Genomic DNA, 144,179 nt, shown 5'->3' with positions numbered 1-144,179 from the left:
CAAGTGTCCCCAGATGGGAAGGAGCCTGCCATGTTCTAGGAGGTGATAGGATAGAGTGGCTTCGGTGGAGCAAATCAGAAGAAGAATGACTAGAGATGGAACCTGATCACCCGGAGGGTCTCCAGTGCCTTGTATAACAAGGCAGGGTGTTGAGCAGAACAGGAACTTAAGTTCTGAACTTCCTGACCCCTTAGCCTCTCTCCACTTGACTGGGATAACTGCCAACTTGTGTAGAGCTTTGCACTCTCTAGAACACTTCCATGTTCCAAGTGTTTGAGAGCTCCTAAACTCGACGGCTGATCTGCAGGACTCCAGTCTCTTTCCTCCACTGTCTAAAATCACTACTTTGCTGCTGTACCCCAAGTCCTGGCAAGAGGAATGGGCTAAGATGCCTTCCAACTCTGAGTGAGTCAAATGCTTGACTTATTAAGGTCAATGGTGACGGGGACTTCACAGACCCACACAGCTGCTTCTGCATGATGTTTTCTGTTCCCTGTCCCCAACACACCTTGTGACCAGAATTTCTGTAACCAAAGCACTCTGCATCAATGTTACCATTAATGATGCAGTTAAAGGTCATCTTTATCTCCCCCTTTCCTGTATTTATCCATAAGGTAATAATGAAGCAAAGACATGGAGAATGCTAGTTATTGGAGGCAGGCACACATCTGTGAAAGGGACTTATTAACATAAGCTGTACCCCGGAGGGAAGAATGTAAGCTGTCTACAAAGCACACACCAAAGGGATTCCCTCAACCTCTGATCTTCTTAGGTACAGAAGGAAATACCATCAAATAGTTTAAGCACTAATGAATGCTTCCAAGCACTTGTCGCCAGATTGTGGTCTTCGCAGACCTGTGTGTTGTGATCTCTGTGCCTGAGCTCTGGTACTTTTCCCACCCCTCAGGTCTTGCCTTTAGCCTTCCAAGCTCACTTTTAACTCTGCTGCATTTCTAATTGTGCTTTCAAGTGTGCTGCCTCTGCTGTAGCCTACGTTATGACATATGATACTTTCTGATGCCAACCTAGTAATCTAAGGCTTGAGTTCTGACTTTATTAAATGGTTTGCTTTCATTCTGTTCAGGAAATACCTGTGTGCAAATGCTGTGGTAATGTTATCGAACCAAACTTGGGTCTGCTCACCCATGCACAGTATAGTCAATCTACCGACACCGGGTTGTGGGGAAGGAGAAGGCAGTATTTATTATGAAGATGCCAAAACAAGGAGGAGGGGTGGCTTGTGCGCTAAAACTCTAAAGTCCTCGAATGGTTTCAGCAAAGTGTTTTTAAAGGCCAGAAAGTAGTGGAGGGCACTCACAGGGTATGTGATCAGCTGGTGCACAATTCTCTGATTCGTTGATGGTGAGGTAACAGAGTGGTGTCACAGTGGTTAACATCACCAATCCTTAAGTGCCAGTAGGTCTGGCATGCTCATGATCATCAGGTAGTTAATTTCTTCCATCTGGTGGTGGCTTTCCCACCTGTAAAACAACTCAGAAAGTGTCCATCAGATATGATTATCCAAGTACTTCAGAGAGAAGCTACAGCAGAAGATATGGGGTTGTGGGGGGTGGGCATCTGTCGGGGGAAGGCCCCACAGGGTCCTGCTCGGTTGCAGTAGGCATGTGCTTGGGCCTGGCCTGGGAGCTGACTCTCACTTACCCTGCTGTAGCAGCTCAGCAGGTAGGACCCAGAGCCATTTCCTGAAGTTCTCTGTCACAAAAATTCTTCCCTCACTTTCCTCACTCTGGATTTGGGGTCTCTAGTTTGATTCCCACTGTTGCTACCCCAAGACAAGTGGTCATCGTGTTAGAGCAGGCAGATAGATAGATGTGAGCAGAGAAAGGGGGACACCGGCCAAATGAAAGGAATTGGGCAAAAAAGGAGGGGCACAGGCCAAATGCAGGAAACCACACATCATGTAATTACAGAGGTCCCTGGGCAGAGAAAGAAAAGCAGGAACTCTGGGCAGATAAGTGATCACACATTTTGGGGTAACAAGAAGCCTGGAGGCCGACAAATGTGGGAAAAAGGAGCTATCTCCAGCATACAAATATAACCAATTGCTCATTATGCCCTCATTTCAATAAAATTAGCCTTGCAGATCAGAAGTACCATCATGCACTGACACCATGACACTTATGATCCAGACTAAATAAGGACAAAAATCCCTTCTCCCTTCAGGAAGGTGGAGTTGGTATTTCCTCTTTATTCTTTTCTTTTTCTTCTTGTGGTTTGATAATTTTCTTTTGTACTATCTTGGTTTCTTTTTGGGTTTTGCGACTCTGTTGTATGCTTTGATTTGTGGTTACTCTGTTTTTCAAGTATATTACCCACCACTATATCCGTTTGCTTTAAACTGATAGTCATATAAGCTCAAATACATCCTAAAAAGAACAAAAAGAAAAAGAAAAGAAAATCTATTATATTTTCTTGCTCCCCTCTCCCACCTTTAATGATTTTGAACTCCTCTTTACATCTTCATGTTTATTCTCTTGCAACTCATTGTGGTTATTGCCTTTCCAATTATGGTTTTCTCCTTTTTATAGAGTCCTGGCTTCTTTTCTATTTAGAGTAGACCTTTCAGTATTTCTTTTAGCATAGGTTTAATATTGCTGGATTCTTTAGTTTTTGCTTGTCTGTGAAATTCTTTCTCTCTCCTATTCTCAAGGATAATCTTGCCAGATGGAGTATCCTAGGTTGCAACTTTCTCTCATTCAGGACTTGGAATATATCTTGCCACTCCCTTCTGGCCAGCAGTGTTTGTGCTGAGAAATCAGCTGAAAGTCTATGGGGGTCCCCTTGAAATTAACTCTTTGTTTTTCTCTTGCTGACTTTAGAATAATTTCTTTATCTTTAACCTTGGCAATATTAATTATAACATGTCTTGGGGTAGGTCCATTTGGGTTCTTCTTGTTTGGGACCCTCTGTGCTTCCTGTACTTGGATATCTGATTTCTTCTTTAGCTTTGGGAAGTTTTTAGTCATGATTTCTTCAAATATCTTTTCAATTCCCTTTTCTTTTCTTCTCCTTCTGGGACCCCTATCATGTATAGGTTGGCACATTTTATATTATCCCATAGGACCCTTACATTGCTTTCATTGGTTTTCGTTTGCTTTTCTGTCTGCTGTTCTGATTAGGTGATTTCTGTTATCCTGTCTTCTAAATCATTTATTCTTTCCTTGGCCTTATCTAGTCTGCCTTTGACTGCCTTTCACTGATTGATTTCCCTCATGGTTGAACCCAGCATCCAGAGTGATTAATACTTTGTACCCATCACCTCCACCCTATATCTCATGGTTGGTCTCTTTGGTGTAGCCAGTTGCCACCTGAGGATGTCAGGTATGGTCAGCCCACATGCTATCTGAAGACATTCTATCAGGTATGGCATAGATTACCTCCCAGAAGTCCAGGGCAAAGGCCAGTACTCTCTTTTTTTTTAAAATTGAAGTATAGTCAGTTTACTAATGGTGTGTCAATTTCTGGTGTAATCATGTCTCAGTCATACATATACTTAGATATTAAGTCTAAATTCTTTACTACACATTACTAAACATCTCTGAGACTCATTTTCTCATCTGTAAAATAAGAAAGATCATGTCAGCCTTATGATTTTTAGGCCTTAACTCATAAAAGATGCAACAATTTTCTAGATTAAAAAAAAAAACTCCCACTTCCGAGAATTCTTTGAGATATCTGCTCAGTTGGAGCAGTTTCTGTGTCTGGTTCAAATACTGTAAATAGCTCCTGCCTCCAAACCCCACATTCCAGAGAGTTTTTTGATAATTCTCATTGCACAATGTCCTCAAGAGCAGATGCTCTCCATCGTCAGGGGAAACAGTACACCCAGTGGATCGAGCATTGGTAGAAGAGCTTATTCCAGCCCTCATTAGCTGATCCAGGGCCAGCCACTTCACTTCTTAAAGCCCTAACTTCCTCATCTAAGAATGGAGATATCATACCTGCCTGGACTACCTCACAGGATTGTTGTAAAATAAAATATCTATATAGATGAAAATGCCTGTTAAGCAAACTTTACCAAAGGAAATGGTGAAGTCAAGCCCTCGGGTGTTGGAACTTCTAGCCCCCAGGAGACCGGACTCCTGTAAAGTGTTGCAGAAAGTGGCTGATGTGCCAACAGGAAGTATCCTTTAGGTCACGTCCAAATGGAACAGCCTGAGGTTTCTCCTCCACCTCCCCACAGTACTTTTAAGTGGTCTCCATTTCTTGATTAAGTAGCATTTAAGGTCTTGATGTCTTGATTAAGTAGCATTTAAGATATTTTTCTCCTAAACCGTCTCCTTAGTGCTTATTAAATCATAAATATTTAATTGGACGGCAAGGGCTTCAAAGAAATTTTTTAGAATATACAATACTTTGACAGATGAGGGTGATACTACATCCCATGTAACTTTTTGTCCTTTCAGGAACTCTGAGATGCCTTTGTTTATGAAACCTGATGCTGGGCTTGGTCACCCTTCCTCACTCCCTGGAGTTCTGGGAGAAATGGCCACTCCAGCCAGCGGGCAGTGCCCTGAGCTGTCTCCCTTCCTGAACCGGTGAGCTGGCTGGGTAGCTCAGAAGGAAGGATTCTCCTTGAGTCTTAATAGGCAGCTCCTGCTTCTATTCCCCCCAGCCCAGTCCAGCACTGCACACCTCCAGAGAGCCAAATGGACATAAGGGGCGAGGGAGAGTGCACTCAAAGGCACTGCTATCAAACCAAACACTGCACAAGTCAACGAAGCTGCAAAAACTGCACAAGCCCATCGCTCTACCGCAAGACCTATAATGTCTTCTCTCCTCCTTCCAAAGTTCCCTTCCCCCACCCCTCCTCACTTCCTTTGAAATTAGGAGAAATGAAGAGAGAAGGAACAAAGAAGATGACTATTTATCATGTGCTGCCTTTTCCAGGAGCAGGATCGGCATCCTTTCACGCTCACTGGTACTTCTCCTGCAAGGCTCCAGTGAGTGGGCTTAGACTAGCCCAGACGTGGTACCCAGGAGGTCTGTCCATTCACAGAGGGAGAGGGGAGGGAGGCGGAAAGGAGGGAAGGAGCCACTGACATGCCTGACCCTGAAGCTCCAACATGCATGACCCTTCATGAAGAGCTGCTTAATGACACCTAATTTGGCTGTGGCTGCTGTAGACCAAGCCAGAAATGCAATTTCTTCCCATTTTGATGAGCGATTTATAAGCTCTGAATGATTTGATGCCAAAGAGACCAATTTTCCTCACCTATGCTCTGCTGCAGCTGAAGGCAAACGAGATTTGTTAGGCTAAAAAGCAACCTACAATGTTCCTGAAAGGGAAGACTGTTGCCCGCCAGGTCCATTCCACCACACTCCGTCAGGAAGACCAAACAGGAGGAGACTGCATGTCTTCATCCGCCCTGGCCCAGAGCCAGCCTGTCAGAATCTTCATCTGCTCATGGAAGAGGGAGAAGAAACAGGAATTTGGAACTCATTTTGGGTCTGTAACATTATTTCTAAACAAACTATCGCAGTGCTGAGTGTTGCAGTGTCAGGGTCTGGCAGAGACCAGAGAGCCAACTCCCACTGGCCCAGGGAAACTGACAAGGCCGGGCCACACTCGGGCCAGTGACAGCAGAGCCCTCACTCCATCCTGGGACCAGGACGAGGGGAGGGGCCCTGGACACGGCGGACGGGTAGCAAGGGCCACCTGACAGAGGAACACAGCCAGCCCACAGTGTCAGGGGCAGGGAGGCGGCCCAGGGAATAAACACATTCCTCCTGCTGACCCATCTCCTGCCGACCTACCAGGGGCATCACCTCATACAAGCCTAAAGACCAAGAGCTGGTGGGCGCAGCCCAGAGCAGAGCTTGAAAGATGGAGAGTGGGTCTGGAAGGATAAACAAAACTAGTCAGCACAAGGATTCTTGCTAAGTTCTATATCGCGTGGGACTGCACCATGTGCTGTGGGTGGAACTGTGTCCCCAGACAAGACCCATTCAAGTTTAAGCCCTGGTACCTGTGAATGTGACCTTATTCAGAAATAGGATCTTTGTGGCTCTTATCAAGTTATGATGAAGTCATACTGGGTAGGGTGGGCCCTAATCCAGGGATGGTGGTCTTTCTTTTTTAAGTTTATTTTTTATTGAAGTGTAGTTGATTTACAGTGTTAGTTTTATATATTCAGATTATTTTCTATTATAGCTCATTACAAGAAATTGAATATAGTTCTCTGTGCTATACAGGAGGTCCTTGTTGTTTATCTATTTTATATACAGTAGTGTGTATCTGTTAATCCCAAACTTATGATTTATCCCTCCCTACCCCTTTCCACTTTGGTAACCATAGTTTGTTTTCTGTGTCCATGAGTCTATTTCTGGTTTCTAAATAAAATTTGTATCTTTTTTTAGATTATACATATAAGTGACATCATATGATATTAGTCTTTCTCTTACTTACTTCACTTAATATGATAATCTCTAGGTCCATCCATGCTGCTGCAAATGGCATTATTTCATTCTTTTCATGGCTGAGTAGTATTCCATTGTATACATATATCACAGTTTCTTTATCCAGTCATCCATTGATGGACATTTGGGTTGTTTCCATGTCTTGGCTATTGTAAACAGTGCTGCTGTGAACATTGGGGTGCATGTGTCTTTTTGAATTGGAGTTTTCTCTGGATGTATGCCCAGGAGTGGGATTGCTGGATCATATGGTAATTCTGTTTAGTTTTTTAAAGAATGTCCATACTGTCCTCCATAGTGGCTGCACTAATTTATATTCCCACCAGCAGTGTAGGAGGACTCCCTTCTCTCCATACCCTCTCCAGCATTTATTATTTATAGACTTTTCAACTATGGCCATTTCTGACTGGTGCGAAGTGATACCTCATGGTAGTTTTGATTTGCATTTCTCTGGTAATTAGTACTACTGAGCATCTTTTCATGTGCCTCTCGGCCATCTGGATGTCTTCTTTGGAGAACTGTCTATTTAGGCCTTCTGCCTATTTTATGATTGGAGTGCTTGGGGGTTTTTTTTATATTAAGCTGTTTATATATTTTGGAAATTAGTCCCTTACTGGTCGTGTCATTTGCAAATATTTTCTCCCGTTCTGTAGGTTGCAATGACAGGTGTTCTTGTAAGAAGAGGAAAAGTTGGACCCAGACCAGGGATTATGCTGTGTGACTACAGAAGCAGAGACCAGAGTGATGCACCCACAAACCAAGACGTGCAAAGGACTTCCAGCCACCACCAGAAGGTGGAGAGGTTTTGAAGAGACCAAGGCCCTGCTTCTCCCTTGATTTTGGACTTCTAATCCCCAGAACTGTGACACAATAAGTTTGTATTTTTTAAGCCATCCAAATTTGTGGTACTTTATCACAGCAGCCCTGGAAAACTAATAGACCATGTATATAGTAGGTGATGGATCCTGTGTCAGCATCGACGGACATGCAGGTGTTACTGTGCTTCAGACAAAAGGTGACACGTGAAAGACGCTTCCAGCTGCAGGGCTTCTGCAAACGAGGGACAAGTTGTGTTTTTAAAGGGAAGGACCTTGTACTCACTAGTGTTCGTGAGTTTTGTGGTGCTGCCCGTTCTGGATGACCTGTTCCTGGGCAAGGCGAGATGCTCCTAGAACCAGCCTATATATATGACATTTGCAGGATTATCTTAGAAGAGTTTCTAAAGACTCTAAAGCAGTGGTCCTTGGCCAGGGGCTACTATCCCCCACCTCCACCACCCCCTGCACACACATGGAGCTATTTAGCAATGTCTGGGACATTTTGGTGGTCACGATCGGGGGTGTTGCTCATATCCAGTGCGTGGGGTAGGTAAGCACCGCACGGCTGCCAGGCCAGCCTGCACTACAGGGAATTATCCACTGCAAAGTGTCTACAGTATTGAGGTTGAGACACCCTGAGCAAAAGGAATATTCCTGGAATATGAGGTGGGAAAATAATTTGTAAGTGCATTAACAATTTATTTATTTTTAGTTTTTTTTTTAGTGAGATCAGGTTTTATTAACACACTTGGTCTGAGTAAATCCTAATGAAGGATTTATTGACACGAGCACATCCTAATGAAGATTATTAGCAGAAGCCAGACACTAGATGTCACTTCTCACCAGGACCTGCAAACGCAGCTCCACAGTCCACATCTCTCACGTCCTTTAACTGCGTTTCTAACTGTGCTTTGGTTTCCTCCTCTGTGAAATGGGGGTCAGAAATAGTACCTGGGTTGGTTGCAGAGAGTAAAGGAGAAAAGGCAGGAAATGTGCGTGACTAGTTCCCTGCCACACAGTAACTTCTCCAATAATGCCAACAACTACTACTATTATTATTATTATTGTTATTATTATTATTATTATTATCATCATCATCATCACTATTACCAACATGAGAATTATTACAAGTGCTACCACCTGGGTCTCGGGGACCATGCCTCCCACCACTGCTTTGCTCTAGAATAACCCTCTCACCCCAGTTCGGAGTTCTCTCTGACATCACCTGACTCCATGAGATCTCTGTAAAAATGAGTTGCTGATCTTAGACAAAAATTCTAAAACTTACCCAATATCCTCCTTCACAAAAATATATCAACCTACAACTGAATTGCTAATGGAAGCCTTATTTTGCCTTGAGCTAACAAATGTCATCACCAAGACAGCCTCAGGGTTCCTTTGCCATTTCTTTATTTCATAAATTAAACAAAAACATCCCCAACCTGTATTTGGGTTTTTTTTTTTCTTAATTAGACCAGGATCTTGGATTTTACACTCTTCAGGTAAGAAATAGTTTTATTGTTTTATGTAAATTAAGCCGATTACATAGTTTGGTAACCATATTTAAGTTTATTTTAACTTATCACAGGTCTTTTGAAAAGGTGGAAGATTGCTTTCCCTAAATCATGAAATTGTGCAGGAAAATGATGTCAATCAGTCTCTCTAAGCAGAGGTTTTGTACACTTTATCTCAAGTTACCCTCATGAAAACCAGGCAAAGGAGGTGTTTTTATTTGTGCTTTGGATTATGAAACTAAGTCCCTGAGAGATTAAACAACTTGTCAAATATTACACAGTTTCTAAGTGGCTGAGCCTGGACTGGAACCCAGAGCTGTCCAAAGCCCATGTCCATTCCTAGACTCACTGTGCTCCCAAGCAGCATTCCTGCTCTGGGCCCTCACCAGGGTGGTGAAGACACCTGCAGGTCACGTTAGGGCACCCGAGGAGGTGACCACAGTGAATGTCCCCACTGGGCTGCAGTGGCCCTGGGGGAGAATCTACCTAATGCATCTGCAGCAGAAATCTGATGAAGAGCAGCCACTTTTCTCACCAAAGTCTCTCTCCAACAGCTTTAAAAACCCAATCCAAAAATGGACAGAAGACCTAAACAAGCAGTTCTCCAATGAAGACATACAAATGGCCAATAGACACATAAAAAAATGCTCAATATCACTAATTATCAGAGAAACACAAATCAAAACTACAATGAGGTATCACCTCACACCAGCCAGAATGGCCGTCATTAAAAAGTCCACGAATGGTGGGAATGCAGTTTGGTGCAGACGTTATAAAAAACAGTATGGAGATTCCTAAAAACACTAAAAATACACTTACCATATGATCCAGCAATCCCACTCCTGGGCATATATCCAGAAGGAACTCATATTCAAAAGATACATGCACCTCAATGTTCACAGTAGCACTATATATAATAGCCAAGATATGGAAACAATCTAAATGTCCATCGACAGATGACCAGATAAAGACGCTACTCAATCATAAAAAAGAATAAAATAATGCCATTTGTAGCAACGTGTATTGACCTGGAGATTGTCATTGTAAGTGAAATAAGCCAGAAAGAGAAAGAAAAATACCATATGATATCACTCATATGTGGAATCTAAAAATAAAGAAAAGAAAAGAAAAAAGAAGACACTAATGAACTTACCTACAAACCAGGAACAGAAACTCGCAGTCATAGTAAACAAACTTGTGGTTATCAGAGGAAAAAGGCTGGGAAGGGGTAAACTGGGAGTTCAAGATATGCAAATACTAACTACTATACATACAACAGATAAAAAACAAATTTCTTCTGTAAAGCACAGGGAACTATATTCAATATCTTGTAGTAACCTATAGTGAAGAAGAATATGAAAACAAACATATGTGTGTGTGTGTGTGTATGATTGAAACACGGTGCTGTACACTAGAAATTGACACATTGTAATTGACTGTACTTCAATTTAAAAAAAAAAAAAACACTTAGGAAACATCCCAGTCCTCGTCCCGGTACCAAATCCACCACTCTGCTGCCCCTTGTTTCAAATGCAGCTGGCTCCTTCCACCCACCCTGCCCCACAGGCCCTGTTTGTCCTCGAGCTCAGAGGGCACACGTGCCTGCTGGGTCAGGATGCCAAAAAAACCCAACAGGACGGGGCAAGAGGATGGGGATGTTCATCGTTTTCCCCTCATGCAAACCGAGCCCACTCTATCCTGTCTTAATTTTTTCTAGACCTCAGGTAACAGCGGGCCTTGATTTCCTGGCCGACTGTGACACTCTCTCCCACACGTCCTGAAATCCACTGTTAAAAGGATTCAGAATAAACCAGAGGCAGACTTAACAGGCAGGATTTGCTGAGCACTTGCGAGGACCCAGGCCCTGTGCCAAGCGCTTTCCACTGACCATCAAAAATATGCACAGATATTGAAGAAAAAGAAAAAAAAAATGAGTGAAAGGAACCTCTGCTGACATTGGGCTTCCAGCAAACATGAGGCACCAAATGCCACGGAATAGCAGTGGGACTGCTATTCACATCGTGCAAGATTAGTCACTGGCTGACCCGCATCCCCTGGCCTCGTTCTTGTCTTCTAATCAATGGACTTTAAAGGAAAGGGGGTAAAAAAACCTTGCAAAACCATAACAAAGTTTGACATTCAAAAATTAGCCCAAGTTCACATCAATGGCAATATTTTAAAACTAAAAGTTTGCATGATCTGAACTCGACTAAGTGTGTTTCTACCTGAAGAGGACTCATGGCTGCACATAGCCGCAAAGCAGCCAGAGCCAGACGGTCTGTTTTCTCACTTGGCTGCTGTCACATACTTGCTTTTGTCTTTTAGCAAAACAATCTACTGCAGGGAGAGATTAATAGCCCTTTTAAAATTCAGAAATATTTTTTTTTCCAAGCAGTTACACACGATGTCCACCCATAGCATCGTAACTGCTTTGCTCTTACTTGGCACACATACGTACATGGAAATATACATCACCAAGGTCTCACACATATCAGTGTAGCACAGTAGCTATTATTTAAATAATCTCATAATCTCATTCTGATAAGCACCAGGAAAACTATTTCAAAATGTCCTCTAAGCCATGGTGAGAAAATTAAAGATAGCTTATTTCAGCCCTCTCTAAGAAGTGGGCCTTCTTAACACAAGGTTCTTAAAAATGAAAAAGAAACAAGACTATTTAATACAGGTGTAACAGAGCAGGGCCCTGTGAGACTCTGCAGGGTCAGACCCTTCCCTATGTCCTCTGCTGTAGCGCCTCTCGGAAGGACCCAGATAATAGTGTCTTGTGTGTATTTCCTGAGTGTTTCACATGCTAAAAACCATCACCAAAGGGAAGAAATGAACTACTTCGTGACAGAGAGTACATGGTCCCCAGACCTTCTGGAGTCTTGGGGTTGACAGTGTTAACCGCTCTGTTCCCTCGACATGAACCAATCAGAGAATTATGCAGGAGCTTATCATGTACCCTGCGACTCCCCTATCCTGTCACCTGCCTTTAAATAAGCTTTGCTGAAACCCTTCAGGGAGTTAGGCATGAACCACCCCCTCCTCCTTGCTCTGCCCTGCAGTAAACCTTTCTCTGCTCCAAATTTCGATGTTGCAGTTTGGCCTCACGGTGCAGCGGGGAAAAAAACTTGCTTTCAGTAACACAGAGAGTAGACAAAGGTCAAAGTGGCACCATCTGCCTACTTGTCCTCTTCTGTCACATCTCTGGTTCAAGACAGGATCCTCTCAGGGTTCTGGTACCCTGAAACCCCAGTGGATGCAACTGATACTGAACTGACGTGGTAACAGCTCATGGGCAAAGTCAACATACAGATGGAGATGGAGGTGGAGAAAGAGATTCTTCCTGTGTCAGAAGCAGCAGTTCGTCCCACAGCAGCATCGCCCCTTTGGGCTGTGACCCCAGCTGCAGCACCCAGCTGTCATCTCCCTGCCCTCACCGCCTGGCCCTTGCCCTCAGTTACAGTGTCAGTTTTCATTGACCCCCCTTCCCCTAGGGTTGCTACATCAGACTCTGGCTCCTTTACATTCCTGAGATCCCCTCTGCGAGGGCCAAGGGGTGGAGAGCATGTGTGTAAGGACTTGATTGCTTGTCTTGCTCAGGGAGTCGACATTACTGACACTTCGAAGCCATAACGTCCTTCTGGCCACATTTTACCAGCCCTTCCAAAGCTATTTCTGAACCATGGCACGTTTTATCCAGAACATACTCAACACCACAATCTCAAGATTTTAGTGTGTCTTCCCTTTTGGTCTTCCCTTACATTCCATAGTGAATTTCCTATTTTTAGGCTTATGGGATTATCAGAAAAGAACTTTAATAAATATTTTAATAACAACTTTTAGTTAAATATAAGGAGACAGCTTCCAGAAGGTGCCAAGGCCACCCCACCTGTCATTCGGCGAGGCCTCCTGAGCAGAGCCCAGGGCTCTGTCCAGCCCACCATGCTGCCTGATTTTCCAAACTCATTCTTCCTGAGGCTAGGTTATTTTGGTTACAGTTTCCCCTATTTGTCAATAATGCAAGAAGCAACTTCATTCTTTACTAAATTTCTGCTTCATTCAGGGACCTGATTTCAGATAAGCCAGGAGACTCCAGAATTAGGATCTGGGCTCCTGGGGTCAGGGCTGGGGTTGGGGGAGTTAGAAGTTGAGTACAAGGTCAGGGGGGTCCTCTAGCAGGTGAGCTGCCAGAGAAAGGCTGAGGCCAAGGAAGGCCCTTCCCAAGGGAGGGGGGAGGCGGAGGCAGAGCACCTGCTGCTGGACCTCAGCCGCTTTCCCCGCTAAACGCAGTCGTGACCCAGAGAGGTCCAGGGTGTAGAGGAAAAGGGTGCAAGCGTGCAAAGACAGAGGAAGCAGGAGACGCAGAAAGACACAGGCAGAAACAGAAAAGTAGAAACGCAGGAGCAACAGGCACACGCTGTTGTGTTGCAAAAACTCCAAAAAATGATCCCTAAGTGTGGGGAAAAGAGTGGCTTTCTGCTTTTCTATTTTTCGTTCAGGTACAATCCCAAAGCATCTGTCACTACTGGGCACACTATCCAATCCCCGAAGTAGGCCAGTTACAGATGGGCGGCTCAGAGCTGCCCCAGTTACGGTGCTAGAGTTCGGGTTATCTTGTGTTCTGATTCCGGGGAGCTACATTCTCACATCTGTGCAGGTGAATAAAAGAAGAGATAACATGACCACATTTGTGCAGGCAGGAGCCCGCAGGACCATCCACTGGGCAAAGGACTCAACCCAAAATCCAGCACTTCATCCTTTTCTCACATCTGCCTGTCAACGCTGCGTGTTTGCTGGCGCTGCCCACAGACTGACAAAGAGCACGTGCGGCTGGACCGTGCGGTGTCCGCTCACAGCTGGCGCTTTCTTTAATTACACACAGACTTGGCTTTGAAATACCTCCATGTGTTTAGTGCACAGGGAAAGATATTTTAGGTTTAAAGTGAAGAAGGCTGCACCACAGCAGCTTTCGTCTCCCCTGACCAGACCCCGGATCCCACAGCCCCGCTTCACGTGTCCAGAGGAGCCGGGCAGCAGATGCAAGGAGCCCTGGTCAGGCTCAACGTGTTCATCTCAACATCTGGCTCTTCAAGTGTAAGGTTTAAAATAAACACAGAGGAAAACCTGCTGGGAAGTTTCTGGAGCAAACGTAGGTGTGGGCAAATGACTGTGGCCAGCTGCTCTTAGATGGTTTCACTGCAAGGGCAGAGATGGAAGTGGGCCTGTTGGTGTCAGGGCTGATGTTTCAGGAATTTCTAGAGTAAATATTAGTGTAAATGTGGGTAAAAAGAAGCAGAAGTGTTAGCCAGAACGCTCACTGAAAAACTGTAAGTCATCTAATCAGGACAATAAGAAGAATGCATTATTATGACACTAAAACTCCTGAAACTTGACTAACTTAACCACTGATTCAAAAAAGTCGTATCATTTTCTGGTTTACATATTTTGTACATGTGTTATGCTTTGTTTTATGGTAAAATCAATCAGTGATTTCTTAGAATTTCATTAAATATTCATTAGTCAGTTTTTTTCAAGTCCACAAATAGGATTTCTGCCAGATCAATTTTAACACACAGAACTAGTTACAGTTTAACTCTGAAAAATCATAGAATAGAAATACGAGGAAAAGGACTGTATTTCTTCCAGTTTTACAGCAGTTGCAGTTGGTAAATGCTTAAGTGTTTATAAAGTAAAACGAGCAGGGTTGTTTATGTCTGTTTCATCAGCATTGTCTTTCCTGTAAGTTTTCTAAATGTGTCAAATTGCTTGCTGTTGATCAGGCTCTGATTTATCTGTAGGTCAGTGTTGGGACACCTTTGTTCACCAGCAGGCTGCTCACCCGACACCGCGCACCTCTCCTCTCTCACAGCATCATCCTTCCAACAGGTACTCGTGGAGAGACATCCACACCCAGTTACCCTGAGCCCACCATCTTCCACCACTGTCCCCTCCACTTGGCTGTTTAGACATTTCATAAACACCAAGTTTTCACAATGTAGGTTGGACGCTAACCTCACAAATCCTGAAGTATAGATTCATTATGGTTTCATTTCTCTTTTTCATATTATCATTCTCTTACCCCAAAAGGTAAAGACCTCAGTTCTTGTCATACCTGAAAGAAAAGTTTACCGTCAGGAGATGGTGCATTGTGTAGCAAAAGATTTTGAAAGATTTATTTAAAAAAGGAAAATACACCTCCATGAATGGGAGGTGGGCTGATCCAAGGGAGGAAAAGCAGCAGTTTTTGTCTCTTACACTCTCGCTTAGAGGGGGTCTCTTGATTGATTGACAGCTCTTGCCCCTGGAGTGCTCAGTCATGTTTGTCCCCTTTGTGCACGTCCTTACCCGTGATGCACACAGAAGAACCCATGGTTGGGGGTGGGGGCGCCTAAACTGAAATGTTAACTATAATACAATGAACATTGGGTTGTGTCCAGTTAAGTCCTTTATGGTACCAAGCAGTCGTGGCTGTTGGGTTCTAACTGGTTTCTGGCTGGCGCTCATTTAGAGGAAGCAAAGCCCCTTTATGCTGGAGGCGGGCATAACGCCATCTTCTGGACCCTCCTCCCTCTCCCCCACCTGTCTGCCTGGTGCCCCGACTTATCTAACTGCTTAAGAATTCTGGCCTTAATATTAAGTGGCTACTGATGAAACACAACATAGAGTAGAAAAATATGAATAATTATTTTACATAATTTTACGTTTTTCAAGTACTACTACAGTTGACACTAAAATTGTTACTGAACGAGGCCCACAGCTCTTTCTCTCCACTGTTCACTGAACTATCATCGGACTCAGGTCAACTTTAGGTGCCTACGCTCATCCTGATCTAACAGAAGGGTATTTAAACAGCTCCAAGGGTCTTACCTAGATCCCTGGGTTACACCATCACACCTCTGTTTTCACTTCATTTCCAAGCACTGGTTCCCACCTGTGGGTCTTTTGCCAAGATTTCTTCCATGGCCCCAGTTTCTCAGTAGCAAATATCATAACTTACCTTGCAATAATGACAGTAGTAATAAAAGTAAAGTAATACACCTTTGAGTAAGAATAACATATTGTTGAGTGATGATATTGATGATAATAAAATAATAATAATAATAATAATAATAATGACATTTTTAAGCACTTGCTCCATGCCAGGCAGTTTTGCAAATGCCTGACACACACTAATTCATTTACTATGTGCATCACAGGCCTCTCCTTGCTGGCCTTCCTCGTAAGATTGTAGTCTGACCAGGAACCTTTGTCCAGGAGCAGAAGCCTCACTCTGCATGGACAGCTGCCTTGACACAAGAGTCTGAGTCCCTTCGTCCCTTTAGTGAAGTGCTGTCTCCATCAATTTCTACCTGACCTTAGGGCCCGACTACCTCATCTACTACCGTCCCTCCACCCCTGCTGTAGTTGGCCCTGACTGCAACCTCAGGACAAACACAACTTCTGCAACCATAATCCACAGTGGGTCGGCCGCCCCAGAAACCCCTGCTCCCATGGAGGAAGGGGCCACGGGAGGCAGCCATGGTGCCAGGCTCTGCTTTCCTCATGTGAACCAAAAACACTACAAACCATATCGGTAAACAAAGAATGCTGAAGCCATCAAGTCATCAGTGCTGCTGCCACCCCCCAGTGAAGACAAGCCTGCAGCCCAGCCTCTGCAGCCAGAGGGGACTCAGAATGTGAAAGGACAGACCCTAGATAGCTAGGTGCTTGTCAAAGGAATGATTTCAATGAGCCCAAATGTTTGCTCCCTCTCATACATAGAAAAGCACTAAATTCTGTAACTTGAGATGTCCGGTTTTCTTTAGCTCACAAGTAAACCTTTAGTGTTCCAACTACCTGGTCTTTGTTGTAAAGCTCCTGTATATCTTGGCTCCTCCCCTGCCTCTTTGGAGCAGCCCCTCAGAGCCATCTGAGAGGCTGTCATCCTGGGCTCGGAAGGGGTTCCAGTCCTCAGAAATGTCCGCCAAATAAAGCATAACTCTCAACTTTTAGGCTGTGTGTTTATTTCCATCGACACTTACCTGCCCTGCTTTGCTATCAGTTACTGACACGCCCTGGTAAACCCCGAAATGTGTGTCTCTCCAGCATTTATGTCAGTCCAAATGTAACATCTGTGCCAAACAACACCATGTTCACAGGGAAATGAATGGAACTGATTCACAGAAATTCCATGTAGCACAAAGTTATAAAATAGGCTCATTGTCTTTATCTGCAAATTTTTTAAGTTATCTTTAAAGGGTTTTTATCAGAATAAGTAATAAATACTCCCCAGAAATTCAAAGTATAGCAATTGGCATGTGCGAGTAGTCAAAAGAATATAAAATAAAGATGTGTTTAATCAAGGAGGTTACAACTCTTTCCAGGTCATGCTAAAGAAATGGGATAGAGTGGAAACAGGATGGACCCAGGGTCAGGCTGTTGCAGGAGAACAGGTTCTTGCCTCGCACAGGAAAGAATTCAAGAGCAAGGCGTGGTAAAGTGAAAGCAGGTTTATTTAGAAAGTTACACTGTCCACAGAGAGTGGGGTCTGTCTCACTCAGAAGGGAAAACAGCTTAGGAGATACACACTCCGTAGGCAGAATGTGGCCATCCCAGACAGGTGAGAGACAGAGAGAAGCTGAGGGGTGTGGGGTGTTGAGTTTAAAGTAAAAGCAGATACACACTCTATAGACAGAGTGTGGGCCGTCTCAGAAGGCAAGAGAGAGACCATGAGGTGTGGAGTTGTTAGGTTTTATGGGGTCAGTAAATTTATATGCTAATGAGCAGAGGATTATTCCAACTACTTTGGGGAAGGGGTCAGGACGTCCAGGAAACACCTCCCGCCCACTTTTTGCCATTTTATGGTCAGCCTAGGAACTGTGACGGCACCTGTGGGTGTGCCATGAGGCTCAAGGTCTACTGGAAGTTGAATCTTCTGCCATCTTGGTTCTAACCAGTGTGTCCTGTCCTCAGTGGCTGTGTCATTCCTTCAATGGTTGTGCCCTGACCCCTTTCCTCCTACTTCAAAGCCATCAGGATTTTGTGTTGGTCTGCCATTTACCAGCTGTGTGAGGTGAGGAATTTTTCTGTGCATGTTTCTTCATCTGTTAAACAGAGATGCTGCAACACTTCCTGTCTTACAGTCCTGCAGGAGGGGTTCAAAATATGGCCTTTCAAGGGCCCGGCGCAGCGTGTGGCACAGACACATGCTCAGTAGCGGGGAGGATGACAGTCGTGTAATGATGGCGACTGCAGTGGTGGGGGCCAGGGCCACAGACCATGGAGATGAGACCACAGCATGAGCACTTGGTAACTGCTGAAGGAGACGTCAAAAGGAAAGAATGAAGAAAAGAGGAGGAAGAGAAAAGAGGAAAAAAGCCAAGATAGATTAAAAACTAGAAGGCAGAAGAAAGTAAAGCAATCTACAGAACCAGCCTCGCCGCCCCTGGCATCATAAACATTTCCAATAAGCTTGATCAAGGTGATTCTTCTTTTCTGAACCATTACAGGCTATTTCAATACCTGCTTAGGTTGCACTGAGGACCCTTGATGCACCCAAGTTTTGCTCTGTTTTTAAAAACTCTGATTCTCAGGGAATTTGCAGTGATTTAAATTATCACATGAAACTAAAGGTATGTCCTACACTATTCTAGAAACTCAAGTTATGACTGAGTTGATCTACAGGTTGTCTATTAGAAAGAAATAAAGGATGAAGAATCAGAACATGTGTAAGTACGTAGAATGATGTTTGCCAAAGAACAGCCAAAACAGGAAGTAGCACAGACATAAAGTGTGTCTTCTGTCCGCACTTTCCTGAGGCAGACACTCCAAATGCCATTCAGTCCCAACCACAGAAGACAACCATCAGGAGGATTCTGAAAAGCGAAGTTGAGTCATATGTTGGGACAGATGATGGGTTTTTAGTCTCCCATGACACCAAATTGCGGAAAGATTTCAGAGGTTGCATAAATAAAATATGAATATCAGAGTCCATAGTTCTCTTTCTGCAAGTAAAGTTTGTCTTTGTTTATGTGAAGAATTGAAAATCCAAATGTGGATTGAGATTAGCTATTCCTTTCATAGTAAGATCTGATTTTCCTTGTCAGTGAGGAGAGTGAAGTTCAAATATGTTCATGGTTTCATTAAAATCAACTGTCCAGTCCCCTCCCTTTCTGATTTTTGTTACCTAACACAATTTTTCTTGTTGTCCATATCCGATCTGCTTAACTTACCCCTCAGTTCTCACATCCTCCGTGTTCTTGTCTGCCCCAACCTGTAGTTTCAAACCAAATCGAAAACCTTAATTCAGAGTTTTCATTTATGGTAAGTTTATGTGAGGCAACAATGTGACATAACCTCTAAAAAAAGGTCAGTATCATCTTGGAGATGAGAGAAGTACAGTGTTCAGAATGCATCACTGTGCTGTACACCAGAAATTGACACAGCATTGGAAACCAACTGTATGTCAATAAAATTTTTAAAAAAGAATGCACGAGGTGCTGGCCCCATTTCACTTTTTTTTTAATTTGCATTCTTTTTTATTGAAGTATAGTCAGTTTCCAACATTGTGTCAATTTCTGGTGTGCCGCATAATGTTTCAGTCATGTATATACATACATATATTCCTTTTCATATTCTTTTCATGATAGGTTACTACAAGATATTGAATATAGTTCCCTGTGCTATTCAGAAGAAACTTGCTGTTTATCTATTTTACATATAGTAGTTAGTATCTGCAAATCTCAAACTTCTAATTTATCCCTTCTATTTCACTTTTGAAAAAAAAAGCCACACCTAACATATTAAAGTATTTATGTCTTTTAAAGGTTTTAGAGATTCAATACGCAATATCCACGAATTCAGAACCAGCTGGAAAATAAGACATAGGAAAACAGCAGACAGGTTACGCTGTCAGTTTTATTATTGATAAACGAATTGGAGAAAGTGACATTAGATCTGTGGACAAAAGAGCCTGCTGTGCCTACAAGCATGCCCTGCACCCCAGTGCACACACTCAAAGCCTCCCTCAGCTCTCAGGGGAGAGTCTGGAGCTGCCTCTGCCTGGGGCAGGGAAGGAAGGGAAAGGAAAGGCTTACAGTCCTTTTAGAGATTTGTTCTACCCAATTGGTGGAACACCTGTCATCACCTAACAAACAATTAAGTGGCTGGCTTCTCTGCAGGAAGGAGTGAGTGAGTAGTGGACTAGGAGCCAAGAGTCTGATTCCAGTAGGGGCCCTTCAACATAGAAACATTGACCAAATGAAAGGAGGTTCCTTCTCAATATCAGTCAGTTCTTGACTCCTCATCAGATAAAATCAGAGCATGTAGAGACCATGACCAGGAGAGCTCAGACCTTTGAAACCTTTTATCATACTTGCAAATGGTTGCAGGGCAAGGCTACATGAAATTAACACCTTCCTTCCAACAGCCGAATGGGTGGCGAATCGGTCTGCATGGCCACGTGGCAGAGACAGACATTCTACTTGCCCCCCCGCCCATTGTTCCCAGCATCCCGTTCGGTTAGGCGAGGCCACGTGACTAGTCCTGCCCAGTGAATTGTGAGCAGGGCAGACGTGTCCCCTGCGGCCTGTGTCCAGTCCGTCCTTGGTTCCTGGGTCTCTCTTTCCCTGTGCTGCAGTGACCCGGGAGGTCCCACGTTCCAGATGATGCAGCTTTGCTGAGTGGGGCATCGGTCAACCTAGTCCTGAGTGAATGAGAGAGAAGTTCAAGAAGGCAAGGCCGTGGCCGGGGGAATGATGAGAGAAGGAAGCGCTTTCCAGAGTGTAGAACCGGTTCTGAAGCCAGGAACCGTCTCCATCCCCAGGAGACGAGGCCTGTGAAATAGCCGCTCAGGAAGACGTAAGAATTTCTGCAGACCAGCTGTGGCCGAGCAAGGCCCCGTGAGGCCTCCCAGGGTCAGACCCCTTCCCCATGGCCTCTGCTGTAGCTCCTCCCGGAATCATCCACATAACAGTATCTTATGTATATTTCCTGAATGTTTCAGATGCTGAAAACCACCACCAAAAGGAAGAAATGAACAACTTGGTGATGGAGAGCACGTGGCCCCCAGGTCTTCTGGCATCTCAGGATTGATACTGTTGATCGCTCTGTTCCCTCGACATCAACCAGTCAGAAGATTGTGCACAAGCTGATCACATACCCTGCAGAACTGCCCCCGTCCCCTCCTGCCTTTAAATATGCTTGGCTGAAACCCTTCGGGGAGTTCGGGGTTTTCTTGGGAATGAGACACCCCGTCCTCCTTGCTCGGCCCTGCACTAAACCTTTCTCTGCTCCAAACTCTGATATGTCAGTTTGTCTGGTCTCATGGTGCGGCGGGCACATGAACTTGCCTTCAGTAACACAGTGAATGCTGCACCCCTCTCATGCTGCAGAGCGCACGATTCCAAAAGGGATGTTTGCTGACACTATCTTGACTCTGCTCTGTCATCATGCAGTGGGTGTGGGGGGTTCATACAACCTGTCTTTTTAGTTCATAAGTCTCTGAAGCAAGAGTGACCATATACAGGCCTGATACAGAGGCTATCGTGGGATTCCACAAAAATCTCAAGCCTTGATTTGATCTGACTCTAAGCACCCTCTCCTCTGGAGGGGTTAATTAAAATCTGTATTTGGAAAAAGGAGAGCAAAGGTATGTTGGTGACCTGAAGGGGAGACTACAAATGCCGTGGTTCAGCAAGGCTACATGCCTTGGTCTGGCCAGTGAGCTGTGGATGGCAGTGACCCCAGGTGTCTGCTCCTGTGACCCAGACGAGAGGCTGAGGAAGCTATGCTAAGAACGCAGAGCCACAGGCCTGACACATCCTCCACTCTGCGTCACCGCATGCAGGACAGCCCTCCTAGAGAGTTACACAGGCCTACACACATTCCATGAAATTACTGTTAAGTTAAACCACTGAGAGTCAGGGCTGCTTCTTCCTGAAGCATAGACGAGCTGTACTGTCATATAAACCACAAGGAGGAGAATTCAGAAGTTCCTCAGAGCTCAGTCTGGGTCTTGTTCTCCTTCTAACTCTGTGGGCTCCTCCTAGGGGATCTTATATTCTCCCATGACTTTAAACACCACTGACATGCAGGAGAGCCGACTCCCAAACTTGCCCCAGGCAGCTCTTGGATTACACTTGCTGTCCTGGCAAAATTAGTTGTGCCCCTTTCATTCTCAAAACTGCCCCGGGTTTGGATAATTAAATAACAGAGCACTTTATTTGTATGTCAGTTACACCCAAATCTCTATTTCCAATCCGAGCCTCTTTTAGAGAACTTCGCACACAGACCATGCAACCATAAACTCAGCAACTCCATCTGTGCATCTCACAAGCATATGCATCTCAAGCTTAACATCTCCAATATTGACATTTTTTCTTCTCACCTTTTCCAATCTGCTGCTTCTTCAAAACACCACATGCCATGGACCCATTTGCTCAAGTTAGAAACATGATGTCATCTGTGACACCTGCCTCCCCCTCATCACCCACATCCAGTTTCTCACCAAGAGCTGTCTGTCAATTCTACCTCTGAAATAAAGCACGACCTCACCCGCCTCTTCTCATCTCTACTGCCATCCCAGCGATAGCTTCCTAACTCTTCCCTACTCTTGCTTCTACTCTTGACACAGCAGCAAGAATGACCTTTAAAAGTTAAATTCAATCATGTCCCTTCCTAGCTTAAGACCATTCAGTGATTCTAAAAATAATAAAATCTTACATCTTCAATTCTGGTCCATAAGGTCCTGCATGATTTTGTCCCTGTCGACTTTCCTGGTCTTACCTTCCACCTCCCACATCTCTGATCCACCCATTCTGGCCCTTCTGTAGTCCTCCAGTGAGCTACGTTCTTTCCCGTGCCAATGCCGATGGACGTACCGTTCCTTCCACCTGGCGGACTGTTAAATGCTTGCCAAAGACCACATCCTCCTCACCTACCTAGGGGTGCTGCTAGACTACGTTTCCCAGACTCCTCTGCAGTTATTATGGCCCGACAACACAATGCTAGGTGATATGATGTGAGCAGAAGTAACGTGGCCCATACAGACATCCCCACACGCTCCTCCACACTCTTTCCTCTTTCCCAACAGCTGAGATGGAGATGCCCAGCAGGCAACTTGGTGGCAAAATGTACAAGTTGGCAGATCTTCTGTCAGAATGAACCCAAGAATGACTGCGTAGAGAAAAACCATCTCATCTTCCTGTCTTCTGCCCGGTACAGGAACCTGAATAAGAAATACACTTCTATTGTGTTTACGCCATTATATAGTCAGGGGTCTGTTACTACAACAGTTAGCACTATTTTAACAAAAATCTGTACCTAGAGAGTTGAGCATTCATACCACCACTACCGTACATGCGTGCACACACACACACACACACTCCCCCTGCGCTCAGGCACTCTGCGTTGCTGACACCTACTCAGAGTTTACATCTGGGCTCACATGCATGAGAGGCCACCCCTGAGCGCCCTCATCCAGGCTAACGGAAGTTGCTCTGACACTCTTTCCCTACATACCAGTCCTTCCTGTCATTTACTCATCACAATGCGTAAGTACATATTCATTTGTGCATAAGTTTATTTAAAGTCTGTGTCCACAACTGATCCCTAAGATCCATGGAATCAGACCCTTGTCCACCAAAACAGTGCTCAGAGCTTGCACTGTGCTTGGCATGCAGCAGTCACGTAATGCATTTCAAAGTACAGAGGATGGACCAGTGAGATGCCACTGTCAAGGGCATGCTTTTTTTTTAAATCACAAGACCACAACTCCAGACCAAAAAAATCACAGAGAATTAAAATACAGACCATGGGGACTTTTTTTTAACCTTTATTCATTCAGAATGCAATTCTGGGACAATCTACAACCAAGAGAAACCCTACACTCTGAAGTAGTGTTAACAGACTGAATAATACCATAGCAGTGCCCTCATATGAACAAGCAAGAAGTCAATTTCTATTCCCTTCATAAAACCTCTTGCTAAACATTTACATTTTCTTCCCGTCAAGAATGCAGTAACAAGATCATGCTTATGTAGCTGGTCAGCACAAGAGACAAATGGCGATTTACACTGGACTAATTAAGTCTTGCAATATATTGTGTTCACAACTCAAGCTGTAGCTGTTGACCTTTCCAATGGCATTCATTATGTGACACTGTCACCGATTACATTAAAAGGCCTCACTAATTTTTAAAAGCTAGAATTACTCAAAAAGTTCTCTACTGTAAATAACATGTGGAATATTGCATCTAAGCCTAAAATGGCAAAATCACTGAAATCTCTTCTATGGTCCTCTGTGTCATGTATGTAGGAAAATGGATGTTATAGACCAAGTTCTTATATTTTTACCTAAGAGTCTATTTATGTAATGTCTATTAATATTTAAATGCGTAAAAAATAAATGTTAAATATGAACTGCACAAAATCTAAAAGAAAATGACTACATTATATCATACTACATTATATAGAGATTAAAAGCAGCTAATTAGAAGCTTTTTTAAAAATTTAGAGTTTCTGACATCATTTTCCACCATTCCATCAATTCTTCCTTCTCCTCTTCTTTCCTTTCAGAAAATGACTCCAGTTCAAAATCAACCTAAAGGAGAAAATAAGAATATACTGTTATCAAACTGATTATGCACTTTTAAAAACAAATTAGAAAAGAGCAGGTTTATAGTTTATTAGAATAAAGTGCAACCCTGCCTCCTGAATGTAAGTATATCCTAAAAAATCTCTCATGATAAGCAGAAAGATACTTTCAGGGACAAGAATATCAAAAGCCATTATGTTTGAAATATGCTTTGATCTAGTAGCTTTGTAGGATTGTTGGAAAGCAGATTATTTAAAAGCACTCTTCCCCCGCCCTCCATAAAAGATGTGACTTATAATTAGTCTTCTGCTTTTGACTATTCAATGAGCTTCTCCTGTCAACCTTGAATTTTCTCCTAAAAGCTGGGGGAATATGGAAGAATGCAGTTGAGTGTCCTGGTGTCCCAAATCACAGGGTTCCACTTTCTAGAATCCTGAGTCTGTTGAACTGATGGGAACACACACATACTCAAACCACCATGAAGGCCAGTGGTTCAGGAACTCAGCTCGCATGTGAACTGGGCGTCCTCATCAGGTATGGAGAGTTCATGCACTTCTGCGTAAAGGACTGTTCAGGCTCTGCAGCTCCCAACGCCAGTCCTCCCTGGGCCCACGAAATACCCATGCCCCCCTTCCAGATGGAACTCAGAGTTCTCTGATTCGGCCACTTACACCTCTGGTTATTAGGAAAGTTATTACTCACCACCTCCTTGAACTAACACTTGCTAGAAAGGCTAAGGGTCAAAATAGCAGAACGTTTTTCAACCTGGTTCTGGAGCTACATTTTTCCAGGTTTCATTTGCCCAAATTTACCTCCCGATTCTAATACACATACAACCTAATGTACGCATACACACAATCGAAACCAAAGCACCGGTTAAAAACTCAAGATATTTAGTTTGCAAAAACAAGCATTTATACTCCCAAGTTTGGGTGCAAACACAATAAATTCATTTCAAGTAAGCCATTTAATTGGAAACCCTGTAGGCCATTCCATAGTCCCAGTGATGTGATACAAGGACAGTAGTAACACCCTGCTCCAAGAGACCTGTGGTCTCCTCCCCATCACCTTCCTAGTAAGATACATGGTATCTACTTAAAGAAGGTGTCATTTTTGGTAGTGCTTAGCATAGAGGGCCTTGCTTATAGCAGGTGCTTAATAAATGTTTAGTTAAGGCCTAAAATTACCCTGCAGGACTAATTTATTTTTCCAAGTACTTACTGTGTAAGGTATCATTCCAGGTGCTAGAAGTAAGAAGATAAATCAAACAGAATATCACTTAGATTGAAATCAAGGGTCAGCAAATAAGAGTTGAATGTTTTAAAGTTTTATTTGATTTTTTTGGAGGATCGCTTCAAAAACTGGGAAATGGTAACAGGGCTTCACATTGAGTGGTATTAAATCAACCACTGAGCCCTTGGGCAAGTCACTTAAATTTGCTAGGCCTCAGTTTTCTCATCTGTTAAATGGGGATAGTGACAGTTTCTAAGGTTATCATGAACATTAAATATAAGAGCCTTAAATATGCCTGACCCGCAGCAAGTGCTTCATAAGTCTTAGCTATTGTCATGATCACTTACCCTGACAGCGGGGCTATAAGGAACCGCCACTTTCTTTGTTACTGCCAGATAGCCCGGTGCGGAGGCTGTAAGTTTATAGTTTCCAGGTACCAGCAGTCGCCAGTAATCACCATCCTTGGCTGTGGGGAATACAAAATACCAAGTCACAGGCACATATGTGAAATGCATAATTATGCCATCTTAGTTCAGTTTTGATTCTCTGTCTTTAAAGTAGATGGTCACAGAATTTGATGAAATTCCATTGAAAAGAGCATCACATCTCTAGAGGGCATCACTTCTTATGGCAATTTTACAGATATTAATGTTAGATTATCTAATAAATCTTCTAAGATAATGAATCTTTGTAATCATGTCAGCAGTAGCACAGGTAAGCAGCTACATGAAGTCCCCAGGCAGTGGGATCCGACTGTCTGGCACCATGTTTCAGTTCTTGCCGAGTATCTGGCTGTGAAGCCCCGGTTCTCTGAGAGTCTAGGTCAATGTCTCACAAAGCGCAGCCTAAAGGCACTTGTCAAGCTGTTAGGTGGTTAGATAAGTGGGGGCACCGGGCAGACAGGTGGAGGAGAGGGAGAAGGATCCAGAAGATGGTGTTATGCCCCTTCCAGCACAAAGGGGCTTTGCTTCCTCTAAATAAGCGCCAGCAAGAAACTGGTCAGGACCCAACAGCTGCAACTGCACATAGCGACAAGGACCTAACCAGACATGACCTAGTGCTCACTGTAATATAATTAACATTGCCATTTAGCCCCGCCCCTCAGGGGTTGTTCTGTGTGCGTCATGGGTAAGGACATGTGCAAAGAGGCCAAACACGAATGACTAAGCACTCCAGGCGCAAGCCGTCAATCAATCAAAAGACCACCTCTAAGCGATGGTGTAAGAAAACGGGCAAAGATCGACGCTTTCGCCCTTTGGATCAGCCCACCTCCCATTCTTGGAGGGGTACTTTTCTTTTCCTAAATAAATCCTTTAAAATCTTCCACTACACAACGCTCTCCATCTCCCATCTGTAATCTTGTCTTTTGGGTAAGACAAGGACTTTTTTTTTTTCCTTTTTGGGGGATAACAAACCCTCAGGCACCTGTCAGAAACTGAGCTTGCTAAAGACTCAGAACAGCCGGCCTGGCGTGCCTCATAGGAACCCATCTTCAACCACCCCCAGAGGGTTCCGAGCTGTGCGCCCACTCCCCCTCCTCCCCGTGAGCCCCCACCTCTCTCCTGTCGCAGCTTAGGCTCCCAAACCCCCCCAGTCAGCCACGCTCACATGTAGCCTTCAGCTGGTCTGCTGTTCCCCATCTGCTTTACAGGCCTGGCAAACCCCCAGCTCTGGGTAACACCCACGTCTCTACCCTATGCCTGCCCCTGTGGCTGCGGGAAGCTGGAGAAAACACACACCCTGCTGAGCTGTCTCCCATCCACAAACAGCAGCCTTCCACAGGCCTGGGTCCTGCCCTGTCTTCCTCCCGGCTCCCTTCACTCCCCCATTTCCTAGATGAGTGCGTACCAATCACCTGGGAAATGGTAAAATGCAAACTCTCCTTCACCAGCTCTGGGGTGAGGCCCAAGAGTCTGCACTTCTAACCAGCTCCAGGTGACACTGAATCCAGCTGCTGCTGGGCACCATACTCTGAAGAGCTAGGCCTAGTGGACTTTCTTTTCACACGTTCTCCTTTCTCCTAACACCTCTAACGCATCCTCTGCATCCTCACTCTCAGCTGATGCTTCACACTGTGTTTCACTGTGAATATGGAAACAATCGGGAAAAATGAGCCCCCATCACCATCCCTTCCAATCTCCCTCTGGACTCTGCACCTCCTTCGGCCAGTGCCTCATTTATCTTCTTTGTTTTACAGCGAAATTTCTGGAAAGACTTGCCAGTACTCTCCATTTCTAACGTCTCTCCTAGTCTCTCTTAGATCCTTCCCAGTGGGGCCCCCACTGGTCCACTGAAACAGACTTGTCAGGACTCTCCACACGGCCTCCTCCACGAGGTTCCTGTAGCTGACACTGGTTAGCCCTCCCTCGTTCCTGAAACCATTCCAGGCTCCCAGGACAATGCACTGGGTTTCATCTCCACCTGAGACTCCATTTCTCATCCCTCCTTATTACCCAGCCCTCGAAAAGCTGCAGGGTCCCTGAGCCCAGTCCTCAGATTTCATTCTTTTCTACCTATATTTATTCCCAGCATCAGATTTTCCTAAAGTTTCCACATTATGAAATGCAGAGAAAATAATGTTTGCATGTCACACTAGAGTTAACAGACAGAAGTGGCTTCTTGTGGCCACAGGGGACATGCTGGGGTCCTTCAGGACCCCCTCCCTGAGGGCGAGGGAGCAGTCACTCGGCACAGGTTCGGGCATATTGGTTGGGAAGGTGTGCTGGCACTTTGTGGGGTTGATAAGAATTGTTGAATGAATAAACAAATGGAGTTTTAGAGAATGAATGTTACAGATTAAAAAATACAAATTATAAATGTGGAGGTTAAGAAAGAAGTAATGGTATAGGATGTTTGGAAGATAAGTTAAAGGTTAATTAATGCTAAGGTCAAGAAACCTGTAAAAAGTTCATAGCTAAAAAGATCCTGTTCTTGCTGAAAAGATCCCAACAAATGAGAGTGATGCTCAAATGAGCGGGACGGCTGCTTACTCCCAGGAGTAGGTAGGTTTGCCAGGGAAATGCATCATTTTCCCCAAACTAGGCAAGTGGAAATGGGGCTTTAAACCCAGAAATGACAAACATCAACCTCGACCCTGTAACATCCTGTTCAGCCTTAAATACATCTGGGTTTAGGATACGGATTAAAGGAAGAAATCCTAGCCACACAATACACTTGACAGTTATCTCCTTTCCCACTCTTCGGCTCCCGCCTGAGGGCCACCAGTTAACAACTCATCAGCACTTCTCCTAGGAGAGATCAGAAAGACACGCTATTCTGGCTCCCGCTGGTCCACCTTCCTTTGCCTCAAGCACTGCAGACTCTCTGATGAGCTCTGGGGAGACACAGCTGAGGAAAGGGCGCCACCTGCTGCACCCCGGCTTCCAACCACAGCAGCCCTCCTCACTGCCTGACCTGCTCCCCAAAGGAAATTTAACTAGAGCAAAGCTGGCGGAGAGACGAGGTAGAGAGATATGAGGCATTTAATTGCACTGCTTAGAACAGTGTAAGAAGCAGATCTATGTCAACAAGTCATCAGGCTCTCGTGTGCAATGCCAGAGCCTCGGATCACACGGAGAACACCCACCGGATGTGACGTCATGGTCTATTCCTTCCACGGAGATGGTTGCGTTGGCAATTGGGTTACCTTGAAGGTCTCGGACAAATCCTTTAACTCCTCGGTGTATCTGTGAAGGTCAAGAAGAACCAAGACATTCATATTAGAAACAACCTAAAAACATGCTTCCTATCAAGCATCTCCTGATTTTCTAGCAAAATACTGCAGATCTCCCTTGTTTAAGAATCAAAATATGCTCCAAAAGTCACTGAATTTTTTTGTGCACTCTTTACTCTGCTTTTTCTCAAGCAGGCAAATGAGAAGTAACCCCCTGAAAACCGGTGTCTTGTTCTGAGTCAAAGACCCTGCAGTATCTTCCAAACCATCAAAACAAAACAAAAAAATGAAACAAAAAAAGTAAGTCTGTTAACTCTGTAAAATAGTTCTGGTCTTCACACATTTCATTGCTTTCTATTATAAATGTGGTCACTTGTGTTTACTTTACATGCCCACTGTCAGTTAACAAGATCTTACATTACAGCCCTTCAATACTTGTTCTTTATAGAGAAAAGGATATATTCTGGGAGTACTTCTTTTTTAATTGAAGTATAGTCAGTTGCAACGTGTCCATTTCTGGTGTACAGCATAGTGTTTCTGTACTGTGAGCACTTTTGCATTAAACCCACTAACGATACTATTTTGGTTGAAAATCCATGGCATGAAAGGTCAGTGAACTTATTAACTGAAAAGTGGGCTTAGAAAGAAAATGAAGGACTTGCTATTGAGAACAAGCCCCTGAATTCAGTTGCCATTTTCAACTAACAATTGCAGAGCAAACTACAGAAACAGGTTTATTTTTAAACATTCAACTGTCAGTATGTATTTGAAGTGACAGAAAGTCACTTAAATTCTTTGAGAAAGTACTGCTTCTGAAATATCAAATGATATTCTATCAAGCTTGGTTACTTAACAAAACATGTCCCACCCCGAAAATGCCCCAGTTACTTTTCACTCAGTCTGGCCCCAGAAAATGAATTTTCTTTTGCTACTAATGATATTTGAATATTTCCTTACAGAAAATAGAATGAGTCTCGTGTGTCCCTTAGTCATGGGGGAATAAATCTGGCCGTGGTATAATGTTCATCAAAGAGATGCCCTTGGTTATCAGCAAATTTTTGTTTTTGCATTTGTTATTTTTTTTTTTAAAGCAAAACTTCTAAAAGTCTATAAAAGTAACACACAATTCTTTTCTCTAAAGGCAATTTACCAATGGTAAAAAGTTATCCATGTTGTCAGTAATAATAAACAATAATTTTAATAGTAACCAGTAGGGTGAGAAGAGAGTAAAGACATCTAGAAAAAAAATTTTTAGGAGCTAGTGACTTTCCTCCAAGACTTACCTATGGATAAGCCAACTAAAATTGAAAAAGACTGAAATTTAGCCAGTGGAAACATAAAAATTCAGCTTTCTGAATGAAATTAACACGGAGAAAGTCAGTGGGATCAGAAACATTGTGGAGATGCATCCATTCATCTTGAGGCACAATAATTTGATATTATCAATACTATAAACCTTAGAGAAATGAAGGTTTGAAATATTCCTCATCGTTGGAAAATAATCACTCCAAAAACATAATTCACCTACATTAGGCACAAATTTGCCCAGTTACTATTTGTGACTTTACTTTCTCTGTCTCTGAAACCCAAGACTTTCTATTACAGTATGCGATTAACAGAGTTAAATAAGTCGGTGCCTATCTCTGAAATGCCAACTGTGGAGCACAACTTTTCTGTCTGAAAAATTCCGCTGCAGTAATAAGTCTCAACCGAAGTGTTACGGGCTGTCACGACTCCACACGAATGCAGACTGGGAAAGACTGTCGTTTCATGGCTCTTGCAAAGGAAATTCCAGAAGTCTGAATTTCACTCATTCCTGCAGAAACTACCATGCTACACTTGTCCTTCCTATCACTCTCTCCCAGGATTCCAGGACATTTCAATCAACCAAAGCTAAAAAAATAAATAAATAAATGAAACCCAGAAGATTCTTCATTGTTGCTAGAATTGTTTGTATCGATAGCCTTTAAATCCTCGAATACTTAAGTGTCACCCAGAGGGTTTGCTGAAATGGCTCTGGGACAGGAAACTCATTTTCAACAAGAACCCAGACAATTCTGATGCAGGTGCCCAGGAACCATTCTTTGACAAATTCTTTGGAAACTTTGAGAACTAGACGGTTCCAAAACTACTGAATGGGAGCGCTTCTTAGCAAACTGTTCACCCTAATTAACTCTGATTCCAGTCCCTACAAACATCCCTGTAAAACCCTGCAAGAGATTTCCTCTCAGCCAGTCACTGAATTAGAGCTCCTAATCACCTATTTTCCACAAGTGGTAAAACTGGTCCATGCTAAGATTTCAGGCCCAGGTGTTCAATTACTAATCACTACCATACTGCTTCACTGTCAAGAAAACAATGTCAGCACAGGACATCTGGCAGTCTCCACTGATCTGTCACCAGCCTTGGGTTCCCTGAACTGGAGCGATCTGTGAGGTGGGCTGTGTGAGTGCATGGTAAACACCACTCTGACTGCTTCTACACAGCCTGCACCACAACACCGAAGTCATACTGACAAGCAGTTAGATAAGTGGGGACACCGGGCAGGCAGGTGGAAGAGAGGGGGGATGGTCAGGGAGATGGCGCTGTGCCCGCCTCCAGCATAAAGGGGCTTTACTTCCTCTAAATGAGTGCTAGCCAGAAACCGGTTAGACCCCAACAGCCACGCCTGCTCAGTACCATAAAGGACTTAACTGGACACAACCCAATGTTCATTGTATTATAGTTAACATTTCAGTTTAGGCACCCCTCCATGGGTTTTTCTGTGTGCATCATGGGTAAGGACATGCACAAAGGGGACGAGCATGACTGAGCACTCCAGGGGCAAGAGCTGTCAATCAATCAAGAGACCCCCTCTAAGCGAGGGTATGAGAGAAGGGGAGACAAAAATCGCTGCTTTTCCTCCCGTGCATCAGCCCGCCTCCCGTTCTTGGGGGTATGCTTTTCCTTTTCTAAATAAATCTTTTAAAAATCTTTCACTACACAACGCACCGTCTCCTGATGGTAAACTTACCTTTCAGATATGACAAGGACTGGGGTCTTTACCTTTTGGGGTGACAATATCAGTGTGGGTCACGGGGATTTGTGGGAAGATCAAGTTCTCCTTCCAAGTGACATAAAACAGAACTGCAGGACCTGGTCCTTCTTCTTTGCAGCTTATTATTATATAAACTGATACAGCTTTTAGATGGATTAATGCAACTGCCACCCTAAATACGACAAGCATTCTCCTTTTTCTGGCGGCACACGTTTGGGTTTTATTTCGCTCTGTATTGCAGGTTTGAACCAAGAAAGAACTTAAGCAGCGGCTGAACTTGTTTTTCAATTGTTGATCGGAGTGATAATCTTATGGACATCAAGTATCATGAGTCTGACAGCATAGCTCCAAGAAACCTTTTCTGAACTCACAGGACTGGGCGAGGGACCCTTCTGTGCACTGCTGCCATTACTCTTTATTTTAGCATTTATCATCCTCTCTTTAATTAGATCTGGATGTCTGAACCCCACTGATACAGAGCCTCATGGAGGGCAGTCACTATCCTCAGTGCCTCACAGGGTGCCTAGGTCACAAAAGCAGCTCAGTAAATTTCTGTTGAGAAAACATGTAAATAACAGGAAAAGCACTGTATCAAGGAAGTCTGCTTTGATATCTAAGCAGAGAACACACCAAACAGGCCCATCTTACTTCCTCTACCCAAAAACACATTTTCTAATTTTGCTCTTAAAAGATTCATCCAAATACAACTCTCCTTAAAGGACATTCTACCGGGGTTCCCACTAAGGTTGCTCCAGGGCCAACATGTTTAGTTTTGTTGTTGAAAAACACCTTTTTATGTTAACATGCAGCAGGATTCCGCCGATTAAAAAAATCCTGCGTAATGGGTGTCCTTTAACCACTGTCTGTCATCAGTGGAGCTATTCCATGATAATTCCTTTCGCTAAGATGTAATATGGATATTTGACATGTGTAAAAGGATTCTCAAGCTGATTTTACACTTTTTACTGCACTGGGTTCATATGCATATGCTTATATGTACATATATATGCCAATAGCTAACATGTCTATTTAATAGCATTTGTTTATGTCAAATTAGTTTAAAAATCAGTCTGGACTATCTGCTAGCACGTGAAACTAACATCAGTCTCCTAGACTTTGGGTGTCAATGGCCACATATGGGATGCAATGTGAAACTGTGAAGGTGCTGCAGGCAAGGAGCAGAGTCCTCAAGTCTTTCCCACCAGCACCGCCCTGGATGCCAGTGTCTCCCTGGCACAGAGGGGTAGGGCTGGCTGGGCACTGGCCTGGGTGGAGTTTGAGTAGGTAGGTATTTTATTCTGACACATGGTGAGATTTCCCCCAAATTCTGTACTGCGACTCTCTCTCTGGTAAAGATCTAAGCGTATGTCATGAGCAGCAATATGGCATGGTAACTCTGGAACTAGAGCTTGGATTCTGGCTGAATGACTTCAGGAAAGCTGCTTAACTTCTCTGTGCCTCTGATTCCTCGTTTTTAATTCAGGGATGATGATGATGGAGAAGACGACAACGATGATGCTACAATTTCCCTCACAGTGTTGTTATAATACTGAAATGAATTAATTATTACATGGAAGACATTTAGAACAATGCCTGGGAAACAGCAAGTGCCCAATAAATGTAAGTTGTCATTATTATTATTATTATTATTATTACCTCAAATCCAGCTGAGTCTAGGGTGAGACAAGTGGGCACAGAATTTAAGGAGGCGTTCACTCTCAGGTGCTGATCCTGTCCCTGCATGACCCTGAGAGTGAAAGGCTCCTTAAATTCTGCATCCTGAGTGGCTCACTTACCTCATTCTAGTCTAGGTCCTGCCCAGGATGCCCAACAGACCCAAGGTGATCAGGGGGAAGGAGGGTCGCCCTTGCTCAGTGCAATATGAAAGAAAACAGGGGTTCTTTCCCCCCCACTCTCGGCAACTCTCCAGTTTAACCAGTTCTTAGCATATTCATGAACCACAACACCTATGACAAATGACAGCCTATTTGAACCACTAATGACACATTTTCCAAATGCCGTGTCCTCATTCTGGGTCCGATGGATTCCCCTAGACTGGGATCCTCTTAGGAGACTATCGTGCACCCGGTTTAAATGCTCTCAAGTCTCTCACTATACGCTGGAGACCGCTTACCTGCTGGATGTAGCTAATGAGGGAGTTCTTGTTATCCTCCCAGTAGCTCTTCAAGGTCTCTTCGGGCGGGAACTTCTCACAGCTAAGCTCCACGGTGATCTCAAAGCAGTTGCTGCTGAGGTAGTTGAAGTCTTGCATTCCTGTCAAAACACCGAATGAAAAGTCAAAACAGGCGTGTGGTGACTAAAACGCTACACAGGCTGTTCTGCTGAACTGAAAGCCAAGGAAAGGTGTACCAGCCAGTGCATTTCAGGGAGACTGTGGGAAACTGCAAGGGAAATCACCTGTCATAAGGGATGGGACCACACACTCGGGAGACAGTTACCACCGCACAGGCACAAACTCTCTCGGGTTCTTAAGCTGTCACTTAGCGCAACGCACTGCCGCTGCAGGGTGCTAGAGCGGTCAGCCACATTCCACGCCGCTGCAAGCAGCTTCCCCGACCACAACAGGGAGTGACTTCATCGAAGCGTGCAACAGGCGTTTCCTACTGTCTCCCCTCCCCAAAGAACCCCAATTTTGGCAATTATCCATGAATAGAGTGCCTTTGTGAAAGTCTAGGAGTCCAATGGAAAAGTTCCAGCACACCACTGGAGCAAAAAATAAAAATAATTCAAGATTGGACACACTGAAGGGAGTAAGAGGAACAGGTTCACTGTATCTGCATCACCCCTTCTCTAAGGTGGCACAGCTTGGTGCCAAAAGAGACCTAATTAGTAACATGAAAACATATGAAAATATACAACACACTGGTAAAGGTAAGTATGTAGTCAGATTCAGACCATTCTAACACTGTAATATGGTTGTGTATTCATCACTTAAGTCTAGTATAAACGTTAAGAAATATTAAAAGTAACTATAGCTACAATCATTTGTTCATGGATACACACAATATGGAAAGATGTACACTGTGACATCAAAATATCATTTTATATGTCACGGGAGGGATGTCAAAGGGTAGACTTTTTGTTTGCAGTCAAAGTTAGGTTGTCGACAACATAAAACCGCCTGTTAAGCTGTAAGATGTTTTATGTAAGCTTCATGGTAACCATAAACCAAAAACCTACAGTAGAGTCAAAAAAGTTGAAGAGAAAGGAATTAAAACAGACCACTGCAGAAAATCATCATTCACAAAGCAAGAGAGCAAGAAGAGAAGAAAGGAATAGGGGAACTGCAAAACAGAAAACAGTAAGATGGTAAGTACTTACCTATCAATAACTATTTTAAATCTAAATTGATTAAATTCTCCAATCAAAAGGCATAGAGTGGCTGAATGGATAAAAAAAAAAAGACCCAACCGTATGCTACCTACAAGAAACTTACTGCAGCTTTAAGAACACACATAGGCTCAAAGTGAAGGGATGGAAAAAGGTGTTCCAGGCTTATGAAACCAAGAGAGAGGAGAGGTAGCCATACTTATCTGAAATACACTTTAAGCCAAAAACTGTAACAAGAGACAAAGAAGGTCATTTTGATAAAGGGGTCAATGCATCAAAGGACATAACTATCAAAAATACATAAGTACTCCACATTGGAGCATCTAAATACATTAAGTAAATACAAATCTGAAGGGAGAAATAGACAACAGTACAATAATGGTAGGGGACTTCAATACCCCACTTTCAATAATGGATAAACAGACCATCCAGACAGAATATGAGTAAGGACACACTGGCCTTGAACTATGCTTCATACCAAATGGACCTAACAGACATACAGAACATACCATCCAACAGCTGTACATTAAACATTCTTCTCAAGCACACATGGAACATTCTCCTGGATAAATCGTATAAATCATAAAGCAAAGCTTATTAGCAAACCAAAGTAGACTGAAGTCATAGAAAGTATCTTTTTCAACCACACTGACACGAAACTAGAAGTCATAACAGGAGGAAAACTGGAAAATTCACAAACGTGTAGAAAAATGAACAACACAATCTCTAACAACCAATGGATCAAAAGGAAACCAAAACATCTTGAACAAATGACAATAGAAATACAACATACCAAAATTTATAGGATGCAGCAAAAGCAGTTTGAAGAGAGGAGTTAATTATGATAAATGCTCACATTAAGAAAAAAGAAATATCTCAAATAAACAATTTAACCCTACACTTTAAAGAACTGGGAAAAGAAAAAAATCAAGCCCAAAGTTAGCAGAAGGAAGGAAATAATAAAGATCAAAGCAGAAATAAATGAAATAGAGATCGAAAAAACAACAGAAAAGATCAATAAATCTAAGAGTTGGTTTTTGAAAATAAAAACAATATAGGCAAACCTTGAGCTAGACTTACCAAGGAAAAAAAGAAGGACTCAAAAAAATAAAAAATTAAAGAGGAGACATTACAGGTAATATCACAGAAATACAAAGGATCAAAAAAGACTACTGTGAACAACTATAAGCCAACAGCTAACCTAGAAGAAATGGATAAATTCCAAGAAATATACAACCAACCAAGACTGAACCATGAAGAAACAGAAAATCTGAAACAGACCAATTACTAGTAAGGATATTGAATCAGTAATCAAAAACTTCCCCAAAAGAAAAGCCCAGGGCCAGATGGTTTCACTGGTAAATTCTACCAAACATTTAAAGAAAAATTAACACCAGTCCATGTCAAACTCAACCAAAACACTGAAGAGGAGGGGACACTCCTAAACTCTTTACAAGTCCAACATTGTGCTGACTCCAAAGTCAGATAGGGAGACTACAGGAAAATTTACAGGTTACTTATTCTGATGCATAGACACAAAAATTCTAAAAACAAACAAACAAAAAAACACTAGCAAACTGAATTCAACAGCACATTAAAAAAAATCATATACCACAATCAAATGAAATTCATCCCTGAGAAGCAAAGGTGGTTAAACATACACAAATCAATAAATACACCACATTAATAGAATGAAAGATAAAAATGATACGATGATCTCAAAAGATGTAGACAAAGCATTTGATAAAATTCAACATTTTTTCATGATAAAAACCCTCAACAGACTGGGTATAAAAGGAACAGATGTTAACACAATAAAGTCCATATATGACAAGCCCATAAGTAAAGTCCATATATGATATGACATCATACTCCATGGTGAAAGATTTAAAGCTTTTACTCTAATAACAAGAAAAAGACAAGAGTGCCTACTCAGCACTCCTATTCAACATAGTACTAGAAAGTCCTAGCCAGAGAAATAAGGCAAGAAATATAAAGACATCCAAGCTGGAAGGGAAGAAGTAAAATTATCTCTGTCTGTAGATGATATGATCTCACATACAGAAAATCCTAAAGACCCCACAGACACAAATACTGTTAGAACTAGTAAGAGAATTTATTACAGTTGCAGGATATCAAACCAACATACAAAAATCAGTTGCATATATATATATGCACATATATATTTATTTATATATATATATAAAAATAAACTATCCAAAAAACAGATAAAGTCATTTACAATAGCATCAAAAACAATAAAATACTTAGGAATAAATTTAACCAAGGAGATGAAAGATTTGTACGCTGTAAGTATGTAGTGGGATCTCACTGATATTTTAATATGCAGTTCTCTATTGATTTATGAAGTTGAGCATCTTTTCATTCGCTAATTTGTCTTCTATATCTCTTCTTTGGTGAGGTGTCTGTTCAGATCCTTTGCCCAATTTTTAACACCTTTATTGTGCTATGATTCCTGTACAGTAAACTGCACATATTTCAGATGTACAATTTGATGAATTTTGATAGATGTATACACCAATAAAACCACCACCACAATCAGGATAGCTCACATTTCCATCACTCCCCAGGAGGTGCAATTTTCAAATTCCCAATTTATCCCTTTCCATCCCCTTTACTCCCTGGTAACCACAAGTTTGTTTTCTATGTCTGTGAATCTGTTTCTGTTTTGTAGATAAGTTCATTTGTGTCCTTTTCTTTAGATTCCACATATAAGTGATATTATATGGTATTTTTTTCTTTCTCTTTCTGGCTTACTTAACTTAGAATGACATTCTCTAGTCCATCCATGTTGTTGCAAATGGCATTATTTTATTCTTTTTTATGGCTGAGTATTATTCTGTTGTGTGTGTATATATATATATATATATGTATATATCACTTCTTTATCCAGTCATCTGATGAACATTTAGGTTGTTTCCATGTCTTAGCTATTCTGAATAGTGCTGCTGTGAACACTGGGGTGCAGGTGTCTTTCTGAATTACAGTTTTCTCCTGATATATGCCCAGGAGTGGGATTGTTGGATCAAATGGTAAGTTTATTTTTAGTTTTTTAAGGAACCTCCATACTGTCCTCCATAGTGGCTGCACCAATTTACTTTCCTACCAACAGTATAGGCGAGTTCCTTTTTCTCTAACCCTCTCTAGCATTTATCATTTGTAGACTTTTAAATGATGGCCATTCTGACTGGTGTGAGGTAATATCTCTTTGTAGTTTTGATTTGCATTTCTCTAACAATTAGTGATGTAGAGCATCTTTTCATGTGCTTGATGGCCATCTGGATGTCTTCTTTGGAGAGATGTCTGTTTAGGTCTTCTGCCCATGTTTCAATTAGGTTGCTTTTTTTTTTTTAAGCTGTACAAGTTGTTTGTATATTTTGGAAATTAGTCCCTTGTTGGTCACATCATTTGCAAATATTTTCTCCCATTCTGTAGGCTGTGTTTTCATTTTGTTTATAGTTTCCTTATCTGTGCCAAAGCTTTTAAGTTTAATTAGATCCCATTTGTTTATTTTTGCTTTTATTTCCATTACTGTAGGAGCTGGTTTGAAAAAATATTGCTGTGATTTATGTCAAAGAGTGTTCTGCCTGTGTTTTCCTCTAGAAGTTTTATAGTATACAGTCTTACATTTAAGTCTTTAATCCACTTTGAGTTTATTTTTGTACACGGTGTTAGAGAATGTTCTGATTTCAGTCTTTTACAGGTAGCTGTCCAGTTTTCCCATCACCCCTTGTTGAAGGGACTGTCTTTCCTCTATTGTACATGCTTGCCTCCTTTGTCATAGATTAATTGACCATAAGTGTGTGGGTTTATTTATGGATATTCTATCCTGTTCCATATTGATCTATGTGTCTGTTTTTGTGACAATACCATAAAGTTTTGATTACTGTAGCTTTGTAGTATAGTCTGAAGTCAGGGAGCGTGATTCCCCCAGCTCCATTCTTCTTTTTCAAGACTGTTTTGGCTATTTGGGGTCTTTTGTATTTTCATACAAATTTTAACTTTTTTTTTGTTCCAGGTCTGTGAAAAATGTCATTGGTAATTTGACAGCCGTTCCATTGAATCTGTATATTGCCTTGATAGTATGGTCATTTTGACAATATTGATTTTTCCAATCCAGGAACACAAGATATCTTTCAAACTGTTTATGCCATCTTCAATTTCTTTCATCAGAGTCTTATGGTTTTTGGAGTACAGGTCCTTTGCCTCCTTGGGTAGGTATTTTATTCTTTTTGGTATGATGGTAAAAGGGATTGTTTCCTTAATTCTTTGTCTGCTATTTTTTCCTAGTGTATAGAAGCGTAACAGATTTCTGTATATTAATTTTGTATCCTTTAACGTTACCAAATTTACTGATGAGCTCTAGGAGTTTTCTGGTCAATTCTTTAGGGTTTTCTATGTATAGTATCATGTCATCCATCAACAGTGACAGTTTGACTTCTTTTCTGATTTGTATTCCCTTTATTTGTCTTCTCTGATTGCTATGTCTAGGACTTCCAAAACTATGTTGAATAAAAGTGGTTAGAGTGGGCATCCTTGTCTTGTCCCTGACCTTAGAGGAAATGCTTTCAGGTTTTCACCATTAAGTATGACGTTAGCTGTGGGTTTGTCATATGCAGCCTTCATTATGTTGAAGTATATTCCCTCTATGCCCACCTTCTGCGGAGTTTTTATCCCAAATCGATGTTGAATTTTATAAAAAGCTTTTCCTGCATCTACTGAGATGATAATATGGTTTTTATTCTTCCATTTGTTAATGTGCTGTATCACATTGATTGATTTGCAGATATTGAAAAATCCTTGCATCCCTGAGATAAATTCCATTTGATCATGGTGTATGATCGTTTTAACGCATTGTTGGAGTCGGTTTGCTACTATTTTGTTGAGGATTTTTGCATGTATGTTCATCAGTGATATTGGCCTGTGATTTTCCCTTTTTGTGATATCTTTGTCTGGTTTTGGTATCAGGATGATGGTGGCCTCATAGAACGAGTTTGGAAGTGTTCCTTCCTCTGCAATTTTTTGGAATAGTTTCAGAAGGAAAGGTGTTAACTCTTCTCTAAATGTTTGGTAGAATTCACCTGTGAAGCCATCTGGTCCTGGACTTTTGTTTGTTGGGGGTTTTAAACTTCCTGATTCAATTTCAGTACTGGTAATTTGTCTGTACACATTTTCTGTTTCTTCCTGGTCCAATCTTGGCAGATGATGACTTTCTAAGAATTTGACCATTTCTTCTAGGTTATCTATTTTATTGGCATATAGTTGATCATAGTAGCCTCTTATGATCCTTTGTATTCCTGTGATGTCAGTTGTAACTTTTCCTTTTTCATTTCTGATTTTATTGATTTGGTCCCTCCTGCCCCCCTTTTCTGACGAATCTGGCTAAAGGTTTATCAATTTAGTTTACCTTTTCAAAGAACCTGCTTTTAGTTTCATTGATCTTTTCTATTGATTTTTTTCAGTCTCTATTTCATTTATTTCTGCTCTAATCTTTTTGATTTCTTCTACTGACTTTGGGGTTTGTTAGTTCTTCTTTATCCAGTTGCTTTAGGTATAAGGTTAGGTTGTTTATTTGAGATTTTTCTTATTTCCTGAGGTAGGCTGGTATCACTATAAAATTCCCTCTTAGAGCTGCTTTTGCTGCATCCCAGAGGTTTTGGATCATTGTGTTTTCATTTTCATTTGTCTCAAAGTATTTTTTGACTTCCTCTTTGATTTCTTCAGTGATCCATTGGTGGTTTAGTAACATATTGTTTACTCCACATGTTTACTCCATATTGCAAACTCCAAGTGTTTACAGTTTTTGCAGGGTTTTTTTGTTTGTTTGTTTTTGGTAGTTGATTCCTATCCCTCAGCATTGTGGTTGGAAAAGATGCTTGGTACGATTTCAATTTTCTTAAATTTACTGAGGCAGAGGCTTGTTTTGTGGGACAACTTGTGACCGATTCTGAAAAATGTTTCACATGCATTTGAGAAGAATGTGTATTCTGTTGCTTTTGGATGGAATGCTCTATGGATATCAATTAAGTCCATCTGGTGTCATTTAGGGACTGTATTTCCTTTTTGATTTTCTGTCTGGATGATCTGTCCATTGATGTAAGTGGGGTGTTATGGTCCCCCACTATTATAATGTTATTGTTGATTTCTTTTTATGTTTTACATCTATTAACAATTGCCTTATATATTGAGGTGCTCCCACGTTGGGTGCGTATATATTTACAATTCTTCTGTCTTCTTGGATTGATCACTTGAGAGTTATGTAGTGTCCTTCTTTGTCTCTTGTAGCAGTCTTTATTTTAAAATCTATTTTGTCTGATATAAGTATTGCTACTCCAGCTTTCTTTTGGTTTCTGTTTGCATGGAATATTTTTTTCTATCCCCTCACTTTCAGCCTCCATATGTCTCTAGCTCTGAAGTGGGTCTCTTGTAGACAGCATATAAATGGGTCTTGTTTTTGTATCCATTCAGCCAGTCTATGTCTTTTGGTTGGAACATTTCATCCATCTACATTTGAGGTAATTATTGATACATATGTTCTTATTGCCATTTTGTTCACTGTTTGGTTTATTTTTAGGTCTTTTTTTTTTTTCTCTCTCTTTCTTCTTTTTGTTCTCTATTCTTGTGGTTTGATGGCTGTAGAGTTACATTGGTTTGTGGTTACCATAAGGTTTTGGTATAGAAATCTATAAATATAAATGATTGTTTTAAGTTGCTGATCTTTTAATTTCAAATGCATTTTAGATGCCCATTTTTAATAGGGTTGTTTATTTTCTTGTTGCTGAACTTTTTTGGATACTAGTCTTTGGTTATAGCTGTGTTTCGCAAAGATCTTCTCCCAGTCTGTGGCTTATCTTTTCAGTTCTTAAAAGTACCCTTCCAGAACAGAATGCTGGTGTTAATGGATTTTCTCTGTAATCTCCAAACAGAGCAGCATTTTGCAGACGTCGTGCTCAGTGAGGAATTTCTCAACCTCGACACTGAGCAAGTGTGCAGCTTAATCTCGAGCGACAAATTTACCATTTCCTCAGGAGAGAAGGTGAGAGTAGTTTTCTTTTCGCAGTGTACAGTGACACCGTATTTTTCCTTTCTTTTGCTTTGTTTTGTAACTTTGTGATCCTGTATGTGTAGTGACAGCCAGTGATCTTTGAGCTGGAAGTTGAGAAACGCAGCCAGTTGACTAGTCGGTTGTGTAAATGACTGTGTGTCCTCACTCCTGAGGAGCTTCCCGAAATCGTCAGACACTGGGGTTTTGTACTTGACCCACAGCAGGAGCCTGCAAATATTAAACAGTCTGAAACAGGGGCCTTTGGGGAACTGGCATTCTCCCCACAGCTAGACACCTGAAAGAATTGTGATGTAAACACAATGTTCTCAAGCCAAGTGATTTCACCACCTTGTGAGTTGGAAGAAGTCACCCAGGGTAGCCAAGTTTAGCTACTCCAGACTGAGCCTCTTCCTTTAGATTTAGCCCTTGAGGCTCACATCCCACCCTTCCCAGGCTTCTCTCCCCTTCAGAGCCTGTGCAGCTGCTTCGTCTGGTTGGGGCCTCTGTCTCTCTGCACCTGAGGTTGCCTTTGTCAGCCACCCGATCACTGGAGAGAGAAGCTTCTCTTCATGGGTTTATTCTTTCAGTAGGTTTTGTAGCCTGTGGAAATCAGGGCACAAAAGCTTATGAACACGCTGCATTTGGAGGAAGTGAAACGAGTTTTTCCTTTGTATGTCTTGCATTTAAAATTGTATAAACTTTAGCTCTCTTCCCCAAGGATATTCATCCTGCTTGGGGGCAATAAGACACATTTCCTCTAATAGTTTTCATAAGAAAAATTATGGGAAAGTGTTTGGGAGATGTACAATCTTAGCATCCTAGAAATACAGAGGAGAGGAAGACACTACTATTTGTATTTAATGGACACACTTTGAGTGCCTACTGTGTGGCAGACACTGTCGTGGAGTGCTAGATATGAGAAGATTAACAAAATAAAATTCTTTACTCATGACTAGAGGAACAGCCAGTGAGGTAACAGATGATCACAGACTGCTGTGGGGCCCAGTAGGAGCATTTAATCATTCCTGGGATAGAGATGGGAGGTCAGCGCGGCTCAGATGTGTGATGCAAGTTTTTAAAAGAGAATATGAGTTTGCCAGCAAAATAGGGGTGGGTAAGAATCAGAAGGGCAGTCCAGGCAGAGAGAACAGAATATGTAAGTGTAAAAGGTGTGAGAGAATGAGTGCATTCAGTTGGTTCGGTGAGATTAGAGTTCAGACCGTGTTGGCAGAGTGGTAGGAGATAAAATGGGAAGATGACATAAGGTACCTTCTCAGCCACATCAAAGAAAGTTGATTTTATCCCAGTGATGATGAGGCTGTGACAGGAGGAGGATGGCATGATGATAGCTGCACTGTGGAAATGTCACAGAAGCTGTTCTGGTTTTCTCCTGCTGTGTAACAACCATCCCAAAATGTAGAGACACGAAATAACCATATTATTATGCTCACAATACATGGGCAGGATTCATACAGGGCACATGGGGACAGCTTGTCTCTGCTCCCCAGTGCCCAGGGCTGCAGCTGGGCTGGCTTGAAAGGCTGGAGACATGGCTCTGGTGTGGTTCTCCTGGAGCATATATCTGAGGCATCAGTCCTTCTGCACATGGTGTCTTGTGTGCCTGGAACATCCAGGGTGGTCCCTTCACTCGCTTGTCTGGCTCCTGGGCTGGGGCTGGTTGGCATCTCTCTCCCTTTCCCTCTCCCCTTCCTCTCTGTGACTAGCTTGGGTCTCTTTATAGCTTGTCATCTCCAGTAATCAGCCTTCTTACATGACTTCTGGCTTCCCCCAAATGAGCATTTCAAGAGACCAGAGAGAAAGCTGAAAGGTGTCTTATGACCCAGCTTCAGAAGCCCCACAGCGCCGCCTCCACCACCACCTGTGGGCTACCCAGGGCCAGCTCCCACTCCCTGGGGGCGGGCACTCGTAAGGTGTGGAGACCACAGAGGTGTTTAGTAAGGACCGTTTCTGGAGAGTGGCTACCAAGTAGTTCTGTGCAGAGTGGACCAAAAGTGGGGCGAGGGTCAGACAAGAGGACACTGGAGTTACCAGAGAGCACAGGATCTGATGTAGGGTGGTAGAAACAGGAGTGGAGAAGAGAGGGCAGAGCTGAGAAGCAGTGAGGAGCCGGGACTGAGAGGACCCTCTGTCTCTAGCATCTGGCATATAGACATACTCAAGTGTTGACTGAATTAATTAAAGAGGCATGTTAATTATAGTGTAGACAATTTTTTTAGTTTCTTGCTCTACTCCTACATCAAAATTTCTCCTAGTTATCCATTTATGTATCATCAAACATTTTCTACAACCCTTTAAAGATTATTGGGTTATATATTCATCAGTCTGGAAAGAAATACTCCATATTAGCTTATTAGCTTTCCCATAGTTATATGCTGTAATGCCCTTAGAATCTAGATTTTTTAATTCAAAATATTACATTTAGTACATTCTACTATTGTGACAAGAGTTAATCTAGTCTATAGACCCTCAATTTAGAAGTATCTGGTCCAACATTTGTTTGTATGTTTCCTGAGGAAAAAGCCAAAAATGAGTTGTTGTTAAGAGTGCATGATTTTCTTTCCAGATATCACTTTGTTTTATTATCTTGGGTGCTTTATTCAAAAGGGACTTGAGATTTTAATCTAAGTAAGTAGAGCCAAATTCAGTTTGGAAAGATTGTCAACAGCGAATTAGATCATACATCATCAGATCATCACTGCTACCATTAAAGTTCAGGAAGATTAGATAATGTACTTGGTGAAATGCTTAGTGAATACAAGTGAAAAGTACTAATTACATAAAAGTACTTATTAAAGTACCTACCAAATTAAAAGTAGATCTATCATATGATCCAGCAATCCCACTTCTGGATGTATATCCAGAGGAAATACAAGCAGAATCCTGAAGAGATACCTGCATTCTCGTGTTTGCTGCAGCGTTTTTCACAGTAGCCAAGATGTGGAGGCAACTGAGTGTCCATCAGTGGATGAAAGGATAGAGGAGAAGTGGTATATACATGCCATGGGATGTTATTCAGCCATAAAAAGAAGAAAACCTTCCATTTGTGACAACATGGATGGACCTTGAGGGCATTATGCTATGTGAAATTAGTCAGAGAAACACACATACTGTGTGATCTCACTTGTATGCAGACTCTAAATAAGTAGAACTCATAGAAACAAAGTAGAGTGGTGGTTACCAGGCGCTGGGGGTGGGGGAATTGAAGGGATGTCAGTCAAAGGGTACCATCTTCTAGTTATAAGATGAGTAAGTTCTAGACATGTAATGTACAGCATGGTGACTACAGTTAACAATACTGTATTACATACTCGAAAGTTGCTGAGGGTAGATCATTAATGTTCTCACCACAAAACAAGAAAAATGTCTATTATTTCAGGTGAGAGATGTATTACCCACCTTACTGTGGTCATCACTTTGCAATACATACATGTTTCAAATCACTATATTGTACACCTTAAACTTACATAATGTTATATGTTAATTAATTTCAATAAAGTTGGAAAAAATAATAAAATCGTTAAAATGATAAATAAATACTACTAAAAAGTTTTAAAAAGAAGACAACAGGGTAAAAGACTGATCATTGCTGGCCTCCTAGTGAATGTGTGTTCCCTTAAGCCTATCTTTCTATCAACGAAGAGCTTGGAGATCATGTAAGATGTAAGGTATGTTATGTAAGCTGATCTGACACACTCTTCTGTTCCTTAAGTCCAACCAGGACCACAGTGTACTTCTGACAGACTGGGTGTCTTGATATCATACTATGTATTAATTCAACAATCACTGACTATCTTAGGTATAAGACATAATGATAATAATACTTCAAATTGCACCAAAGAGAAGATCTGAATCCAGAATAATTTCAATTTGAACCTAATCTAAATGATTAGTGGATGCTGTTGGTGCCTATAGGATCGCTTTCACTGAGCTCGGACACCCTTCCCCAAACTGCTATGAGTGTTGGCTGTTTAGAGAGAAAAACAAAAATGAAAACACAATGAGGCACAGAGAAAGGAGTTTTAAGAGAGAAGTTTATAGTAATACATGCTTACCTCAGGAAACAAGAAAAATCTCAAATAAATAACCTAACCTTACAAAGTTAGTAGAGGGTAAGAAATCGTATCACAGCAGAAATAAATTCGACAGTGACTTTAAAAAAAAACAACAGAAAAGATCAATGAAACTAAAAGCCTGTTCTTTAAAAAGATAAAATTGATAAACCTTTCGCCAGATTCATCAAAAAAGGGGGGCGGGAGGGACCAAATCAATAAAATCAGAAATGAAAAAGGAAAAGTTACAACTGACATCACAGGAATACAAAGGATCATAAGAGGCTACTATGAACAACTATATGCCAATAAAATAGATAACCTAGAAGAAATGGACAAATTCTTAGGAAGTCATAATCACCAAGATTGGACCAGGAAGAAACAGAAAATGTGTACAGACAAATTAGGAGCACTGAAATTGAATCAGGAATTCTAAAACTCCCAACAAACAAAGTCCAGGACCAGATGGCTTCACAGGTGAATTCTACCAAACATTTAGAGAAGAGTTAACACCTTTCCTTCTGAAACTATTCCAAAAAATTGCAGAGGAAGGAATACTTCCAAACTCGTTCTATGAGGGCACCATCATCCTGATACCAAAACCAGACAAAGATATCACAAAAAGGGAAAGTCACAGGCCAGTATCACTGATGGACATACATGCAAAAATCCTCAATAAAATTCTAGCAAACCGACTCCAACAATACACTAAAAGGATCGTACATGAGGATCAAATGAGATTTATCTCAGGGATGCAAGGATTTTTCAATATCTACAAATCAATCAAAGTAATACAGTAATCAAAACAGTATGGCACTGTTATAAAAACAGACACATAGGTAAATAGAACAGAATAAGAGCTCAGAAACAAACCCATGTACTTACGGCCAACTAATGTATGACAAAGGAGGTAAGAATATATAATATTGAAAAGATTGTCTTTTCTCTGAGCGGAGCTGGGGAAAATTGGACAGCTACATGTAAAAGAATGAAATTGGAACATTTTCTAATACCATATACAAAAATAAACTCAAAATGGATTAAAGAGCTAAATGTAAGGCCTGAAACCAATAAAACTCCTAGAAGGAAACATAGAACAATCTTTGACATAAGTTGTAGCAATATTTTTTTGGATCTGCCACCTCAGGCAAAGGAAACAAAAGCAAAAATAAACAAGTGGGATCTAATTAAACCTAAAAGTTTTGCACAGCAAAGGAAACCACTGACAAAGCAAAAAGACAACTTACAGAATGGGAAAAAATATTTTCAAATGATATGACTGATAAGGGGCTAATATCCAAAATATATAAATAGCTTAAACAACTCAACATCAAAAACCCAAGCACCTCAATTAAAAAATGAGCAGAAGACCTGAAAAGACATTTTTCCAAAGAAGAAATACAGATGGCCAACAGGCAAATGAAAAAATGCTCAACATCATTAATCATCATAGAAATGCAAATGAAAACCACAAGGAGGTATCACCTCACTATCATCAGAAAGAACACAAATAACCAACGATGGCAACAATGTGGAGGAAAGGGAACCCTCCTACAGTGTTGGTGGGAATGTAAATTGGTAAAGTGGTGTAGCTACTATGAAAACAGTATGGAGGTTTCTCAAAAACCTAAAAATAGAACTACCATGTGACCCAGCAATTTGGCTATATTTCCTTGGTATATAGCCAAAAAACAAAAACAAAAACACTAATTCAAAAAGACACAGGCACCCTAATATCCCTAGCAGCATTATTTACAATTGCCAAGATGTGGAAGCAACCTAAGTGTCCAACAACAGATAAATTGATTAAGAAGATGTGGTGTATGTATGTGTATGTGTGTGTATACATACATATATATATATAATGGAATACTACTCAGTTATAAAAAGGAATAAAAATTTGCCATTTGCAACAACATGGATGGACTTGGAGAGTATTAACCTCAGTGAAATAAGTTAGAGAAAGACAAACACTGTATGATATCAGTTATACGTGGAATCTAAAAAATAAAACAAACCAGTGGATATAGCAAAAAAGAAAACAGACTCATGGATATAGAGAACAAACTAGTGGTTACCAGTGGGCAGAGGGACAAGGGAAGGGGCAAGATAGGGGTAGGTAATTAGGAGGTACAAACTACTATGTATAAAATAAATGAGCTACAAGGATATATTGCATAGCACAGAATATAGCCCACATTTTATAATACCCATAAATTCAGAACAACTTTTAAAAATTATGAACCACCATGTTGTGTACCTGTAACATATAATGCTGTACATCAACTATACCTCAATTTTTAAAAAACAGAATAGATATATATCATAAAGAAAAAAATCAGGAATAATATTTTTCTCAGGGCCTAATTCAACAACAACAACAATAAAAGCAAATTAAATAAATTAATCCTATAATTAGCTACTGCTGCTACTGTCCTAACTAATCCTTCTTTTCACTTCCAGGTGAACCATAAAAAATTGCTCTTAGGCAGAGGGGAAAAATACATATCAACATCTTGACACTTCATTCTTCATCCTTGGTAGAGGTGATACCACACAGCTGTAAGTGGTCGAGGCAACCAGAAAAATGAGAACTCTGCAAAATCCACACAGGAACAGAGAGCCAGGAGGGCTGCCTTGGTGGCTAGAGACGCCCCCTCCAGCTGTGCTGCGCGTGGGCTTTTGCCTTTTCAGAACTGTTAAAAGGTGCAGAGCGTCCTGATCTACCATTAGCGCTTACCGCCGTAGTGAATACAAAATAAATATTCCGTATCATGTAGTCCCCATTATCCTACCATTAAACAAGCACAAAAAGGTATTGGACCAAGGTATGCTAAAGTCCAAAGTCTGCCGTCTAAAATACACCTTTACCTGCAGGTAAAGCATGACTAACACGCAATCAGGATGCTTCATTATTCTCTAAGGCCAGAATTTGAAAAGTAGGGTAATTAACGATGTTCGATTTACAGTTTTCCAGTGGACGTCTTCAGTTCGTTTCCTATAGCTCTTCAGCTAGCATCTTGATTTTTAAAAATCAACAACAACAAAAAACCCGTAGACAGCAATCATTCATGCTGACTAATTTTAATGAATGAACTACAGGTTCAGTCTATTTCTTAATAACTGAGGAGGACTGAAGTCTCTCTAAATATAAATGGTAATTATTTTAAAGCCGCTAATCACATCCTCAAAAGAGCGAAACGGAGTCTCACCGCCAGGCACGCTGTACCACGCGGCGCCATTGGTGGTTCCCTCCACGAAGCTGCTGTCGTCATCATTCTTGCGACACGGGGGCCGGTCCGGGTCCGACATCGGGGGGTTAAAGGACGAGTACGCCCGCGCCAGGCTCTGGAAGATGTCGTCATCAGGGCAGGAACTATACTCATGGGCACTGCCTAGAAATAATAAACCCACAAGCTGAAGATCTAACCTGTTCTCAGAAACAACATTTAGTACATATATGTAAACTTTAAAAAAAAAAAAAAGTGCAGTATACAGTATATATGTATTTATATGCAATATATTGTGTATGTAGAGTCAAACTATAATAAAAAAAATTTTAATAAAGAAAAAGAAAATAAACCCACAAGGCTAAAGAAATTGAGCCAGACTAAGGAGCACTGCATATTTTCTGAAGAGTGATTTAGTGTTATCTCTTGCTGATGTATTTTTTAGCTACATCACTATGCAAAAGGAGCACTCAACAATTAAGTTTTAGGTTATTTAACATCCACTCCTAATATCACAAAGTAGAAATTGGGTAGAATGTACATTCTACTTATGAAATGGGAAGCCTCACAAGAAAAGGTGGCAAGCTCATGGTAAACTGGACCTGGGAAGGCAGTAAGGAGGGTTTCATTGTTAGCTCTTAATTTTAAAAATGTACCTGTACCCTCCCCCCCAAAAAAGGACAGTGGTTTACAAATTATCAAAAAAATGTTTTTAATAGACCTGGACCAACCTCATAGGCACTATGAACCACTCTTACACATGATTCTCAGTATGAGTTTAGAGTTTTTAAAGTCTCCCATGTGCATTACTGAAATACATAATATCTATTTTGATATATAGTATTCTTATTCTGTATTACAAAATATGCCAGTCTTTTAAATTTCCCAGCTATTGACAAACCACAAAATCTCCAAACTTTAAGGACGTTTTACCAAAGACTCTTCAAAAGTCAAAGTTTCCAATACCTAAAAAGTATTATCCTGTGTTTACAAAGACCTAACTCTTCCAAGGCCCCTGAGAATTGATCCAAAGCACGAAATTTCCTGAAGCAATAGCAATTAAGCTGAAAATATCTATCTGGTTAAAGTTTGCCGTGCCTGAAGCTTCACTGAACCTAATTAAAGAAAAGCAAGCATCACTGCCCCTCCCTGACACCACCAAGAAACAAGTTCCAAATGCAAAAGTGTGAGTGCAGGTAAGACACACATGGAGATATAAATGGGCCCCAATCAGGCACCAAAAGGCTGCCTCCACTTTTAAGCCATCTTGTACACAAACCTATATAAATTCTATTATTTTTCCATTTTACCAGGGACCAAGATTGACCCAAGTTCACGACTTCTGTTTTCTCCCTTTTTCTTACCTAAGTATTCTTCAAGATCACATTTCTCTTCAAACTAAACTTTTTCAAAAGTTACAGTCTTTTCCTGCCAGATATATATGCCAATGCCACACTGCATAGTTAGGGGATGTTCCTGTTCAGCGGATGTATTTCTACAGGCAAAATCACTTACTGGCGAGTCCCATAAAAGAATATTATAGAAATCATCCAATAAACCCTCATAAAGTAATTGTAAACCTTGAACCAATTAGAGAAGCAGGAAGAATACCTACCACTCCGTGTCTCATCATATGGGTAATTGGCCACGAGGTCTCCTCCATGCAGATTGGCCGAGAGCACAAAAGGAATATCCATAATCCAATGAATGACAGCCTTGGTCTCAGGAGCAAGCTGTATTAAAGATTAGAGATTAAAAGGATTATAAATGTGGCAATCATTGGTGGAATCACTCCACAGAAAAGACACAGAAAAGGTGAAAACAAGAACAAAAACCAACAACTGAAAGCTGGTCATATTCCAAGCATTTTGTGACTGTTTTCTTAGGAAGAAAAAAAAAAAAGTGCAGTATTCCCCATGTCTATCTTTCTCAAACTTATAAGGAAAAAAATTTCAATAGTGTTTATATTTCCTTAGAAGTTCTACTTTTATGGGCTGCCAGCTTTCTTTCTTTGTAACTTGAAAACTAGCATACATATCATTTACAAATTTGGGGACATTTCCATCTGATCTTTGTTAATAATAACTAAGGATAAAACAAGGAGAAAAGAAAATAGTTGAACCACAGAAGAGGGTTCTTTCTTTATGGTGGTTCAACTCTAGAAACATGTGGTCGATTTTATTTCCAGTTTTTGCTTACTATTTTTCCAATTCCCTTCAACTATTTCAAACATTGTTCCTATAAAAAAATTAAATTGGGTCTCTTTCAGATTTCACTGTCAAATATCAGTTTACTTTGGGATGGTCATCTTAAATTTTAAAACAAAGGCAAAAGTTTCAGGAATTCATGCTGTCTTTTGAATGATTCATAGCCCCTCGTAACTTGGAAACAAAACAAAGGAGGAAAGAAATTTATACCAAAGCATTAACCTGAGCCAAAAGCTTGATACTTTTATGTGATGAGTTTTTAATAGCAACTAAGAAGATTCTCAAACTCCCAGGTACTTCTTTCATTTATTTATTTTTAATGCTTTTACTGGATATGAGATTGACATTGTTCTTTGGGACAGAAAATCTAAGAGCATCAGTGGGGCCTGATGATTATAATCAGACTTTGTATCTGCATGTCTCTGTTCAGTATACGGATAGCTTCTGCATACACTATTTTATTGAGCTTCACAGCATCCTCACTGGATAGGCAAAGATATCCATCCCCACTTTGCAGGGGTGAATCTGAGGGTTGGGGAGTTAATGACAAGTTCACACACTTAAGATTCAAATCCAGTCTGTGAAACTATAAACTCCACGTGATTTTCAGTATGTCAGGTTTAATGTATCAAAACCATACTATTTTTCACGTAGGTTACTCACAATTGTGGAGAAGTGTAATTTAGAATACGGCATTGTCTTTATTATTTGTTTGATTGGTTTATCTTATTCTCACTATGAAAGATGTTCATTGTCAAAAATGTAGAGGAGACAAACACAAAGAAAGGAAATTAACATTACGCATAATTTTACCATGTAAAGATACCCACTCGCTAACATTTCATATATATCTTTCTCAGTCTTTTTCCAATGCACTTACGTAATTTTTCAAATGTGCTCATTTATATACCAGTTTGTATACTACCTTTTTTGCTTGGCAACAGATAACACTTCTTCATGTCACTGAATATCCTTCTAAATCATTATTTTAATGGCTGAGTAGTATTCAATGTATGGTGTTGAATGTATGGTAAATATTCAATGTTCATTCTTAAACATGAATAAAGTAACAGCTAATATTATTAAACACTTTCTGGTGACACACGGAATTTTCACATCTACCCTGTGAGATAGGGACTGCACATACCCCCAGTTTAGAGATGAGTAAACTGAGACTCAGAGGAGTCAGGGAACAGCATGAGGCCACGCTGTTGGGAGCAGTCTAGCTGAGAGCCACTCCGCAAGCACTAGGAATCTCCAGTTGGTGGGAAGAGAGGGGGAAATGGGAAGATGTTGGTCAGAGGGTATAAACCTTCAGTTTTAGAACGAATTAGTTCTAAGGATCTAATGAATCCCCAGATGACTTAATAATACTGTATTGTGTACTTGAAATTTGCTAAGAGAACAGATTACAAGTGTTCTCACCACTAAAGAAAAAAAAAGGTATCAATGTGACGTGATGGACATGTTAGCTTGATTATGGTGACCGTTTCACAGCATGTGTATATATCAAATCATCACGCTGCACATCTATACGATTTTTATTTGTCAATTATACTTCAATAAAACAGGGGGCGGAGAATCTCCAATTGCTGGGTATAGACTTGTTTACTATGAAAAAAATGCTGCGAACACACTTGTAACTACTCTGTGCAGATCTATACTTTTTAAAGGGAAATTTCCCTAGAAATGGAATGAGTTGACCAAACACTAAGCATATTTTTTAATTTTATAAAATGTACTCCGGACTGTCTCCCTGTAAGATACTACAATATACCTAGCAACAGTGTATTTAGACCCATCATTTCTAATCACTCTGATCAACATTGGATTTGTATTTTTAAGTCTGTCATTTTGATACATGACAAACAGAATTTTTAAAATTTTCTTTCTCTGATTAACTAATAAAACTAAATCAGTTGTTTCATATGCTTAATGACCATTTCTGTTTACTCCTTGGTGACATATTTATTTATGGTTTAACAGACTTTTCTATTGAAATGTAAATATTTCCTTATTAATTTGCAAGAGTTGTTTATTTAGTAAAAATATTAACCTGTATCTACTACATCTATAGGTATTTTCCAAGTTCATTATTGCCTTTCAGATTTAAGAATATTAATCATTAAAATGCAAAACATTAAGATATTTATGTTGCCAAATCTACTGGCCTTTTTTTGTGGTCTTTTCCTCTCCCTTTATATTTCATCTTTATTCAGTAAGTATTAAGTGGCCGGCCACCATGTGCCAGTTTTCTATATAAGGGATTCAGAAAGCTCTGTCCCCCTAGAAAAACGATATATTTACCAAAAAATTTTACTAGGTCCATAATTTTTCTATTTAAGTTGTAATGCATCTAGATTTTATTTTGATCTATGCTGATATTTGTGAGACGGATTTGTCTCAATTCCATGTATTGAATAAGCTTTTCTCTCTACAATAATCTGAAACACTCCCTTATTACATACTAAATTCTTATGCACACTTAGATTTGTTTCTAAAGTTTAAATTAATTTAAATCAACTCCAGTTTAGAGGGAGGGTATAAATCAGTGGTAGAGTGCATGCTTAGCATGCATGAGGTCCTGGGGTTCAACCCCCAGTAACTCCATTAAAAATAAATAAACCTAATTACCTCCCCCCACAAAAAACAAAGCAAAACAAACAAAAAGAATCCAGTTTAAGTTCTGGTTTAAATCAACCTTAATATAAATAACATAGGGCATTTAATTAAAAAAATCTATAATGCATATGATTTGTTTGCAATGAATTTATGGTTTATTAAGTTCAATCAATTAAAAATGGCATCAATACTATATGATGTGGGTTTAGAGCACATTCTTCCATAATATTCTGTTCAAAGTTTTTCTTTTTCTGCTCAGTCTCTTTACGGCCCTCTTGCTTGTACATCTGCCCCATTCTCCTTATTTATTCAGACCCAGTGATTGATACTGAGAAATGTTTCACTGAGTTCAGAAGAGACAGAAGTCTCTGGTGTGGAGAATCATCGAGGACTTCAGGAAGGAAGAGGGACTTCATAATGTCTCGGGGAGAAAATAAGGTAGATGTGAGCAGGGAAGCAATGAAATACTCCCTGGGCCGAAGGGCAGGTTTGAGTGTGAGCCCAGGGGGCAAAGCCATCCTGTAAAGGACTGTACTCTCATATTTATTATTCACCTGAAAGGGTTCAAAATGGCAAGTTTCCATATGTGCATATGTTGATTCAAGCATAATGAATAATTTTGAAGGATACATACCAAAATGTGAATGGTAGTCATTTAAGAATGTAGGGTAATGGGTCATTTTACTCCTTATTTATATTTGCTCTATCTTTTTGATTATAATGAAAATATTAATTTTTTAATAAAGTTTTTAAACGAACTATTTTTTAAACAGATTTAAAGACACATACTACACAAAGTCAGAGTGGCGATTAGGTTTAGCCTACTGTTAGCTCTTACACATTTACTATTGCTAATATCCATGACCAGATCTTCAAGCAAGCAAACTCCACAATTTGATCAATTAACCTTAGTTTCTCTATGACTATTAATAGAGTCTATTAGACTGACTAAAGCTGAAAACTCCTGGGTACTATAATCACGTACTTAACTAATCCACAGAAAAGGTTCTGGAGCACTCCTGACATGGAACTCAGTAGAGCTGAGAGTCAATTATGACCTATCTTTAAAACTTTCATTTAAAGTCTGTAAATATAGCTCAAATGTTATACTCTATAATTAGATGGCTTTGGCTCTTAAAATATATTGAAGCTATACTTAATCCATTTTCTTCACAGCTCTATCCATTAAAGACAAGTATAAATTCAGAACTTATTTGATTTATTTTAATCACTCTGTTTTCATGCAATCAAGAGCCAAGGCTCATGTACGGAGCCTAGATAACAGTGGAGGGGACCAGGCTGAAGAGCTCCTGAGCACAAGAGAAATGACTCAGCAGGAACGCTGGGGAGCAGGAGAGAGCTTGTACTCAGAGAGGTTCAGAACAGCAAGGAATGTGTCTAGAGGAGCTGGTAAAAATGTAGGTTCCTTTCCATCATTCACTCGCATAGCATACACCCCCCAAACTTCCTGATTCAGCACTCATGGGAATCTGCGGTTTTTTTATCGAGGTATAGTTGATGTAAAATATTATGTTTCAGGTGTATAAAGTAGTGATTCACAATTTTTAAACGCTATACTCCATTTACAGTTATTATAAAATATTGGTTAGATTCCTTGTGCTGTACAATATATCTCTGTAACTTACTTAGTTTGTAAATTCGTACATTTGTGTATGGGTATATATATATATATATATACACTTTATTCATTTGTATCTCTTAATCTCTTACCCCTATCTTACCCCTCCCCTTTTCTCTCTCCCCACTGATAACCACTGGTTTGTTCTCTGTATCTCTGAGTCTGTTTCTTTTTTGTTATATTCACTAGTTTGTTTTATTTTTTAGCTTGTCTGACTTATTTTGGTAGGCATAATACCCTCCAAGTCCATCCATGTTGTTGCAAATGGCAAAATTTCTTTTTTATGGCTGAGTAGTATTCCATTGTGTATATATATCACATCTTCTTTATATTCATCTGTTGATGGACACTTAGGTTGCTTCCATATCTTGGCTATTGTTAATAAGGAATCTGCATTTTTTTAACCCCTGATTCCTGCAACCCTAGAAATTTACAAACCACTCTAAGGATACAGAGAATAGATTGGTGGCTGCCAGAGGCAGGAGGTTGAAGGTGGGTGAAAGGGGTGAAGGGGGATCAAAAGGTACAAACTTCCAGTTACAAAATAAATAAGTCCTAGGCATGTCATGTACAGCATGGAGACTATAGTTAGCAATACTGTATTGTACATTTGAAAGTTGCTAAGAGAGTAGATCTTAAAAGCTCTCACCACAAGGGAAAAAAATGTGTAACTATGTGCAGTGATGGATATTAATTGGACTTATGGTGATCAATTCACAATATATACATATATAGAACCTCAAACTAAAATAGCATTACATGTCAATTATACCTCAATAAAAATAAATACATACATACATACCTGCATACATACACACCTCTATAAGGCTAAGAAGAAGTGAGGAAGGCAGGATGTGTAACAACACTCATGAAATGCTTACTATACACCTTGTACCAGGCTGGGTCCAAAAAGTCTCGGTCTAACTGACAAAGACGGGGAAAGGAGACGGACCAGATGTGGGCAATACCCACCCATGACTCAAGCAGTTTACTGAAGATTTCATATAACGTAAACAAATCTTGTTTCTGTTCCAGAAAAGAGACTAAAATTTAATTTGTATGTATTTCCCTTTATTTTACCTTTACCCAGAAAAAGCATTGGCATTGAGATTTTTTTAATAAAAGCTCTAATTTTTAAGTACCATGAACAGGCATCTTTTTTTAAAGTATTCCTTAAACTAGATGTATGGAGACATCCAATATAAAGATTATGCAAATATCAAACAGATTCCACTGGGGGAGGGGAAGATGGTGCTGGCCAAAAATAATGCCATTTGCACCAAGGCTGCTAATCAAAGATCCTGTCAGCATGAGTTTATTTCACGAGTCTTCTATGATAAGGTGATAGGATTTATTTTTCTCGTTTCTCAGATTTAACAGACAGCACTGGGGAAAGTTTGGGGGTGTATATCCCCACTGGGCTAACAGAACAGTTCTTCATTTCTGTCTTATGCCTCATAGCTTATCACGCAGGGCGACCTGCTTTCACCTCTGGTTACCCCAGCCCTCTGCTCTGCCAGCTCTCCCTTCTCCCAGGGAAGATGGTTTGGGGGCTGCGAAATTGCAAATCTATGACTCAGAAGCAGGCATGTGTAAGTCATTCACTTCTCAGGTTCTGCCAAAATCCTCAGCCCCTGGCAGCCCTATTGCCAGACCAGTCCCCGCTTGTAGGTTCAGCCCAGGTTTCTGGAATGAATCCTAAACACTGGCAGGAGAATTTTAAGAACTTTAGGCCAATGATCTGAGACTCCCTCTCTCCTGGGTCCTCTCCCCAGGGTCCCAACCACATGCTGAGGGCATGTCAGGAACTAGGAGGTGGACTTTCAGACACTGTGACCTGCTTGCCAGGCTGGACTGGACTCATTTGTAACAGGCTGTCAGCCTGCTATGTGTCAGACTCAAAAAGGATTTGTAATTCCTGCAATCGAGGGATTCAAGTCTAGACTGAAAAAGAAAAACAGCTGTATAAACAAATGATTATAACACATATAAAGCTCTATGTAACTACAAGCACTATCCTGGAAGTACATGTGAAGAACACAAAGGAAGACTCCACAGGATGCATCTGGAAGAGCAGCGGAAGGCTTCACGGAGGAGGTGACGTGGGAGGAGAGGCAAAAGCACTGTAGACAGCTGGAACAGCAGCACATACGAAGACGTAAAAGTATTAGAAAATGGTACGCTTAGGGAGCAGAAAGGAGTGTGTGGACCGGAGTATATGGAACATCAAAGCCAGGTTAAGGAGTGAGTGAGCTGGCGGCTGCCGGGGGCCACGGGAAACTTGAATGGCCCTGGAACTACAATAAATAGAGACACTGTTCTTTCCAAATTCTCACTTAGGAAAGATCCTAGGAGAAGTTGATCAGCCAGAGCAGAATTGCCTGGAAAGACGCAAGATGCACTGAGAGCTGCCCCCGGCAGTCCCCACCATTCAGCCCTGATGGGCTCGCCAGCCTCCACAGAACTGAAAACAGTACTCAACAGGATTGGTTTGAAGGCACCAAGTGTTTAGCGGGTGTGTCAGTGTGTCTATCTCACTCAGTGGTACTTACCAGAGTACTCAGGAATTATGCTGACGCGGTAATAACAATTCTAAGTCCCAACCTCAAGCGTTTTACATGAACTAATGCATTCAGTCCTCATAACCACCTGTGAGGTGGATACTACTGTTAGTCATCTCCCTATTTCGGGTGAAGCAGCAGAAGCACAGAGTGGTCAAACAACTTTCCAAAACTCACACAGCAAGAGTGGAACTGGGCTTTTAACCAAGGTAGATGGTTAAAGTCTTCACACTAAGGTATCATGCGATTCTGACATTCTGAGTTTCTACTTTATCCTCTGGGCAGTGGAGAGCTGGCAAGTTTAGGATTTTTTTAAGCCACAGAGCAATAATTTGTGTATGAAGATCACTCTGGAGAAATTTCAGAAGATAGAAGAGTTGGGAGGGGCTGGACCCAAACCAAGAATGGGGGCCACCTACCTCATCAGAGCAGGTGACAGAGCCTGAGTTTGCAGAGGAGGGAAAGACTGAAGGGTGTCAGAAGGCCAAATCGCTGAGATCTGGAAGCATGGCTAGTGAGTGGTGACAGAGATGGAAAAATCAAGGCTCTGATGTTCGAATAAATGAGTGAACAGTGTTTTCTTAGGGAAAGACTTGTTCCTTATCATGTTGAGCTTGAGGCCCTGGGTGTCACCAGATAAAGGGGTTCGGTGAGCAAGTAAAAGAGAGAAACAGAGCTCCATGGAGACCGGGAGTTGGGGGTGAGGTCTGGGAGACTCTGTATAAGTGATGTCACTGAAGGTCCAAGGGGATGGAAAGCAAGGGAGAGAGTTGGGGCAGCAGAGGGGCCCTGAAGGCCAGCGTTTAAGCCAAGGCAGAAGAAGCAGGGAAAGAAACTGAGTAGTGATTTGAAAGGCAGCATAAGAGGTAGGGGGAGTTGTGCAAAGCAAAGGAGGAAAAAGTTCTGGAAAAGAAGAAAAACTGCTGTGTGAAATGCTATTGGCGGACCTGATCAGATATGCTGACAAAGGGCCTCTGAACAGGCTGGAAAGACTTTCTAAACCCCCCACGACTGGCTTCCTCCCTCCTGTCCCCATCCCTACCCCCCACCTCCCTACACGCCTGGCTAGTCCTAGGGGCAGGACTAACCTCCAGGCCCCAGGGGTTCCAGCCTTGGCTTTCACAGCTCCACTGAACCCTCCACAAGCTTTCACAGGACTCCTGTGTCCTCCACTAGGAGAGAGATACAGACATATTTCATGAAAACCATACATGTCCTCTACCTTTGTGTTTTGATCCACAATTTTCTTCAGATTTTTCAGCAGATGATTATTTGGACCACCTTCTTTCTCATTAACATAAACTATCCTGTCCAGGTCAGGAAAGTTCCGGTTCAGATCTATTCCCTGGGCATTGCTTCGACCCACGAACCAGTCCTTGAGCTCACCAGGCTAAAAAAATATCAGAGGAAAGTCATCAGTTTATTATCATTGCTACCATTATTTAAGGTCTTCATTAATGATTTTTATAATAATTACTTAAGATTATTCATTTCAATAATCTCTTCCTACAATGGCATTTTCACTTTCTTACTGATACACACATGAAGGTATCAGGTTTAAAGTATTTGTCATGGATATTTTGATAACATTTTCAATAAATAATACTTTAAATATTAATAATTATAATAATTCAAAGATATTTAACATCAAACTACAGAAACAGTCCATATGAGTTAATAATAGATGGTGCGTCTCATAGCACACCACTGTGTACTTGGTTTAAGTAAAATACTCACTGCCTCTGAAATCCACAGCAATCTACTTTTAAATATTCAAAAGAATAGTTACTAAAGGTCAGATGCTTAAAATGAGTTTCACATAAATTATTTACATATTAATAATATACCTCTCTCATAGTCTCTGTGAAAAAAAATATGAGCTCTAGAACTTTTGTTTCAACTTTGTAAGTTGAAAAATTTCTGTTCAATTTTAAACCCTTCATTTCACGAATGATAGAATCTGAAAATTTTAATAAATTTCCAATATTCAGGTAAATTCCATAATGAAGATTTCCTTGTTTTGCTATTAAATTATACTAAATCTATAGTATAAATTCCCATATTCCTAAAGTCATGTAAGCTCAGATTGTGCAGAATAAAATCTTAAATTGTGCAGAATAAAAACCTGTAAGACAGAAAATAGCAATGATAATTTTGTGTCCATCCGGTCTTATAGATCTGAATATCACCTTAAAACAGTAAATAATTTCATTCTCTAAGTTACTGTAATTTGTCGCTCACAACTTTAGAAATTGTATGAATGTTGTATTTACAGAAATTCACTATCTGGGTTTCTTACAAGGCCAAACTATCAGGTTACTGTATCTTATATTTTTAAAGTGCAAATCAACTTCTTAACTGTAGATTAACTTACTAAATACAGACTTTAATTTGTTCCCATAAGAAAATTATTTCAAATTGTAACAAGGAATAAAATGTCCTCCACCCCTGTCCAAACAAAGAAGGAAGCACGTATCATACATCTTCTCTGAAAACATCATTACTTTTCAGCTTCTCTAACAGTAAAGATGTATCGAATTGGTTTTTGTTTAGAAATAGGAGGGTTTTGTTGTTGTTTTTTTTACTTTATTCATCATATAAAAGCAAGGATTAAACAGTGAAACGTTATGTAGCCAAAAATCTTTATTCCTTGGCTCCAGTAGAGGGCGCTATAACATCGCCTAATTCAGAGTCAACAAAGGCCTCACTCTTCACTACATGGCTGTAGGTTATTTTTTCAGACTTCTAGATTTTTAGAAAGAAATTTATCTAGTCGCAAAGGTGAATGAATAAATGTGATTTACTTAACAATGAAAATAAAGTATTAATTAAATATTGACTTAACAACAAAATTTCTCATTTGCAATCTCTGCTGAAGAAACCCACCCAGTACCCCTTACCTTCGGAATTTTTTCCTTATCAGCAAATTGAATACCTCACCACTTACACCCTCCCCTGCACCCTGCCAGCTTCGTGCGCGCACATTCCTTATAGATGAGCACACAGACGAGACAGACGTAAAATAACGCGAGCGCCCTGCTGTGGGCCGCACCCACCTGGGATGCTGCCTTCTCAAAGCCGTCTGGGTTGAGGGAAGGCATGATGTGGATCCGCGTGTTGTGGATCAGCTGGACCACTGTCTCATTCCCCTTCTGGTATTCGTTGCACAGGTACTGCGCCAGGAAAATGAGCAGCTCCCGTCCAACGGCCTCATTGCCATGCATGTTGCCGATGTATTTAAATTCAGGCTCACCTAAAACCCCAAAAATAGATAGCATGCAGACTCCATAGCACCAAACACAAGGCAAATGGCATACAGCGCAAAAAGTATCATACAGTTACTAATCTATTACACACAGCTGGTAACTTCTTTGCCCTCCAGAATTGATGCCTAAGAAATCCACCTTAAAAATAAAATACTCCCAATGCCCCTTCGATCCTAATTCTCTCTCCCCAGCTTCCCACCTGTTATGCCCTGAATTGTGCCCTTCCCAGCCCCCAATTCATATATTGAAGCTCTAAGTTCCAATGTGACTATATTTGGAGATAAGGCCTTTAAGGAGGTAATTAAAGTCAAATGAAGTCATAATCCAAAAGGTCTGTTGTCCTTATAAGAAAAGGAATAGACACCAAAAATCCCCCCCGCTTCCATCTCTGTCTGTCTGTCTGTCTGTCCCTCTCTCCACAAGCATGAAGAAAAGGCAATGTGAGTCCACAGAGAGCAGGCAGCTGCCTACAAGCCAGGAAGTGGGACCTCATCAGAAACCAATGCTGCTGGCACCTGGATATTGGACTTCCAGCTTCCAGAACCGTGAGAAAATAAATGCCTGTTGTGGTATTTTGTTATGGCAGCCCGAGCAGACAATCACACTGTTAGGTGGTTAGGTAAGTGGGGGCACCAGGCAGACAGGTGCAGGCGAGGGAGGACGGTCCAGGAGATGGTGGTGTGCCCACCTCCAGCATAAAGAGGCTTTACTTCCTCTAAATGAGAGCCAGCCAGAAACCAGTTAGAACCTGACAGCCGCAACTGTGTGGTAGCGACAAGGACCTAACCAGACATGACCCAGTACTCATTGTAATATAATTACCATTGTGGTTTAGGCCCCCACCCCATGGATTTTTCCTGTGTGCATCATGGGTAAGGACATGCACAAAAGGGGACAAACATGACTGGGCACTCCAGGGGCAAGAACTGTCAATCAATCAAGAGACCACCTCCAAGCGAGAGTGTAAGGGGAAAGGGCAAAGACCATCGCTACCCGCCCTTGGATCAGCCCGCCTCCCATTCTTGGAGGGGTACTTTCCCTTTGCTAATAAATCCTTTAAAATGTTTCACTACACAACACTTTACCTCCTGTCTGAATTCTTCTCTTTCTGGTGAGACAATAACTGGGGTCTTTTCCTTTCCCCTTTTAGGCTAACAATACCACCCCACCCCTAATAATTCATAATAATACATCATGTGCCTCCTATCAATTAAACACAGAACTTTCATGTTTTCTTACTTAGTCTTCGTCAAACATCTAAAAACAGGTATTAGCCATCTTTAAGGTGAGCAAACTGAAGTTCAGACGTGGAAGAGGCCAGGCCTCAGTCACGCAGCTAATGAAGCCAGGATTCAAATGCTAGCCTTCTCATCTAGTTACAAATCTATACTTTTTTTTTTTCCCAATCATAGTGACTAAAAGCATTAACTTCTAGAGCCAGTCTTTGTGGTTCAAATCCTGGCACCAATTATCACTGGCTGGCCTTCAGTAGTTACTTTAGCTCTCTGTGGCTCTGTTTCCCCATCTATAAATGAGATACTAGATTCTACCTCATAAAGTTATAAGAACTAAGTAAAATAATGCATGTAAATGCTTAGAACAGTGCCTGGCAAAAAAAAAGTGCTATGTATTTGCTATCATTATTTTTCGTATTACTTTTACATCATATTATCTTGTCATTACCACACGTAATCTAGCATTCTCTTTATAACAGCCCACTAAAACACAGAAAGGTATTTTTATTATTGTTATTGTAGAAATCAGCCAAAGAGCGTAAGTTCTGCTGAAGGACCCAGAATGCAAACATAAATCATAAATGCCTGTTTCGTTGCAGTTTAGGAGGAGGAATAAAATTGCAGAGCACAGCAGCCAAGTAATCTCAGTCCTCTTGTTCTGCTCCTTTCTGTTTCATCCATCTGTTGTGGGAGAACAGGCTCTTGTCTTGTGCAGGAAAGAATTCAAGAGCAAGGCGTGGTAAAGTGAAAGCAAGTTTATTTATAGAGACACACTCCATGGACAGAGTGCGGGCCGTCTCACTCAGAAGGGAGAGCGGCTTAGGAGATACACAGTCCATATGCAGAATGTGGCCATCTCAGAAAGGCGAGAGGGAGAGAAGCCAATAGGTGTGGGGTGTTGAGTTTAAAGAAAAAGTAGATACACACTCCATAGATAGAGTGCGGGCAGTCTCAAGAAGGCAAGAGAGACAGCGACCACGAGGTGCGGGGTTGATAGGTTTTATGGGCTGGGTAATTTCATATGCTAATGAGTAGGAGGATTATTCCAACCACTTTGGGGAAGGGCCAAGGATTTCCAGGGAACACCCCTCACCACCTACTTTTGGACCTTTTATGTTCAGCCTAGGCACTGTCATGGCACCTGAGGGTGTGCCATGAGGCTCAAGGTCTACTGGAAGTCAGATCTTCTGCCATCTTGGTTCTAACCAGCTTGTCCTGTCCTCATTGCTGTGTCATTCATTCAACAGTTGCACCCTGCCCCCTTTCCTCCCACTTCACATCCAACTGGCCCAATTTCTTCAGTGGGAAAGATTCCTCCCATTTACAAAATCACTAGAACTGCTCACCTCTGGTTAAAAAACACATAAAAGTTGGAATTACCTTTCTCCTAGAAATATATTATGTAAATATTCTTTCATGAGATTCCTGGGTCTGTGCTTTGAGTGACTGCTAACCACAGAAACCATGCCCTGTGTGACCGCTCAGCCTGAGATGAAGCTAATCTTAATCTAAGGATCAGGCAGGAACAAGGTCAGTGCTATTTATAGGCCTCTCGTTTTTCACTTTGAGGGAATGTCTCTAACAGAACTAACCCCAGGGACTCACCCAGGAGGTATGTGAGAAGAGACGTTTTCTTTGCTTCTGATTTCAAAAGTCATAATCATCTTCTTTTCTGTCCAAGTCACCCCCTTAGTGGCTGTGTTAATGGGACTGAGGCACAGAGGAAACTACCGTGGTCCTTTACGAAAGAAAACAGAGACCAAGAAGCCAGGGGGATGTCAGAGGCCCGCCTCCCAAAGTTATTTGAGAATGCACTGTCGGAGGCACTCCGGTCCTGCTGCCTTACCCCAACACAACACTGAAGCTTCGGACACTTAAAAGGGCTTGACCCACAATGCATAAAGAGTGAGCACGCTGAAATGTTTTATTACTCCTCTGGATTAAAAAAAAAAAAAGAACTTTAATCATTTAAAGGAGAAGTAGCAAACGCACAGTCACTTAGCCAAATGTGGCACCCCAGTGTTTTGTTTGGCTGTCACTGCATAGCTTGTGTTTGAATTTGAATGCTTTGGGGTAGAGCATGTTCTTTCAGTTCTGCCCCAAGCCACACCGCTCCCTATCGCTGCTTTATTTATTTGTGGTTTCAGAATCAGGACATTGTCAGTGTGGTCCTGCTTCTTCAGCTCTGTGGGAAATCTCAGGAACAAGTCTCCCCCAATACGCCTGTTACATTTGTAAGGAGATAGTAATAATAATGACAATAGAAATGCTTTAGATTGACACAAAGATGGGACTGTCAAGGTCACTTTCTAGAAGCTATCAATGTATGGAAATAAAAAGTAAGGCATAGATGACTTAGCGAAAGAAAAGCAAAGCGTAGTTTTATACACTTCTTCCATCTTCAGGAATAAATTGGATCACTAGATAATGCTGGCACCAGAATACAGAAGGGCTGTGATCTTTTAAGCCTACAGACATGTCATGTGAGATGGAGAAGAGCCACAGTTTAAATACAGCAGCTGTTGAAAATATGCAAATATGCAAATCCCAGTGTCAGATGCTACAGAGGCCCTGAGGCAGGTAGAGGGGCACTCCTAAACTCAAAGAGTGGAGGGTCCGGAGGACACAGACATGCACACGAACAGTGCACAGGAGGGAGGTAACGGTGAATGTTGGATCCATAACCAACCAGCTTCAAGGCTCCAAACTGATATGTTACTACCACCCCTCTGTCCTCTCTCTAGCCCCTTTCCCTCCCAAAGCCAGAGCTGTCTTTACACAGTGCAGTCCTCATCAGCTCCCTCTACCTGAAAATCCATCAGCTAACTTCCCCCTGGCCTTCCTCACAAAGACCAAAGTCCTCGGCGGGACCTCTAACCCCACAGGGTCTGGCCTGAGGACCTCTCCTCTCCGGAGGCACCCACGCCTCCTCCAGCGCAGGGCTCTCCCCACCATGCTGTCCACTCTTCACACACGCTGTGCCCGCTCAGCCTTCTGCTCACGGATAACTAGGGTTTCCTTAGAGCATCTCACATCCAAGTCCAGCTCCTTTGTTGTTTTTAACATCTCGGTTTGAAAATGTGCAGTAATCACTGTGATGATTTGTTTAATCCCCCACCCCGGACTGTGTGTCTGTTAGGAGTGGGATGTGCCCGAGTCAGCTCACAATGCACCACCTGCGCCCAGCACGGAGTCCGAAACAGTGAGAGCGCAGTGACACCGTTAAATGCATCCATGAGTAAGTGAATAGATGAATGGTCTTCTTCTAAATCCCACGCCCTGGCAGCGGGACCGACATGCCCTTGAGATGCAGGTGCAGTCACGGCCCCTGCAAACCTTTCCGCAACAGCCAAGGGGGATAACTGAGTAACTGAAGGGGGGCGAGGCAGTACCAGGGAGTCCGCGCCCCGAGGCCCCAGCGCTTGCGGCGCCACCCCGCATCCTCAGGCAGGAATGGAAATTCTTCTTTGGGAATGAAGGCAGCACGGCAGGAACAGCTGATGTCCCAGGAGGAAGTTTAATCTCCATGGTCACAAGCGAACCACAGAAGCCCTCTAGGCAAGCAGCTCCCTAAGGCTATTTTTGTTGTAAGGGCTAAATAGAGGGTTCTGGAGAGACTTTGCCTTCACCATCTTTAGCCCAAAAATAGACACAAAAGGGAAGACTTTGTGCTTGGACAAAAGCGTCTCTCTGTGTCAACTGACCTTCAATCTGTTGAACAGAGTGACAGCTTTTCATCAGCACTTCATTTTCTTTCCTGCGGCTATAAAGATGGAGTTTACAACAGATTTTAAACGGATGACACACGCGGTCCTGTTGACAGCGTCTGCAGGGGACACGTCCCGGGGAACAGGGACGTCATGCCCCGCGGCTGTCACTGTGACGCACGCGCGCAGACGCCGGCTCAGCGCTCCCGGCAACTGGCCGAGAAGCCGCGAGCGTCCTCCGTGTGCACGTGCGGACGGTTGCTCTCACATTCGTCTTACTTCCCTCACTATCTAATTCATTGCCCTTTTCACCTGATAGTTACCCGGAGCTCCTGATCCCGCAGCCGAGGAACCATATTTGTACAGAACGCATTGCAGCGACTCAGGAAGGAGAGCTTCCCGGTTACATCAATTTTTTCCACAATTCTGTGTAATCAGTTTTCCAGTTACTTCGCGTGGCACACGGCCCTCCAGCAAGCCATCCGTAAAAGACGATCACCTCACAAACCACATTCAGCCTGGCTGGGCTGAGTGTCTATCTTATCTGTGTCACAGGACAAATAACGTTTTCAGACTGGATCTGCATTCTCATCAGAACAAGATAAGAGTAACTATTAAGATTTATTTGTTTTTAACAAAAGCGCCAAATTTTTACCAAAGTCAGAAATATTATATCCCAAACTGGAGCAAGTAAGTGATTTTCAGTTTCACACTTGTAATTCTTAATTTGCCCCAATTGTATTAATGTGATTTGAAATAACTAAGTCAGGAAGGAGGGGAAGGGGGAGGGAGGGAGAGAGGGAGGGAAGAAGGAAGAAAGAAAGGAAGGAAGAAAGAAAGAAAGGGAGAAAGGAAGGAATAAAGAAGTTTCTACTGCTTTAAAAATAAAACATAAGTATTTTGCACCCCAGAACCCCACACCCTTAGGCTCAGCACGTGGGTGAAGTCTGCAGCTGACAGCAGACTGGCAAAGCCCCCAGATGGGAGGCTTTAAGGTGACCAGAGAGCCACTGAAGCAGAATCCATAAAAAATAGGCTGAGCCTGAAAAAAATGATCTAATAAAGGGGCAAAAGTGAATAAATAATATTGTCTGCCTTTCCACAAAAAGGAAAATTCATTGTCACCCCCGTATTTGATCCAATGGTCAGCCTTTCTGTCCCTCTAATATTTTCTCCTGTTGGAAATAGCTGACAGATAGGCTGACTGTTGGGTAGAGAGTAACTGATCAGATTTAAGTCCCTTTCAAATCTTAGAGTCAATTATTCAATGACCGGTATATGGGAAGAAAACAGCAGAGGGAAAGTATCTCATGGAAAATGAGGTAAATGTGAAAGTAGGATGTAAATCGGAAGTTCTATCTAACAAGTACAGCATCATTGTTTAGAAAAAATAAGTAGATGAAGGGTGTTTAAAGGAACTTGATTATAATAACAAGACCCTTCATCTTTCATCCTGCAGAGATGAAATTCATAATGAGATTAATCTATTCTTCCCCCAACATCAAACTACTGTCAAAAATATAAGTCCCATAACTCATTTGAAAGATACATACTTAACTCATTGATTTCAAAATACATGTTCCTGCTATATGTAATATACTAAACACATTGCTGAATAACTATAGCATACAAAAATAAAACCCCACTTCCCAAAGATATGATGGTAAAATGTGCACATAACCACTGATTTTGAGAAACAGATAACCAGCTATACAAATGGCACAATCACTGAACTGAGTTGATTCACAAAAGGCTGTGCAAACAAGTTGGACACGCCTGTGGAACACATGGGGTTTAATCAGTGACTTTCCTCCCTCAGTGGTAAACCTGAGGTTAAGATATTAGTGCTAATAATGGTTTCCACTTGTTTGACATTCTAACATATTATAGCCTACAAATCACACTTGCAGAATGAGCCCCATAAGTTCCCCAATACTTGTGGATAATATGTCATTAATTGGCTCCTGTTTCAGCACATGTTAGCAGCCTAAAATGCTGAGTATATTCCTGAAAGAAATGCAAATCTTCAGGGGCCAAATAAACAAAGGAAGAAACTGGGTATGTTTATAAAAATAGATGCCAGATGAGGCAGAGATAAAGAAGGAAGGGAGAAAGAAACCAAGGAAAGGCAAAAGAACAAAAAACAGTTGCAAAAGAAATTGCTGAGTTAGAAGATTATAATACCTTGCTCCCTTCTTCCAAGTTACATTTTAAAATAACTAAATTAGCATGACACCTTGAAAGTGAAATCTCGCTTCATCTGATTTTAATGGGCACTCGACATAGAATATATTACAGAATTAGTATGCAGAGATACACTACAGAATTATTTTTTAAAATAGTAATTGTGTGTTAGAAATTACACATAATTTTAAAGTTCTCTTACAATTGGTATCTAGAATGTTCCTAGTAATAGCCTACTTGAAAAAAAGAGGGTAAACAAAAGACCAGAAGCTATTTCCAGCCTTACAAATACAATGTCTGAGTTTTAATATTAACAAATACCTTCAACTTTTTTGAAATTAAAATATTTGTTTTCATACAGGCATGCTAGATACAATGAGAAGCTGGTAAATGTTTAACAAGCAGCTCTGATCTGTAGCATTTGCCAATTTCCATGGTGTAAATACTGCCACCACAGCCAGTATGAGGCTCTCTGTGTGAGGTCAACTGGCTCACACACATACTGAATAGCAAAATAGATCTCATAAGCCAGTGCAAGCCTACTCCAGCACATCACTGCTATGCAGAGCAATTACTTGGGATGTATGTCTCGTCGTAAGTTCTCCAGAAGGGAATCTGAGGTCTAAGAAACCTGAAGACTTTTCAAACACCTGATAAGATAATCTGGCTAGCCTCTACCCTAATGTCTTTCTTTATGTTTAATTTTTTATGTTTAATTTTACACAGGAAGACTTAAAAGAGGTTTGTTTGGGTTTTTCTTGTATTGAGATAGAGCTGTTTTCCAGAATACTGCATCATTATCATTCTAGGAGGGAGGAAAGGTAGAGAGAAGTGGGAAATTTGGGAGCTGAGTTAATTACCCCAGAAGTTATTGATGCACTGGATTCTATCACTCTTTGCTCTGAAACTGGCCATAATAAATCAATGAAAAAAAATTCACTTTAACCTATTAAATAGTTTTTCTAAAATACTTATCAGCAATTTCAGGTATTCAAAGTTTCTTTTTTCTTCCTACAGTCTTGACCTACGAGGCTATCTTCACAGTAGAAAAGGCAATATAATTTCACGCCCACTCATATAGAAACTTATAATTTAAAAATCAGAGAAATTAGCTATTTAATATTAGTAACATGAAGGGGGAGGGTATAGCTCAGTGGCAGAGCATGTACTTAGCATGCATGAGGTCCTGGGTTCAATCCCCAGTACTTCCATTAACTAAATAAATAAACAAACCTAATTATCACCCCCCCCAAAAAAATTGTTACATTAAACACTTTATAACTACTAAAGAGAGACTGCCTACAAAAGGCTTTAGATTCAGGGAAAAAAAAAAGTTTGACTTGTTTAAGAGCATCATGAAGTGAATACAACTTTTAATACAGAAATGAGATAAGGCAGAGATGGTTTTAATGATGTAGTTTCATGCTTTATAATCTTTGTATAATATTGATCACAGAATTGCTGCAAAGCACGACGACAGTGACAGACCTCCTCAAATGTACGGCAGGATGCCTCTGTGGACTCATTTACTGAGGATGGCTTTTGGACCATAAAGCATCTTTTAGAAGTATTAATTTCTAGTTATTTTAGATAACTCTCTTAAAAGGTTCTACTGTCTTTTACCAGTATTCTTATCAAATAAAGTAAAATGTAAAGATAAAATTTATCTAAGAGGCCAAGAACAGAACAGAATTCAATGAACTGGCACTAGAAATAAGGTAAAATAAACAGGAAAGGACTGGTTTTAGAGAAGTGATTATGATTCAGGTCTTTACCGACTCTCTCATCAACATATTTGGTTGTGATCTGTATGTTTATTTTGGAAAACAATGCCCTTGAGGAACTGATTTTGTGGCTTGAGAAGAGAAATTTAGGTACAGCATCACGTTTCTGAAAGTTGCAGGTTGTTTAAGTTTCCTCAGGTGGTTACGTGGGGATTTGATTGATTCTGCACAACTCCAGAAGACAAAACTAGAACCGAAACTAGAAGGTTCAGAGAGAGAGCATTTAACACAGGTGAAGAACAAATTTCTTTCAACTAGAGCTGCTGGAAGACCGGTTGGCTGCAACGAAATCATTAATTCCCCCAGAAGGTACAAAAGTATCTCAGCGACATGGCACACAGGTGGGGCTGGATGGTCTCTTCAACATCCTGTGATTCCATCAAAAGAAGACCTTTGACAAACTATTGGTATTCAAGCTTCTAAATGTGTCCCATACAAATCAGATACATGTTCTCAATACATGTTAGTTGACAATTTTGATAGTTCTCTGAAACAAAGAGAAAATGCTGGATCATCTCAGTGAGCTAAGACATGATTACAAAGAGTCATGGAAAAACACGAGTCTATTTCCAGCAGTCATCTCTCTATGCTCATGAATAAAGAGCTCATCTTATTTCAAAGGTGAACATTTGAGAGGACCAGTAAAAGTGACGTCATCAGAACCTGTGTGGGTGGAAAATGTCAAGCATTTCTAGCAGATGCGGATGAATGAAGAAGAAAAACTTCAATTTGCTAAAAACAGATAAAGTGGTAGCAAGGGTAACTACCTACAAAAAATGAGCGATGTTAAAGCTTGGTTGAACAATCTCTCCCCAGAAATTCTTTGAAACTTCCTTTTTAATTCTCTCAAGAAGAAGATAACTCAAAAGTCAAGTTTATTTGTCAAAACATCTTCAGGGTGTTATTTCTTTCAGCATCATAACTGAAGACTTGCAGTGCTAGGCATATACCAGTCTCAGAAGCAGTAGGCAATACAGCAGAAGCTTTTAAAGACAAGTAAAGGACCAAATCAAGTCTGAGTCTTTCTCCTGCCTCAGCACTGAAGCCAGTACCGAGCTGGAGATGACTCACCTGTGGGAGGGCTGGGTCTGCCAGGTCTCCCTCCAAGAGATTACTGCGTATCAGGGCATTCATGAAGCATCCTCTTTTTTTTTTCTTCCCCAGAGCTTTTGAAGAAAAGTTTGCTGACTTAACAATTCTATAGGTCAGAATCATTTGTGGGCTTGCAACACATACAGATTTCTGAGCTCCATTACCAAAGATCATACTTCAGAAGGTCTGAGCAGGGACCTGAACACGTGTATTTTTTTAAGGATCTAGAGGTGATTCTGACACCCTTCCAGGAAGGAGGAGTGGTTAGGGACGTAGGTGTAGGGAAAGTTTAGTGTGGGAGGAGTTCAGTTATGCCAACAGTCAGGTAGGAATTCCAACAGCTAAGGGCCATTGGGATATAGATTGAAAAGGGTAATAGTTCTTTTCAATTTGTGGGTCATGAACTTTTTTGAGAATTTGATTTAAACAAAACTATGAATTCTCTTCTCTCATATTTGCAAAGAAAAAAATCCACAAAATTATGCAATAATCTTACAAACTTAAGGAATCATATGACTAGACATTCACAAGTCAGGAAAGAGGGGAGATCACAGCCACCATAAGCATCTCTTACACAGGCTGGTTTTCTGTTCCAGACAAACGGGAGACTATTGCTTGCACTTCCTTCCTGCAGATGGCCCAGAGCAGCATGGCAACAATTTGGCACTGTTTAAAAAAGCTGGGAGAGGGGGCAGCATGGACTTAGGTGAGACAAACATGTGTTTGAATTTCAACTCTAATGAAAGCAGCTCTTTTGACCCTTTCTTGTTTGCCCATTTCTGTCCCCCTCTAACCTTAAAAGAACCTAATTACAGGAATGAGATCACTAAGTAATTGAAACTAACCCCTGACTTACGCTCTCTTGAATGCACACCATGCCTGGCCAACTGGTTCTTTTCCTGGATGAAAAGAAGTGAGAATGAAGAATTAAGCAGTTCAAGAATGACTAGCTGTCCACCCCCAACAACCCCTCAGCAATCCTGCAGGCAGACAATGCAGGCAACGTAACATCTGAAGAGAGAATCAGCCAGTCTGCACACAATGGAGATGATGCGGAACCAAACTTCCTGCCTTGATGATGATTCAGAGATTCTTCCCCCATTTTTCCCTTTAAAAACTATCATGGCTGAGCAAAATCTTCTGAGTTGGTCTCAGGAAATGAGTCCACCTTCTCCCCAGATTGCTGGCTTTTCTGATTAAAGCAACTTTCCTTTCTGCTGACACTTGCCTTTCAAATTATTGGCTTTTGAGCAGTAAGCAGCCAAAACTGAATTTGGTAGTACTAACATCGCATATGCATGTATCTAAACTTCTTCAAGCAACCCCTTCCCCTGTCCCCAGTATTCTTTTCCCTAACTTGGCTTACTAAAATCTCTTTTGTTGTGTTGTTGGGAGGATTAAATCAGAAAATACAGAGATGAGACATTTTGCACCATGCCCCACAACTAGCAGGTAACCAACAAATGGAAATAATATTGCCCATGACACACGTTGCTATCATAATATGAACAATCTCCCCTGTTTGAGACAGAAGAAGTTAGAATCATCTAACAGGAATATGAGGTGACAATGGGATCTTTCAAAGACCTATGGAACCTAAGTGGATTTGGAAAATTAACCAATCCTTCAAGAGTATAGATAATAACTTATTCCACATGGCAGGCTCCTCAAACTTGGACGTGCATGTGAATCTCCTGGAGGTACTGTTAAAATGCAAATTCCAATTCAGCAAGTCTGCAGTGGGGCCTGAGAGCCTGAAGCTCTAGGAATCTCCCAGGGGATACCATGCTGTTGTCTGTGATCATTCTTTGAGTGCAGAAAGACTATGTGGAACCTCCAAAATCAAGAGTAGGGAAAAGAAAGAGCAAGCAAGAGAGACTGACTTCTAAATAATAAAAGATCTCTTTAGAAACTTGAGTGCTTTTGCATATTGTTGGCTCACTCCAAGCAAGGTTGAGTGCACACTCCCAGCCAAAAGCACACAGCTTAATTTTGGAGGCCACTACATGGCCTGAGGTCTAAGGCTCACTATAAATGGTAAACTGTATGAACAAAAAAGAATCTGCTGGTGTATACTGAATTCAACATTAGATGCAGGAAGATGGTAGAATATCATAGGGCTTACTGAAATAACTCTGCTTCTGAATAAATCATGAGTAATCATGGATTCTTACAGTATATGCACTATCATATTTTGTTTATAGTTCTCTCACTAAAGTACTTTCAAGATTTTTACTGATTGCAACTATTCTCATTTTACCTCCCACTCCATCTCACCCATTTTCTGCTACTCTTTATTTCTTTAGGGATTAAGATAAGACTTACAGAGAATTTTTCAAATGAAGAGAACAGATTAGTAAAATAATGGACAAGTCTCATCCAAGGTCAAGAGACAATAACTTGGATATACGTGGGTCCCCAAAAGACTAGAGATTTCTCATCTTACAATAATTTATATTAGTTCATATTACTGTTTTACTTTTCCCTTCCCATAGGGATCCTTTTTTTTTTTTATTGATTTATAATCATTTTACAATGTTGAATCAAATTCCAGTGTAGAGCACAATTTTTCAGTTATACATGAACATATATATATTCATTGTCACATTTTTTTCTCTGTGAGCTACCATAAGATCTTGTGTATATTTCCCTGTGCTATACAGTATAATATTATCTATTCTACAATTTTAAAATCCCGTCTATCCCTTCCCACCCTCCACCCCCTTGGCAATCACAAGTTTGTATTCTATGTCTATGAGTCTATTTCTGTTTTGTATTTATGCTTTGTTTTTTTGTTTATGTTTTTTAGATTCCACATATGAGTGATCTCATATGGTATTTTTCTTTCTCTTTCTGGCTTATTTCACTTAGAATGATATTCTCTAGGAGCATCCATGTTGCTGCAAATGGCGTTATGTTGTTGGTTTTTATGGCTGAATAGTATTCCATTGTATAAATATACCACTTCTTCTCTATCCAGTCACCTGTTGATGGACATTTAGGCTGTTTCCATGTCTTGGCTATTGTAAATAGTGCTGCTATGAACATTGGGGTGCAGGTGTCATCCTGAAGTAGGGTTCTTCCTTCTGGATAAAAGCCCAGGAGCGGGATTCCTGGGTCATATGGTAAGTCTATTCCTAGTCTTTTGAGGAATCTCCATACCGTTTTCCATAGTGGCTGCACCAAACTGCATTCCCACCAGCAGTGTAGGAGGGTTCCCCTTTCTCCACAGCCTCTCCAGCATTTGTCATTTGTGGATTTTTGAATGATGGCCATTCTGGCTGGTGTGAGGTGATACCTCATTGTAGTTTTGATTTGCATTTCTCTGATAATTAGTGATATTGAGCATTTTTTCATGTGCCTATTGATCCCCATAGGGATTCTTTAATGTTAATGTAAAGAAATGTTCCACAAGCATTCGCAAGTAAAAACAATATTGAAATGTTTTGCTAAATAAAATATAAACCACATAGCTTCAATGAAGAAATAAAGACAATAAAGAAATACTGTCCTAAATGTTAACTGATCATCCTTAACTTCACGTGATCCCAGGTAAACCATATTTACAATCCCAAAATGTCAACATAATATTATATTGAATCTTGTCATTGTTTCTGCTGATAAATTCACAATTTTTTTAAAGCTATTTAAGATGTTGTATTTGGATGGTTTGAGATCTCGTCAAAAACATTCTTATTGAAACATTTCTTGGTGAACAAAATAAACAGCTGTCTGTTTTCAACTTTAATGATACAAATCATCATGTGGATCAGCAGTTCCCACTTAAAAAGATTTTATAACTGCTTATCAGCTCAAAAGATAAATAACTGTATCCCAAACCCAGCAAGAGAAAAGAATTTCTTTCTGCAAAGATAGTTAAATAACAAAAAAATCAAACAGAAAAATTGCACATGAAATTGCATGAAACCAAAACAAATAAAAACCTATACAGCCCTATCTACATAGACGGATATGAATATTTAAGGTCACAGCAATTCTCACATCCATCAGCAATATATGAAAGTGTCTGCCTACCCACACCATGGCCAGCAATGGAGCTTATTATCTGCTTTTCATTTCAATAACTTGTTTTAGTTTGTATTTCTTTTATTAGAGAAGTTGAATTCTTCTCATATATTTCATACATTGCCATTGGCCATCCACATTCCATCTTATGTATCTTGCTTAACTGCAAGCTTTGTCTATTTTTCTATCACATTTCTATTTTTCTTATTGTTTTATAGATGTTCATTGTATATTAAGTACAAGTTTCTTCTTTATCATGCAGCTTTGCAAATATTTTCTTACTCTAGACTTTTTTTTTTTTTTTTACTTTTTGCCATATATTTTCCCATAGAAAAATTCCTAATTTTGTTAGTCAAAAACTACCTAACTTTTTAAAAATGGCATCTGGACTCTTCCTGTCTTTTAGGAAAAATTAAACAAAAGTAATCCTAAATCTTCTTCTATGACTTTTATCATTTTGATTTTTGCATTTAGATCTTTATTCTACCTCAAATATATATATACATATAATATGTAATATATATTTATATACTTATGATATTATATATCATATATAAATATATATTTGAGGTAGATATATATATGATGAGGTGTGTATATATACATGCATATATATATACATATATATATATATGTATATATGAAGTAATAGTTTATCTTATTCAAGGTGGAAGCCAATTATGCCAACATCATTTTTCCCTTGAATTTAAATTATACATTTATTACAAATTAGATTTCGATATATACTTTAGCCTATTTCTGGATGTTTTTCTGTTCTACTAGCTATTTCTTTCTGGACTTTATACCATGCTGTTTCAATTAGATAATTTTTTACTAGATAACATAGTAAATGCACATTTTAACAGCTGGTAAGACAATATAAGTTTCTCTTCCAAGATTTTTCTCTAGAATTCAGATACATTTATTTTTTTCACATAAAAGTGAAAATAATTTCCTTCATTTCAAAAACAGAAGACTCTGGAGTTTCATTAAAAGTGCACATTCATTTTGGAAGAATTACTATTTTCATGGTTTTAAGTCTTTCTGTGAACTCAATTTCCATTTTTTTAAGTCCTATCAATAAAGTTGTACATCCCTCTTCACACAGGAGTTGCAGCTTTCTTGTTAAATCTATTCCTGGGTATATAATTGTGAAAGGAATATTTTTCCACTATTATACCTAACTTATTATTGCTACTATTTTAAAAAGCTGTTAACTTTCTGTCATTTTTTTTTCAAATGTAAAGAAAATATCAAAATCAGTAAAAGAAGGTAGGAGTAAGGAATTTTCAAAGCTATAAGCAAAAATTAACCAATAAGATAGAAAATATTAATAAAATATAACTTCTGCTGAGCCTGAAAAGAAAAAAAAAAGACAAAACAAATTTACGTAGTATTAGAAGAAAAGAAATACAACCATCAGAACCAAAAATACGGACATTATAACTTTTATTAGTAAAAAAAAAAAGCAACAAAGGGGAAAATAAGCGGGACTACATCAAATTGAAGAGTTTCTGCACAACAAAGGGAACAATTCACAGAGTGAAAAGGCAGCCATGGGATGGGAGAGAAGATTTGCAAACCATACTGATAAGGGGGTTATTTTGAAAATAAAGGAATTTCTACAACTCAGTGGCAAAAAATGGGCTAAAGACTTGAATAGACACTCCTCTTAAAGACATACAAGTGGTCAACAGGTATATGAAACGATGCTCAAATTCATTAATCATGAGAGAAATGCAAATCAAAACCCCAATAAAATATCACCTTACACCTATCTGGATGGTGCTGTGGTTTGGATATTTGTGTCCCTTCAAAATTATGTTGAAATATTAATTCCCAATGTACTATATTAGGAGGTGGGGGTGGTTTATTTGGTAGGTGGTTAAATCATGAGCCCTCACGTCTTCACGAATGGGATTAGGGCTTTTTAAAAAGAGACCCCACAGAGCTCCCTAGCCCCTCCCACCACGTGAGGACACAATGGGAAGTCTGTGACCCAGAGGGGGGCCCTCACCCCACCACACTGCCACCCTGAGCTAGAACTTCCAGCTTCCAGAACTCAAGAAATAAATGTAACCAACCCAGTCTGTGGTATTGTTATAGCACAGATAGATGGCTATTATCAAAAAAAGAAAGATGACAAGTGTTGGTGAGAACGTGGAGAAATTGGAACCCTCGTACACTGTTGGTGGGGATTTAAAATGACGCAGCCTCTATGGAAAACAGTATGGAGGTATCTCAGAAAGTTAAAAATAGAACTGCCATTTGATCCAGCTATCCTACTCCCGAAAGAACTGAAGATCACGACCTCAAAGAGGTATTTGAGATAAAGAGATACCTTTGAGATATTGTGAATTGCAGCACTATTCACAATAGCCAAATATCAAAACAACCTAAGTGAACACTGAGAGGTGAATGGATTAAAAAAAAATGTGGTATATACATGCAGTGGAATATTATTCAGCCTTTAAAAAGAAGGAAATCCTGTCATACGTGACAACATGGATGAAACTTGAGGACACTATGTTAAGTGAAATAAGCCACTTTCAGAAGGACAAATATTACATGATTCCACTTACATGAGGTATCCAAAATAGACTCATAGAAGCAAAGAACAGAGTGGTGCCTGCCAGGGGCTGATGGAGGGGAAATGCAGAGCTGCATATAGAATTTCAGTTATTGCAAAATAAGTAAGTCGTGGAGCTCTGCTGCACAACATTGTGCTTATAGTTAACAAGGCTGTACTGTGCACTTAAAAACCTGTTAAGAGGGTAGATCTCATGTTAAGAAATAAGGAAAGAAAAAAACAAAGTTATTTAAGTTTAAATAGTAAGATTTCATTCTTCAGTTGCTATACCATTCCATGGCTAGTGTAGTTGGACACTGCTGCAGCTCAAGATGAATTTTCCCTCCCCAGATGGGGTAGGAGGAGTGCGGATGCAATAGAAGGCAGCAGTGACAGTGGCTGTGGTCTCTCCCCACGTGGCCATTATCACCCCCAATGCTCCACCTCAATCAACAGTCATTTCTTCTAGTAAGTTTCAAACCCAGATGGGTTGCTGACTTAAGAAGGTGCAGTACCTCTCCTAGTGGTTAAAAATGCGAGCTCTAGAGTCAGACAGGCTAGATTTCTCTCTGTGTTCCACCGTCTACCAGCTGGGAGACTGTGGCCAAGTTATTCAGCCTCTGTACCTCAGTTTCCTCGACTTGCATGCAGGAAAAACAATACCTTCTTCACAGGGTTACTGGAAAGATTAAATTTAAAAATCCATTAAAAGTTGTTAGAATAGTGCCTTGCATGTAATAAATGCCCCTCCAAAGCTTAGCTATTTGGTAATGATGATAATGATAGGGAGGAGGGGGGACAAGAGAGGAGAAGGAGGAAGAGAAGGAAAAGGAGGAACCACTCAGCAACTGTCTGCTCTATTCTTTGTTCTGACTTCTTCACGGAAGACATTCCCCATGACTCTCACCTGCTCCTTCTCACAGTTCCCAGAGGACCTTCCAAACGAGCCGAACCCCAAGAGAGGCCCACGCTTTTGTGGTTAGGACCCCTTTCATTGGTCTTTGCTGAGCTTTATCATTTACTCACTCACAGAAGTGTTTACTGAGTGTCTACTATGAGCCAGGCCCTGGGTTACAACAGAAAACAAAGCAGATGTAGACCGTACCTTCATGAAACTTTAAAGTCTCCCCGACCCCAGATTCTGAGTTCTGGGACCACTTTTAGGATCCACTGCTCTTCTTCAAAGTAATATACAAGGGCTTCCCCAAGAGCTCTGACCCACCAGCTCAGAATCAGAGCCACTCTCCGCAGCAGGTTGACTCAACTGTACTCTCACCAGAGAATAAAACCAGTGTTTGCACAAGGTCTGGCTGTCCCTCTACGCGACCGCAGTCCAGTAGGACTTTCTGTGCTGGTGGCAGTTTTGTGTATCTGCGCTGTCCAGTACAATAACAGCACCAGGGCACCTGGAATGTGGCTAGTGCAGCCGAGGACTGGATTTTTAACCACACCTAATTTAAATTTAAATAGCTGTACGTGGCTGCTTTATTGGAGAACGCAGGACTAACTCCTTTGTTTTTGTTTGTTTGTTTGTTAGTTACAATCTGAAAACTGAATCTGGTGCTTTTTGTGCGAACTCCCTGTAGGCTGAGTTTATTTACACTGCACAAAGAAAGGTCTGAGTCGTCCTGGAGGGAAATTTGGACGTAGTACGGCTAGCACAGGCTACAGTTTTATTTTGGAATAAAAACCCATTGTTTTGCTGTGGAAAGAAACTTTCCTTAGTGGGAAAATTTTAAAGGTTCTGCCAAACCAGAAATGCTATTTAAATAATAAGAATTACCCCCTCCCCTTTTTTTTTTAGCAGAAGAGATGATCGATCATGATTAGAACCATTTGTAAAAGTCACTTTGAAGGTGTCTGTGTCCACAACTTGGGGCAGCAGCAGGAGAATGGAAGCAACAGTGGTCATTTCGATTTGGTCAAAATAACCACCCACAGGTCCTCCACCTTAACCCACATCCTCCAGCTAGCGATCAAAGTCAAACTCAACATTCTAAGTGGACTTGGAGCCAAAGGAAACTTAAAAGATTCGTAAAGAAAGCCCAAATATGATGGGTTAAATAATTGGGAGTAACTGAAACCATTATGGAAAAACACCCATCCTGAAAGTTACAGTTACTGGTTCTAGCCCGCTACTTGGAACACAGCATTAGAGAGTCTACGGTACTGGCTTGAGTGTGAATGCCCTAAAAGTTCAAGGACCACAGTGGCCTGCTCCAGAGTCAGGGCTGGACAGGATATTTAAAAGATGGCCTCATTCTTTAGCAAAACAGAGCTGAGTCGCTGCGATGGCCTCTTTCCCAGGGAAGCTGAGGTCCACCCGGTGCTACCGATCAGGCTCCTCTGTGAGTTCAGGATACACACGAGCCACCTCTTGTGCAAGTTGCTTCAGTTCTCCAGATGCACAATCCTCATGCATTTGGGCCATTAAAGACCAACCAAATCAGGACTCTTGAGAGTGCAAGGGATCCCAAGGATTAATGACGAGCGCAGTAGCCTTGCTGGGAACCAAGAAGACCTGAGGCCAGAGAGGGCTGTGAGATACCTGGTAGCCAGGGCTTATCAAGGACTCACAGGTCCCTGAGAAAAACCCCTCAAGGCAAGCATTTTCCCATTGGAGATACAGAGAAAGAGGTGGTCGTGCTTGCTTGGTCGCTCCTTGGAATCCCCCCAGCACTGATGTAAGTAATTACTGTGGGTCGCTGTGACATTATAAAGGAGTTCAGTTGGGAGGGCATAAGGGGGAGAAGTCCTGTAAAGGCTTAAAGTATATAAATTATTATAGAAATGAACTGTAGTTCATTCCTGTGGTGTTCATATGAATCATGAAATCAGTGACATTTCCAAAAACCCTGCAAGTCACACCACTGTTCCAGAAACCATAGCCTAGGAGGGGGTACGGCTGTAGCTGGGGGAATTCTGAAACTTACCCCTTGGTTCATTTCTGCTGCAAATGAATACCTGGGTAATACTCCCATTTGCCCACACCTGTGCTATAAAAGGGGTTAGCACAAACTGATCTGACTTCTGGATGATGAGTAAAGAGACAAAGTTATCTTCTATGCTGATGAAGCTTAACTTTAAAACCCCCAATCTTCCAGCCTCCCAGGGATTCAGCACTGATGAAAACACTAGGAGCCGTCCTGGTTAAAGACATCACAGCATGAGGAGCATGTTTAAAACTTGGAGAGGATACACGGAGAACAAAAACAGAACACACACAAACACACAGAGAGAAAAAAAACAGAAAACGCACAGTGGTTTTGGCAGGAAAACTAAACAAAGCAAGAAAGTCTGATGGGGAAGTCTTACGTGAAGCTATATAACAGCACAACTATATTATGTAAACGATAGCCTTTGAACTAAGGTATTAAAATCTAAAAAATTCTGGAAAGTAGAAGAATAAATCTATAAACAAGCGAATTGCAGTTTGCTGATTCATTGGGTTAATGAGCTGATCTGGAGACGGGTTTAGCTCTCTCCCAACTCCATCAGTTCCTCGTCACCTCAACATCTTTTTGTCTAGGACACTGACATTTTCTCAATTTAAGAAATCTGCTCGCCTTTTCTAATCAGATGGCTGCCCCACTCCCTTGGCACATAGAAAGTTCTAGCAGCAACTGCAAATTTATATTCTCCTCGTTAGTAACAGTATCCTTGTATTGTTACTTTTCCTAAAATTTTTATAAGAGTGAGAAATGCAGCATGAACTTTCTGTCACATGAGATACAAGTCTGAAATGGAAGTAAATCTTTGAAGTGACATAAAAAATTGCTTCCGCAGACTTCTGTCACAACATGTTGTTTTTCCTATGTGCGTAAGTCAGCAATAGAGAACACAGATGGCTCTTCCATGAATAATTTCCTTCTAACAATTTAACTAGGAAATGAATTCCTCTTGACTTCTGAATCAAAATGATTAACAGCAAAGACATGGTCTCCTGTCCTTCCCCAGCTAATTCTATGTTTCTGTGTTTTCTCCTCTCTTCTTCTACCTTATCCATTTCCCTTTTCACGTGATCTTTTTGTTGCCTTGCCAAATTTTAAGTTGGCTTAACCCAAAGCCACCTTTTGGCAATTACCAGACAACTCATTTTTATGTCCCTGTTATTTTGGGGGTAGGGTTTTTTGGGGTGGTGGTTGTTAATATTGAATTGGTTGCCTGGTTGCCAGGTTGATATTTTTCAAACATGAAGCTGTTTATAGACGATTTATCCAAAAACATCTTTAATGAACCAGGCAAATGAAGTGTTTCTCATTACTCCCCTTTTTCTAAGTCAGAAATATGAGCCAGATTCTCTGACGATTTAATCCCCTTCCTGGCTACAAATCAGACACCTCTGAAAAATACACTTACTCTTTTAAAACACCAGGATACGTGTTAGTCAGGGGCGCCTTGCACCAAGTCATCCGACAGTAAAGGGGCTCGTCTTCACACTGGAGGTCAGTCTCTGCCTCTGCTTTCAGCTGCTGGGGCTCATGCTTTGAGTAAGCACTGCTCGAACTCCATTACAGACTCTGCCATCCATGAGGCCCCCGAAGCCCAAGATCAGTTCCACGTGTGACCCCGTCACAGCAACCGGCATGGACCTTTACAGTCCTGGTGCTCCTGAGCCTTGAAGCCAGAATGGACCCTCAGAACTGTGTTAGACCTGTTTTATCTTTTTAAACCCTGCTTATTTTAGTGATTTTGCAACACTCATCATGTTGGAAACTACCCATTCAAATTATCCACTTGGCTTCCCCACTAGACTGCAGGGAGCACGTGAGCAGGGATTATGATTGTCTTGTTCATTATTAGGATCCCAACACATTGACCATCACAAAAAAGATGCTCGACGCTATTTACATTAGCCAAGACAGGGAAACAGCCTAAATGTCCATCAACAGATGACTGGATAAAGAAGATGCGGTGTATTTATACAATGGAATACTATTCAGCCATAAAAACCGACAACATAATGCCATTTGCAGCAACATGGATGGACCTGGAGATTGTCATTCTAAGTGAAGTAAGCCAGAAAGAGAAAGAAAAATACTATATGATATCACTCATATGTGGAATCTAAAAAAAAAAAGAAAAAGACACAAATGAACTTATTTATAAAACAGAAACACACTCACAGACATAGAAAACAAATCTACAGTTAACAGGGGGGAAAGGGGTGGGAAGGGATAAATTAGGAGTTCAAGATTTGCAGATACTAACTACTATATATAAAACAGATAAACAACAAGTTCATACTGTATAGCACAGGGAACTATATTCAGTATCTTGTAACCTATAATGAAAAAGAATATGAAAAGGAATATATGTATGTTCATGTATGACAGAAACATTATGCTGTACACCAGAAATTGACATATTGTAAACTGAGTAGATGTCAATTAAAAAATTAAAAAAAAAAAACAGCCTCCTAGGGTCTTCTACCTCCAGAGCTGACCCTGCCTCATTCATCCCCGACATGGTCACCCGTCAGTCTACCTTCCCCTAAGTGGGCTCCCTCAAAACCGCCTTAGCTTTCACAGGATAAAGTCTCTATTCTTTTGCATTTGAACTTGATCTAAACTCTAGGTAGGTTACGTTGATTTCCAATAGCTGGTCCTCAGCTACCCCTCCAATGCCTCCTGGATGCATGCTTCACCCTCAAGCAGTGTTATATCATCTGCAGCTCCCCACACACACGATGCTCTATCACGTCTCCAGATACGTGCACTTGCAGTGCCTTCTGCCTGGATTCCTTGTTCCCCACTTCTTCATCCAGAAACTCTGACTCATAATTCAGGATTCAGCTCAGATGTTAGCTCCTACAGAAAATCTCACCTGAATTCTTTCCACACTCCACCCCGTGCTCCCAGATTGGCTGTAAGATTTTCCTCCCATAATACCCAATGCATGATGATATCATAGTAAATATTGTATCACCTTGAATGTATATGTTTACATGTCTTCTCTTAGACATGATGACCTCAAGAGCCAAACAGCACCGCTCTAGCTATAGCTCCATGATCTAGCAAACTCTCTTTTTACTTTTAACAAGAATGGACCAAAAAGTCTCAGTTTAATCCTCCCATCATCTGCAGTCTCTCAGAAAACAACAACCTCAGGTGCAGGGAGGCTGGAAGAATAGAATTGGTTCATACAGGATCCAGGCCCTAAACAAAGATGCCTAAAAATATGACTTAAATGGTATCTGAAGTGGACATCTGATGCTTCTGCCAGTTCAGAATTAACATTTGCTCAGTAACTACCATGATTTCCTCCATTCTCAGTCCACATGCCCCAACCTTAGTCAAGCAGCAAACTTCACCTCTCTGACCAAACTATTTCAGATATAGCATGTGACCCAAGCCAGACCAATAAGACTTAATTAAGGACTTTTGTGAGAACTTTTCCTTCTAAGAGACATGCCTGTCTGGGAAAGAAACAGCATGGAAAACAGCAATCCCCATGACAAGTCCTCGGGAATCTCACTTTCACTCTGATCCAGCCATGCCTGAAGGTAGATCTTTCCTGGGACTTGTTAATTCTGTGAACCAATACATTCTCTTTTTCCCTAGAGTTGGGCTATCACTTGATTCAAGAATTTCAATACAGTGTCCAACCTAAATGATCTCTTGAAATACCAGAGTGCCAAAATCAGACCAATTTTAAACACAAAAAATAGCCAGAGAATAATAACTAGTGAAAGTTACATTCCTCTATATGTCTAAATGTCAAAACAAAGTCTTTTTTTTTTTACTTTTAAAACTGTTACTGTTTTACTGTTTAAAACAAAGTCTTTTTAATCCCTGTACTTCTCTGTGATAATACTTCAACTGAGGTTCAAAAAAAAAAAAAAAGACCATTACATAAATTACTAAAGTCCATTTCACACTGGACTGTGTCTAAAATAGACTAACTAGGAATTGGCTGGGCTTTGGAAAACTCCAGCCCAATAATGCGTAACGTTAGTCTCTAAATGTGTTTTGATAGGAAACAGATGAAACATCTAGGGGTGTTTTAGGCAGAGTGAAAACATCATACACTAACCTGAAGACTGCTTGATGGCAGAGCTTTAAAGCTTTAAAGGTGAAGCCACGTAATAACTGAATCGCTTTGCTGTACACCTGAAACTAACATTGTAAATCAACTACACTTCAATAAACAACAACAAGAACAAAACAAAGGTGAAGCTACATAATAATACAGAACTCCCAATGCAAGGCGGGGTCTTTCCCGATGCCCAGAATTAGAGCCACTGGTTCAAGGTCCTTCCCCTCCAACCTCCACCCACAGATGGGCAGGGGTCTGGACTGGGAGCAGAGGGAGCCGCTCAGCCTCAGCTGAGGAAACCAAACTGCCCCAAGGTTCTCATTGCAGCCAGGTGAGCAAAGGGCAGACAGGAAGGGGAGCAAGTCAGGTACAGAGGGAGCAGGAGGAGAGAGGCCCCCGTGGAGGGTGAGCCCTGGGGGCACGTGGAAGTCCAGGCCCAGAAGTCGGCCTCATGCGGTGACCAGGCCACCCAGCCCGCCACGTGGGACTACACAGAGGACAGGGCGCACACCCCTCCCAGAGTGCAGTTCACACTGAACAAAGCAGATGAGCTGGTTTTACTCAGACTGCAGGCTGCTCATTCTTAGCTAGGAAAATGGTAAACTTTAAAGAAATACAGATAGTGAGTAATTTTTGTACACCACGTCTGTAGCACACGTAGATTAAGGGAAGCAAGTAGAAAAAAATAACATTATATTCATAGAGTGCTCCTCAGTTAGCAGAGTGTTTTCACACGTAATTCTCATATTTGATCATCACTTTACCTTAACAAGCCTCCAGGGATGTGCAGACCCGGGATGAGGAATCCCACTTGATAGGGAAGGAAATGGAAACCAAGTAAAATGAATTGCTCAAGATTACTTTGTTAGCAAGTTGCAACACTAGAATCCAGACTCGGGTCTTTTTATCCCAAAAATAGACTCCCTCACTGTGCTGGGCTGTCACTCCGAAAAATGCCAAGTGTCCACACAACTGAGAAGGTTTATCCTGGCTCTTTACAAAAGCATCCCTTTCATCCATGATTTGCAGATTTATTACCATTTAGATTGCTACGTAAACAAGGTTACAAAACCAAAGACCACTGTGGGAATTAGAATTAGATTCAGAAAAAGTCACAAAGCTTATATTGGTTGGAAAAAAAGAATGCTATATTAAAGAACACAATTATTTTCCTTCACAACAGAAGCCAGCAGTCTGACAACAGTAGTCATTACAATGTGAGGAAATATTAAATAAGGCTTAGGACCTAAGTCTTTTTTAGGTCCACTGAAGGGGGCAGGAGGAACTGAACTGCCACAACTCTAGGATGTACGTGAGCATGCAGATGACCACAGGGCTGTCGGAACTAGGGCAGAGATTCTGAAAGGGATTAGGAAAGTTCTTTCCTTGGTTCAAAGATGGATTTTAAAACAGATTTTACACATCTAGGATGATTCAAGAACAATTCTGCCAAAAAGTCTCTGGAATAGTCTAGGTCAGGGTTCAACAACACAGTCCATGGTCCAGCCATCTGCTTTCTGTAAATAAAGGTTTACTGGAACCCAGCCACAACTCTTCATTAGCATATTATCTGTGGCTGCTTTTGTACTACCTCTGAACCAAAGATAACTATCCTATGGTCCTTTAGAAAAAAAAAAAAAAAAGGCAACTGAGACCCTCTGAGACCAAAGATGAAGGAGTACGGGCCACTTCTGTTAAGTCCTGGATAGTCAGTCTGTTCATCAAAGGTTCATCAAAGGTTGTGTTCTGGACACAAAGGTTGTGTTTTGGACATATTGAGTTTAAACTAACCTACAGGAAAGTCAAGCTAAGGCATATTATGCTGGAATTCAGGGAGGAGTCCGGGCTGGAGTTAGTCTGGCTGGAGAAAGTCTTCGCTTTGCACGGATCCAACATGAATGAAGAGAAGCTTCCACAGTTGAGGTAACGCCAGTCCCCCAACACCATGATTCACATTTCAGCGACTGCCATGGTATGTCAGGTGTGACATCTGCATGAAAAACAAATGTTACTTCTGGCCCTGCAGTCCCCAAATCAGTACAGATGTGACTCGTGACTAGGGGTCATCCTGTCACTTCTCTCAGAGTCTGTGGTGACTGCACGTCGGTCATTCAGTTCCTACCCAGTCAGCAAAGTGCACAGTGGTGTTGCCTTCTTATCTCAGTGATAAATGCATAGGACTTTTTACAAAACGGATCATTAAAAGAGAGCATTGAAAGAGGCCAAGAAAGGTGAGATTGCAGCAAAGAAATGGAAAGTGATAACACAAGAAAGGAAATTCAAGTTGAGCTCAAGCGGAGCTATGGGAGAGGCAGCTAACTGTGCGAATGCTGACCGCACCTCCGTCTCAGAGACTCCAGACATGCAGTCAGGAACCGAGCGGCAGGAGGGTGGTTGCGAGGAAGGGGACAGAGATGTCCTTGAAGAGGTGATACTGCAAAAAAAAAAACTACCATTGAAGGAACTTTCGGACACATTTCAGAGCATTGAAAGTGCAAAGGATAAACTGTTGGAAGCTGATCCAAACTCAGAAAGGAGACAACTTGCTGGGGCACAGAAAAGATGCTCATTCGGTACATACATTATGCAAGAAGAAGGAAACAAAGACTACACAAACTAGATACATTTTTTACGAAGAAATAAAACACTAATTCTCAATGTTTTTAAAGTTTTACATTACAGTGTACCAAAAAATAGTAGGCTGACTATTTTTTATCATTTCCATATATTTATAGTCAGGAGTGAGAGCTTTTAATGTTTTAACAAAAAAGTTGTAAAGATCCTAACTTTTCCCATTGTCACGAAGACTGCTCTGCCGCGTGGTGGGTGCGCGCAGTCATTCGCTGATCCTACGCTGCTGTGCAGAGTGAAAACCGCCTATATGTTTAGGCGTCTTCAGCACAAAAGTGGCATCTGAAGCTATGAGATTGTGTAAGACCTACTTAGAAAAATACTTTTCAACTGCAAGTTGTGACTCATAAAAGTGGGTAGTGAAATCAATTTAGTGAGTGTGAAGAGAATTTTTAATGAAATAGAAAAAAAGAACAAATCAAAGTGCATTGTTTCATGAGGACACGGATTCAGAGTGTGTGTGCGCTCAGGAATGTCACAAAATGTATTTTTTTTTCTATATAGGAATTGAAATAAGATTGAAAATCACTGAACGAGGAAATGTGTACAGACAGGAGGCTCAAGGACAAATTCCCAGATACTCTAGATAATTGAGTTTGGGGAGTTGACGGGGAACCATTAAACAGGTAGAGAAGAATCAGCCAATAAGGAAAGAGGGGAACTAAGAAATCAAGTCAAAAAGCGTTTGTTCTAAGAAGGAAGGCAACCCAATTACTACCGTATCAGCAACGTGGGCACTGACACTCTTGACCATGGTGGTGATGGCAACCTTCCCTGGAGTTGGGGGAGCCAAAGGCTGACTGGAATTTATTTAACAAGAAGGAAAGTGAAGATTTAAACACAAAGGTTTTAGAGTAAAAAGACACAGACTAATGTTCAAAATGTGTGAGGGACATGACACCAAAGTGAATAAACGTCAATACATATAGTACCAATTATGGTATATAAAATACGTTCAAATGTATGTGTCATTATTCTTTGCTCCCCTTCTGTATCTTTTTTTTTTTAATTGGAGTATATAGTCAGTTACAATGTGTCAATTTCTGGTGTACAGCATAATGTCCCAGTCATGTGTCATACATACACATTTATTCATTTTCATATTCTTTTTCATTAAAGGTCCCTTCTATACCTTTTATGAATAATACAGTTAAGAGGGCACACAAGAGGTCATGGTCTTCATATTTTTAAAACTTTCACCATCAACAGGTGACTGGATAAAGAAGATGTGGTATATTTATACAATGGAATACTACTCAGCCATAAAAACGAACAACATAACGCCATTTGCAGCAACATGGATGCTCCTGGAGAATGTCATTCTAAGTGAAGTAAGCCAGAAAGAGAAAGAAAAATACCATATGAGATCGCTCATATGTGGAATCTAAAAAACAAACAAACAAACAAACAAAAACAAAGCGTAAATACAGGACAGAAATAGACTCATAGACAGAGAATACAGACTTGTGGTTGCCAGGGGGGCAGAGAGTGGGAAGGAATAGACTGGGATTTCAAAATTGTAGAATAGATAAACAAGATTATACTGTATAGCACAGGGAAATATACACAAAGCGTTACGGTAGCTCACAGAGAAAAAAATGTGACAATGAGTGTGTATATGTCCATGTATGACTGAAAAATTGTGCTGAACACTGGAATTTGACACAACATTGTAAAATGATTATAAATCAATAAAAAATGTTAAAAAAATCTTTCAGGAATTGTTGATATTTTACATCATATTTATGATGATGATTAAACTATCATGATTAAACCACCCACATGTCCCAGTAATGAATTAATTACGTATCTGCTCTTTATAAAAACACAAACTCAAGCTTTCACCTTTTCTTCTTTTGCATCTCTGAATTATTTTCCAAGGTACGTTTTCTCCTGTAGCCCAAAAAGCATTAGCATTTCAATTCTCCCAGAAGTCACGATGTGCGATATCATGGTCCTTCTTCACTTCATGGAGGCTGCATAGATTATTTGAGACCGCAGTTTTTCCATCTTTTTTCCTATAGTTTTGGCCAACTAGCTCCAAGGACCTTTTATTATCACACGTCAATCACCAGGTGTTGCTGCGAATCATCCACCTGCTCACACCCTATCGGCAGCTTCCCTCACTCTTACTCCCAGGACTTCCTACCCATCAAGAGCTCATTAAACCCAACGTTCAACGCAACACAGTCCAAGTGGGCACTGAGACCCCATGTTGGTATTTGTCGGTCCCAGGGAGTTCTTCAGGAGCTGGAAGTAAGAAGCTGTAAGAAAGAAGGTGCACACTGTTTAGTACTAGGTTGAGGCACATGCAGTTGCCTCTTTTGAAGGTCATGGATGGTCAAATGCAGCAGTTTCATATGGTTCAGCCTCTGCAGGAAAAGTTTTTGCAAAATCTACGTGTCCTCCATGGCTGCTGGTCAAACCCTGCAACATCTCCACTTCACTTTGATTTTAGAAACTAGAAACGGTTTCTATAACATCAATTTTCACATGAGTGACAGCAACTATAGATTTAAATGTATTTATTTATTTAGCAAATATTTGCTAGTTGCCTACTATCAGGGCACTGGATTTGATGTTGAGAATTCATTGTTGAAACTCCAGACATGTTTCCTGACCCGCAGACTTTACAGTCTAGTAAGGAGCTAAATGTTAAACAATGACACAGTATTTATTTAATTAAAGTTGACATAAAAATTATGGGAAAAGTATGGATATAGCAGAAAGAACCTAAATTAGTCTGGAAGGCTCGGGAAGGTTTCCCTGGGAAAGTGACATTTAAGCCGAGAACAGAAGGCTGAGTGGGAGTAGGGAAGTGAAGTTTTCCAGGGAGAGGAAAACAGCTTGTGTAAAGACCCCAAGTCAGGAAGGAACTTGGAGCTTTCAAGGATATCAGTGAAATAAAGCCAGCAGGACTGGCATGGAATGATCAGGAAGGAAGGGGGTCAAGAAAAGCAGAATAAAAAAGCCGTCATCTCCAATTTACTCCCGTGAGTAGCAAGAAGCAATTAAATAGCATTAAGCTGGGGTCTGACACCATTCAACCCACACTTAAGAAGCATCACTAGCCACAGTGTACAGCAGGGATCCTCAGCAAACCCTGGCTAGAACACCAAACCCTGCTGCTGTCTGTCAATAAAGTTTTATTGGAATCCCACTGCCTTTTTTTTTTATCCCTTCAATGGCAGGTTGAGTAGCTGAGACACAGATCGTGTGGCTGACAAAGCTGGAAATCGTATTTATTACTTGGGCCTTTAAAGAAAAAAGTTTGCTGACCTCTGGTGTGAAGAATGAACTGGAGGACCCAATAAGGTAACAGGAAAGAAGTCAGGAGACATGGTGGAGGTCCAAGCAGGAGGCGCTATTGGCTCGAACCGGGATAGCAGTGGGAGTCACGGAGAGCAGCGGGCCGATTTGAGAAAGATTAAGAAGAACAGACAGGGAGTAGTGATGGCTGAGGTGAGGCAAGGAGCAGCTGCGGGGGTGGTGGTGCCACTTGGCAGTCAGGAAACAAGGAATAAATGGGCTTATGGGGGAAGATCAGGAACTGGCCCTGAACTTTAGAGATAAATAAAAATAATCAATCTGAATCACGAGACTCACTGGTCAGTCTGTCATCGGTGCCAGCACCGTATGAAGGAAGGCAGAGCAAACAAATCTTCCTTCACCATAAGCTGCTCGTTTTTTGAGTACCCAGACCCCTTTTTGTTCTGACATCACTCTGATAGTCTTAGTGTTTATTTTATATTGATTGTTTCACTTGTTTGGGGGTGCTTTTTTGGGGGGGGTAAATGGTGAGCAGGAAAGAAAGGATGTGTTTTGTTCTGTTTTTCTATCAACTGCATTCTTCTCTCTTACCTTTGTTACCTGTGTCCTCTGTTACCCCCGCAGTGGACAGCAGTGTCCACTTTATCCTGTAAAGCCTCAATATACTTCCTTCCCTCCAGATCTTTTCTCTATATTTAACCATTCCTACTCCTCTCTGGGACCTTAATCATCCTTTACTATATTTTAATGCCTTCACATTCAGACAGAAACCTAACCAGCTTTCACAAATCTCTGCCCCAGATTCCAAGTTCTTCAAGTATTTATTTCCATTATTGCCATTGTATGTTACATAGAATAAAAAACAGAAGCTTTCCATTTCAGATGTTTCAAACTTGTAAGGAAGCAGCATGTTGTGGAAAAAGCATGACTTTTGTCAGAAAAATCCCCCCATTATTAACTATGTGTCCCTAATGGGGACGAACACCTGCTTCATAGGGGCTGAGGGAAATCAATACAGAAAGTGCCCTCAGCATGTCTTCTCCCCCGTCTCCCTTTCTCCTTCTCCCTCTTATACAGAACGACAGGCAGTTCTGCTAGTCCTTTACCCTTTTTTGCAAAAGTGATTTTGTAGTATTCACATGCCTAAACCATAGCCGGACTGGTATGGAGCAGATGCAAAAATAAATGCTGATGCCAACCTGGGGGGCACAGCACAGGCATGGACAGTGGACAACAGAGGCGTCCCCTCAGGACAAGGACATCCTACCAGAGCAGAAGGGAGATCACTCAACACCACAGCTCCTGAGCTCAGAAGAAATAAATAAAACTAAAGAGATCTAAGGCAAAAAAAAAAAAAAAAAAAAAAAAAAAAAAAAGCCAGGAGGCTGGGAAAAGGCAGGGGACATGCTGGAAACTCACTAGGAAATGGGATGGAGGTGCCATCATTTCATTTCTCGGCAAGGCCGAGACAGGTGCTGAAGGGCTGTCCTTGGAGGCAAGTTTACTGGGAAAGGCCAGAGCACAGGGCTGGTCACGAGCAACCATCAAAGCCAGAGTTTCCTCTGGTTGGGCAGAGGCTGCATTAGTAATCACAAGACGGTGGCTCGGACTTGCCCAGGGTACCATTCAGTCCTTAGTTTCCTCTGGGCTGCGCCAACATTCTTCAACCTCAATCCAAACATTTAAATCGTTTGCTGATAGATCTTTTTGCTCTATCTGAAAGACAACGTCCTCACCCTAAATTTCACTCTCTTTTAGCAGGCCTGATAAGTGTGTAACATTCTCCTTACATTTCCTTCGGAAGGCCTAAAGTAGATACAAAGAAAAATCACTTTCCTATAGATCAGTATTTTCTCAAACTCCAACATGGAATGAAAACTATATATTTTACTAGCACAACCATCAATCATATTGTGAATTTCAGAAAACACTTATCAGCCTCCTTTTAGGATTTGTGCTAGAAATTATGAAGCTTAAATATTAATTGACAGCACTTTTAGTCTCATACTTTCAAAATGCCGAATACATCGACAAACATCATCCTGAAATCCCACACAAGCCCTTAGGTTTGAAATCAGGCCCCCAAAATACATTTTTATGTTATTTTTGTCACATGCTGTTTTGTACTGCTTTAAAAAAATTTTTGTGCAACCTTCCCAAAGTGACATTTTCTTCAGAGAACAAAAAGTCTTGTAGCAAATATGACTAAGATTACTTCTTCCAAAAATTGAGTCAACACATGCAATCAATTTGGCCACATATGGTTATTTGCAAGCAGTAATTTTTTTTTTAAATGAAAACTACCTCTAGGCTATGTGATTTCTGTAGCTATTAAACACTGGTACAAAAATCAAAGGACTAAAATCAATCCATGTTAAAGAGCATGGTAGCTGTAATAACACTATTTCTATTTTTCTTTGATATTTACACTCAGCTTTCAAACAGAAGAGTGACTCTGAACATAATCATGGCTGGACTCAAGGATTAGAAGTTAAGCTTAAACTCTCTTACCTAATCATTAGTCATATATACAACATGAAAAATAATCCAAAAACACAAGCACAGCATAAACAAGGACTTATAATCTCTTATGGCTTGTCTTGGTGGCTTATTGTTTTTACATTATATGCATGTATATTTAAACTTTCTTATAAATTTGAAGTTTTGGTAACATGACAGAAGCAATAATTTTTAAAGTGCGTGTTAAAGAACAAAGAATCTTCACAATATACTTATTCTTGGAATGTTTTTATACAAATTTGGATTTCCAAAAGTATTACAAATGGGAGATAAGGAGAATTGTTAGAAATTGTTAAATTGTTGGCCCTCAAAGAATCACAGCTCTCTGAGTCCACACCCTGTGTCATCCCCTCTGGCCTGCTGGTGACCACAGCCTGCACAGGCAGATGCAAGTGAAGCCACCAACCCACCCGCTTCTCTGTGAGCTCAGGCAAACCTGTAGAAGAACTGCCCAGCTGAGCCCGGCCCCAAATGCTGACCCACAGATTTGTGAAAAAATTTGTGGAAAAAAACACTCAGTGGCTGTTTTTAAGGCACTGAGTTTCGGCAGTGCTTGTTACGTAGCAATAGATAACCAATACAGGAGAGAAGATTGACAGGAATGGTTAAGGGAAAGACTGACGGTGTTAAAAGATAGCTGAAACATATTAAAATAGTTTAGAGTTTATTAGAGCAAAAATTGATTTGAATCAGGCAGCATCCAATCTAGCAGAGAGAAAGGAGCTCTGAGGAACTGTACAAACGGAACACTTTTACAAGCAGAAGGGAGCAGAAACAAGGACGTTATACTAGACAAAAAGGTGGGTTGCTGATTTCAAAGTTACTTCCCTCCAGTGGACGGCGGGGGTCGATCAGGCAGACTGCCCCACTAGTGCTGGGCAGGCGATTCCCGATTGGCTGGGTTAAGATTCCATTTCTGGGAAACCCGGAACTGTAATTCAGTCTCCGTTTGGTGATGTGGGGCTCTGTAGAAGCAACTCCATATCCTCACAGGAGGAAATGTCACACACAGAAGAGGAGAAGGCAACATGACTACAGAGGCAGGACTGGAGTGATGTGGCCACAAGCCAAGGAATGCCGGCAACAACCATAAGCTGGAATGGGAAAGGAAAGGATTCTTCCCTAGAGGCTCCGGAGGGAGCAGTGGCCCTGACAACACCTCTAATTCAGCCAAGTGATACTAATTTCAAAATTCTGGCCTCAAAAACTGAAGAAAATAAATTTCTGTTGTTTTAAACCATCAAGTTCATGGCAATTTGTTACAGAACCCCCAGGAAACTAATACAATGGGTAATGCACGTATATGAGAGATCAGGCTGTCTTGATGTTGTGATGTCAAAGGAAAAATTCTCTCCCATTACAGATAAATCTTTTCTCTTTGAGCAGCAGGCCATTCTTTGAGTGTTTTTACATTGGAATATTTAAGTCTTGCCAATCGCCAAAGAGTAAGAAAGTACAGCACAAAGTGTATAATCTTAAGGAAAGCGTCCATTTCACTTTAAGTAACAGAAACATTTTTTCTGTTATAGAATGAAATACAAATTCACATGATTTTTTTTATCAATAAGAAGATTACACCTAAAATAAATATCAAATGTACAAGGTATGGGTGCTTAGGAATACACCCTGAGATTGTTGGAGATTCTAAATCACCATCCCCGATTGCTAGAGGAAATTGCATGGAAAATACTGAGATGAGTTATATCCACTTGTATTTCATGTGACTGGGACCACAGAGTCTTAGATGAAAAAAGCATCATCAACAGGGAGTTCTGTCCATCCTGTAAAACACAGGGTCTGCTTTAAAGGGTCTAATATTCAGAAAGAAGTAACTGAAGAATTTTGTAGGCTCTCACCCAGTAGCCATATTTTTTTCATTTTAATTTAGAAATTATTCTCCACAAAACAAGTAAATTATGCTACATCCATAAAATGGAGTATCATGCAACCATTAATATGTCCTCCAGATCCCTGTAGAAAATGGTTGAGGAGATGTTTCTGATATAATGCTTTTAAAAAGCAAGGCAAAACTATAGTATCTACAAACACACATGCATGGAGGGAGGACAGAAAGGGAGCAATGCCAAAGCACTGCTGTGTTTATTTATATTTTTAATGTTTCCAAATGTGTGTATGTCTTTCTTTTATAAACTGGAAATGGCCCACCTCAAATAGACACAAGAGATTTTTACTTCTTCCTACTTCTAAAAGAATTTGAGGCAGTTGACACAATTTCATATTAAATAAACTAGAGCACTGAAATTGAAAATAAAGCCAAGGCCAACAACAAAAGAGGTGTCTCAAATCTGACTGTGCATAGAAATCACCTGGGACCTTGTTAGCACACAGACCCTGATCCAGTGAGTCTGTCTGAGGCCAGAGAGCCTGCGTTTCTCAGGCAGGTGTTGCCTGTGCTGCTGGTACTGGGGTGGGGAGGGCACCACACTTCAGGAAGCAAGGAAGGAAACAGGGAGCAGGTGGCGTGAGCACCTGAGATGACTTAATCACTAACTGCACCCTGGATTTAGCACTTTTCCTACCTGTTTAAACAGAATGAATCACCATATGTAACAAAGGCTAACCATGGAAACTGTAATTCAATAAAAAAGAATTTCTCCAATAACCTAGCCTTCTAGTTTACTTTTTAAAAATACAGAAGTTTGCTTCACATTCTTCTTGAAAGAACAGTATTCATACATTTACAGAGGCTTTGGTTGAGCCACTAAAGCAGAGCCTTAAATTTTTAGTGTTGAAAAATCCCAAGAGGATTTTTTTCAGTGTGGGAAAATTACCAGTTACTTTGACTTGGCTGAAAACCCTAGATCACAGCTAGTAAGAGCCCTGAAATCCCAAATACAGGGAACAGTACAGAAAAGTTACTGCTGGATTCTTTAATTCATTCAGGTACTGATAGGTAATTTGGATTTCTGTTTCCGTCTTAGAAAAGTTACACAATGCACATCAATGTTATAACAACCTACATTTATGACTGTACATAACCGCTTAATAACTGAAGACAGCACTTAAGCTAAAGGAGGCATAACTGTAGCAATATTGCCCTTTCAGATCAGATTATTCATTACTGCGGGGCTGTCCTGCACACTGCAGGATGTTTAGCAGCATTTATGGCCCCTACCCAATAACTGGATTAAAATAGTAACACCCCCATATTTGTTTGAGTTGTGACAACCAAATATGTCTCCAGACACTGCCAAGTGTTCCCTGGGGAGCAAAATCTTCCCAGTTGAAAACCACTAATCTAAAACATCTACTTGGACTTCACTGGTTTTAAGTAGTTTTCAGTGGAATAGTTTGCTTTTAAATATATCTGACCTTAAGCAATCTCTGCATGATTTTGATCACATTGTCAAAATCTCAGTAACTCTGACAGACTATCTTCCATTTCTGGCTCCTCTTTATGGAGCTAAGAAACAGGCAGGTCGAAGTTTCTGTTTTCCTAAACAAAAATCAGGCAAAACTTTCACCGCATCTTCTATCTGTAGGCACATAAAGGGAATATTTCAAATAATATTCCAATAATCCAAAATATTGCTTGAGCAGAGTTCTATGAACTCCTTAGACTCAAGAGATTAATTCAAGAACTAAAAGACACAGTAAAAAAGGACCTGTAGTGGTTTTCTAACAAGATAAAAATATAGAAGCTAAAAAATTAGAGTAAAAACTCCTAAGTTAAATATAAAGAACCAACAAATATTGAAAGAGGATTTACATTTTTATAAAAATAGATTATAAATCTATATTATCTTTATGGTAAGCAACAATGGAATTAAGAAGAGGTTTCTATTTTTTAAATCATTACAGAAACTATAAATAAAGATGATGGCCTTTGTTGCAAAATGCAAAATAGAAAGCAAATAGTAATAAAAAAGAAAAAAGCATAAGAATGATAAGATAAAAGATAGTAATTACAGCAAGTGATACAAATCTTTCCTATTTTACTATCAAAAGGAAAAAAGCCTAAGACATGATGAGAAAATAATTGACGCTACAACTTCTGATAAATATACCTAAATTAAAATGACATGGAAAGTTTTTTTTTTTTAAAGAAGAATATGTATGTAGTCCTCTGTTGATGGACATCTAGGTTGTTTCCATGTCTTGGCTATTGTAAATAGTGCTGCTGTGAACATTGGGGTGCATGTATCTTTTTGAATTAAGGCTCCCTCTGGACATATGCCCAAGAGTGGGATTGCTGGATCATATGGTAAGTCTGTTTTTAGTCTTTTGAGGACTCTCCATACTGTTTTCCATAATGGATGCACCAAACTACATTCCTATGAACAGTATAGGAGGGGTCCCTTTTCTCCACACCCTTCTCCAGCACTTATCATTTGTGGACTTTTTAATGATGGCTATTCTGACACTGTAAACTGACCATACTTCAATAAAATATATATATATATACACACACAAAAAAAGAATACGTATATGCATAGAAAGCAAACCCAAAAATAAAGAAGAAAAGTAAACTAGTTATGCAAAATTGACTAACTTTTTCTAAAAAGAAGTAACATTTTGAAGTTAAAATACCTACTGTGTATATAACTCTGAATAATGAATCAGGAAAAGTATATACACAAAAACCTTTGGAAATATAAGTAGAAGATAGTCAAGAACAATTACATAAGAGACCAACTGGCCTTCTTCAGTTTACAGTAGGTCAAACAGACAAAAAGAAGGATACTGGAGATTTTAAAAAGAAAGATAAAAATTAATCAAAACATATCCAACTTCATTTGCAGCAACATGGATGATCATACTAAGTAAGCCAAAAAGAGAAAGAAAAATATCATATGATATCACTTATATGTGGAATCTAAAAAAAAAATGGCACAGATGAACTTATTTACAAAACAGAAACAGACTCACAGACATAGAAAACTTGTTTTAAACCAGGGCGGGGAAAAGTGGGGAGGGATCAAAACGGGAGTCTGGGATTCATAGATACTAATCACTGTACATAAAATAGATAAACAACAAGGTCCTACTGCGTACACAGTGAACTATATTCAATATCTTATAATAGCCTGTAATGAAAAAGAATGGAAAAGGAATATATATATGTATAACTGAATCATTTTGCTGTACACCAGAAATTAACACTACATTATAAATCGACTATATTCAATTAAAAAATTTTTTTAATAATCCAACTTGGTAATCTAGAAAAAGGGAATCCACCTTCTACCATACAAATGAAACATAATGACTCAGTACATAATTGGTCATAGAGAAATTTTTAAGAAATTTTAAAAGGTAAAATTTTACAGATAAGACTATGGATCACATTCTCTGATAACCAGAGAATGAAACTGGAAATTAATAAAATTTTGAGAAGAGGCGTACAATTAGAAATTTTAAAACTCTTTCCTAAAAAATGAGATCAAAGGAAAAAATTAGAAATGAAACAGCAGTACTGAGTTTGCTATATCAAAACCTTTAGGATTGCTCAAAGGTGTATGTACTCAAAAGATATTATGGTAACACTTTTTTCATACTTGAATATTAAAATAAATGAATGAAACCATTTTAAATTACAAAAAGATGGAAAATTCCTTTAAAATAATTAAAACTTAAAAATAAGAAAAAACTATGAATTTATGAATTGAATAAACAAATTTTAGACCTCCTTACTTGAAGTAATAATGACGATGATGAAATAGACAAACACTTCTCAAAGTGTTAAAAAAAAAAAGTGATGTTAAGAAAAAAAGTCAGTAACTCTGCCAAGAAAAAGTCTTCCTCTACACAAATAAGTTCTTTATTTTTAAGTTCTTTAAAACATCAGATAGACTTCACAAGTTTTCTGTTTTACTTTAAAACTTCTCAGATCTTTTCTTATGTTAATATGTACTTCGAATCCTCAAGAGGGGTATTTACTACAATTTCCTGAGTTTATTTGCCCTCTTTTTTAGTATTCTGAGAACAGCTTGCAAAATGCTGAACTAGACAAATCTCTAGCAAAACTATTAATGAAAAAAGCAGAAATAATTAGATTAGAAACAATAAAATGGAAGTATTATAGAAAGTTTTTCTCTATACATTACTGTGTTAAAATGGAATGCTATGTATAGTCACAATTAATTTAAATGGGAGAAAACTAAGAAAGCACCACCTTCTCCTTTATACAACTTTTGTTTAAAACTAGGATGTGATATTAATTAGGATTGTAAGATGGATGGAAATGTGAGCACAAAATAGTTATCCTAAATCAAACGTTAAGTGAGCATTCTTTAACTACAACTCAAATTGTCCTTTCCTGGGTGAAAAGATAGGCTCTTTGAAGGGACACAAAGAAATATCAAAGTCCCTCTTGTAAAAGCAGGAAGGATAGGGAATTTGTTAGGCAAATGTTAGGGGTTCTTTGGGCAAACTTGGAGAAGAAAGGGGAATTCACCCATTGGGAATGAGCCCTACCTCTGACAGTGAGACACTGGCACCGGAGCTTTAAACTGCCAAGTCCAGGAAATGGAATAGGGGTAAAGGTTATTTGCTGACCAGCCACACAAAGGACATAAAAATTAAGATTCAGTCCCTTCTCTGCCCACTAGAGGACAAGGAGCCAGACAAGCAGGTCCTGAAAGTACACCTTTCAATACATCTACTGTTTTCTGCCTTGAAGAAATGATCAGTCTACAGAGCACGCAATGAAAAGTCTCCAAACCCTAGTACAGGAAGAGTAGAAAAAAACAGATTGAGATGGTAAGTTTTTTTTTTTTTTTTTTACTTTACTACTACACAGTAAGTGTCTGCCTTAAGACCATGCTTAATTTGACCAGTCTTAGGCAATTAAAGGAAAATAGATGGTAACCAGGCAGAGTCTGAAGAACTACAATTTTTCTACGTAGTGTAGACCAAAATATACTTCCCATTACATTAGTAAATATGTAGATCTCCATAACATGTTTTCTGAAAATAGATTACAACTCCAATCCCAACACTATGTCGAATAAAAGTGGTGAGAGTGGGCATCTATGTCTTGTTTCAGATTTCAGCAGGAAGGCTCAGCTTTTCACCAGTAAGCATTATGTCGGTTGTGGGTTTGGGATAAACAGCTTTTATTATGTTGAGATATGTTCCCTCTATAATCACTTTGGTATCATGAATGGATATTGAATTTTATCAAATGCTTTTTCTGCATCTGTTGAGATGATCATGTGATTTTTGTACTTTCTTTTGTTGACGTGGTGTATCCTATTGGATTGACTTCTGTATGTTGAATCATCCTCGTGTGTCCCTGGGGTGAGTCCAACTTGATCATAGTGTATGATCTTTCTTAAGTGTTGTTAGATTCAGTTTGCTAACATTCTGTTGAGAATTTTTGCATCTATAATCATCAAAGATATTGGCCTACAATTTTCTTTTTTGGTAATGTCTTCATCTGGTTTTGGTATCAAGGTGATGGTGGCTTCATAGAATGAGTTTGGAAGTGTTCCCTCCTGTTCAGTCTTTTGGAAGAGTCTGAGAATGATCAGTGTAAGTTCTTCTTAGTATGCTTGGTAGACTTCCCCAGTGAAGCCATCTGGCTCTGGACTTTTGCTTGCAAGGAGTTTTTTTTTATTACCGATACTATTTCACTTTTAGTGATCAGTCTGTTCAAATTATCTATTTCTTGATACAGTTTTGGTGGGCTGTATGTTTCTAGAAACTTGTCCATTTCTTCTAGGTTGTCCAATTTGTTGGCATATAATTGTTCATAGTATTCTCTCTCTCTTTTTTTTTTTTTTTTTTTTGTTCTGTAGTTCTGTGGTATTGGTTGTAATTTCTCCTCTTTCGTTTTATTATTTGGTTTATTTGAGTCCTCTCTCTTTTCTTCTTGGTGAGCCTGGCCAGAGGTTTGTTGATTTTTTTAGTCTTTAAAAAAACAGCTCTTAGTTTGATTGACATTTTTCTATTTTCTAATCTCTATTTTATTTATTTCCCCCCCATCTTTATTATTTCTTTCCTTCTGCTAACTTTAGGTTTTGTTTGTTCTTCTTTTACTAATTCCTTTAGATGGTAGGTTAGGTTGCTTATTTGAGACTGTTCTTGTATTCTGAGGAAGGCCTGTATCACTATGAACTTCCTTCTTAAGACTGCTTTTCTGCATCCCGTAGATTTTTGTGTGGTTGTGTTTTAATTGTCATGTGTCTCAAGATATTTTTTAATTTACTCTTTGATTTCATCATTGACCCATTAGCTTTTTAGTAGTATGATGTTTAGTCTCCATGCAATTTTTTTTTTTTTTTATCATTTCCCTTTCTGTGGTTGATTTCCAGTTTCATGCCATTGTGGTCAGAAAAGATGTTTGAAATTTTCTATCCTCTTAAATGTGTTGAGGCTTGTTTTGTGCCCAAATATGTGGTCTATCCTAGAGAATGTTCCATAGGCACTTGAAAAGAATGTATATTCTGTTTTGGGGGGATGTAATGTCCTAAAAATATCAACCAAGTCCAATTGTTCTATTGTGCCATTTAGTATCTCCTTTGCTTTACTGATTTTCTGTCTGGAAGACCAGTCCAATAATGTTAATGGGATATTAAAGTCTCCCACTATTATTGTGTTCCCATCAATTTCTCCCTTTCTGTCTGTTAGTATTTGTTTCATATATTTAGGTGCTCCTATATTGGGTGCATATATGTTAAAAAGTGTAATATTCTCATCTTGTATTGTTCCTTTTATCATTACACAGTGTCCTTCTTTATCTTTCTTTATGGACTTTGTTTTAAATTATATTCTGTCTGATATGAGTATTGCTATTCCTGCTTTCTGGTCACTTCCATTTGCATGAAATATCTTTTTCCATCTCCTTACTTTCAATCTGTGTGTGTCCTTTGCCCTAAAGTGGGTCTCTTGAAGGCAGCATAATGTAGACTCTTGTTTTATTACCCAATCTGCCACTGGATGTCTTTTGATTGGAACATTTAGTCTATTGTCATTTACAGTAATCATTGATAGATGTGCATTAAAACTCTTAATTCCAAATCTGACAAAAATTATATAAAACATAAAATAGAGGCCAATCTCCTTTATGAAAATAGACATAAAAATCTAAATGAAATATCAGAAGACAGAATATATTAAAGTAATCTGCCCCAATCAGAGTTTATTTTTAGTATTCTTTAAATAAAAATTCATTTCAAGTCAAACGACATTTGGTAAAACTACTTAATTATTGCAAAGGCTTAATGCATTGAATCTGCAAGTATAGAAGTGTAGTCATTTACATGCTAAGTAGGCACATGCACCATCATACACAGAAGAGCCAATCCCTCAAAAGTCAGAGTTAAGACACCTAATAGTATTATGTAACAATATACTAGAAATTCTTAACTTTTAATACATGCATGTGACTACATTAAAATATATAAACTCTGACAAATAAAATGCAAACACTGTATACAAATTATATAGTAGACTGAGAAAAACTGAAAGGAATCATTTGGACACTATTAAGACTTGAGAGTTCCACAAAATGGCCAAAAACAAGATAATATACATGAAAAATCAACAGTTCTTACACTCTAGCAATAATAACTTAAAAATACAATTGAAAGAAAAAATTATCTATCATAGTAATAAAAATATTATTTGTATAGGAATGACTATAGTGAAAGATATAGTACCAATATTAATAAAGTGCTATAATTCTCTGAGAAATAAAAGATATAAATATTTTCATTTTTTCCAGATTCATTGTTTGATGTATTTTCAGTCAGTATAAAAGAGGATATTTTTGTTGCATGATAAAATGATTCTGAAGACCTCCTAGGAAACAGAAATAGTAAGAACAACAAAACAAAAATCATTAAAGAGACAAGATCTGAGAATGAGGGTGAGGATAATAGCACTAAGAGGTATCTTGAGGTACCCACACATATAAAGCCATAAAAGTGAAAAAATGTATGAGCACAAGAAGAGTGAAACAATTGTGTGTATGCATATATCTCTCAGAAATAACCTATTATATTTCTTGATACCCAATAAGAAGACATTCTAAATTTGTGGTTTAAAAATATTCAATAAAAAAAAACAGCAAATGAAACAAAAAATAAAAGAATAAAAACATTCAGTGAAGGAGGCTGGATCAATCAGCTAACAACTTATAGAAAATAATATTTAGGTCTTCACCTCCCACCACACAATAAAGACTGAGTGGGTGGATGGGTGGGTGCGTTGGTAGGTTTTGGAAACTTTGAATACAGCACTTTTCAGCTGAAGGTTGGAACCAAAATCTCCTTTGTAACTTTTTCCATAAACATATGTTTACGCACTAGGTAAGTGTAAAGGACAAGAAGTCTGATGGACAATGAGATTAAGTAATCTTATCTGCAAAATCCCTTCTCCTATTAAGATGCACTAGCAGTGGCAAAAGCTGGGAGACATACAAAACTGAATTCAGATCCTGACTCCACTACTTACCAGGTGAAGACATTGACTTGGTTTATATGATTCTTTGTTTCCCCAATTACAAAGTGAGTAAGGTAATAATAACTGTTAAAATATTATTTTGAGGATTAAATAAAATAATTTATGTAAAGTGTCTAGATTTCAGAATTGCAGTTCATTTAAAAACATACCAATACATAAGCTTATTTCTCTGGAAAACTGTCTTTTTAAAAGTAAAACAAATTTTCATAATACAGTTGACCCTTGAACGATGCAGGGGTGAGAGGCACTGACCCTCCATACAGTCGAAAAAAAAGTGTCCAGCTTATACTCAGCCCTCCACATCCACAGCTCCTCTGTATCCATGGGCCCACACCTGCAGACTCAACCAACCATGAACCAAGCAGTGCTGTAGGACTTACTACTGAAAAACACACACACACACACACACACACTCCCATCCATGAACCCACGCAGTTCAAACCCTGTTGCTCAAAGGCCAACTGTATATCCACTATTTTGCCTTCAGTTCTTGAGGAAAAGGGCAGAAGCATCGCTACATAGTCCACCTCCCAGCCTTTCATTTTAGTCACTTAAACTTAAAATACAAAACTTACTTGTTAGTATGGTGAAAAATCCAAGAGCAAACCAACAAATAGATAAGAATCAAATATATTAAATTATTTATAGTTTCTCCTAAACAAGAAGAGAGAAGTGTGCAGTATTCTTACATACGAAATAAAAGACATGTTCAAGCACACCACAGAAACGCTTAGGTGTTCTAGAAGAGGGCTGTAAAGCCCAGGCTTACTTGATTCCTTAGGCTGGATACCCCCAAGAAAATGGAATAAGCAGTTCTGTATCAATTTTAAGCATAGAAGGAGGTGTGGCCAAGATGGCAGAGGAGGAGCTCACATCCTCCCACAGGCACACCAAAATTACAACTATTTACAGAGCAACTATCTAAGACAATAACTTGAAAACTAGCTGGAGAGATTTTTCACAACTAAAGATACAGAGAAAGAACCTCAAGAAAAAGGGAAAGCAGGGCAGAGACATGGTTCAGTCAAGACCCACACTCCTAGGTAGGTGACTCACAAATTGGAGGATAATCACAATTGCAGAGTTTCTCCCCAAGAAGCAAGGGGTCAGAGCCCCACTTAAGGCTCCCCAGCCCAGAGTCCTGCACTGGGAAGATGAGACCCCAGAATGTCTGGCTTTGAAGGGCTGCAGGGCTTCTGCACAGGAGAGCCGGGGGGCTGCAGGAAACAGAGATTCAGCTTTTCAAGTGTGATACAGTACTAGAAGATAAACTCGAAGATAAAGTACTGGAAATCACCCAAGCTGAAAAGAAAAAAGAATAGAGAATTTTTTTTTTAATGAGGATAGTTTAAGAGACCTCTAGGACACTATCAGTGTACTAACATTTGCATTATAGGGGTCCTAGAGGAGAAGAGAGAGAGAAAGGGGCACAGAACTTGTTTACTTGTTGGAAGAATAATAGCTGAAAACTTCCCTAACCTGGGAAAGGAATCAGACAACCAGGTCCGGAAAGCACAGACAGTCCCTAACAAAAGAATCCCAAGAAGTCCACACTGAGATACATGTTATAATTAAAACAGCAAAAATTAAAGACAAAGAGAAATTCTTAAAAGCAGCAAGAGAAAAGCAACTGGTCACATATAAGAGAACTGCCATAAGACTATCAGCTGACTTTTCAGCAGAAACTTTATGGGCCAGAGGAAGTGGAATGATACATTCTAAAGGATAAAACTTAAAACCAAGAATACTCTCCCCACCAAGGTTTTCATTCAGGCTTGATGGATAGATCAAAAGTTTTACAGACAAGCAAAATCCCAAAGTATTCGGCACCACCTAACCAGCTTTATAAGAAATGTTCAAGAGATTTCTCTAAGCCTCAACATTTTTATCACTCCTTTTCTATATCCCACACTAAAGACCTTTTTAAGGGAAAAAGTGAAAAAATGTTCTGCACAGTCTTTCAGTTAGAAAATTATTACTGCCATCTTAGAAACCTATTACCATTCTTAGGAGAATTGTTTCTTACCGCAAAAATGTGAAAGGGACAGATTTAATACAAATCAACTCCTTTTATGTAAAACAAAACTTTTAAAGAACTTTGGTTACAATCTCTAAGTAAACAAAACTTCTATTCCAATGGAATAATGTGTCTCACATTTCTAGTATCCTGACACAATTACACACTTACTTAATATTCTGTTTCTGTACTATCACTTTTTCTTGTAATAAATACTAGCCAGGAGTTTTAATTTTTCCACAAAACCTTAAAACTACAGATAGATAATTTTATAGTCTGATTTTTAGCACAATCGCCCCTCACTGAATACTTCCTGTCACCATCTGCCTCTTTTAAGGCCAAATAGAACATTTCTTGGCTTGCTTACTTTTCTGCACAGTCTGCTGTCTGGCATTTTTCTCACCACCTCCTGGCCTTCTGTATTTTTGGAGCACGGCTCCAATCTGATTGAGTCTTGGCTCTTCCAACTCCTGTGTTCCTGATTTTTCCGATAGGTCTTGAATGTCAATCAATGGGCTAAGTTCTCATTCACACAAAATGTGTTTGCCTCACTGCCGGCTAAGGACATTTGTGTTTTAAATCAGAACATTTATTAAATTCCTCTATCTATCATTCTAAATGACCATGGCCCAGAGTAAAAGCACTGAAGGCAGGAAACTCAGTTCCCCCCAGAATTTGATTCCAACAGTGAATATGTAACAGCAGCACAGGAATTTGATCCTTGAAGTCCTTCATCATTTACATGTGGTGAAATGCCCCTTACACAGAACCACAGGGAAAGAAGTCAGACTTTGTCAATACTGAACAGAAAATTATTTACGATTCTGATTTTTCTTGTCTACTGTAAATTATTTATTAGTATCCCACCACTTTCTAGGCACTACTCCAGGGCTGGGGATTCAATGCAGCTCACAGAGAAAGGAATGTGACAATGAATATATATATGTTCATGTATAATTGAAAAATTGTGCTCTACACTGGAATTTGACACATTGTAAAATGATTATAAATCAATAAAAAATGTTAAAAATAAATAAATAAATAAATAAATAAATAAATAAATAAATAAATAAAAATTAAAAATAAATAAAAAGACAGACAAGATACTAAAGTTATAAATAAAAAAAAAAAGTTACTGAACTTACAGCCCTAGACATTTTCAGTTGAGTAAAACAGTGAGGTTTCACTCTAATATTGACATGATCGACTTAATTTAGTGCTGTCTTCTACATAGCTTTCTCTAGATTAAAATCTAGGTGGTTCTAAGTGAAATGTAATTGTTACCATTGAAAAAGACAAAGCCAATGATGAAAAGCTTTTACTGTCAACAAAGATTTATGAGTGAATAAACAAATAGCTTCCAGCTCTATTGTCCATTAGTTTTGCAACCCTAAAGCAACCCTAAAGCTAATTAATCCCTCTGAACTTGCTTCTTTATTGGTAAAATGGAAGTAAAATCCCCACTTCAGTAGACTGTTGTATTAAAGGAAGTAATTCATACAAAGTCCTAGACCATAGATATTGCTCAATAATGAATAGCTCCATCTTTAATCAAATGTCATCCAACAATGTCAAGAGAATTATATTTAACTTAGTCCAAGTATTTTCATATGGCTATATCTAACTTTTAGGAAATTCACTCATTAAAAAAAAGTTCAAATTAAGCAGAATGGACAGTGCCCCAATTTCCATAACCATCAACACCACACCTGCCACTGATCCTGCACCGGCTACTCCATTCCATTTTATCCTCTAGTCTGAGAAGATGCCCTTCCTGCCTCTTAAATTCAGTGGTCAGTTGACACCTTTTGTAAGGAAATCTGCCAGCTTTCCCAATAAAATCCAACCCCAGTCCCACAAGGCTACAGTGAAGGAAGCATCCCATATGGTGATGGGAAGCTGGATGGCAGGGTCCCGACTTTTCTTTGAACTCCCATCACTCACTGACTACTTGGCTCATTCGGAAAGGTTTACTGAGTGCCCACTGTGTATCAGGCACTGCTCTAGGCGCTGAGAATACAGTACTGAAACAGGTAAACATAGTGCTCATCTCTCCGAGCCTAAGGCCAACAGCATGTGTGACTGCAAAACAGGTGAAGAGCAGGCATCTGTAGGTTTACTGGAACATGTGGGGCCAATCTAAGCCAGGCCGTGGGAATCGGGGGCATCTTACCTACTCTGAACTCTGAAGAAGGATCAGCTGGCCAGATAATGACAAGGAAGAGCAGTCTGGGCAGAGGAAACGGGATGTGCAAAGCCTGGAGTGGAACAGTGTTTTGGGGCTATAGAGACAAGCAAGTTACATGGAAGGACTGGAATTATCTACTGTGTCTTCTCTCTTGCTGGTTTCCGATCTGTTACCCCAAAGCCTCCACCTCCCTCTTGTATCAGTGCTTCACCCTGCCATGAGCTATGCTGTTGGAAATTTGAAACAGCATCTTGTGTCCCCACTTGGCGGAGAGCATTAGGAGAGCAGCAGCCAGACCCAGCCCAGTCGGGGCAGCGTAACTGCTGAGCCCCGAGGGGCGAGGCGAGTGGAGGGAGAGTGGGCGGAGTCAGCGCCAGGCTTGGTTACACCCTCCGTGGTCACAACTTCCCCCTCCATCACTGAGCATGCAAGACCGACTTGTACTAAGGAGGCCAGAGTTTCCTTGCACTGACCTGGAAGGCACTGATATGGTCTCAATTAAAGTTATGCTGGGTTGGCACAGGGTGTGGATGGTGGCTGAGCTGGCAGGGGGTACCGATGGGAACATGCCTCACCTGGACCAGCACCTAAGCCTCAAAAAAAATAAAAAAATAAAAAACCATGAACGTTGTGCCTAGAACTGGAGAATCTAAGCCAAGTTCAAATTCTCTATTTTACATTTAGTGTTTATCTCCAATGGATCTATATTCTAAACAAAACTAAACAACTAACCAAAAGACCTGTCTCCTTTGAGGACTGTATATAACAGAAGTTTAGCTCAGTTCTCCCGTATTACGTATAGAGCAAAGGCCTATGTGACAAAGATAACATGTAGTATGTCACCAGCTAAGTATACTTAAATGAATTTTGATCTACACATTTCTACCTAATTGAAATCACATACTTTCAAGTTACGAAATAATTAGGTAGATGCTAGGGGACCAGACAGACACGGAATATAAATGTTTACCAATAAGCTTGTACTTATGGTGGAGATTTAAGTATTAGTCATTGTTAATTGTCCCAAAACATACCTTCAGGGAAAATAAGACTGAGAAAATGTTAAAGATCGTGGTGACAGCCACCCTGAATAATACTGCTTTCATTTTGCTGTATTCAATCCAAATGATAAAATAATGTATTAAAATTCCCCTCCAGATAGCAGTTGCTTTAAAAGATAATTCAAGTCAGTTCTTACACGGTTGTTCCCTAGAGAACAACAGATGCTTCAAGCGCATGGGAAGAAACAACACCGCTGTCCACTGCCCCAGTCTCCGGAGAAGCAGATCAGCTCACTGCCCCGGAAACCGGTAAAAACTTTTCTCGAAGGTTTTCTCAATCAAAAGGTCAATGATCCAGAGAAAGTTTCAATTTGGCACTATTAACATTTTCACTAATTTTACCTGTTTGTGATCAGCAAGGCTAAGGATGAAACAAAGATTCTACATCTATGTTTCCTTCAAACATACTCACTTGGAATTAATTTATAATAGTGAAATTAATTTATAATAATGAGGTAGTTACAGAAAACTCATTCTTAGTGTTAATTCTGCTACAAACAAAAACACCAGCTTTCTGTCCTCCCAACCTGGCACTTTGTAAAGTCACTAAAGTTCACTTCAAAATGCAAATATTATCCTAAGCAAATAGCCAGCTGCACCTGCAGTCATGTGAGGTGGTGCTTTTCAAGTTCAATTTTATTTCTGGATGCATTTTTCTGAATTACTTTATTTCACTATAAATATATATATATATATATATATATATATATATATATATATATATATATATATATATATATATATATATATAAAATGGCATCCAAGTTATTTTTTGTCAAACATTTCTTTGGACAAACAGTATAAACCAGTTGATTTTCACCAAACTCCTGTGATGATGGAGCCAGGTAGCCTTCAAGGGAACACTGTTCAGCCTATTAACACACAATTTATGCAGGAAAAGTATTCTTATCTTCCTGGTTGCATGACTGTTTTTCTTACACAAAAACTATTCTTAGAAGCATAACAAATTTTGTTTTTCAAGTAAGAACATCTCGCTTTAGGTTGTGTAGAAATACACTCATTATTTAAATTCACACTTCTTTAAAGCAGGATATTCTATTCATTACAAGATTCTTTTTTGTTTTTTTTTGTTTCTTTTTATTATTATTGAAGTATAGTCAGTTTACAATGTTGTGTCAATTTCTGGTGTACAGTATGTTTCAGTCATGCATATACATACATATATTCATTTTCATATTCTTTTTCATTATGTTACTACAAGATATTGAATATAGTTCCCTGTGCTACACAGAAGAAACTGTTATGTTTTATATGTAGAAGTTAGTATCTGCAAATCTCCAACTCCCAGTTTATCCCTCCTGACCCCCTTTCCCCATGGTAACCATAAGTTTGTTTTCTATGTCTGTGAGCCAAAAAATAAATAAATAAAATTTATAGCTTTGCTTTCATTTGTCATTAAAACAAACAAAAAAAAAGCTCTCTTTAGAATGAAATAAATTTTCTCCAAAGAGGCAGAACTACTTTCAAGATACGTTCATCTGATTAATTTGATACATGAAGCCTCTTCAAGGAGTAATCCCTCAAGTTATTTTAGGAAAATAATGAGAGTAAAAGCTTAAAATGTGAATTACATAGCTTTTAAAATTCTAAATCCTTCATGGATTTTATTTTGCCATTCTATTCCAGGAAAAAAATAAATAAATCTTTTGAGAAACTAACAAAGCTAAGACATTCTTTTTTCCCCAGGATGCTATAAGCAAATCCAGAAAATGTTTCAAACTAAACATTCTTCTTGTCCATAAAAAGAAAACCAGAATATTTCTCCAAGTGCTATTAATAATTTAACTTAGAATAGAATCATAAGCTTGCACGAATGAAAGATTACTTGCTCTATCCCCTTGCTCAGAAAGACCCTGAACTACACTTTTCGGGAAAGAGAAACAGCTGGCCTGTTTTCAGCATCTCCAGGACGTCTATGCCAGAGGCGCTGAGGAAGATGGAGACAAGGCTTCCGAGGAGTCTTCCTGGCCCCCTGGGCTGCACTGGCCATCCCTCCTCTGCGTTCCCATAGCACTATCCCATAATATGCACCACGTGCCCTAATTATCTACTTACAAGTCAGTTTCCCACACAAAAGTTTCCAAGCCATTTTAGTGATCCCTGCTCTTTTATTTAAGACAACACGCTCAGAATGTTTAAGTAACTGACAAAGTCTCAAAAGTAATAAGTGACAAAGCTGGAATTCAATGAGGAGCCATCTGATTCCAAAGGCCCTCACACTCTCCGTTATACATTGCATTTCAATTACATCTCAATTTTTAAAAAGAGAGAGTGCGTGCTGAGAAGTTCGGTCTGACCTGAGACGACACGCGGATCACTGGAGGGATTTGAGCAGAGAAGCTGCACAGATCTGTGTTTCACTCTGCGATGGTGGGGAGAAGCGGGTGGCGGGCCGTGCTGGTAAGAGGCTGGGAAGCCAATGAGGGGACTGGGGCGTTAATCACGCAAGAGAGACAGGGGGAGGGAAGACACAGCTCAGCGATAAAGCACGTGCTTAGCATGCACGAGGTCCTGGGTTCAATCCTCCATTAAATAAATAGATAAACAATCAAATAAACAGACCTAATTACCTACCCACCATAAACAGTTTAAAAAGTAAGAATTTTTTTTTTTTTGATTTAAAAATTTCAACAACAAAAAGAGATGGAGGAGGAAACTCTGGAACTTCTCCCTGACGTACGACTTCAAATAGGTCACTTCCTAAATTTTTAATTTTTTCCTATTGTTAAATATGAAGAAAACTAGCTGCCCCGCCTGCTGGTTCACCGGCTGTTGTAAGGCTAAGACGTCCGCACATGCGCGGTGCTGACTGCGCGGAGCTCAGGAGCACAGGCTGGGCGGTAAGGAGGTCTGGGTTCCAATTCAGTCTCCTCTGCTTCCTCTGAGAAACCTTGGGCAGGTTACATCACCTCTCTGTGCCTCGGTTTCCTAATATGTGAAATAGAGATAATGCCTGTACCTGATTCCCGAAATATTTTGAGAGATTATAATTTTATTTTATTTATTGCTTTATCTCCAGCATCTAGAACTGTGCCTGGTATGAGAAGTCCTTACTACTGTTAATATTAATTTGAAAATTATAAAAGACTATGTAATTGAAAGGTGTCACTATGACTATAAAATGTATTTAATGTCAACAATTTTCCCCACCGACTATTGTACTAAAAAAAAAATCCACAATCTCTGTTGACAGCACATCTGTTCTTTTACACATAAAAGTAAGTTGACATCCTTCTCCTTTGTTTCTTCCTTAACTTTTCTACAATGTGCTTTACTCTTTCAAACAAAACCTCTTCTTTGAATGCATTTGTAAACCCTATGTTTCAGGCGGGCTGGGGCCCAAGTGCCCTCTAAAATCACCTGAACCTCCTGTACATGTGGACAGATGATGTCCACTAGGAAAGCTGTCCCTTGCATGGACATTTAAGACCTTTACGGGACAAACTAGCTCAGCCACTTGCTGTACCAGAAGGAGGAATGATTATTAAAAAAAAAGATGATTCTGCTGTGGACGCAAACTGTTTTCATTTTCAAAGAGAGGGATTCATTCCCGTGGAGGAATTTAGAGACACTTGGACCCACTCTCCCAGACACTGCTTTTCTCCCCACTCCCTCCAGTAAAGAGAGGTTTTCTCCTCAGACCATCAGCCACAGGTGAAGTGCTTCATCTAGCAGAACCAGAATCCACTGAACAATTTACCATATACAGTAATAAGAGTAGACTCTACACTTTGAATAAAATTATTGCATTTGATCAGATCAACAAAATGTGTCTGCCGTGTATCCCACACCCTGACAGGTATCTAGATTCCCATGAGAAAGGGGCTCCACGCACATCACAAGGTTTCCAAGTGTACTATAAAGAATTAGAATCCAGTGGCCAGACCTATGAAAAGAGGAGAAAGCTGGTTTCCATCTTCAGGCAATGGAGAATAAGGAAGGGAAGGGCCGTTCATTGATCAAGGCTGCTCTTGGCCAATCAGTTAGCAATTTCTATGACATCGACTGACCAACTGCATAGAATGTCAAGTGGATTCCACCAGGTGGTTGGCTGTGAGCTCCAGGATGAGATAAACTCAACCAAACAAGGATCATGGGAAGTTGAGGGGAAGGAGTGGGAAGGAGGCAGGAGATGGGGGGAGGGAGCAAAGGGAGGGAGAAAGGGAAAAGGAATCGAAGATGGGGAGGATGGAGGAAAACACTGACCAAGAAAGTCCATTTTTCTATAAACAAGTACTGACAGCATTTCTCTTATGTGACTTCAAAAAAAAACAAAAAACAAAAAACCTCCCTTTCTAATAACACATCTTTGTTTCAATCATTTGACAGAGGAGGAAAAAAGAGAGGAAAAAGGCCAACTCTCCGAAACTATGAGCTAAATTTTTATCTTAAAAATAGCAGAGTGGTCAAGATCCCCTAAGATAATATTGAAATAATCGCTCCCCTGTTTCCTTCAGGTCTGAATGGCTGTGTAATGTCCTCCAGTCACCACTCTCCTGGTTCTGTACTCATCTCCCAGTGCAGTCAGGAAATTGCCTGTGACACCCCCAAACCAGGCTTTCTGCTGAACTGCTGGCCTTCAGCATCCACAGAAAGGGAACCCCAACACACACACACACACACTCACACTCACGCTCACGTACCTAAGAGGCATGGCAGCACCATAAATGAAAAGAAGTTTAGAGCAAGATTTTCTCATTCTCTAAACTAATCCCAGGTTTTCAACTAAGCCTTTAAAATGTCTTCTAATAAGTTATTTCATCTTCCATTTTTGGAAAGGAACAAATGTGAAGACAAATTTGGTCCACTCCCCATTGTTATCTTTTCTTTCTTTCATTCTTTCTTTTAAATGGCTATAAGCTTATAAAAAAAACCTCTGCCTCTTAAATCAAGTAGTACTGAGATTCTATTTTAGCACCTTTTGGTATGACAAGATTCTAAATGTGTAATAAAAATAAATCTCCATTAATAGCTAGGTCTTGGCAGCCGAAAGAGGGACTGGTTTCTTGTTTACTCACCCAGTGAGGATATGGGTTCCACTTTGGGCACAGCGTGAACAGGACTATTAATCATCAGGTGGCATCAAAAAGGGGTCAGTTCATAGCTCTGGGCTTCAATGGCTATTTTTTTGATACTTCATAAATTGAAGTTGTTCTTCTGAGTGAATTATTCGTACAGTTCAAGACCAATCTATTAAGATCTCTGATTTTTAAAATTAACTAATTAAAAAGCCTTGTATAGAAAGAGGTTGACAGAGAGAGGAATAATTGGTACACAATGCTGAGATTCTGTAAACCACATTAGTACGGATTCTGCAGTGAATTTACAGAACTCTGCAATATGGAGGTTACTGGGTGAGCATAAAGTCTAAATAAACTAGATGTAAAACAATTCAATAAAGACTGGCCCATCCAGGTTTGCTGCAGGATGAGATCACCACGGTATTTCACAGCTTCTTGGAATAGCATTGACATAGTGCTGGGTTTTTTTAGATATACTATTTTAGTATTTTCTTTATCAAGATTTCATTTGTACTTTGAAAGACTGAAAGCCAAAAAGAATCATCAAATTAAATCCATTCCTTATTTTTGGCTCTCAGAAATGGCACCAATTCACTGAACCAGACTGTGTAGAGGGGTCAAACTAGCCTCACTCATGTTAACTTTCCTGATTCAGTCTCGTAATCCGGCAGCTCCCTCTGCACTTCTCCATCAACCACTCCAAACCTCCCCCACCACCACCGCGATGAGCTTTCCCAAGCACTCAAGAGCTCAGCTGCTCTATTTGTGACAAAACAAACTCAAGAAAGGATAGTTCTGCTCTGTGATTTCACCAATTAGAGTCAAAGGCTTGAGATTATCCATGAACAAATCCATTCCCATAATCTCCTACAGGAACTTATTCCAACCATCTAATCAGAATTAACATCTCCTTCCTCTGTGCCCTCTTCGCCCTTTGTAACCATTGTTGATTTTATATTATTTTCTCTCCAGTCCCCTATGTCCCCACTGAAAGCTCTCTGAGAATCAGGAATCATACACAGGGCAGTCATGACAGGATCTCACGATGGCTCTCAAAGTGTGGTCCCTGGACCAGCGGCATCAGCATCCCTGGAAACCTGTTAGAAATGCAAAATGTCAGGTCCCAAACGAGACTTACTGAATCAGAAACTCAAGGGGTGGGGCCCAGCACCTACATTTCAACAGGTCCTCTAGGCGATTTGGATGCAGAATCAAGTTTGAGAACCTCTGGTGTATTTGAACAGGTCTGGGGTTTTAGAAGGAGACAATCTAAGGGTTTTAATCCCTACTATACCACTGACGACATTAAGCAAGTCATCTGACATCTCTGAGTTGCCTCTCCTCATCTCTGAATATTATACAATAAGTCCTCAGTAAATAGTACTATCTTTATATTTTGTGTCTTTGAGCTCTGGTGCCCAGTGAACACTGTGAAAATACTTTGCCCTCTGTACTTACTTAACTGAACAAAACGAACTGAATGGAATGAGAATAGACACAACCACTGGGAACAAAACGGCAAGGTATCTGCAAGCCATCACCACTGAGAGATACAGATGATGGATTAAGGGGAAAGTCACATAAAACACCAATGGGGAAACATGCCCGGCCAGTAATCCTGACTGCTCTGTCTCATAGAGACCCTCCTGTCATCTCAAATTCCTACCATATCTTTGCCACAATGAAAATTCCATTCTTTGTTAAAGATAAATATCCCATCACTCTCCCACATCCTGCCATACTCACTGGGAATAAGTTATGGTTCCCATGTAAACCTCATGCTATAGCAATTATTTGCTAAATAACTCTTCTCAGTTGGAAATAAATAACTTTCCTCTTATATGATACTCTGGGATTTAGAGAAGTTTGTCCTCACAGAGTTATCCCTGACACCTGGGGAAACCAGTAAAACCCATTTGTGACAGGTGGAACTTTTGTGAAGGAGGGTTATTTCCTAAGAGAATAGTCTTCCATAAACAGTGCTGGGACAACTGGATATCCACCTGCAAAAGAAGGAAGTTAGACCCCTATCTTACAGCATATACAAATTACCTCAAAGTGGATCAAAGACCGAAGTAAAAGAGTTAAAACTATGAAACTCTCAGACGAAAATAGAGGTATAAATCTTTGTGACCCTGGATTAGGCAACAGTTTCTTAGATACAACACCAAGAATACAAGGAACAAAAGATAAAATAGGTAAATTGGATTACATCAAAATTTAAAACATTTGGGTTTCAAACACCATCAAAAAGGTAAAAAGACAAGCCACAGAATAGGAGTAAAAGTTTCCATATCATAGGTCTGAGGATGGACTCGATTCCAGAATATATAAAGAAATCTTACAACTCAACAATAAAAAGACAAATAGCCCAATGAAAAATGGGCAAAAGATTTGAAAAGACATTTCTCCGAAGAAGACATGCCTATGGCCAACGAGCACATGAAAAGATGCTCAGCATCACTAGCCATTAGAGAAACGCAAACCAAATAGCAGTGAGATACCATTTCACACCCAGGATGGCCATGTGAAAATGACAGGAAATACCAAAGTCAGGAGGACAGGGAAAAACTGGAATCTTCATGGACGAATGGCAGGTAGGAAAGTAAAGTGGTGCAGCCACTTTGGAAAACAGTCTGGCATTCCTAGAAATGTTAAGCAAAGAATTCAACATGACCCAGTGATTTCTCTGCTAGGAAAATACCCCAAAGAAATGACCACACATGCCCACAGGAAAAACTGGTTCATGAATGTTCACAGCAGCATTGTTCAAAATCATCAAAAAGTGGAAGACAATCCAATTGTCTATCACCTGGTGAATGGGTAAGTTGTGGACTATCCATATAAAGAAATATTATTTGGCAATGAGACTGAATTACATACTGACACCCTCTCCAACATGAATGAATCCTGAGAACATTACCATGCTACATCAAAGAAGCCAGTAACAAAAGACCACATATCGTATGATCCCATGGATACGAAGTACCTAGAACAGGCAAATCTAGAGACAAACCTCCACTCTGTGGTTGCTGAGGGCTGGTGGGGAAAGGTGGGGAGGAAGCGGGGAAATGGAGAATGACTGCTGATGGTTACAGAGCTCCTCATCACAGTGATGAAAATGCTCTAAAAGTGACGGCGCTGATGGCTGCACAGCACGGGGAATACACTAAAACCACTGAGTTTTACCCTGTAATGGGTGAATTGTTCAGCTGTGATTATCTATCACAACAAACAAAACTTACTGTAATAAATACACTGTAATAATAATAATAGCAAAGATTTTCAGCCATGAAAATAAAAGAAGCAAGTTTTAGGATACAGCATTTAGGACAGTCATTAGAACATGATTCTCAAATCTCGGAAGAAACTTCGAAGTCAGTTCAATTATACTCTTGATTATAATGTATCACAAAAAATCAAAAGAACAGATGAAAATGCGATTGGAAGCGTGAATTACAAGGGGCTATTGACCTCCTCTGTTCAGGTTATTAGCAAACCAGGAAACAAAACCCCCAGGGCATCTACTGTAGATTTAAATTTTGTTCAACCATTAAATCATTGTCATATTAATAGTAATGGCAAGATTTTGGAGCTGGAGCCCTAGGTGTCTATTTCAACTCCCAGATTTTACAAAAATAGACTTCTCCAACATTCTTCATACCATGCCACACAACTTCCCCACCAGTATGCAAACATTAGTTTTTATTTAACGCATTTCTAGTAAGTTGTCTTCTGGAACACATGTTTCATGGCCTCAATTATGCAGACATTTTTATCTTAAATGCCTTACACCGTCTTCTTTTCAAGCTTAGCTCACTTGAACCTTTGCTGTAATGGTAGGTGGTGATGGGTTCCTTTGTGATAGATGCACATCATAAACCAACCACTCACCCTTCAGCTTTTTCCTTTTAATGCCTTGTCTAAATAGGTACACAGAACTATGAAAGGATCAAGCAGTAATCTAAATACTCTTCATAATCACCATTCATTTTTAGTTCTTTCCCTGTGCTAGTCTTTTTAAATCTGAGCTCAAATTTGGTGTCTCTGCACTTATGTTCAGGACCAAGTATTTCCCAACGTCTGCTCGTTTCGAATCTTGAAAAGAGGAGGAAGTCTGGTGATTTCCATTCCAGATTTCAAGACAATAATTATTGCAAAGAAAAAGAAAAAATGTTACAAGAATTTTTAAAGACATAGGCAGTTTTCTCCTTTCCATTCTTCACCTTGCCAAATTTCTTAGCTTCCATATTGAAGCCTTCCTCTTCAGTAGAGATAATCTTTCTGTGATACGTTTGAAAGTTTATATCTGAATTCACATGGTATCATGTAACAGGCCAGAATCACGTAAGGTACAAACATCCCCAACAGTGAATTATGTATCAGGAGAAGTCTCTGTACCTATGAGAATCATAAAGGCATCACAAAAGGAACCAACCATTTACAGAGGTCATGCAAAATCTGAAGAAGCAAGTTAACATCTAAGTAAATAGTGGATGAACAAGGCTGAAAACGTTCGCCCTCATTATGATTAACACATTTTCCTTCTCTATCACAAATAGATTGACTCAAAACAATCGTATCATGTTCTATAAAAAAGCCTTACTAAATCTTTAATAAATATATCCTATTGATGAAAATGAAGTTACATTCTTCCAAAGAACTGATACCAAAAATGAAATAATCTATAGATTTATCACCTTCCCCTACCTAGTGTTTCCTCTTTATCCCTTTGTCACCACCCTCTTCTACGTCCTCATAGAATTATGCCACTGGTATTTCAACAGCCTCCTGGCCATCCTCTCTGCGCTCACTTTTAATACATCTGTCTTGATGATAAATTAAGTAATTGTACTGAAACACCACTTCTTATAGTCACCCTTATACTTAAAAGCCCACAGAAGCCCCTATTACCCACCACCGTATCTAAGTGTCTCTGTCCAGTTTTCAGGGTCTCATATATTGTGGTACTACCCAGTCTTTCCAAAGACATTTCCAGTTCCCCCAAACATGGACCTGCCTCTACTCAGACAGATGAGTATTTCACATCTCATCAAGACAGGAAATTCAGGAGGAGTATAAGGGTTGGAGAATCATAACAATCCTCATTATTTATTAAATGATGTTGTATACCGTGAACTATGTAAAACTTGGTACCCGTGCTATCTCACTCTCTCCCCACACAAACCACGTGTGATAGATTTCCTGATGTGACAGAATGAACATTAAGCCCAGAGAAATTAAGTATCTTCTGCAAGGTCTCTAAGCACAGCTGACAATCTGTCTGTCTTACCCCAACACTCAAATTCTTGCCCACATGTTAAACTTCTCTTACAGTGAAAGTGTCCACTAGACAGATGAATGTGCAAATCTGAAGCTCAAGGGGAGAAACCAGAGCTATATTTTGCAGTCTTTGGCCTACAGTTTGCTACAGCTGTCTCTATGAGTGAGCTTGTCCACAAAGAATGGCTTATGCAAGAAAGAGAAAGAAGAGAGAAAAACAAGAACAGAACTCTGAGCAATGCCACCACTTAAAGGGTGGAGAGAAGAAAAAGAGACCTCAAGAAAGACTCGGAAGATATGAGGAGAGCCAGGAGAGTCATCCAGCACAAGTCAAAGAAAAGGAATTTAAAATTAAACTAGGTCAAGTAAGATAAAGTTGAAAACCGCTCACTGGAATTGTTGGCTAAGAGCTAGGGTGACTCAGAATGTACCATCCAAACCTGAAGTTTTGAGAAAGGAAGAGGGCTCTATTAATAAACACCCCAGGACCACAGAATCTCGTCCCCATGCAAACCAGGACACAAGGACACCCTGTTAAGAAGTCACCAGGGCCCTTCATGCCAACAATTTCAACAGAGAGACGCAGTCAAGCCACACTGCCATGCGTTTGGAATGAATGTTCAATGAAGAGGTGGAGAGAGAAGATTAGTCTTTCAAGAACCTTGGTTTGACCGATGGGTAACAGAACATTAGTGTTGGAGGGGCATCCACCCTCCACTCACTCCTTCTTCCTCTGTCTGGCTCCTGCCCCCCCCCAACAGCACCAGTCAACTCCAACCAGCCCACGCACATAACCTTTACCAAGTCCTCAGCTTCATCCAACTTCACGGAATCTGGCATCGTCCTTTGCCTCCAGCCCTTGAAACTCTCTCTTCCCTTGATTTCCACGGCACTGAATTGTATCAATTGTCCCTATTTCTCTGACTACTTCTCTGCTCTCATCTACCACCGCTAACTTTAAAACCATCAACACATCCTCAGGTTCTGCCCTGAGACACCTTCTCTCCTTTGTTTTCTTTGTCCCATGGTCTCACCTACAAGCACCACCTTCACCTTCACCAGTCACACAAATGAGTCTGAAATCTTTTCCTCTGTCCTCAAAACTCTCTCCTTAAATAGAAGATCCTCATTTCAAATGAAGGACCACCCATCTCTCTCTGGGCGGTTGGTCCACAACACGGCACCAAACCTGTCAAAAATACACATTACTTTCTTCGTAAACCAGCAACCTGTAAGTTTCCTTTTCTACAAAATGCCAAACAGATGATGTCTAAACCCTCAGCCTGGCATCCAAGGGCATCATGATACAGCTAAAGCCCACCTGTTAAGACTTCGCTTCCTCTACACACGCAGTAGGCTCTATGCACAAAGTGTGCTGTCAGCACTCGATGAACATTATAGGGGAACCCACTCTTAGAGAGGTGGGGTTATAATGTTAAGGACTACTGCTTCTTCTAGAATTCTTCTAGAATTCTCCCTTTATCTTATGCTGGCTAAGATTCCGGCCAATCGGGCACCACTTTTTCCATTGGGACTTCCTGGTATTCCTACTGAATGTCCTCCTCCATTCTTTAATCTCAAACTCAGCTCTGTACTTCTAAGACACTGCCAGCCATTAAGACATATTCTCTCTTGATTATCATTAACATGTACAGAACATGGACATTATCCTTCCTACTACATTGGAAGCTCCTTAAAAATAGAGTGTGTCTCTTAACAGATACACAACAGATATTCATTATTTAGAATGGATAGTTATTTGTATTACAGATGCATTTGACATCTTTCCACTTCCTACTTGAAAATCCATTATGTTTGTCCCCCTCAAGTGTAAAAGAAAAACTGACAACTGTTCATGCTCTAACATATTAAACACCCTCAGTAATCACTATTTTAAAAATATATCTCTAACTATATAGTTTATGGACATACCACGTGAGAGAACATTTTATCAAATGGGTTCATTTTTAGGTTCATCAAAATGAGTGTGATCATGTAAAGGTGCATATTTAGGCAATTAAATTGGTATAACAGAAGCAAGCTCAAAAGCAAAGCCCTTTAAAAGTGTCATAGCCTAGAATTATGAATTACTAGTTGGCTATAATAGGCAGTGATCAGAAAGAAAACTTCTTAGTCACTGATTAGTTAAAACAACTAATGCCAGCAAACCTATTTTTAACACCTCAGTGAATGTCGCCCGGTATTCTTTGTCTAACAGAACTGTACCTTTAATACGGCTAATGCCAGATGGTCCCCTCAATAAAAAAAACAGCAGGAGGCAACATATTAATGCTACTCCACAAGCAAGGCTGCAGACGCTCAACCAATGAAATTAGTCTTCAGTTGCTAAGCCATTCTGTCCCCATGGCAACCCCTCCTTCAGAAAAAATACTGGATTTTCAAGATAAATGGGCCACCCATCTTAAAACTGCAGCCTCCTCCAAGCTTATGAAGACCAGATACTTTAGCTAAAGGAACTGCTTCAGTCTTCTCACTCCTCTCAAATCAGGTCTACCTAGGAAACGCCATTTGCCCTCCATATAAAGTATTTATTTACACTCAGTTTCTAACTTTACTGATTTACTAGATAAACACACTCCATTTAAAGGTGTGTGTATGTGTGTATGTGCCTCGCTTGCAGGCTAATCATCCTAAATATTATGACAAATGTTATTGTCTGAGAAATTCTTCACTGGTACATACTCTTAGCAGTTTGATATTAATATTATAATTGATTACAGACTAATCAAAGAAGTAAATAATGTGGAAAGACCAGAATGACATTCTATTTTTACTACTGTGTTACAGTCAGTTTACAATGCTGTGTCAATTTCTGGTGCACAGCACAATGTTTCAGTCACACATATACACACATTCATTTTCATATTTCATATTCTTGCCCACTATAGGTCACCACAAGATATTGAATATAGTTCCCAATGCTACTGTATAAAATACTATGTATCTATTTTATACATATAGTGTGTATCTGCAAATCTCCATCTTCCAATTTATCCCCTCCCACAGAATGACATTCTTACTGTTAACTAAGTTACCTAATATGAGTGCTCGAAGTAACATTTAAATCTAATTTCTAATACAGCTCCGTTTTTATGTTGAAATGATCATTTGCCCCAAGGGAGATGATCTTGTTTTACCTGATGAAAATGCTGAGAATCTGACATGATATTTGGAAATTCATTGTAGAATCAGGGATAGTGGGGTAGAGAAGAGGCTTACTTTAGAAGCAAGGGGAGAGGGTGTTTTAGAACACGGCAGCGGCTCCCACTCAAACTACATGGCAAGAAGGAGGGTTCTCCAAAAGGAAAGGGAGAAAAGCAAGAAGAAAGGAAACAGTTCAGAAGAAGGGAATGAAGCAGATGGTGTTCACTGTACTCATTTTTTTGTATTTATTCAACAGTGGAGCTATATAAATATATATATTCATATCTTGGTTTTGCAGCTTACAATCTCTCAGATAAGTGAACAAATCACTATTCTTTCTGTGCCTCAACTTCCTAATTTATAGAAAGGGGGTAATAATAGTACCAACGCCACAGGGGTTGAGGATTAGATGAGTTAAACCTTTGAACAGTGCTTGACATATACTAAGCATTATTTAAGTGTGGGGGAAAATTATATTCATATTATGTTCATAACATTTAAATATTTTTGTATAGCCTTTCCAGTTCATCTTTAAACTTTATCTTCTACCTGACTTGTACTGTTTTTCAATGCTTTTTGTCTTCAAGTTTGCCTTACTTCCTTCTTCTATTTAAAACATTCTGTTTCAGTCAATCTTTTTAACCCTCTTTGTTATCCTAACTTCTCATCCGAGGTTTCCTAATATTTGATGGCTCAGTTTCTATGAGCTATATCAAAGCCACGTTGTAGGAGATACAAAGACGGACAGACAGACCCCAGGTACAAATGGAGGTTGAGGCTGACACCAGCAGTTCCTACACCACGCAGGTCAGCTCAGCCCAGCTGAAGATGACTTCAGGAACTCACTCAGAAGTGGGATGCAATTTATCTCCCAGAAACCAAAAACCTCACTGTGCAAACAACACACCTGATGACCTGCAAAGAGATTTTTCCATGAAAATTGTGTTATATTTGAAATTTTAGCAGAAGAGCACACGCACACAGACACACACACACACACGTTCTCTCCTACTTTTCCTTTCAAGGGAAGAGAAAAGAGAGGGCAAAGTAAATGGAACATCTTTGGGGTACCTCCTTTTCGTGGGGAGAAAAAGTTGCAATGGTCTTAGAATAACTGACTGGATAAAAGTCAATCTAGTTTTTTATTTACTTAAGAGAACAGAGGACTCTTCTTCCCCTGGGAACTTCCCCAATCCTCTGGCCCATACACGTGACTGGGGTGTCCCTCTGCTTCTGACTGACTTCAGGCACCCATGGGCCTTGCGTGTCCCGGGCTGGTGTTCTCTAGGGTTTAACACTTCCCCGGGGGTCTGTCCAGTTCTCCGTAATGTCTTGGAATGGCATCGAATGCACAACATTCATGATTTCAAGTTTTATCCTGAGCTGTCTATTTAGCTTCTAAGCTGGAGATATACTTAACCAAAAGCAAGAAACATGAAATCTGATTCACACTCTTTTCTTTTCCTTCTAATCCATTTATATAAGAGAACTTGGAAAACAATGCTAAAAAGTCACTTTTTATTAGTCTGGCAAAGAAATGGCTGCTAATAAAACTGCCCAGTCAAATGATCATCAGTATTACTCACTGAGCCCTGATGCACACCGAACTCTCACCCCCAACCCCCACCCCGACACCTGATCAGGTCAGGACTCCCACTCTTCCTGAACGCCCAAAGGTTATGACCATGCACAGACCAGATGGGGAATTAAAGCAATTATCAGAATCATTCAGACCAAATACTCTCACCTGGAATTAATATGGTCATCAAAGGGCAAGTTAAAGGGTAACCAAATTAACTATGAAATTACCTTGTCATTTCACTGTGTCATTAGCCCACTTCCTGCTCCTGAGAACACAGCCTTCTCACACAAACATCAGCCTGAAGACCTGGGCTTTTTTTTTTTGCTTGCCTGTATCCTGACTATAAATTAACAGTCGAGTTTATCATCTAATCATCTTGGTAGAGTTTCTCATATGGCCAAAACAAAACAAAAATTTCACCCGTATTTTATATATTCTTTAATTCTTACAATAATGCATTCCACTATTTTCTGTACAATAACTTAAGGAGGCACTTACTCCAGGGGTAGTTTCTATACATATTTACTCTCTTAATACAGGCTATTTGTTAGGTATGCAATATAATAATTCTTAGACCACTGTAATGTTTTCTAAAACATTTACAAATGTGGAAATAAAGTTCTTTAAGAAACAGTATGCTGATTGTTGGCTTGGAAGAAATCTCAACAAATACGTAATCCTCTTTAGCACAAGTAACTTTTTTTTTGCATTAAAATTTAACGTATGACCAGGTCAACACAAGTACTATTTTCTGAAAGGAAACCTCAACCAATTTCAGTTATTTATATTCCATGCCCCTCATCTCCATCAACACATGATTCATTGTGCTTGGCGAGCACAAACCTCTAACTGGCCTTATAAACCGTGACCCCGAGGCCCTCTCCCAGTGTTACACTCTCCTGGGATTGGGATCCCAACTTGGAAAACACAAGCCAAGAATCTGGTATTTCACTGCAGATGATCAGGGAGATGGGAGTTGCCTGGCTGACATTCCAAAAAAATTGCCTTTGTGTATTCTAAGGAGCGCTGTTGTATACAGCGTGTATCTGATCCTTGTGAATAAGTTCTTGTTTTGTAACTTATACGTAACTGCCCTTCCTTGGACAACCTCCAGTTTTGCCAATCCTGAAGCAAGATTTGAGTACTCCAACCCACCTCCCGAAGTCATCCACTACACAAAGCATCACAGAGCATAGAAGATTCTGTGCGGCCTCCATTCAGCACGTCTGTGATCCCCAAGGTTCTCGTAAGCCACCAGTCACTAAGTCTTTCTCTCCCTCCCTGACCCCCCACCCAGCCTCTGAAAATACGTCTCGCCTTGTGATTCAAGTTAGCCCATTCCTCAGCCCTGAAGGCCCAGCCCTCAAAAGTGTTCCTCAGAACAGTCTCAACAAAAGCATGTTTCTTCCTAGAGAGAGGACTCTATTGCCAAGAAAAACGTTATTTTCTGTACATACTTCAGTGTGCTGAAGTGATTTATTTCAATCCTTTCCAGATTTTTTGCCAGTCACAACACTCTCCCGCCACCAGCCCCTGCCCCTCCACCTCGAAACCCCTGCCCGTAGCAGCACATGGGTCAGGAACCTCTGCTGGAAGGAACTGAAAACACACTGATAAGTCACATTCCTGTACACTCCCACAGACTTCAGTCCCTGGAAATAAGTCACAACCCTCAACGGCCACAGAAGAAATAGTTATGTTTATCCCCCATCTGTATACATTGCTGGGGAATATTCTGGAAAGAATGCCCAACTTCCTGTATCAGGAAATGGGTTCTAGGCCTCCGAGGTTACACAGCTCAGGCAGGTTGTTTAAAATCTCTCTGAAGCTCAATTTATTCATCTATAAAATAACCGTGTTCTTTCCAGCTAAGGAAAACTATAATTCAGTGTTTCACAAATTCCACGTAACACTAATGAGGACTGAGTTTAACGTTAAGGAGTAATTCAAAATAAATTTACCCTATTCAAAAACGTGTAACTGGAAAAATTAGTTAAATACTAAAATATTTCTGCATAGTGGATCTCTCTCTCAAAAGCATCTGACAAATTACGTGATCATTTTTCAAGTGTTGGACAAAAGCAGCTGGATGAATGTTCTGGAGTGGCCGCCACACGGGGAGAAGAGCTATGGGCTGTGTTCTCCTTCTAGAACTCGGGCGACAGCACTGTTTTGTGGTGGTTCTTGTTTTGTTGGTAAATATAGTTTTTGAAACACATAATCAAAATAGGACACTAAATGAGTTGCATATAACTGCTGGATATTGGCCTAAAAAAATTAAACCTACTTGACATCTTTTTACTCTAGGACTTCTAGAAAGTGTTCGGTAATAGTTACCCAGAGGGGGAAAGAATTGGTAATCAACTATTGCCTGTTACAACATAATGCGTACTACATGCTTAATATACTTACAATTATATGACATGTAATCATATCATTTTAAATGCTTTATAACCATATCATTATATATACGTGTATGTATGTATACATATGTATGTGTGTGTGTGTGTGTGTGTATCATAATCTCCATCCGAAATAGTTTTACCCTCATGATGAGTAAAATCAACCCCAAGGGGACAACACCCTAAAAACCATCTTCTAACATGGTGGAAATCTGGCATGTTAATGGAATGTAGTTATCTGTCACAATACTGATGGAATATTGCTATGTCACCACTACTGGGGACAGTGAAGAAGACCCAAGAAGCGTGAAGGACCTCTTACTGGCCTACAAGGAAGTCCTCTCTTCTACTTCCCAGACGTGGCTCATCCTTTAGGACCTGCTCAAATCCCCGCCTCCTTCTGCAAGCCCTCCTTTGATGATCTCTCTCAACTTCCTGTAGAATCTGAGTTAACACCTTCACATTGGGTACTTCGTAAAACACTGTTGTTTGTCGCTCCCTTTTGTAAGTATCCCTTCACTTTGCAGAACGTCCCTAGAATAGCAGGCACGGGGCTGTTCCTGGGAAGTAAAGCACATTAGGGCTCCAAACACAATAACACACTTACAGTAATGAAAGCAGCACTTCATACTGCCCTGCACTTTTCAAGAGTTTGATTTCCAAACGTGAACTGGTTTAAAAGCATTTCTATCTGGTATTTCCAAATGCCTAGTGAATGAATGGCTTTCGTTTTCTTGGTGATTTGTCCAATTAGGGCGATTTATTCCAGCAAGTTGTTAGCAGGGCCTAACAATAATAAAGTGTTACTACCTTGGTCTGGGAACTGAGCACATCATGGAAAGTGTGGCAAGGGCCACAAATGAGAGCCTTCTCCGCCTCCTGGAAATGTTGGCGGCGGGGTGTGTGTTGCTTATGCTACTGTCTTTACAGGGGCTATAAAAACATTACCTTCGTTCTATAAATTTGGGGGAAAATACCAGCCAGTCACAGCCCCTCTACATTCATTTCAGAAACCCATTCCTGTTCATTCCCTCTTCCTGACACCCAGGTCATAGAATTACGGCGACCAATGACTCACCTTCAGTGTTAAAACAACAATAGAGGCAGTAAGAGCGTTACAACTATTCGGGAAGAAAGCTTGATGTTCCTGGAAGTGACAAAATACCAACTGTATAAACTGAAACAGAGTCCAAAGAGAAGGGGAAATGTTTACCAGATCAGTAACAGGAGCTCCCAACTCCCACCTACCCCGCAATGTGTACCGACAATGAAAAGCACACCCCAGAGTCTAGAAATAATGGGAAAGAGGCCTCAGAAATACTGGAAACAGTTTATCATACGGTTCATGGCTTGTGCCACGAGCGCAAGGCCTAGAGTTGCCCTCAGCATACAGCCCCCCATGGAGACACCTGAGGGACAATAATACCCTCTTTCAAGGAAGTTTCTGCAGGCCAGGACCGTCACCAGTGAGGAGCAAATGGGGAACTAACGTGGGTCTGAAAGGCAGTAAAACTGTGAATAACTCGGGCACGTGAACCAACCTCCCGGGATACTGACGGGCCACCGTACAGATGTGCCCAAAATGTGCATATTTTAACATTCAAATTGTTCCTTCTACAGCTCCAAAAAAACTCTTAAAAAATAACCCCCTTACAAAATAAACACCTCACGTTACCTGTCCTATTTACAGTGTAGCTCTTCTAAAGCAGTCACTGAGACTTTACAAACCATAAATAACAGCGTAATGCCAGCATAAATAGCAGCAATTCATGTGCACTTTCATAGGGAATTACAATCATTGTGACAAGATCTTTAAAAAAAAAAAATTTACATTTCTAATTTTTCTTTTAAATACTTCTTTTCAACAGTAGTCTTACTCTTCCTGCATCTTTAAGTCCCCGAAGAGATAAATATGATCCGATTCCTCCCCTGTGATAGGTATGAAAAGCTGCTGATTTAGGACCAAACTGGAGCTTGTTCATACTGGGAGCCGTGGAGTAAATGGCTGACAATGAGTCGGTTCATGTTCCAGTGGATTATGAGCCACATTTATCAGACAAAGGCCTCCTGGCTGATATCCAGACAGCTTCTTCTAATAACCGAAGAGGACAGGGAAGGACAGGCGGGCGGTGAGAAGAACACACAGGGTCACCTCCACCCGTCAGGTTCTCCAAACCCGCCTCAGAGGGTACCTGTCCGAATCCTCATGAAAGTAAAGGCAAATCTGGCCAAATATTTAAAATCCTGGGGGAATATCAGACCATATCAGATCATAGTTCAAGAGGACAACAATAGCCCAAGAAAACTTTCCAAAGGAAGAAACTTTTGAGAAATGATTTGTTTTGTTTTGTTCTTTTACTGAAGTATAGCTGATTTACAACATCTCAGGTGTACAGCAAAGTGGTTCATCTACATATATATATATATTCATTTATAGATATATATTCTTTTCCAGACTCTTTTCCATTACAGGTTATTACAAGATAGTGAATATAGTTCCCTGTGCTATACAGTAGGTCCTTGCTGTTTATCTATTTTGTATATAGTAGTGTGTATCTGTTAATCCCAAATTCCTAATTTATCCCTCCGTCCCCCTTCGCCTTTGGTAATCATAGTTTGTTTTCCATGTCCATGAGTCCATGTGTTTTGTAATAAAGTTTATCAGTATCATTTTTTAGATTCCACATATGAGTGGTATCATATGGCATTTTTCTTTCTCTTTCTGACTTACTTCACTTAGTATGATAATCTCTGTGTCCCTCCATGTTGCTGCAAATGGAATTATTTCATTCTTTTATATGGCTGATTAGTATCCCATTGTGTGTATATATATATATATACATATATACACACACACACACATTGCAATTTTCTTTCCCATTCATCTGTGAATGGACATTTAGGTTGCTTCCATGTCTTGGCTATTGTATATAGTGCTGCTATGAACATGGGAGTGCATGTATCTTTTTAAATTAGTTTTCTCTGGATATTTGCCCAGGAGTGGGATTCCTGGATCATTTGGTAACTCTGTTTTTAGTTTTTTAAGGAACCTCCATACTGTTCTCTATACTGGCTACATCAATTTATATTCCCACCAACAGGGCAGGAGGGTTCCCTTTTCTCTATACTCACTCCAGCATTTTTTGATGACGGCCATTCTGACTGGTGTGAGGTGATACCTCACTGTAGTTTTGATTTGCATTTCTCTAATAGTTAGCGATGTTGCACATCTTTTCATGTGCCTGTTGGCCATCTGTATGTCTTCTTTGGAGAAATGCTTATTTAGGTCTTTTTTAACCCATTTTTTGATTCAGTTGTTTATGTTTTTTATATTGAGCTGTATGAGCTGCTGGCATATTTTGGAAATCAATCCCTTATTGGTCCAATGGTTTGCAAATATCTGCTCCAATTCTGTAAGTTATCTTTTCATTTTGTTCATTGTTTCCTTTGCTGTGCAAAAGCGTTTCAGTTTAATAGGTTCATTTGTTCATTTTTGCTTTTGTTTCCATTACTCTAGGAGATGGATCCAAAAAAATATTGCTGCTATTTATGTCAAAGAGTGTTCTGCCTGTGTTTTCCTCTAGGAGTTTTAGACCATCTCATCTTACATTTAGGTCTTAATCCATTTTGAGTTTACTTCTGTATATTATGTTAGAGAATGTTCTAATTTCAGTCTTTTACAGGTAGCTGTCCAGTTTTCCCATCACCACTTTTCTGTCTTTTCTCCACTGTATATTCTTGCCTCTTTTGTCTAATTGACCATAAATGTGTGGGTTTATTTCTGGACTTTCTATCCTGTTCCACTGATCTATGTGTCTGTTTTTGTGCCTCTACCATACTGTTTTGAGTACTGTAGCTTTGTAGTATAGTCTGAAGTCAGGGAGCATGATTCCTCCAGCTCCGTTCTTGTTTCTCAAGATTGTTTTGGCTGTTCTGAGTCTTTTGTGATTCCATAGAAATTTTAATTTTTTGTTCTAGTTCTGTAAAAAAAAAAAATGTCATTGGTAATTTGATAGGGATTGCACTGAATCTGTAGATTGCCTTGGGTAGTGTGGTCATTTTAACAATATTGATTCTTTCAATCCAAGAACATGGTTATATCTTTCTGTCTGTTTATGTCATCTTCAGTTTCTTTCATCAGCGTCTTATGGTTTTCAGAATACAGGTCTTTTGGCTCCTTAGGTAGGTTTATTTTTCCTAAGTATTTTATTCTTTTTGATGTGATGGTAAATGGGACTGTCTCCTTAATTTCTCTTTCTGATAGTTCATTGTTAGTGTACAGAAATGCAACAGAGTTCCATATATTAATTTTGTATCCTGCAACTTTACCTAATTCATTGATGAGCTCTAGTAGTCTTCTCATTGCACCTTTAGGATCGTCTGTGTATGAAATGTCATGTCATCTGCAGAGTGGTAGTTTTACTTCTTCCTTTCCAATTTGGATTTCTTTTTCCTTCTCTTCTCTGACTACTACGGCTAGGACTTCTAAACCTGTGTTTAATAAAAATGGCAAGAGCGGCATCCTTGTCTTGTTCCTGATCTTACAGGAAATGCTTCCAGCTTTTCCCCACTGAGTATGATGTTAGCTGTGGGTTTGACATATATGGCCTTTATCATGTTGAGGTATGCTCCCTCTATGCCCACTTTCTGGAGAGTTTTTTTTTTTTTTAATCATACATAGATGTTGAATTTTGTCAGAAGCTTTTTCTGCATATATTGAAATGACCATATTCTTCAGTTTGTCTTTATTCTTCAGTTTGTTATGTAGTGTATCACACTGATTGATTTGTGGATACTGAAAAATCCTTGCATTCCTGGGATAAATCCCACTTGATCATGGTGTATGACCCTTTTAATGTACTTTTGGAGTTGGTTTGCTAGTATTTTGTTGACGATTTTTGCATCTATGTTCATCAGTGATACTGGCTGTGAATTTATTTTGTGATATCTTCGTCTGGTATCAGGGTGATGGTGGCCTCATAGAACGAGTTGGGAAGTGTTCCTTCCTCTGCAATTTTTTGGAATAGTTTCAGAAGGAAAGGTGTTAACTCTTCTCTAAATGTTTGGTAGAACTCACCTGTGAAGCCATCTGGTCGTGGACTTTTGTTTATTGGGAGTTTTTAAATTACTGATTTAATTTCAGTGCTGGTAATTGGTCTGCTTCATATTTTCTATTTCTTCCTGGTTCAGTCTTAGGAGATTGTGCATTTCTAAGAATTTGGCCATTTCTTCTAGGCTGTCCATTTTATTGGCACATAGTTGCTCATAGTAGTCTCTTATCTTTTGTATTTCTGTGGGGTCAGTTGTCACTTCTTTTTCACTTCTGATTTTATTGATTTGGACCCTCTCTTTTTTTTTTCCCTCGATGAGTCTGCCTAAAGGTTTATGAATTTTATCTTTTTAAAGAACCAACTCTTAGTTTCACTGATCTTTTCTATTTTTTTAAGTCTCTATTTCATTTATTTCTGCTCTGATCTTTATCATTTCTTTCCTTCTACTAACTTTGGGTTTTGTTTGTTCTTCTTTCTCTAGTTGCTTTAGCTGCAAGGTCAGTTTTTTTTCTAATATAAGCCCCTTAGACAAAAGAAAATTATTCAACGCCTGATAAAAGCTATAGACAGAAGTTAAAATGATTAAAAGGAAGGCAATTTATAGATGCAAGCCAAATTTAAAATAATGTAAAACGACTTCTTCACCCATGATTATCCTGCCACCATCAAGACAGACAAAACCTATACATCTACATAGTATAGTCTGTCTCTGTAATATTATTCACTATACATCTATATAATATTCCACATGAGAATTATCTATCTATATTTCCATGCTACAATTTTTAGCATCTTCCAAAAAATGAATTTGACTCGAGAAAATACACTTAATGAGATACATATATATATATATTGCTGTATAGGTACCTCTGATTTTTGAGTTAGTGTAGTTTCCAAAAATATGTTAACTTGATTCCCATGATGCTGATTATGTGGAGAATCTGACCTAACATTTACTGAGTTCCCACAACGAATAAGACTGCTTTCCTCCAATAAACTTAAAAAAAAATTGTGCTGAACAATGTCACAACTTGAGACAAATGGAACTATTTCAACAGAACAGTTGTACTTTAAAATCAGATGTCCGACACTGCACCTAAAACACAAAAAGGACCCAGAGTATTTTATTTGGCACATGTCTAACATTTCCAGTAGTCTTGCCTACAGACGTTATCTTTATATCTGCTACATCAAAACAGTATGGGGAAGTGTTCGACCCTTGTGTCCATATGCAGCCACATTTTGCAGAATCAAGGGAAGTGCCCACTGGTTATGCAACATGTCAGTTAAGCTCCACATGCATGAAAAGAGTGACTCCAAGACCAGAACCTACACACACATTTCAATATGCAAAGGAACTGCCTAAAAAGGTGCCTGACAGATAAAGTAAAAAAGCATATACAAAGTGGGTACTCATTAACTGTTCCCTGCATTAAATTGACAGTACTAGCGATAATGACAAAAGCCTACAGTTTCTTTTCATCTTGGAGGACAGATTTCAGCATGGAATGCTACACAGCAATTTTTATAACGGCTATGAGAAAAGGTTGCTTTGAAAATTACCCCTGGGCTAGGAAAAGAAAAATAAGGGTATTCAAGACTCTGGTCAGGGAGGTGACAGTCCAACCTGTAAATAAATGGAAGTTTTCCTACCCTGAACTCATGGTTAAAGCTTATGATTTGTACAAGTTGTTGAACTGAGCTCTAGAAACAAGATATTTCTCAGGGGAAAAAAAAAAAAAACTGCACAATGACAGTGAATAGCAGCCTCATAGTAAAAGGAAGATTTTTCTAGGTTTGAAGACTTGAGGTTTCACAGGAAGAATGCTGGGGTAGGTCCATCCTGACAGCATCATTTTCGGATCTGAACAGCTGAGTAGCTGCCCACATGTGCAGGTACATGAGATAATTGTAGCTTCTCCCAATTACCTTGATGTGAATAACCACAGCAAGGGCTTTTTTAAAACCTAGGTTTAAGTTAAAAGTCCCTTTTAAAAAAGAAGTAATCTGTATTTTTCAAATAAACACCTTCTCTTTGACACCAAATGTCTTTAAAGTGAGCAGTATGATCATTATTGGACTATGATGCTCAGCAGTGATTTCACAGTAAACAGGTTTCTGTAAAAAATATTTACGGGTAGTAGAAAGTTGTTTCAGGGTTTATTATGATAAGTAACTCATTTCTTTTTGTTTAACAATCAACTTTGTAATCTTCTACAGGATCCACCTTCAAAGTTTACTAACGGGACAGTTACACTTGCAGGTAAATCATCTGAACGTAATGGGAGGCACTGGCAACAGTCTCTTCTCCGAGGCCACATTGTACTAGAAAGAGTCGGCTGCTGGAAGGCCTGCAAAACACCATAACCTGAATTTCAAAAGAGAAACATCTGCAGAGCAACGGACTGGCAGCAATTCCAGTAATTAATGAGATGGCAGGAAAGAGCAAATTTAAACCTGTCTCAAACTTGAGCTCACTTGACCCATCAGCTGACTCTCAGATAAACCTCCTCCTCTGTGGCATTTTCAAGTGCATGATTTGAATCATGAATTTCACGAGAGACGGCAAGTTACGACCTGGAGATGTACGACTTCAATGTGTAAAACAGCAACACTGAGGGCTCAGGCAGATTTTTCAAAAGGTCAACAATTTTACTAAGTAAAATTTTACCAGTTATCTTTAGAACTTTTAACACTTAAAAAGCAGCTTAACTTTTTTAAATGTCTCAAGAGGAAAGAGGCCCAGAGGCAAAGAGCCTCAGGCTAGTCCAGTTACAACAGACAACACACCCAAAAGATGTGCAGTTGGTGAATTTCTCCATTTCGCCAAACTGGGTGCACCACAATAAAATACCAGTGTTCACAGAACTAAAATGTGTTTCTATCCTTTCCTGTTGTCATGCTTCTGACATGCTAACGTGCACAAATGCAACACTGACCTTCAGTACACCTTTGTTTTGTGATGCACAGTCTTGCCTGTTTGAGAAAATTCATTTATTTCCCAAACACTGAGTGGCCACTACATCCTAAGCATAGAACTAAACATTTGGGATAAAGAAATGAGCAAAATACGATCCCTGACCACAAGATTCTCACAGCTCACTGGGGGAACGTGTATACCAACAACAGACAATGCTACAACAGAGGTAATAATCATTGCTGAGACATATTGAATTAAGAACTTTATATTTACTACTTCATTTCATCATCACATTATTGTCATTTTGTAGGTGATGAACTTGAGGCTTTGAGAGAAGTTAAGTGACTTGCCCAAGAACAGCAGCGATAAATGGGAATACAGGATCTGAATTCAGATCATCTGACACTGAAGCATATGCTGCACGTAAACTTTTATGTTATAGCTCTTCAAAGAACTATGGAAACACAAAGAAAAGACCCCAGTAGGGGAAGAAAAGTAGGAAGAAGTGAGAAAGGAGGTTTTGAAGATCTTTCACTTCCACTGTCAGTGAAAGAACAAAGTAGTTAGGACCTGAGCAGTTTCATTATCAGTTATTTAGAAAAATAAGTTAGTTTGCCAAAGTAAACGTTGGAATTGCCCTAGGTTTATTTAGCTCCCTGAAGAAATAATGAAAGACACTCTCAAATAACGATGACTATTTTCACTGATGGTACTGAATGAAGCAAAGTAAGATGCCAAGCTGAAGAAAAGCTGGAACGCCCCACATTGTAAAAATTGATAGAGGACAAACATTTGTGAACAAGAAAACAGTGATGATTAACAGGAGGAAGTCCCTCAGGGCGGTCCCCTGGGCTCGCACAGATGGGCTTATGTAGATTGTTAATAGGTGAGCATCTGTCTCCTCTGGTGACACAGCCAGAGGGGCCACCTCCCAACGAGCACATTCCAGACCAACTTCCAGTCGGCGGAGAAACACTTTAACAAATTAGCCCATGTTCTTAATAACCAGATGCAAGCAGCTTCATTCAGTTCTTTTCTATGCTACTTTTGGCTCTGTGAGGTATGAGTCTTTAAAGTATGCCTACTTTATAGACAAGGAAAAGACGTAAACAAGTGAAAAGCATGAAGCTATTTAACAATAAAAGCACGTGTCACTTCACCCTTTCCAGTCAAAACTATCTGTCCTCTGCCTGGTTGCCTCAAAATCATGTTCTCAATTCAATAAGCATAACTTAAGAGCTTACGCTACGTAAATCACTATGTTAGCCGTTGATGGGCAAAAAAAAAAAAAATGGAAACCATCTGCTCCCCATCCCTGGGGAGCTCCCTGTTTGACTGGGCTCTGCTGGAGAATTATTAAACTAAACTTCGCAATATGATGATGAATGATGATGAACTAGACCGCTGTGCTTCTCCACCTAGTCTAACAGCAGGTACAAGATAAGCTCCCAGGGGAAGAAAGATTGGAAAATACTGTGCAGTATACATCTGCGTTGGAGATCTGAGCCATACATCAGCATATGAAGGGCTCTGCTAAGTCCTGGAATATACAAACCTGTTTATCTTGGTTTAGCAAAGACTTAAACCAAGCTGAACAAATGTTCCACTGAATCCGCTTTGGGAAAAGCTGGGTTCTGTGTCCCCTACCCCTCCACTTACTGGGACTCTTTTCTGTATTTGTCAAAAATATCTTTCACCAAGAACCATAAGGGGTGGGTGTTCCACCCCTGTGCTATGCCCTGAGGGAGGTGCTCGCATTTGACTCCTTTGCCGCCTCTCAAATCAGTTTCATAGGAAGACACATTTTGTCTGAGCACAGGATATGTTAGGGGCCAGCCCAATTTCCTCTCTTCCTTTAGCCAATCACAAGTCAATCAAGTACATTATTTCTGGCAAGAACTACACTGACTCACTTGGGTCTAAAAATAACGCTCAACCACATGTGGTACCTCTAGACCCTTCTCCAGAATCTAACATCAATAAGGTGTTACTCAGCTGTAGTCACTTCCCACTAATACACACTCATCTTGCAGGAAAAGAAGCCATACAAAATAACCAACATCCCCACTTCCTTTTTTTTTTTTTTTTTTTTTTGAGCACTATAGAAATTTTGCCAGTATTTAATGTTCCATCACAATATTTGGCAAATGCACACTGGCATTCATACACTTTAAATCTGAACAGATTTGGGGAGGAACCAGTCCAAAATAATCATTCCAGCCTTTGAAAGAGAAAAATCTATGCTGTGAAGAATGTTTCTGAGATAGCATTTTAGCTATAAATCAGATTTACTCCCCAAGAGCAATCAAACTACATGTAAAAGAATTTGTGTTTTAAACAAACTAATCTTAACTCATATGTAACTCTCGGAATATTTGTCTGGGAATATGGACTCCACCGCTTAGACATAAATTAACAAAGGTTTCTTTTATGAGTATTGCAATGATGGATATGCATGCCCAGGAGAGCATATATTTGGGTCTGAGCACAGGAGTCCCTATGTGTAGAAATATCTTAAATGTATAAAATATGAGCTAACAGAAAGAAAAGTGGGAAACATGACCAGGCTTGGCAGGTCTCATATCTCAGGGGAACACATCTGAGTGCAGAGACTCAATCCGAGCCCAGACTCCATCCCAGTCCCGTGTCTGGGGTTCAGATTCATGATGTGTGAGGGGATGAGACCAAGTCTTCTGAGAATGGCTGAGACCCACCGCCCTCCCCCAGGAGATTTTTGCAGGCCTCCAAGTGATACAAGATGACATGCGAGACGCGCAACATCCAGCCAGTCAGGAATCAAGCTGACAGAATAGGTGTGAATGTTCCTCCCTAATCAACTCCCAGTGCAACTTTCCTTCCCTCTGGATGAATTCAGAAGTGGAGTATCTGAGAAAACTGATCGCTTTTCAGGAGTTCAGTTTAAATTCAGCCCATGGCCTGGTACCAAACAAGTACAATAATCACTTCTTTCTGCTCAGGAAGGGAGTTGGTGGGGTCAAGGGGCGCCATCTGTCCACAGTCTGCAAATCTACCCTCGTCAACTTCTCACCCCCCAGTTCTAACACACGGAAAGGCTTTATGTATACATGCTGTTTTGTTTTGGAGAGTTTTTCTATTATGACAACTAAATACTTAGAAGTCAGTTACATGTTTTTAAAGTTCAGAAAGAGAATTTAGATTAAGGAAACTAAAAAACTTGACATCTCTCTCTGTTGGAAGATAACATGAATATGGGTGGGGGGCTATAGCTCAGTGGTACAGCACACGCTTAGTGTGCATGAAGCCCTGGGTTCAATCCCCAGTCCTTCCATCTAAACAAACAAACAAACCTAATTACCCTCCCCCAAAACAAAAAAACCAAAAAAATGAATATGGGCAACTTCATCAAAGTTTTAGTCAAGAAAATAAATTTGTTAAGCTAAATGTTATTTCTGAATAGCTTAATCAGAAACATGATTTCAACCCTCCAAAAAAAACCTATAATGTGAAAATACTTATGAGAGTTGCCCTCTTTCAAAAGCAGCTCTGTGAAAACATACATCTGTATGAGCTACCCTGGAACTGGTGAATTTCAGTGATCTGTACATCCCTGCCTTCTTGTCAGCCATTCTTCAATTGCCAAATGCCCCTGACCTAAGGTCCACAGTCCCCTTTCTTCGGTCCTCTCACTCTCTTCTTGCAGCCCTGACCACCTTTACACTGTCCTCCAACCTGCCAATTCTCAGTCCCCCACAGGGCAAGGACCACCTTGTGGACCACTATACAGCCCCGACAGCCTGGCTCACCTAGAGTGTGCAGGTGTTCAAAAGACACTGAATGCATCCACTTCAATCTCAAAATAAATATGGGTATTCCTTTCTCATTCCTTAAAATATTTGCATCTAAAAGGAATCTGAAAGCCATTTAAGAATGGTGAATATTTTCCTTTATTCAAAACTTCCTATAAAGTTAATTCATATAAATACTATCAAACTGACCAGATCTCTGCATTTGCTAGTGTTAAAAACAACACAACAGGCCCAAAATGGAGTCACTTATGCTAAGCCCCACATCACCAAACTTAATTACATCCCAAAAATGAACTCTTAAACCAGCCAATCAGGAATCGTGCACTCAGCACAAGCGAGGTAATCACGGACCCCTGCCACCCCCTAAAAGAAAGTAACTTTGCAATAACCAATCCATTTTGTTCTTGTTTTTTTTTTCTGCCTGATGTAACTTCCTTGGTCCTGCTCCCTTCTGCCTATCAAAGTCTTTCATTTTGTACAACTCCTAGGAACACCTTTCCGTCTGTTAGATTGAATGATGTTCAATTCATGAATCATTGAGAATTAATGAATCATGAATAAATAAGATCTTTAAAATTTACTAAGTTGAATTTTTTTAACAGTTCTCCAAAGATTTCCAACCTACTATCTCCTCTTAAAAGGTTGGGGAGTGGGGGGTGAAATCATCCTGTGGTTTTTTTAGGGTACAAAAAACCCTACAATGGGTAGACAGTTTGCATTCTATCTATTAAGTAATATCATGAACTTAAAAGTTTCCTTCATTTCACAAGGACTTATAAAGCACATAATGTAAACATTTCTTTGTTCACCTTCTTAAAATGAACTAAACCTGTGTATCTTGTGTTTACAAAGAATTAAACATTTAAGGCACTGTGTTACTCAGCAAATGACTGACTCACTTTTCCCCTAATGTGTACTAAGCACCTGCTCTGTACCTGACCCAGGCTGGGCGCTGGAGACACAGCCCTACGGCATCGGGCCTGCAGTCTGAGAGGAACCTACAGATCCTGACAGACTCTACGTTCCAGATATTCGAGCAAAAGAATTACGGTTTTCATTTTCAAAAGCATATCACATTCTAACAGTAATATCACTTTATATATAATTTTATTTCTAAACTTGAAGCAAGACCACAAAAAGTTAACATTAGCTTTTATATCATCTCTTTGAAGAAAGAATTAACAAAATTTGAGGCGCAATCTACAACAAAACAACCAACGGTTCTATTTAAGTAGGGAGGAGAATCACAAATATTTAGATTAGCTTTCTCTGAGCCTAGGATGTCTTGACTTTGGTCAAAAATCTGAAATAACCGAAAATGAGCTGTCACATTAAAAAATGTCCTTATCTTCAGATGCAAGTATGAGTCTAATTTCCAAAATATCCAATTGAATCCTGCTGGGGTGCATTATAGAAAATGCTTTCTAGAATCTGATTTTAGGGTTTGGGCAGCAAAATTATACAAATCTTTTCATTTACATTTTTTGAAGGTAAGAAATATTTCCTGTTTGAAGATCTATTATTAGTCAACCCCATACACTTTCCGTTTGAAAACCAAAGTGTCTCCACGGGTCACCTATTTTAATCCCTTCTCAGCCTGGTTCTTCAATATCATTATGAAACTATTCTGGCCCTACACTGAGAATTTTTACCTGTTTTCTCGCTTTCTTTATCCTTTAAAAAAAAAATCAGGCATGCCACGCTGATGTCTCACTAGCCCAGATTACTTCAACAGTACCTTCAGGATCATAAGACCAGGCTTTAGGAGTTACAGCATTCCTGAAGAGCAATGAAAAAGAAGCACCAAGGACGTTTTTTACAATACCTCTTTATTAATGCCAAATACATAACATTTAACATAAATGAAAACGTGCCCTAACACACTCAGGAGGAAGATGCATAAAACGGCCATCTGGGAACAGCCGTCGGGGAAAAAAACCTGGTCACAAGCTACTCATTTCAAAGGGCTAAAGCAGAGAAAATGAAATATTCCTTTTTCCGTATAAAGACTGTGCAGTTTCAAAATCAGAATGCCTGCCAGAGGCCACTTTCTCACCCTCTACCAGCCAGTGTTGCCAAGATCCTTAACATTCCCTGAGCATTCCAGCAGCGCGTGTACCGAATGCGCACATACAGGTAGAGATGGGTAGGCAGAGCCCCCAGCACGCAGTACAATTACTGGGTCCTCTGGAAATTAGGAAACTTCTACTCATTTTCTCTGAGTCCCCGCCTTCTGCACCTTATCCTTCTACTCCCGTTTGCAAGGAAGGTCGACCTCCTCCCTGAGGCCTCTCAGTTATTCCCTGCGGTCTCCGGTGCTGCGAAGTGGGGGTGACAGCGACTCTGCGCCCGTACCTCCACCCGCCGCAGCCCCTCGGGCCTGTGCTCCCCCCACCCACCCACGGGTGTCCTCGGGGCTGGGGAGGGCGGACGGCAGAGACTAGGAGCCGGCAAGCCCCATCCCCAACCCTCCCTCCACGACCCACCTTCCAGCCCAGGCGCCCCGGCGCAGAAGGCGCCACGGGCCCCCTCTCCCTCCTCCCCCAGCGCCAGCCCACCCCGCGCGGCGCCCTTACCCGGCTCGTGGACGCCGGGGTTGTCGGACAGCTCGAGCACCAGCAGCTCGCGGCCCTCGAAGCTGCGCCCCACCGTGTAGATCCTGCTGACGGCGGCGCACTGCAGCCACACGGACACCAGCGCCTCGCGCAGCTCCGGGTAGCGGTGGTACTCGAAAGGGATGCCGTCCTCCTGCGGCCGCCGGCGCCGCCTCGCGCCCGCCGCGCTCCCCGCGGCCCCCCGGGCCTCGGCGCCCAGCAGCCACGCGCAGGCGGCCAGCGCCCCGCACAGCGCCAGCAGCGCGCGGCCCCCTCGCCCCGCCATCGCGCCCCGCGTCTCCGCGCGGCCTCCCGTGTGCCCGGCGCCTCGGGGCGCACGGCCGGCGGGTCCCCTCGCCTCGCCTCCCGGCGGCCGGGAGCGAGGAGCAGAGCGAGGAGTCGGGAGCGCGACGCCGGAGCGGAGCGGAGCGGAGCGCAAGACGCACGGCCGCCGAGCGCGGGACGCTGGGGAGGCGGCGAGGAGCCGGGCGGGGCCCCGGGCGGGCGGGGCCGGGAGGGCGGCTCCGCCAGCCGGATTCGCGGATAACCGGGGGCTGCTGCGCGATTTGCGGGCTCGGGGCCACGTCAGAGCCAAATGGCGCCGGGACGACCCAGGTGGGATGACAGCTAAGGTCGGGTGTGGGCACGCTGCTGTCATTGAGAGACCCGTGACGCTGCGTGGGGAAAAAAACACTCTGGGATTGGGAGTGCAGCCTTTTAAACTGCCATCCATGCCAAGCCGACCAGGTTTCCATCTTGATGCGCCAAAAATTAGAGAATATTCCAGAAAAAAAGAAACACAAAGGAAGTATTGGCAGCCACTTGCCTTCTCCCCGTGATGTGTCTTTAATAACTGTATTGATAGTCCAAACACAAACCCACGGGTTGGATGTTCATTCATTGCAAGTTCTGCCTGGAAAACAGAACATTGTGCCCTGTGATTTAGAGGTTTAAGAAACTAAAAATGCATTCTATCCATTCGCAGATACTGTCTTTAACTGTATTTAATCATATTCCTGGATTCTAACGGGGTGGGGGGGAAGCACAGGAAAGACAATGTCATGTGCCAGTGCCTTTGCCAACCCCCTCTGTTACTCCTGTGGGGGAAACAGTACAGCTGGGAGAGCTGCACACAGGATTTAGTCTGGTATTAAGGTTAAATCTTTCCAGAGCAGCTTATCTGGGTGATTTGAGCTCATGGTCTCTTACCTGGTTGTAACTAAGATGTTGGACTGCAGTCCAACTGAAGGCTGGATTGGGGCTGGAGAAACTTCTTCCAAGAAAAAATAAATGAAAGATCAAATCCTGTTATAGAAAGAAAACTCTGATTGTGGGAGATAGTATCTGGGTTCCCCTCCCAAAGTTATTGCAAAAATATAAAATCATTTACAGCATTAAATACCCATCCTTTACACAGGATTTGTAGTCCAGGAAGAAATCTGGAGCAGATGTTATTCTGAAGAGGTTGCCATTTGGATTCAAAAATAGTACAAATCTAAATAAATAATCCATTTCAACCAAGCAGAGAAACTGGACATCATGTGGATAATTTTTTCATGTTAGACATAGTTTTTTTCTTAATTCACTCTTTCTCCACATGCCTAACATGCAGTGCACTGAATAAAAACTTTCTCCTGGAGAAAGTATAAATGATTTTATTGGCTCAAAAAAAGAAAAAAATGCTGCTAGAGAGACTGGTTTCAAACTCCTCTGTTTCCCACAGCAGCATAGATCTTTTTTGGGAGATTTTGGGGGGAAAGCTGCCGCTACAAAGACATGCCACTCAGTTGAATTTGCACCCAGCCGTTTTCCTTTTCAGTGCAGGAATGACAATGCAAGAACCTTGTATATTTTCCTCTATGGTTAGTCTCAGTTTGATTACATGGTCCCCAGAAGTTTGCAACCAAAGCTATAATTAGATTTCTAAAATCATGCCCAAAAGAGCAACCTTGGAAACCTTGAAAAAGAAAACAGAGTAGCCAAAACCATAACTTCAGAAGGGGAAGGTCAAGAGTTTCATGTTAGCAATTTAAGGTAACCACACTGATTTGTGGCTAGGTGGGTCACATACTGGTAAGAACACACGTAAACATCATATGAGTCAGTAAAATCCTGTGTTGCCCTTAAGCTTCTCTTCAGATAAAGGGTGTGTTTTCTATTTTGTCCCAAATCTCAATTTTATGGATTGTTTTTGTTTTTGTTTTTTACTTTTTTGTAAATGGGTGGAATCCTCCCAGCAATGTGGTCTCATTTGAGGGGAGTCTTTTGTAATCTTAGAAACTGGTTTTCCTTATC

The 144,179-nt window shown here is 40.3% G+C and overlaps 1 protein-coding gene across 1 annotated transcript; it reads right to left on the bottom strand.

The window, feature by feature from the left end:
- Positions 1-23,572: 23,572 nt before the first annotated feature.
- CPE (carboxypeptidase E) lies at positions 23,573-142,305 on the bottom strand. Its single transcript, XM_010980308.3, has 9 exons — positions 141,867-142,305; positions 62,095-62,291; positions 60,261-60,428; positions 51,625-51,742; positions 49,992-50,174; positions 34,427-34,566; positions 29,169-29,268; positions 25,930-26,048; positions 23,573-24,355 (listed from the first exon to the last, which is right to left on the bottom strand). The coding sequence occupies exons 1-9, from the start codon at positions 142,168-142,170 to the stop codon at positions 24,257-24,259; spliced, it is 1,428 nt and encodes a 475-aa protein (XP_010978610.3). The 5' UTR covers positions 142,171-142,305; the 3' UTR covers positions 23,573-24,256.
- Positions 142,306-144,179: the final 1,874 nt, after the last annotated feature.

Source organism: Camelus dromedarius, chromosome 1, assembly GCF_036321535.1.
Source record: "Camelus dromedarius isolate mCamDro1 chromosome 1, mCamDro1.pat, whole genome shotgun sequence".
In the NCBI taxonomy this organism is placed as follows: Eukaryota; Metazoa; Chordata; class Mammalia; order Artiodactyla; family Camelidae; genus Camelus; species Camelus dromedarius.
This window is presented reverse-complemented; position numbering and strand designations above follow the sequence as displayed.

Bases quoted from the DNA above. Each gene is read 5' to 3' on its own strand.
- CPE (XM_010980308.3), bottom strand. From the start codon at position 142,170: ATGGCGGGGCGAGGGGGCCGCGCGCTGCTGGCGCTGTGCGGGGCGCTG. The intron at 60,429-62,094 runs GTGGGTGCGGCC...ATATTTTTTTAG, and splicing joins TTGAGAAGGCAGCATCCCAG to CCTGGTGAGCTCAAGGACTG. The intron at 24,356-25,929 runs GTAAGTGATCAT...TTTCTCCTTTAG, and splicing joins CTTATAGCCCCGCTGTCAGG to GTTGATTTTGAACTGGAGTC.